This window comes from Trichosurus vulpecula, chromosome 4 (assembly GCF_011100635.1).
Source record: "Trichosurus vulpecula isolate mTriVul1 chromosome 4, mTriVul1.pri, whole genome shotgun sequence".
NCBI lineage: Eukaryota > Metazoa > Chordata > Mammalia > Diprotodontia > Phalangeridae > Trichosurus > Trichosurus vulpecula.
In genome coordinates, this window is record NC_050576.1 from 107,286,931 (window position 1) to 107,417,992 (window position 131,062).

Consider the following 131,062-nt stretch of genomic DNA (forward strand, 5'->3'; position numbering starts at 1 on the left):
GAAGTCACCTAGTATCTATTGCCTTTCATCTTACACATGAGCGAACAAGGCCAGAGGAGTGACTGAGACATAGAATGGACTCCCAGCTCCAACCACATTCCTTCCTTGGGGGCCAGAAGTGGCCGATGGAGCTGTGTGCTCCCCTTTCAAAAGTCTCTCCAGTCCCCAGTGCAGAATGTCCTTCCCCCTCAGACTTCATCTAGCGATTCAACACTTTTCTAAGACACTTATCATATGTAAGCTTTGGTCAGAATCTTGCAGGAATCCAAGAACCCAGACACATTTTAGGATCTTTCTTGCCAGCCGGGAAACCTGGGACACTGAATGCTTGATACTTTCCAGTATTCTGAGAATAACTCCTCATTTGCAAATGGGCAGTTCACAATATTTCAGAAGAAAATATTATTAATAGAAGGGAAATGAAACAGAGTAACCCATTAGTCCTAAAGTTGTATGTAAATTCTCATAATCACCTTCCTGAATATGAGATGCTCTTGTAGGCTCCCTCCATTCCCAGGCCCTGTCTTGAGTTCTGACATTAGAAGGAGAAACTGTACAGGCCAATATTCTCTCCTGTCCAGCTTCCTACTGTTCTTCACGTAGTGAAAAGGGAACTAGATTTGGACCCTAATGATCTGAATTTGGATCCTGTCTGTGCTGCTTTGTATGACTATGCAATCCATTTCTCTCTGGGCTGCTGTTTCCTCAACTAGAAGGAGTGGACCTCTGAGGGTTTTTTTTTAAATTTTCAGTTCCAAATTTTCTCCCTCCTTCCACCCCGCCGCCCTCATCCATCAAGAAGGCAAGAAAGGTGATATCCATCACTGAAGTCATGCAAAACACATTTCCACACTAGCTGTGTTGCAAAAAACAAAAGAAAAGATTCTTTGATTCATAACATGACAACAAGGTCCACCAAATTTCTCAAGCTAATTCTGGCAAGCAATTTGGAATGATACTCCAAAAGTCACTAAATTATATGTACTCTTTGACCTAGTAATACCACTCTGAGGTTATCAAAGAAAGAGGAAAGGGGTACATACTAAAACAATTTATAGAAGCTCTTTTTAATCTTAACCAAGAACTAGAAATTAATGGATGGTAGAAGTTATATCCTAACCCCTGCCCCCATGCAAATTAGGCTAGTATATTCCTTCTATTCTAGGTATTAAGGCTATCCTTGAGACTGGTTGATTTAAGGAACTATCACTTCCTGATTATTTGAACACAAAACAGCCAGGAGGAGCTCTGGAGAGCTCTGATTCTTGGTTGGTGGAGAACAATGGGAAACTCAGGCAAGGGAACTTCCCTCAGCTGAATCAACTTGAGGTATCCTCAATGCCTATTTCTATTGAACATACTTCTGTCCTACTATGGAATTATTTTTTTAACTGGTGAGTGACCTACCGGTGCTCCATTTTGTTCCAGTGCAGATTTTTAAACTACGTGCATCAGACCTAGCCTAGAACACAAAGGGTCGTCCGTCAACTGGGGAATGGTGAACAAATTATGGTTTGTGCATGTAAACTTATATATTATTGTACCATAAAAAATAACAAAATCCAGGAAAACTTGCATGAACTGATGCAGAGTGAAATGAGCAGAACCAAGAGAACAATTTATATAATACTAACATTATAAAAGAGGTCAACTTTGAAGATTTCAGATATGTTAAATGTAATGATTAACCACAGTTCCAGAGAAGCATGCTGCCTACATCCTGACAGAGGAGTGAAGGACTCAAGATGCAGACTGAGACCTACCGTTTTGGACGTAGTGATGAAATTTGTTTTGTTTAGGGTTTTGTTTCCTTTCCTTTAAATTTTTTTGGGGTGGGAGGAGGAGAGAAGGAAAGGGTTGTATCAATAGGGTTGTAAAAAGAAAAGAATGAAAAAGAGCATTAAAGCATTTTTTAAAATGCACACAAGCAGGTAGAAGGAAATTCCTAAGGAAACATAGACAAAACATAGACATGGATATATCCTAAAGTCACATGTTAAATTTATTGGTAGAGAATGTTCCTCAATGTTCCTGGCCTGCATGAAGGACAAAGTTTATGAGAGTTTGGGAGAGGAGAGATCCTAGTCTCTGGCTTTCAACTTTAAGAAAGGATATACAAATTTCCATGTTCTCTTCAGTGAGAGATCCCTGAAGTTGAGAGAAATACTCCAGGAAGAAGCTGGCATTTAGAGGAGCCTCCCTATTCCCAATTTACTACACCTGAGACTTTGGAGAATTTCCCCTTGAATAAGATTTCGTTTTTTCTCTCTCTGTCTCTCTCTCTGTGTCTGTCTGTCTGTCGCTCTCTGAGTCTCTGTCTCTCTGTTTCTGTCTCTCTGTTTCTGTCTCTCTCTCTCTCTCTCTGTGTGTGTGTCTGTCTCTCTCTCTCTTCCCCACCCCCTTTCTTTCAATTCAGCAGAGATATCTCACTCCCAATGGGAGAGCTCATTTACCCTGTGAGATATATTCTAATGTGTATAACTTCTCTGATTTCTGTTTGCTTTGGACTTGGATAAATGGATTTATTTGCAAGTCATTACGTGTCTTTGTGTGGCATTTGGGCAGAAGAGAGTAAAGCCTTTGGTTATATAGCTTGGATTATTCTTTCCTCCTGAAGGGATATGATCTGGAAAGTGACTTGAACTTATAAATTATTTCTCTTAGACTAGCACTATTTAAGTGAGGCATTTTGATCTAATTCTAGCCCATATCTGGGTTAGAATTCTTACCTCTCTTAGGAGAGCCTTGAAGCAACAATCTTCTGCTCCCCCCGGCAATAATCAAAGTCTCCCTTGCAGAATGGTGGGCTTAGGACACTCTGGAAATATCTGTTCACATTGCTGTGTGGGCTATACCTAGACAGATTCAGATGTGATTTACATGGACAATGCACACACACAACTTACACATTCCTAAATGGAAAAGTAAAAGAGGTTCACAACTTCATGTACAATCCTCTTTTTCTACTTTGTATACAAAAATGCTAATTATATTTGGTATATGTTAAATTCAGAATAATTTTTTTTCAAGTTTCTCGGGCTAGTAAAAGATCAAGTTCTTGTGTTGTTCGACCGTTTCAGTGATATCTGATTCTTGATGACCCCAATTGGAGTTTTCTTTTCAAAGATACTAGAATGATTTGCCATCATCTTCTCCAGCTCATTTTACAGATGAGGAAACTGAGGCAAACAGGGCCTAGGATCACACAACTAGTAAGTATCTGAAGCTGTATTTGAACTCAGATCCTCCTGATTCCAGGACCAATACTCTATCTACTGTGCCATCTAGTTGCCCCAAATTCGCTAATCTTTTGATGCCATTTTCCAGTGTAAAATGAGGGCAAAAATTGCAGAGGCATCCTTTTTTTCTCCATGGTCACCACTGCATTCTTCTCTTCAGCTCTCCCTTCCTTCCCTTCCTTCCCTTCCTTCTCTTCCTCAGTTACTATTCCCATCTACTTCCAGGCACACCTTCAGGGGAGAGCACCTTTCATTTAGGTTGAGGGTTAAAGGAATAAAGGTCTCAGCTCCAACTACAAATGAAACAGAATATTTCAGCTATCTTATCCCCTACTAGACTGTAACCTCCTCCAGGAGAGGGACTGTGTCCATTCCATTTTTTTGGAGGAGAAAGCTGAGACCCAAGGAGAGTTGACTCTAATTCCAGTATAGTTCCCATGGGCCACCCGTCCAGAGAGGAGAAATTCAAAAGGAAAACAATCAATGGACTTACACGTACTACTTCTGGATAGAGACTTTACTTCCTCCTAGACAATGGAAAAGGAACAACAACTAGTTCCCTTTTAAAAAGGGAACTTGCTTTTGCATTTAAAGATGTCCCTGAAGTCTCCTATCTCCAGCTCCAGGAGGGGGAAGAAACTGTCCCCAGTGCACAAACATTTAGCTGATCAGGAAGAAAAGTTCAATGTAGAAGCCAGCCCCTCTTATGCGAGCTATAATTCTGTAAGACAGAGAGAAGACTGCTTTAGACAACAACGGAGTTCAACAAATCAGTCACTCAACGCGCACTTATTAAGTGCTTACTGTGTGCCAGTCACTGCACTAAGTACTAGAGACACAAAGACAAAAACAATCTTGCCCTGAAGGAGCTCATATTCTAAGGGTATGAAATTAGGTATAAAAATAACAATGTCAGCTCTAAAGATTCTTATCTCAACTTCATACTCTCACAGGCTGCTCTTGGGTCCCAGAGCAAGGCTACAACTTCCCTTTGGGATTCTAGGGCTACCTATGAGGATTCAGGATTCGAGAGTGTTTCTCTAATGCCATCAGCTTGAGTCCAAATCATTGTGCTTCCCCCAACATTATTCATTGAGAATCATTTTCAGTTAGCCATCTTAAGTAGCTTTTAAAAAGGGTATCTATGTGGAATACTATTGTGCTATAAGAAATGATGAAGGGGATGGTTTCAGGAAAACCTGGGAGGACCTGTATGAACTGGTGCAAAGCAAAGTGATCAGAACCAGGAGGACAATTTACTTTTTTTAATTGAATAATATTTTATTTTTTCCTAATTACATGTAAGACATTTTTAATATTAGGTTTTTTTTTTAATTTTGAGTTCCAAATTCTCTCCCTCCCTTTCTCCCCTATCCCCTCCTTGAGATGGTAAGTAATTTAATACAGGTTATACATGTGCAATCATGCAAAACTTACTTCCTTATTGGTCATGTTGTAAAAGAAAACAGGCCAAAAGGAAACTGAAAAATAGTATGCTCAGATCTGCTTTCATACTCCATCAGTAATGGATAGCATTTTTCATTGTGAGTCCTTTGGAATTGTCTTGGATCACTGTATTGCTGAGGATAGCTAAGTCATTCACAGTTGATCATTGTACAATATTGCTGTTTCTGTGTGTGATATTCCAAGAGAACAATTTACACAATAACAGCAATATTATAAAGATAATCAACTGTGAAGGACTGAGTAACTGATCAATACAACGATGTACCACAGTTCCAAAGGACTTATGTTGAAAAATGTTACCCACCTCCAGAGAGAGAACTGATTGATTCAGAGTGCAAATTGAACCACATTCTCTCTCTCTCTCTCTCTCTCTCTCTCCCTCTCCCTCTCCCTCTCCTCCCTCTCCCTCTCCGTCTCTGTCTGTCTGTCTCTCTCCCCCCGCCTCTCTCTCCCTCTCCCTCTCTCTCTCTCTCTCTCTCCCTCTCTCTCTCCCTCTCCCTCTCCCTTCCTCTCTCTCTCCCTCTCCCTCTCCTCCCTCTCCCTCTCCCTCTTCATCTCTGTCTGTCTGTCTCTCTCCCCCCGCCTCTCTCTCCCTCTCCCTCTCTCTCTCCCTCTCCCTCTTCATCTCTGTCTGTCTGTCTCTCTCCCCCCGCCTCTCTCTCCCTCTCCCTCTCTCTCTCCCTCTCCCTCTCTCTCTCTCTCTCCCTCCTCTCCTATTTTGGGACATTTGGGACATACTATATGTAGGTTTTATATGACTTCATATGTATCATGGATGTTGTAATTCTTGCCTCCTCAGTGAGGTGGGGGGCGGAGAGAGGAAGGGATAGGATAGAGTGAATTTGGAAATGAAAATTAAATTAAATTTAAAAAAAAAGAAAAGGATATCTACAACTAAAGTTGTAAAGTCACAACAGTGAGTTGGTATAGAACATTTCCCAAATATCTGTGGCAGAGACCAGGGGAAAGTGAGTTCAAGCTTAGAGAGCACGTGATGTAACCCACAGTTCCTCGTTGCTAAGGAAGTTCCCCCTAGACAAGGTGTCATTTCTTTGCTGGGCTCCTTTGTGGAACTGTGAAACCATGTTCATTCTGTCCTTGGCTCCCAATATAGACAATGCTGTAAGTTGATCTGGGCATTGGGCTGGAACATCAATGGTAAAATGAGAAGTCCAAAATCCACCAGACCCTGGGAAGCTTGAAAGGTCATACTCTAGCCAAAAAAGATAGAGGGGAACGTAGGGGGTAGAGACCTAAGTCAAAGCCAGAAGCAAAGCCTCTCCTCCTCCTCTCTTCCTCCCTCCTGCTCTGAGAGAGAGAGAGCAGGAGGGAGGAAGGAAGGGAGGAAGGAAGGAGGGAGGGAGGAAGAGAAAGAAAGAAAAAAGCAAAGAGAAAGAAAGGAAGGAAGAAAGAAAGAAAGAAAGAGGAAGAAAGAAAGAAAGAAAAAGAAAGGATGGAAGGAAGGAAGGAAGGAATGAAGGAAGGAAGGAAGGAAGAAAGAAAGAAAAGGAAGGAAGAGGGGCAGCTAGGTGGTGCAGTGAGTAGAGTATCAGCCCTGGAGTCAGGAGGACCTGAGTTCAAATCCGGCCTCAGACTTTTGACACACTTACTAGCTGTGTGACCTTGGGCAAGTCACTTAACCCCAATTGCCCTGCCTTCCACCTACAAAAAAAGAAAGAAAGAAGGCAGTTCTTCAGGGGCATAAAGCTATGTTTACTCCAATTTCTGTAAATCTTTGATTTACAAAGGATCCAGAGAGTATTACAAAATCCCCCAGTCAATTGAAACAGGTTTCCTGTTCGGTTCATTTCACTTTTTTTTCAAAGACTTTTCACACTTAGTCTAAGATTTATTTTGATTGACTGAGTATTGTACCCACAGTGTAGATAAAAGGTAATTCCAGATGGGAAGGCACTAGCTGCCTAGAGGACCAGGAAAAGCCTCCTGCAGATGGTGAGATTTGAGTTAAGTATTAAAGGAAAACAATTTAATTAAGAGGCAGAGGCAGGGAGGGAGAGCAATCCAGACATGAGACACAGCTGTTGCAAAATGATAGAGGCAGTGTTATATTTGAGGAACTACAAGAAGGCTTTGGTACATGCAGAGAGTTATGACTTAGGAAATGGGATTTATATTTGATCCTAGGGAGCCATTGAAGTTTATTGCATAGGGGAATGACATGGGCAGACCTAACTAAGCTCTACAAAAATCATTTTAGCAGCTGAGTCTATAAAGAGAAATTGCGGTAGGGAGAGACTTGAATCAGGAAGCTAATGCAATGGGCAATTTGAGAGGTGGTGGTGAAAGTCAATGCCAGGGTGGTGGCTTTGTGAATTGAGAGAAGGACACATCTATGAGAGATGTTGTGAATGTAAAAATGACAAGAGTTGGTTATGGATTATATGCGAGGTAAGAATGAAGAAGTAAGGATGATACCAGAGTTCAAGAATGTGGTCCAGGGAAAGTTGGGAGGAGGGGAAGACTTTGGAGAAAAGATAAAGGGCTCTATTTTGGACCATTGGACTATGTTGAGTTTGAGATGCTCACAGGACATCAAATTTGAGATATCCAAAAAGTGGTTGGTGAGACAAGACTGGAGTTCAGGAGAGGGACTAGGGAAACTGGACATCATCTTCATAGAGGTGATCACCAAATCCGTGGAATGAGGTAACCAAGTGAGATAGGGTAGAGGGAGAAGAAGAGAACCCAAGAGAGAGTCTTGGGGGACAATCACAATTAGAAGGTGTGACATAGATGAAGACCCAGCAAAAGAGACTAAGAAGAAGTGATCTGATGGATAGGAGGAGTACCAAGAAAAAGCAGCATCACAAAAAAACCTAAGGAAGAGAGAATAACTAGGTAGAGAAATTGATCAACAGTGCTCAAATCTAATGGGAGGTCAAGAAGGATCGGAACTGAGGAAAAGGCCATTTGATTTGACCTTTTAGAACCACTGGTAACTTTAGGGAGGGCAGTCTCAGTTGGATGATGCAGTTAGAAGTCAGTTTGCAAAGGATTTAGAAGAGAATAAGGAAAGTGTAAACAGCTTTCTCAGGGAGTTTAGGAAGAAGGAGAGGAGAAATACATGATGATGGCTAGCATGAATGGTAGGTTCGAGTGAGGATTTTCTTAAAAATGGAGGAGACATAGGCATATTTGTAGACAGTGGGGATAGAGTCAGTAGATGGGGAGAAACTGAATATTAGAGAGTGGGGGCGATTTAGGGGACAGTCTGCTGAAGAAGACAGGATGGGATAGGATCAAAGGTACATGCAGAGGTATTTGCCTTAGTAAGGAGGAGGTCACTTTTTCAGGGGTGAAAGAGTTGAGAGTAGGAGAAGATATCTGAGAGATATGAAATGAGGAGGGGAGAACACAGAACTCTTGACAGATGGCCTCTTTTTTTCAGTGAAGTATGAGTTGAGGCCCTATGTAGAGAGCATAAGGTGAGGGGGTGCCATTGGAGACTTGAGCAGAGATGAGGTTTAAAACAGCATCTACCAAGAGTGGAATAGCAAATCAAGTAGGGAGTAGTTGAGTGATTGCCATGTGAATTTAAGTAATGTAGTGGATGTATATCAGTCCATCACCTCAGACAAACTGAGACCTGGGATACAAAAGGAGGCACAAGACAATCCCTGTCTTCAAGGAAGACAAAGGGCAGAAGCTGTTGTCCATAGATTTCCCAGGTTACACACCCCTCCTCTCCTTCCTCAATGGATTTGGTACATGGCTCATAATTTTTATTTCCTCCCCAACTCCTGCCCTCGTACTAAAAGTCTTCAGCACACATATTGACTCTCCACTCCCCCTCAAACTCCCTAACTACTCAGTTCCTCAACCTACTCACTTCCCATGAGCTATTCCTCCACCCCATCTCAGTCACACTCAAAGATAATCGTACTCTTGATCTTGCCATCACTTATAAATTTACCACCTCCATGTTCAAGAATTCTGAAATCCCTTTTTCTGATTATAGTCTATTGGATTTTCACCTCTCCCTCTGTCTTCCTTTACAAAACCTTAGACTTTATCCACATCATGACCTCTAATCCTCTGACCCCTCAATTCTCTCCCTGGCCAGCCTCCCTGCACGAGACACTCTCTCTTCTTTTCCCCAACTTGACCCCTTGGTGAGCCAATTCATCTCTGCACTGTCCTCCTAGCCCCCTCATCACATTGCCAACTAAGCCTTGCCAAGCCTCAGCTTTGGATCACTCCCACTATTCAATGTCTTCTGTCCTACACTCATGCTGCTGAATGAAGGTGGAGGAAACCGTTCAACCTTTCTGACTGCATTCACTACTGGCTCATTCCCTACGGCCTACAAACAAGCCAATGTCTCCTCCATCTTAAAAAACAAAAAAACCCGCACTTGACCTGCTGGCATCATCCTATTTCTCATCTGCCCTCTGTAGCTACGCTCTTCAAAAATACCATCTACAGGAGAAGCCTCTACTCTCCCTCTTCTCATTCTCTTCTCCACCCCTTGTAATCTGGCCTCTGACTTTATCATTCCACTGAAAGATCCTCCAAAGTTTCCAGTGGTCTCTTAGTTGCCAAATCCAACGGCCTTTTCTCAATCCTCATTCTCCTTGACCTCTCTGTAGTTGTTGACACCATTAATCACCCTTTTCTTCCACTCTCTCCGAGCTCTCTCCCTACTTATCAGACTGTTCCTTTGCCTCCTTAGCTGGATTCTCCTCTAGATCACATCCTCTAATTGTAAGTGTCCCGCAGAGTTTTGTCCCGGGCCCTCTTCTCTTCTCCCTCTACACAGCTTCATTTGGTGATCTCATCAGCTCTCATGAATATAATTACCATCTCAATGCTGATGATTCTCAAATTTCCCTATCCTACCCCAACTTCTCTGCTGACCTCTAATCTTGCATCTCCAACTGCCTTTTAGACATCTCAAATTGCATGTCTGTAGACTTCTTAAGCTAAACACATCCAAAAGGAAACTCATCATCTTTTCCCCTATTCCCACCTTCTGTATTACTGTAGAGGGCAACACTATCCTCCCGGTTCCTCAGGTTTACAACCTGGGAGTTATCCTCCACTCCTCACTATCTTTAATCTTACCACATCTAATCTGCTGTGGATTTCACCTCTGCAACACCTCTTCTGTGTTTTCTCCTCTGATGCTGTCATCACTTTTAAGAAGGCTCTCAACTTCACACCTGGACAATGTCAATAGCTCACTGGTTAGTCTGCCAGCCTCAAGTCTCTACCCACTCCAATCCATACTCCATTCTGCCGCTAAAGTTATTTCCCTAAAGTCCAAGCCAATTCAGTGGCTCCCTATTGCTTCCAGGGTCAAATACCAAACGTCTGTTTGATATCTGAAGCCGTTTATAACTTAGCCCCTACTACTTTTCCAGTCTTCTTATACCTTACTGCCTGCCATGTACTTTTTTTTGATGAGGCAATTGGGGTTAAGTGACTTGCCCAGGGTCACATAGCTAGTGTCTGAGGCCACATTTGAACTCAGGTCCTCCTGACTCCAGCGCCAGTGCTCTAACCACTGTACCACCTAGCTGCTCCACCCCCTTTCAGGTATTCTTAAATTCTGGCCTTTTTTCAACAAAGCATTTTCCTCATAACAACTCCGTGAAGTAGAAAGTGTGAATGTTATCATTTAACATTTAACATACAAGGAAACCAAGGTTTTGAGAGAGATGATGTGGTAATAAGTGTCAAAGTCAAGATTCCGCCTGTGGTCTTTTAACTTCAAGTTTGCTTTCTTGCTCCAATGTCAACTGCAAGGTTATCTTGTCTGGAATGGCAAAATTGTACCTGGGAGTGATGAAATTGGGGATAGGTCAGGTGATTCCACGCCACAAATATTGATCGCAGGCCTACTGTTTATATTTGTTTATTGTATGCTAGACTCTATGTGTGGGAAGGCTGGAATGAATCTTTGTAGAGGAAAAGAACAAAGTCTTTCAAGCCCTCATGGAGCTTACGGCAGAATTCTATAACCTCAGAGAAATAAGGGATCCCAGAAGTCATCCAATTCAACCTGTATCAGAAAGAGAATTTCCTCTGGGGGAAGAAAGAAGGAAACAAGCAGTCGTTAAATATCTCTTTTGTCCCAGGCACTATCCTAAGAGCTTACATTTGATCTGGGAGGCCGGTGCTATCATTATCATTATTTAACAGTTGGGGAAACTGAGGCAGATAAAAGGTAAGTGACTAGCCCAGGGTCACACTACTGAGTAGTAAACTTGGGTCTTCCAGACTCACCCAATGCTCTAGCCATTGGGCTACCAAGCTGCCTTTCCAATACTTCTGACAGTCATCCTGCCTGTGTTAGAAGACAGACTTAGGCAGAAACTACTTACTCCTTCGGGAGCCACATTTGGGCAACTAACCATCTGAGGTTCTTAACATGTGATCCCTGAACTTGATTTTTTAAAAAGATTTTGATACCTGTGTTTCAATATAATTGGTTATCTCTATAATATAATGTAAAAATTTGTTTTATGCATTTAAAAACATTGTTCTGGGAAAGTGTCTATAGGCTCCAAAAGGGCTTTTCTTCTTAATTCTAGTCCCTTCCCTCTGTTGATTATCTCCAATTTATCCTGTATAGAGCTTCTTTGTCTTTGTCCTGTCTCCAGCATTAAACAAAAAGCTTTTTGAGAGTTGGAGCAGTCTTTCACCTTTCTTTTTATTCCCAGTGCGAAGCACAGTGCCTGGCACATGATAGGCACTTAATATATGTTTATTGACTGACTCATTGATTGACATGACACAAGAAAAGGGTTAAGAAACCTGCATGATGTTAGGAAGTTTTTTCCTTCCACTTAAGCTCCAGTAGGTCTCTCAGTAACTCTTCTGATTCAGCCTTGTAGGACCAAGCAGAGTCCTTCTTTGAAGGCACTGATTTACAAAAGCGGGATGTGCAGACAGAGGGGTACAAGACCACTTGCCAGAGTGAAGGAAGAAACTATCAGAGCTGACAGCCCAGCTTGTCTTCACTCTCGCAACTACCACCTGTCATTGCTGCTCTCCCTCCTCTTGCTTGTGCCTGAGGCCAGCTGTGCCATCTGCTTCCTCCCCAGGCAGGCAGACCATCAGGCAAGCAGTAATATCCTACCCAGCCTGTTTGCACCCATCAAAACAGCAGCATCAACGCACATTCCCTATACCCAGGCTCTGACAATGACCAGCAAACCAAGAAGGGTGAGTTAGAGTTGGAATGGGGAAAGGCAGACCCCGATTCCCTGGTGCTCTATCTCCTGTGCCAGTTAGCCATCTCATCTCATTCTCCCTTCAATCCTTACCCTCACCCCTAGGAGAATAAGGGAGGATCTCCCTGTCAATGAGGAGACACAGTGAGAAGAGTGCAAGAGCCACCCTGCTCTCAAGATCCACCTCCCCCTATCAGCCCATCGGACAACTTAAATGTAAATGAAGAAGGTGTCTATCACTAGGAAACCAGGGCCTACCTGGGCATCTTGCCATCTGCTACTCCCTCCTCAGCCACCATTGGACCTGACCTCCAAAGCCGTTCTAGGATTGAAAAATGAGTATCATGATTTAGTCATCACAGCCAATGATACACTTCTGCCGTTTGGATCTATGTATCTTTGTGACATCCCTTTTTCAGCTATGACTGAGTATTGACCATTTTTCAATCCCATCCACTGATTACTCAAAGGATTTTGTTGAAACTTGGCTAGTCAGTTTCCATCTTCCCTGATGATGGGGGTGGGGATGGAAAAAAGGTTCTAGAAGTAAAAAAAAAAATGGAGACTACAGTTTTAAAAGAAAATTGTTTTATCTTTAAAGGTTTATCATTTCAGTTAAAAAGCATTTAAAATGAATCTTTCCCTCATACTACCTCCACCCCATCGAGCAAATAAAAATACCCTGAAAAATAAAGCTGTTAAAACAAAGCCGCATAGTCTAGCAAAACAAATTCCTTCATTAGCCATGTCCAAAAATGTTTGTCTATTTCTTCATTTTAAGTTCATCACCTCCTCATCAGGAAGTGAGTTTCATCTTCATTCTTTATCATGGCATTGATCAGAACTCTCACTCTTTCAAAGCTGCTTTTCTCTATGTCATTATCATTGTATAAGCTGTTCTATTTTTGCTCATTTCCTTCTGAGTCCGTTCGTAGAGGTCTTCCCAGTTTTCTCTAAAACTGTCCATTTCATCGCAATAACATTGCATTACATTCCTATACCAGGATTTGTTTAGCTATTCCCCAATAGGAAGACATCCCCTTAGTTTCCAATATTTGGCTATCATGAAAAAAGCTACTAGCAATATAATGGCTAGCCGGAAAAGGAAAATAGACTTTTTCTTTAACTTCTTTGGAGTATAGGCCTAGTAGTGATAGAGCTGAGCATGCACACTTTGGGGACAGCTAGGAGGCACAGCGGATAGAGTACCAGGCCTGGTGTCAGGTCTGAGTTCAAGTCTGCCCTCAGACATTTACCACCTGTGGCAAGTCACTTAACCCTATTTGCCTCAGTTTCTTTGTCTGTCAAATGAGCTGGAGAAGGAAATGGCAAACCCCTCCAATGTCTTTGCCAAGAAAATCCCAAATGGGGTCAGACAACAAAAACGCACAATTTAGTAACATTTGAGGCATTTGGCCAAATTGCTTTTCAGAATGGCTGGACCAATATCTAGCTTTGACAATAGGGTAACCTTCCAACATTTGTCTTTTTCTTCTGATGTCATCTTTTTTCCTTCTGTTTACTCACATTGAGCTTGTGACCCACTTAAATATCCAGACTTTTTTTTATATGAACTATTATTCATGAGTATCTTTCCATCTTGTACTTGTGAAATTGATTTTATGAACCCAGGTGGGAGACTTTACATTTACTCCTATTGAAATTCATTTTATTACAGTCAGTCCAATCTCCTAGTCTGGTAAGATTTTTGAAATTTGACTTTAATGGGGTATATTCTCTCTCTCTCTCCCTCTCTCTCTCTCTCTCTCTCTCTCTCTCTCTCTCTCTCTCTCTCTCTCTCTCTCTCTCTCTTTCATTTGTATCATCTGCAAGTGGAATAAGCATGCCATTTATCTATGCCTTTTATCCCAGTCATTGACCAAAATATTCAGCAACACCAGAGGAAGCACAGATCCTGCTCCTTGAAGGAACCTTTTTGTGATCAGCAGTGGCTTTTTGGCATGTAGTAGGCACTTAATAAATGCTTGTGGGATCACATTGCATTAACTTGAGTTTGGCCATTTAGCCAGAGCTGATTCCACTCAAGTTTACTCTTACCCAGCCCATATCTGTCCATCTTGTCCACAAGAATAGAATGGGGGGAGTTCATCTCACACACTCTGCTTAAATATTGATAGACTGTATCTACAGTGTCAAACTGAAATAGCAACCAGGGTCACTAAACCCTACCTAATGATCCCTGCCAGCTGCATATTTACTTAGTTATAAAAGGTAATGCTATCTAGGTTTTACTGCTTATTTATTTTGTTTATTTTATTTTATTTTATTTAGTTAGCTTTGTTATTTATTTATTTTTATTTTATTTTATTAATTTTTTTATTTATTTTGTTAAATAGTTCCCAATTTCATTTTAATCTGGTTTGCCTGCACTCAGAGAGTTTTGTGGGCCTCTGTGTTTGACGAACACCTCTGCTCGATAGCATCCCCCTGGCCTTTAGGGACACAACTATCTGTTACTAATGAAGGATCTTCAGCATAGTTAGCTTGATAAGAAGTTACAGCCCACTGTCTTCCTTGTGGATTCACATCTATTTTCAGCCACCACAAGAGACGGCCTGGGGCTCTTTGCTCAGCCATCATTAGCTTAATCTGAATCCTCGTTTTTCCAGTCCTCATCCTCCCCTTTTTACTTACAGCCTCAAGTCCTGGCAGGGGCTCTTGGCCAACTAATTCCTGAGTCCGCAAATCCAGGTAATCACGAGGGTGCCTGGAGTCCTAAAGCCTCCCTTTGACCAGATAGCAGCAACTGAGAGGACAGACGAGTAAGGGTTTGGGGAATAGAATAGCTCCAACAGAATTTACTTCCTGATCTAAACACTGTATTCTGCAGCTCACCCTCCTTCCCTCCCAACCCTGGCATCGCTCAGGTGGTTGCCCCAAGAAGCTGTTCAGATATCCAATTTGAGATGTTGAGGAGGAGTCGTCATAATAAGGTGATGACTTTCAGGATGGAAAAGAGAAGGTCAATGGAGAGAAGCCTGGGATGGATGCTCCACAAGTGTCTCTTGGATTGCAGGAGATAAAAGTACTCTCTATTAACAACTCTCCCAGTATTTGTGAGACGATTACTCCACTAACTCTTCCTCCATTCACTGGGGCAAAAGTAACTCTGGGTCACCAGTGAAGCCCAAGCTCTGGCAAGTCCAACAAAACTGGAAAGACTTTGAGGTCCTCAATGAGCTATTTATTTGACCTCTGAGGACCCAGCTAGCTAAGCCCGGAGCTCATCACCACAAGGTTGGTCACCAGGTGATGGATATTTTTGTCCACAGCAACTCCTGTCACAGTGGAGGGATGAAAATCACATGGATGATATTAGAAAAAAATAACAAAGGATAATTACAGCAGGAATAATGGTAGCTATCTCTAGGGTGGGGGCGGGGAAAGAAGAAAAGAAAGGAAAAAGAAAAAAAAAAGAACAAGAGCTTAATGACCACCTAAACTGGTAACATACTATCTCATTTTGGGAAGGTATTTAAGGAAAACATTGATTCCATCTAGGCTGAGAATAGGAATTGCCTGAAGGCAAGGGAATAGGTAATATGTCCTCTAGAGGAATTCATCTTTCAAATCAACAAATGTTTATTGCATGCCTAAGATGTCACAGGGCTATAGGGAGAGATGAGATAGAGATGACATGGCCAGTTATCTTATCACACCCTGACAGACACAATTTGCCTGTTCTCCAAATGAATCCTAAGGCAAAGGTGTCACCTCCACTTGTATGCAAACTGTGGAGAGAAGGGTGCTAAAGAGTGAGAGGGAAGGTGCCCTAATGCTAGTTAAAAGGGCTATAAAGCCATTCTCACGGTCTTAATGCGAGGGGTGAAGTAATTAGCAAGTGGGTAATTAGTATGTGGATTGTGAGCTAGCCTCTGGGTCCCTGAAGCCTGGCAGCCTTTTGCACAATCAACACTCAAGTCCTTAAGGGAGGAAGCAGGTACAGACCGGAGCGTGGGGTAAGTGGGGTTGAGAGCCTAGTTGTCTGGGTCAGAGGCACTGGGTCACTGCAGGCCCTGGAGCTCACGTGAGGAACAGCAGGAAAAAGCAGGAGGTCCCATGTGCTTTCCCTCTGATTCTAGAAAAATAGCAGGTATCCTCCTCACTTACAGTGAAGACAGGAGAGTTAGAAACCAGATCCACCCAGGCACCATAAACAGAGGTGGTCACTCCCTTCTTAAGCCCCTTTCCTCGAGGGCCGCAGCTCCCTGTCTGTTTTTAGCTCCTGCCTCCCCCTTCCTTGCTGGCTGGCTGGCTGTCATTACTTTTTAGCATCATCGTTCCCCATCCTTCTCTTCTGTACTCTACATTTCACTGCCTGGGAGCCCTCTGCTTTAACTTACTTTACCTCCCAGCCTAGCTCTCTCACATACATTTTTTTTCCTTCTTCCCTCTCTTTGATAGCCACTTGTCTGGAACCTCCCAAGTCTCCAAGACCTCCCCTCCTCTCCCAGAGATAGCTAGGTGGAGTCCGGAAGAAATGTTGAACACCATCATAGACACTTACTAGGTGTGTAAATAATCCTCAGCAAATCACTTAATTTCTCCTTATGTGTGAATTTCATGGTCTGTAATATGAGGGGTTGGAATGGAGAGCCTCTAAGGGTCCCTTCTAGCTATCAATGATGGTGTGACCTCTTCCCTCATTCTGTTTTATGTTTCCCTGAGGTACTCCTATCAGTCCTCACCTAATGTCTGGCCCTCTCCTCTCCCACTAGGTTTGAACCGAGGCCAAAACAAGGCTCTCCAGATTGCAGAATGGCGAGGAATTTTACCCATGAGTATTATTCATCTGCCTTAGCCCTTTGGGTCCCTTCTTTCAAATCTATAATTAGTTAATCTCTGCCTTTCCATAGAAGCAATAAATGAGTCTTCCCATTGCAAAGATGAGGAAACTGAGACCCACAGAGTGACTTATCCAAGATCATAGATGCAAGAAGTAGAATCAGAACCTGGAAAAGAACCAAGAAACCCTAGTTTCTGAAGTCTAGCAATTATAGATAGCAAAGTCTGTCCACGAGGCCCTATAATTTGCTATCATGCATGCTTTTCCCTTATCCATATCTTCATCACCTTCTTGTGCTTAACCTGATATATCCATTTGATAGGGGCCCAGATCTTCCTACCACACAGCCCTGGCAGTTAGATAGGAGATAATAGTTCTGCCTCCTGCCAGCTCCTCACTCCTCCTAGGCCACCAAGACTAATTAATCTTAACCGAAACCTGGAGGGGTTGTGGGGGAGGGGGGGAAAGGAGATATGGAGGATGTCCCACTTTAAGGGGCAAGAGCTATTATTAGGTTCTCCAGGAGGATTAAAAGCTGAGGTCCAATAGAAATCAATCTATCAATAAACATTTATTAAACACTTATGGGGGGCAGCTAGGTGGAACAGTGGATAGAGCACTGGCCTTGAAATCAGGAAGAATCCAACCTCATCCCTAGCTGCATGACCTTGGACAAGTCACTTAACTTCTGTTTGCCACTGGAGGAGGTAAAGGTAAAGCACTCCAGTATTTTTGCCAAGAAAAATCCACAGACTGCTGTCCACAGAGTCACAAAGAGTCAGACATGACTGAAGTGACTGAACAACAACAAACACCTGCTATGTGCCAGGCACTGAGCTGAACCCCCAAATCCTCATCCACCCTCACTTGTAAGGAACTTCCATTCTAATGGCGGTGTGGAAAAGACGAGTATATATGTAAATATGTACAGCATAAATATAAGATAAATAAAGCATTTCTCAGTCTGATTTCACAATGAATTAGAAAAATCATAGACTCAGAGCTGAAAAGATCATAGATTTCATCTGGTCCGACTCTATCATAGGAAGGATAAGGAAAATGAAGCCCAGATGGGATCAGTGGTGTGGCTAAGGTCTCACGGCTACACTCACTCTGATCCAGCACTCACTCCTGCCTCAGCCAGGACACGAGGCACAATCTTCTTGCCATCAAACCATCCTGTTCTCCTGGTTTCAGCCCTAGCTGGGGTACTTAGTGTGTGACTTTGCGCCAGGCTCTTCACGTTGGAGTCTGTCGAAGATTCCCCTCTGGCACAGAGCTGGCAAACAGAAAGGAAAGATTATTAACAATTACAGGCAACCCAGAGTGGAACAGATCCCCTTCAGAAACAGTCAATTCCTCCACCAACTTCCCAGAGATCTTTGAGGAAAGACCATTTGTCAGGTCGGTCCTAGGTGGGATTCTTGGTTAGGTTCAGTTTGCACGATGCTTTTGTTTCGAAAAGGAGAAAAGTGAGGTGCAAAGAAAGAAAAGTGTCAATTAGGTTTTGAGCAGAGACAGAGGAAGCAGGCCAGTACCGGATTCAGATTCAGCCCCTGGATTCAGATTGTAGTTCTGCTTCTCACAGGCTGTGTGTGACCTCAGGCAAGCTGCTTCAGTCCGGTGGGCCCGAGCTTCCTTAGCTACAAAATGAGGTGGTGAGACTAGATGGGGACCTTCAGGGGTCCCTCCAACTTTTATTCTATGATCCCACGAAAGGAATCTGTGCCCAAGGAAGCAATAGGAATGAACATTTGCAAAGGAACTTAGCTCTACTGGGTTGGGGGAGTAGATACAATATACAGAATACAGACAAAGCAGTGTCTGGCACATAATAGGCATGAAATAAATGGTTGTGGATTGGATCAAACGTAATTTTGAAAGAGCAGGAGCACTAACGGCCGCAGGAAGTGGGCCCTAAGCTGTGCTGTGCATTTCTTTGATTCTTTCTAGGGAGCCATGTCTGCAGGGGCACAGAGAAAGGGTGGTGACAGGGTCGGGGAGGGAGTTAGTGGGGGGGGGGGTCAGGACGGAGATGGTGGTAGTGGTGGCAAGGATGGGGAGGGAGAAGGTAGCCTCATGCTTGAAGGGAGAAAGGTCTTCCAAGGCCACTCAGCACATAAGGTGTCCAGAGCTAACTTTGGAACTCCATGCCCGAGGGAGAGCGGGGGGGGGGGGGGCTCCCTGAGATGATTACAAGCTCCCCTGAGTGCCTTGTCATTAGCAGCAGACTTTATTCTCCTCCCACAGGCTCCTGGCCATCTTGTCAAACTGCCTTTTTAGAAAAAGTCACCAAAACATACACCAACTACCCCTCTCTCGGCTTATACCCTACAGCCCCCAGAAAGATATAAAACCTAGGAATCTTCCCTTGGTTGTCTCCCAAACATGGAAACTAATTATATAGACCAAATCACTATCCCAAAGGGAAAATCAAGCCTAGATAATAGTGAGAGTGGAGGGGTACAAGAAGGGGCACCTGTCTAGGCACTGCTCTCGGTTCTGCTTCCAAAGGTATGGGAAGTGGGCATGCAGCTCCAGTTCGATCCAGGGTTTTGAAAGCTTCTGGCTGGTCTCCTAGCTCAGCTCAGGAAGCAGCTGGAATGCTGTCTGACCTTGGGGAAGGCTCTTACCATTCTGGAATGAAAAGACTGCTGAGGGGTTGCTCTCCCCCACAGAGCTCCTGCCCTGAGTCCTTGGACTAGAAAAGACCTACAGAGGTCATCTCACTCATCCCCCTGCCTTCAGAGACTTTGTCCCGGACTGAACTCTGACACCAAGGAGGTGTGTGTGTGTGTGTGTGTGTGTATGTATGTGTGTGTATGGTATTTTGTTTTGCTTTGTTTTGAAGGAAGTGGTGTCTTCTATTTCCCTCCCCACCAGAATTCCCTGTGACTCAGCTGCCTTTAATATAAAAGCCAGTCAAGGCTGACTAAAGGAGAAGTGAGATGAATATGTCTTGCAGCCCAGTGTGCAAACTGGCTTCCTTCTCGCCTTCTCTTCCTGACCATTCCCGGTGATTTTAGAAAGAAGTTGTCACTGATCCTGTTCCTCCTTTCCTCTTACCCCCTAACCTCAGCTTCAGCTCGAGAGTCTGCCAGAGACATCATTGCTGATTGACTAGGGTCTGGAAGAAATCAGGCAGAGACGAAAAGAGCTCATTGCATTCAGGATCTTAGATCTATGGTTGGACAGGAGCTTAAAAGTCACCTGGTCCAGCCAGCCCTTCATTGCATAAAGGAAGAAACTCAAGCCTAGAGAGACTAAGCGACCTGCTCATGCTCACCCAGGTGAAAGCTCCTCCAGTTCAGCTCTGTTTCCTCAGAAGCCCCTGTCCTCTCTGCGCCAGCCTTCTCAAGGTGATTGCTTTGCACCTTCTCAAGGTGTTACTGCTGACTGAGCTCTTTAATTAGAGTGGTCCTTGGACCAAGTGCAAGAACTTGAGGGAGTCTTGGGGAACATACAGCAAACTTGGTGAATGTAGAGACCTTGTTTTACATTTTGGTCCAGTGACACCGGCCTCCTGGCTATTTCATCAACCAGGCAAGTCATGTCTTGGTCTGGGTATTTTCTCCAGACCTGGAATGCTCTTCCTGCTTTACTCAGACACTGACCTCCCTGGCTTCTTTTAAGTCCCCTCTAAAATCCTACCTTCCACAGAAAGTCTTTTCCAACCCCTCTTAATTCTAGTGCCTCCCATTTGTTAATTATTTGCTTTCTATCCTGTACATAGCTTGCTTTGTATATATTTATTTGCATGTTGTCTCTCCCATTATATTGTAAACTCCTTGAGGGCAGGGACTGTCTTTTGTCTCTTTTTTTATCCCCAATACCTAGCACAGGAGCTGGCACAGAGTAGGGACTTAATAAATGTTTATTAATCTATTGGTTGAATCCCCACTCATAGCCTGGCTATCTTTCAGTGCCCAACATAATACAGGTAGTTAATGTTTGTTGAATGAATGACAGAATGAATGAACTGATTTCTATATGCCTGGGTTGACTCATGAAAGAAATAATGCCTCCCTTGTGTATCTTGGGCCAGTTTGCCTTCTCCCATGATCTTAATAATTAAAAAAAACCATATAATTGTCTCTCTGTCTCATCTATCTGCTAGACTGTAAGATCTCTGAGGGCAGAGCCTGTGCTGTTTTCCATCATCTGCCCCCTGACACCTAGTAGTGCTTTGCTTTGATTAATATATGCTTGTGGAATGGAATGCTATTCCACTCCCCTAGAGTTCAGGTCAATAATTGTAATGGACATTATTATTACTATCATCATTTATTTATTGCTTTTGGTCAGACCTGTGATTTTACTAGTATGGTGAACTCCCAAGAAGAAAATACCCTTTGCCAGTCAAGATTGGCACCTACTTTGCACTTATAGTCTTACAGAATTGTCTGAGGCACTGAGAGGTTGGGTCACTTGCCCCAGTCATAGAGCCAATATGTCAGAGGCTCTCTAACCAGTATACCACACTGCTCCTAGGATTATAACATGCATAGTTGGGATTAGAACTCAGGCTCTTGACATCTCGTCCAGATTTTTTAAAAGAAGAAAGATTATTTGCACAAAATTAGCAAAATGCTACAGGCAGCTGATCACTTCTTCCCTTCCTGAGTGTGCATTCTGTCCTGCCTGACATACCTACTATCCATCTCTGGTTTGATGGGCAATTGGCTGGTACCATCCAATGACAAATTTAACTAGTCTTTTGTTCTTAGGTAGCAGGAGCTAGTCCAGGAAATTTGAACTCCTTTTCAGAAAATGTCTTTTCATCTGAGGTGAAGAGAAAGTCTTCATTGTCCTGATTCTTGAGCCCTTCATGTTCAACCCATGAGGAACTAAAGGAGGCTTTTCTCCAGTGTACTTGTATCTTTGCTGCTTGCCTAGAAGGCTGTTGAATCCATCTATATTCTACCTGCAGGCTATTAATGATTTTGTTTTCCTTCTTTTTGTTTTATTTAAATATAACTTTGTTTTCACATTTGAATTCTTTCCTTCCTATGTCACTCCTTCCTTCCTGCCCCCTCCCCCACCCTACCCCAAGAAAGCAAAGAAAACAAAACCTATTACAAATATGAACATGAGGTGGGTAGCATATTTCATCATGAATCTTGGGAATTATGGCTGGTCATTGTGTTGTTCAGAGTTCCTGGGCCTTTCAAATTCAATTGTCTTTAAATATTGTTATTATATAAATTGCTGTCTTGGTTCTGCTCTGTCCACTTTGTATCAGTTCATACAAGTCTTCCCAGGTTTCTTTGAATCTCTCCCCTTCATCGTAATAGTATTCCATCACACTCATATACCATAACTTATTCAGCCATTCCCCGGTTGATGGGAACTCCTCAGTTTCCAATTCTTTGCCATCAGAAAAAGAGCTGCTATATTTTTGTACGTATGGAATCTATTCCTGTTTTTTGTTTTTTTTTTACCTCTTTGCGGTATAGACCTAGTAGTGGAATTACTGAGTTAAAGGGTATGCACAGTTTAGTAGGAAGGAAAGAAAGAAAGAAAAAGAAAGAAAGAAATATGATTATTAAGCATATATTATATGCGGGGGGGGGCACTGTGCTAAGTGCTTTATACGCATTATTTCATTTATTCTTTACAACAGTCCTCAGTTGAGTAAACCAAGGCAGTTTGACTTGCACCGAGTCACACAATTAGTAAGTATCTTAGGCCTTCTTGACTGCTGCCTCAGCTAGTTTTGGGGCATAATTCCAAATTGCTTTCTAGATTGCTTGGACCAGTCCATAGCTCCATCAGCAGTGCATTAATATTTGTTTTTCTACAGCCCCTCCAGCATTTGTCAATCTCCTTTTTTGTCCTCTTTGCCAGTCTGATGGGTGTGAGGTATCATCTCAAAGTTGTTTAATTTGCATTTTTCTAATTATTAGTGATTCAGAGCATTTTTTCCCATATATCTATTGATAGTTTAAATTTCTTCCTCTAAAGCAGTGGTGGAAGATTGAGACTCCCTAGCTGGTTCTTTAAAGACCCATAGTGGGATGAGTTCTTAGAACTTGGACAGTGCCTCTAGAATAAGGCAGCACCAAGGTTTTCCCAGTGCGTGTGGTAAAGGCCTGTATCATGATCACACAATCAGACAACAGAACCCCCAGCCAAAGTCCATAAGCAGCCCCAATGCCTACAGTTGAACTGTGTCCTGGGAAGGAGGCCAACACTGAGGCGATCCAGACAGAAGAGGTAGATGAGATAAAATCAAGGGTCTCAGAACTTAGTTGATTTTACTTTAGAGGGAGACTCAGATTGTCTTTCCTTAATTTCAGAGAAAGGCTAGGAGAACCACAAAGGAGGATCTGAAAATGACAGAGGGAACAGGACTGGGTGGCTATTTTATGTCCTGGGGCGTGGACAGACACATTACAAGAACATGAAGTCAACAACATGTCAGCAGTGAATGCTGGGTGGCTGGCTGCTCTAACAAGAAGGCAGATTTCAGGATAGGGCTAGACATTTTTCTGAAAGGGAGAGATGGAAGCAGTGGCCCAAGAGGAGGGAGACACAGAGGACTTCAGCTCCTCTAGTGTTTGGTAGTTAGGCAAGGGGGTGAAGAGTAGGGAGGGAATTTTGCAACAGACCATTTTCTAAGCAGGATCCTTGTTTCTCCTGATCCTGGGCCCTTTATTAAAAAAGAGAGAAATACTTCACTTTTTAAACACAGAAATGAGAGAACAAGACTTAGAACACTTGGCCAATGAAGGATTGAATTGGGTCCCTAGATGAGCAGAAATTCCAGTTCTCTGTCTTCTCCATCTCATGTCTCCCTTGGGAGCACAGATGAAAGATGCAGAGTTTTACAGTTATGGGAATCACAGAATCTCCTAGTTGGAAGAGGCTTCAGAGGCAAATTAGTCCTTAATCTTACGGGCCTTCCCTCTCAGATTCATCCAGTGTAGATCTTGTTTGCACATAGTTGTTTGCATGTTATCTTCCCTCAATAGACTGTAAGTTCCTTGAGGGCAGAGACTAGGTATTTTTGTTGTTGTTATGGGTTTGGTGGTTTTTGTTTGCTTATATTTTGCCTTTGTATCCCCAGCTCTTAGTACAATGCCTGACATACGGTAAGTGCTTAATAGATTCTTGCTGATTTAAGTCAACTATAAAATACCCAGCAAGTGCTAATTCAGCCTTTGCTAGAGGATGTCCAGCGAGGGGGTGGGGAGTGGGGGCATTGCCTCCCAAAGCATTCAGTTATGGCTCTTTAAGGGGGCTCTAATTATTAGCAAAGTTTTCTTGACACCAAGACTACATTTTCCACTCTGCAACTTCCACCCAATGCTCCTGGTTCTACTCTCTAGTGTCAAACAGTTCAAGTCTAATCTCTCTTCCTCCACAAGACAGCTCTTCGAATGTTTTAAAGGGAGTATTATGTCTCCCCTAAGTCTTCTATTCACTAGGCTAAACATTCCCAGTTCCTTCAACTGGTCCTTTCACCCTCCTCTGGACACTCTCCAGATTATTGTCCCTTCTGAAAGGTGGTGCTCAGAGATGCACACAATTATCTGGATGTGATCTGACCAGAGCAGAGTACAATGGGACCATGACTGCCCTAGTTCTGGCATGAACTTCTGCTTTTGAAGTAGGTTAATTACATTAGCTTTCTTGGCTGCTGTATCATACTCTTGCCTTTGTTTTCTGGCCCTCATGCCTCCCCAATCTTGTACTTGTGAAGTTGACTTTTTAAACCTAAATTTAAGAATTTACATTAATCCCTATTAAATTTCATCATGTTTGATTCCACCCAATAGTCTACTGTATCATGAATTTTTTGGACCCAACGTCAACTATCATATTAGCTATTCTTCCTTCCCGGCTTTGTGTCATCTGCAAATTTGATGAACGTGCACCGTACGCCTTTATCCAAATCACCAGCAAAAATGATCCACAGCATACAGCCAAGCATGGATCCCTGGGGTACTCCACTTCAGACTTGCCAAATTTACATGGAACCAATAATGACTGTCCTTTCTTTCTTTTTCTAACTGTTCAGTATTCCTTTAATGACAGAATCTGGAACAAGGATTTGTAACCTCTTTTGTATCATGATCCTGTTGGCAGACTAGTGAGACCTGTGGAAGTCTTCTCAGGATGTTTTTAAGGAAGGGAGGAAGGAAGGAGGGAAGGAAGAAAGGGAGAGAGCTTTTACCAAGCACCTACTATGTGCCAGACACTGTGTTAAGCACTTTATAAATATAGTCTCATTTGATTCTCACAACAACCCTGTGTGGTAGGTGTTACTATTATTCCCATTTTTTACAATTGGGGAAACTGAGGCAATCTGAGGTAGTTAAGTGAGTGGCCCAGGGTCACATACGCATAGAGCTAGTGAGTATCCAGTGTCCAAGGCCAAGTTTGAACTCAGGTCCTTCCTGACTCCAGGCCCAACCTAGCAGCATAAAATACATAGGATTACATAGTAACTAATTATATTCAAATGTAGTCACACACACAAACATATTTTAAGCTCACAGATCCCAAGTTACAACTGCTTGGTCTAGAATTTTTCAGGGAATCAAACTAACTGTTCTACTCGACTCCATTGCTTTCCTTTTTGAAAACCGAGGCATAACACAACAGTATTCATATAGCACTTTAAGGTTTGCAAAGCACTTTACACATTCACTTCTGTGGTACTTGTGACCTTTCAAAGATCACTGATAGCACTCTTCAAGGACATCTCTCAGCTCTTGCCAGTTTTCAACACCAGGTGTGGATCTGAGCCTGGTAACTTGAACGAATTAAGGTCACTAAATGCTCTCTATCCTAGGTTTCCCTACCTCCCCCACAGGCTCTTCTCTTGGGTATCTCCCAATTAGCTGTTTTTGTTCCATTCCATTCAACGATCATTCCCATTGGCAGAGAAAACAGAAGCAAAATAAGCGTTGGACAGATAGTACTCCTCTTTACCGTCAATTATCATTATTCCCAAGCAATGATCCTAGACTTTCTTTGATCCTCCCCCTTTCCCCAATAGAGCTTTTAAAAAAATCCACCCCTTTTATCACTATCTTTAGCTTTTTTGCCAAAGCTCATTCTGGGATTTAGCAACACATACTCATTTACAAAAATAAGTTTAATTGGTGCTCTTAATATTTTTTACATCACAATTGTTCCCAGACATACCTCTCCCAAAGATCCTTCTCTTGTAACAAAGGAAAATAGTTAAGTAAACCCAGCTGACACTGTGAGCTTGTCTAATAGTAAATACTGCATTCCATGTAGTTTCTCACCTCTCTACTAAATGGAGGGAGGAAATACCCATCTCTTTTCTGGGACTAAGAGAGGACATTATAATTCTGAGTCCCAATCCACTCTATCTCAGAAATACCTTTGAGGTCAAATTTTATACCTTGTATTAGGATCTTTAGTTCATCTTTCTGGTTTCCCATATTTCTAAGGAAGACAGCTTGGACCTGGGGTGGTTGAGTCCTGTATAGCATACCTGTCATTTCCCTCTTTTACACCCTCTTAATGCCTTTTCTGCTATTGTATATTTCCTTACCTCCTTCAAGAAACCTTCTGACACCAACCGATCAACAAATAAATAAATGAATGAATGAATGGACAAAGAAAGAAGGAAGGAAGGAAGGAAGGAACTCTACTCTGCATGCCTTCAGCACTTTTGCATGTAATGGAAGGAATACTGGTCTTATGAGACCTTGTATTGGTAATTAAGATGGGCTTTTAACACTTATTCAATCAAGTGCCCTTGAAGAATTTGGCCTTTGTTTCCTTGATTAAATTAGGGGTCCTTGATGACCTCTTTGCCTCAAGGGAAAGCTTAGTTTACATGGGTTTGAGTGACATGTTTGTGACATCAGAGGTTTTTAGACCATGTGGGTTTAAGTTGTATTTTTATGACGCCTTTAGGTCACGTGGGTGAGTCGAATGCATGACTCACCTTTGACCCTGAACAAGATATATAAACCCAGAGGTTGGCATTCTCCCTTGAAGCTCTGAGCCACAGGAGGAGTGGCACATGACTCTGGGCCAACTGTTGTTATGAACTTCCCGGCTCCTAAACTCAGATGTTGATGGTTTCTTGGTAACCATGAATTGTATTTGGTCTGTTTGTAATGTTTGTTTGTAACTTATTTGTATTTGCTCTGAAGTTCAGGATGCTGGCTTTTCCTCCTGAACTAAGTGAATGATACATGTATATGTTGGATTAAAGTAAGATTGTTAACCCCTTAACATTGCTTTCCTTAGTAAAGCAGATCAAAAGAACCTGTGCTAGCAACGTCTTTGTTGTTGGGCTCGTGTTGGTCTTTCACCCCCACAGCAGCTGCTAGCCAAATTGTTGCAACAGACCTGGATTCAAATGTCATTTCAAACTTGCTAAGTCATTCTAGGGCAAGTGATTGCCTTGTTTTCTCTTCTGTTAAATGGGGATGATAATACTGGCATTACCTACCTTACAAATTTTAATTTAATTTAATTTATTTATTTATTTTAAGAATTACAAAGCCGTATAGCCATAAACTAATATTTTCGTTAATCGTTGTTATATAATTTTAATTGGTATAGTTGTCCTTACAATTTAATTTAATTTAATAAATATTTCTTAAGTAACTACTATATATTAGAGACATTGGGGTAGCTGGGGATAAAAAGAAAGTCAGACTCAGTCCTCAAGGAGCTAACAATCCAATGGTGGGGGAGAAGCTAGGAATAAAAAAAAACTGGTATGAAGGAGAATGAGGAATGTGTAAAAGAGAGATTCTAGTGTTAAGATAAAATGAGAGCAGGGAAAAAAAAAAAAACCAAACAATTTCCCCTGAGAATGTCAGGGTGTACATCAGGAAAATGTTAGTAGAGGAGATGAAAGCTGAGATGGACATCAGGACCATAAATATAGGCCTGAAAGGGACTTTAAAGGTCATCTAATCCACCTCCTTCATTTTGCATAAGGAAATTGAGGCTAAGAAGAAAAAAATTACTTGCCCAAGGTTACAGAGGCAGTAAGTAGAAGAGGGAGAGACTGAAAAAGAATCCATTCCCAAACATGGAGGATGGTGTGAATCAAGACACCAAGATTTGAAGATAAGAACAGGGGGCAAAGCTATCTACTCTAGGGAAGGGAATCTAGATTTTCCCCATGTGTCTGTCCCACCCCCATCCCTCATCCCATATCCCCCACCACTCAGTACCTAGCACAGCTGAGCATTCAGCAGGTATCTAATAAATGTGGTTTGATTTGCCTCAATCTGGTCCTCAAATCCCTACTGCATCCCACCACCCCACCCCCACAGTCATCCCTAACTTTGGCAACTTTGCAGGAGAAAGCAGATCAAAAGGGCATTTAGTCCTCTAGGTCAGCTGATACCCTGGGTGGATGTGAAAGGGAAAGACACAAAAGAACTTACTTCCTGGAAAGTTACATATTCTGATTTCCACAGCCTCTTCAGCTGGCTTGTCTTCAGTTTACTTCAGCAGGAAAGCTGAAGGAAGGGAATGGGAAAGTAATATCAAAACAATGATGGGGAAAAGGTGAGAGGGAGGGTGCTGAATGAAGATGCTGCCAGAGTTGGGAAAGAGGAAAGTTGCCTACAGCCTGCACATCCTGGAATCTGCCGTCTGAGCAACCTGCCTAGGAAAAGGGTCACCCCACCTGTTTCCGGTCCTCTGTCCTGTTCTTTTTTACCACACCTATGGTCCAACAGTTTCCCAGAACAACCATCCAAAAGCTGCACTGAACAAGAAGGCCATAGGGGAAATGGAAGATCCTGTAGCCTTAAAATGGGACCCCAGCCAACTTTTCCCTCTCATGCCTTCCAACAGCCTATAGTCTGAAGTAGCTGTTCCAGTCCCCAGCAGCTGTACCCAGCAGGAATTGGGGGGCGGGGAACTGCCTGCACTCCAGACCCTCCTTTCTGAATCCCAGGCAGCAGCCGAGAGGGGTTATGGGTGGAAACATGGGCCTCCTGGTGGGGTAGGATGCTTAAACATACAGATCATCCTGTATTCATCAATTCTGGGAAGAAATACTCCCCACACAAGTAACTCCTTGCTTTGGCTTTTTTCAAATCATCCCTTTGCACGGCCTGGAGTTAGCCCTATATGTTTTGCAGGAGCCAGTTTCTGAGCTGGGTTAGGCCAACAAAAGAGGGGAGAGTGAGAGGAGGAGCAAGAGCAGCTGCTTTCTTTCTGCCCCATCCTAATACCCCCAACAAGGGAACACCAGGGACTTTGTTTCTCAATTGAACTGAGTGGGGGAACACCTTTTATTTCAGTGATAAATTATATAATTATTCTGGGGAGGGGGAGGCCCTCAAGAGCTTCCACCTCTTTTAGATAAAATAGGGAGGAGCTGGTGTTATTGGAAGTGTTAAGCTACCAGGCTCCAGAAAGAACTCCGACCCACACCCCTTCACAGTTTCCTAGCACCCAGTTACCTTGAATAAAAAACCTTTAGAATCAGGAGCTACCTTGCAATATGAGGGTTTTCAGTGACCTGTACAGAACTTCCCCGTTGGAAGGAACTTCAAACCTCATCTACCTGGCCAAGAGTCCTGGAGTCAGAGGAACTGGTTTCCAGTCTTTCTGCCACTTAACTTTTGGGCAAGTCACTTAAACTTTTCTGGTCCTCAGTTTCCTTATCTGTAAAATAAGGCGGCTCTAGAAGTCTTAAGGGTCCCTTCTATGATCCCTAGAGCAGTCAAGCCAGACCTCCAATGAGGGGGAACTTACCAATCAACTTTTGAAAAGCTTTAATTATTAGTAAATTTCCCTTGATGTCGCGTCTAAATCCCCATCCCCTCTGCAACTTCAACCCATCTCTACTTAGTTCTGTCCTCTGGGGCCAGGAAGGACAATGTGATGCATCTTCTGAGTAATAGCCCTTCCAACTGACTACAATAATCACATCCCCTCTAAGTCATCTCTTCTCCCAGCTAAACCACCCTAGGTCCTCACATGACATCATCATACTATGGTAGGGTGTGCCGGCCATATTCAATCCGCCCCGGGCTTGAGCTCAAGGATGGACGGAGCAGAGATCAATGCTACCTTTGTCCTGCCTTGGACTAGCTTTTCCCTCATCGGTTAGTCAAACAACAAACATTAACAAAGCACATTTGTTTCAGGGGCAGTGCTAAGTGTTGGGGATACCAACATATAAAAGCCATCGGCTAATAAGCATTTATTAAGTGGCTAATATGTGGTAGGCACCATGCTAAGCACTGCGGATAAAATGAAAGTCCTAGCCTTTCAAAGCCTAGTTCATGCTAAAGAGCCTCGTGAAGCCCTTTCTAGGCCAGTCTTGAGATAGAGCAAAGGAAAAGCTGGTAGGTTCTGGGAGTCCTAAAAAGAAGGCTGCTTTCCCTGAATTCCTGTGAACTCAACAAAGAACAGGGGCTTAGTCTTTTTCTTTCCCCATAAAAAAGGATTGTCAATGTCAGTGAAACCTATGGATCCTTTCTCAGAATGTTTTTAAATATATAAAATAAAACACAAAGGATTACAAAGGAAACCAATTATACTGAAAGTCATAAAAATATTTTTAAAGAGTTCACAGACCCTGGCTCTTGGATAAACCCTTTGAACAGGAAACCTACAACTGTGAATCACTAGGAAACATTCACACAAACCAACAGTTTTCTGGCTAATGTGCATCATTCATTGCCCCACCCACCAACCCCCTATTGCCTGGGAGAAGAATACAACTCCCCACCAGCTCTCAAGATATCTATTATCAAGTCAGTGGGTCTCAGATCAACCTTCATCCAACAGCACTGACTGTGCAGTTGATAGGGGGTGGGGTGAGGGAAGCAGCAAAACAGATAAAAAGACATTTCTTTCAAGTAAAAAGCAGTCCTGTTTACCCAGGCAGTGTAAGCCTCTTGGTGTGTTTATTCTAAAACGTTTACATAGCTCCAGAAGAAAGTCAAAGCAGCTGGACTTGGAGGGGAAATCTCTTAGTGCTTCTGTCCATTCAGTATGGTGGGCTGGGGAAATCAGCAAGACTCCTGGAGGCAAAAGTCAGGAAAAGGCATGGCACCTTGAAATGGAACTCAATTCTATCATTTGAGGAGCAATGAGAACCGGGGCTTCTCCTGGGCAATGAGTTCAACGACCACTTGCAATGTCTTACATCTAGCAGTACAAAATGAGCTTTTCAGCAGGTTATACTCCTTCTTCCCTCTACCTCTAAATTCAATTCTTGTGGGGTCTATCCTCTACAGGAAAGTGGGTGTGTCAAATGAAGAATGAAGAGGCTGACACCTCATGTGAACAGCAAGAGCTCTTACAATAAGGCTGTGGACCAGAGTTGCAAGTTTAAATTCCAGCATCCCCTGAAAAAAAAAGAAAAAAATTCAAAGAGCACTCAATGATGGGCATTTCCCATAAATCCTGGGTATTCTCCCAGGGACTGCTAGGTGGCAGTTATATTTACCTGCCTGACAAGGGGCATCCTATTTTATCCATCCCTACTACTATAGCTTTATCCTAAGACACAGAGCCCTTGGCTCCCAGAAATCCTCTATGATTTAGTTAGAAGGGACTTTTGAGATCTAACCTGACCCCTTCATTACAGATGAAGAACTTAGCATAGTGCCTGACATGTAGGGGTCCTTAATAAATGCTTATTGTTTGACTGAGATGAGAAAACACCTTGAGAGATGGAGTGACTTGTCCAAAGTGAGACCTAAGTAGCAGAACTTCTATTTGAACCGACCCCCAGGTCTTCTGACTCAGAATATATAGAGATCTTTCCTTTACTTACACCTTACTGTTGAATAACTACCTCTCATTTTAGAGAAAACTGTAGTGTTTGAGAGCTGAACAGAAGTGGGACCTTGGAAAGAGAAACTCACCTATTTCCAAACAATTGTGTAACTCACCCTTAACCTATCTCCTTTAGGAAAAATTCTTGCTTTCTAAGCACAAATTCACACATCAGAGACGTCTTGATAGACCCTCAGGCTTTTCACAAAGTACACCTTTCTCAGGAAGGGATAGAAGGGCAAGGGGCAGGTATTTGGGGAAGCAGTGGGAGATGCCCAGTGAAAGCTGATGGGCTTCCTCAGATTTGACCCACCCCCTTCAAAGCCCTAAGCACTGAGGTGCTAAAGCGAAGATTCTTAACCCAAGGTCTATGAAATTGTTTTTTATTTTTAATTTTGATGACTATATTACAATAGAATTTCTTTCCTTTGTAATCCTATGTATTTTATTTTATGCATTTAAAAACTATTTTGAGAAGGCCTAAGTTTCACCAGATTCCTTAAGGGATCAGTGATACAAAAAGGTTAAGAACTCCTGTGCCAAAGTGTTCCAGGGGAGACCCCATAACCTAGCTGTCCATGGGCATGAAGTACCCATAAAAGTACTTTATTTGCCAGGTATAACATAGGACAAGAATAAATAAACAACTAGAGCCTGAGGCAAGGCAGACAAGGAGACAGAGGAACTGAGACAGGTTGGCTTTATGAGGTCCAATTCCCATCACTCCCTTCCCTTTATTTACCCGGGGATTGCTTAATCATCCCACCCTCTGTAAGAAAATAAAAGCACCTTCAGAAAAAGGTCATTTTCCTTTGCACTGGAAATGAAAGGCATTATGGTCCATAAGACTCAAGCCAGGGTTTCTAGCCTTCTGCTAACATTCAATCAGCTCCTCATTTCTTAGAGGATGATTACCCAGGGTGTGGATTACCCAGGACATTTTGCTTCTATGCCTATCTACTGCTTACTTTACTGCTGGGTGACATCTCTGTTAGAGGCTGAGAAGGATAAATAGGGCTGACTCATCCAGCCAATGCTATCCCTTGTTAGAAGCAACCTTGGTGAAAGAGGTAATAATGGCCAAAATGTGTGTGCATGTACTTAAGGGTTGGGGTGTTGAAAGGATAACTTGTGGGTTTGGGTTATATAAATTCTCTTCATCCCATCCTTGCACAAAAATTGATCTAGAACAGGGGTTTTTAATCATTTTTTGTAGGTTATGTATCTCATTGGTAGTCTAGTGAAGCCTATGAACTTTTCTCAGAATAATGCTTCTAAGTCATAAAATATATAGGATTATATAGGAAAGCAATTAAATATTTTTAAAACAAATTCATGGACTGCAGGTTAAGAATGCCTGACCTAGAACAAAACCACTCCCCAGTACAAGGCCCTGACTCTTCAGAAAGTACACAAACAATAGTTTATATTACAAGAGAAAAGCAGTAACTTTAAAAAAGGTGATGATGGGAGGGCCCACACCACTCCTTCCATACAGGTGGAAGAAACATCTGGGCACTGAGAAAAATAATTTCCTAGAATGATACATAGGGGCAAAGGAGAAGGATTTGGTCAACATTACTTAAAAAGTGTGTGATAACTGCCTGGTATGAGTAACATCACCCTTAGCCAACTGGCTTTGTTCAGTCAGGGAACAGACAAGGTGATGAGGATTTGAACAAGCTGATGCTTTGGTAGAGTTTTACTTGCCCTCCTGTGTAGGGCAGAAGGGTTTCAGGTTACAGCACCTCCATGCCGGTTCCCTCATATACATAATCTGATGCGGTTCCTAGTTCCGCTAGGAGCCTCCCTATTCCCTCCTGTCACACTAAGTAAAAAAGGGTGATAAGGAAGCTAAACCTGAGGCTTATGCAACAGAAACCCGCTTTTAAAAACAAAAATCTTAACTGGAGCAGGAAGACAACATAGCTATCGAGGGGGTAGTTAAACAGGGTTGGAGAGGTAGGAAGTCAGGGTTCTCAGTCTGCTCTTCCACAGGCCCACTGGTGAGTTTAATTTAGTGTTGGCCTATTTGACTAAGCTAATTTACTCACTGCACAAAGATGTTGTGAAATGAAAGGTTCCCGGGAAAGTATGGCTAGCCTGTCTCCAAAGTTAGTTGTACTAATACTATTCTTAAGGAACAGGGACAGTTCTCACGACCCTAAACTGACATCTATCCAAAGCTCTTGAAGAGCGGCAGGGTTTGTCATGTACAACATTAACAGAATCCTGCAATGGTAATTGAGTTGATAATGTGAAAACTTCACCAAGGTCAAGTGGCCAGTTCTATCTCCATAAGGAGGATAACATGACAACAGAAACTTTTGGCTTCTGAGAACTATTATCTTATCTGTCCAAGAACAAAAATGTTATTAAAATCTGACAGAAAGAAGATAGCCGGCTCCTGATCAACTTAAGAGTATTTGCACATTCTGACCATTATGCAATTCTTGCATAAATCAAACTTGGCTCTTTTTATATTTTTTAAAAGTACCAAACCTCACTCTGTCTGGAGAAATTGGTTTCACTTTCTCCACGACTCTAGGGTTAACGTGCAGCAAATTTGTAAGAAAATAAGATCCAATTTTCTGTTTAATCTCAGCATTGATAACAACACACTATAATCTTACTATAAATAATACTATAGAACAGAATTCAGTGTAACATGGGGTCATGTTGGACTGTCAGTCCAAGATTTTGTTACCAAAGTACCAAGGCAGTTTTGGCTTGTAAGTAAAGAGGTCCCAGTATACGAACCCCAAAGACAGCAATTATATTAAAGTTCTGAAGTAACAATGGCATGAGTGGGCCAGATTCCACAGTCTATATCAAGCCAAATTATCTAGACTTTCTGACAACTGCATTAATGAGGTCAGTTTTATAAGATATACTTATCTCCATGGAATCAACTTCAAAACGTTAGGGTTATAAAAATAAGCCTTCTTTCATCATACATAAAAAGGTCATGCTATTGACATTCACTCTGAACGGTTTGGTTCCCAACCCTGTCCCTTCCCCCCTCCCCCTCAAGTAGGGTGATGGGTCACAACTACCTGATTCCTATGATCACAGGCCTGAAATGTGTACCCAAGGTTAAGAAACGTTTGTGAGCCTGCAAGTGTCTTTTTTTTTCTGCCTAAAGTGCACTCAACCATCATGCTTCATACTTTTAACCAAGCTTGACAATTTATGCTGAAGAAAACAACCTGGACATACTGAGTGACTTAGAAGTAAATTATGCTCCTGCCCCTCCCCAAAATGTGAATTGGTTAAAATTTACCCCACTGCAGTAGTGTTCCTACTAATGAATAAATTCATTTGTGCTTCAGTGAGAAAAGGGTCAAAGTGCTTCAGGAATGAAGTACTGGCCCAGGGCAGTTGGGCTGCCTAAAGGAACATCATTAGTCTCGTTCATCTTGGAAGCTGTCACTGTTCATCATACCAACTCATAATTCAAAGGGACTATTCCTGAGGAGCTCAAAGCACATTACAGACATTACCTCATTCTCACAATGTCCCTTTGAGGTAGGGTGGAGCCAGCTTGTTCTTACTATCCCCATTGTGCAGAAGGGGGAAAAACAGGCATAAAGATCTGTAACTTATCTAGGGTCACATAGCAATCCATGGGGTCTGGATGCTTGGCTCCAATCTCCTGACTCTGTCTTCACCTATTATGAGCCACTTGACCTCTCAAAAGATCATGAGGTAAAATAAAATGATTTCAAAAAATATGTATATATCTCTATACATAAATAATATTCTAAGGGGTAAGGCTTCCAACTTAGATTTGTTAATCCAGTTCCTTCCTCCACATACCTGTTGAATTTTAAGCATTAGTGATTGACAGAAGTAAATACTTTCAAAAATAGAAGCTTCAGAAATTCTCATTTGGCTAAACTTGATGACTTTAAGTCATACCCTAAGTGCATTAGCCTATTTTTCTTTCTTTGTATAAGTGAGGAGCATGAATACTTTCCTGTGTTCCCAAATGGACTTAATCCCCCATGCTAAGGACTACTACCTTCTTTGGCATTCCTCCCTTTCTGGGCACTTTGTGTTAACTAATGCAAACATTTGGGGCAGGGTCTCACAGACCAAGTCCTAAGGCCCATTGCCTAACTTGAGCATGTGGGAAAACAGGGCAGGAGATGTAAAATTTTGACCACCTCAAGACTTAACTATGCTGGTTAACTGGTACCCTATCACATATCAGAGTTGTGGCAACCACCACCCCACCACCCTCTGTAACTGAATACTGTTTACAAAGAGCCACACCACAAACTCCCTACAACAAACGATTAGAACCAAAACTCTGTATTGTTCAGAATTTTAAAAAAAGTTATGTTCAACTTAATTCTCTCCCTCTAAGGGTGGCAGGCTTCCTATCCATATCTTTGGCTACCTGGTTTAGTAGATTTTCTTCAAAAAATACCAACCCCACGAAAAACTAATTGATTTTAGCCACCTCATTCACACAGAGAGAAAGAGACAGAAACAAAGGAAGGAGATACAGGGATAGTGGTGAAGTAGGTCAAAGGCAAGGCTGAAAAGAGGAAGAGCAAAAGTGGGAGGAGGTGAGTCTTTGCAACTGAGCCATGATATGCATTAGATATGAAGCTACTGGTTCTGATTCTAGTTACAAGATATAATCATGGAATGGAAACTGAGTCTTTCAAAACTTCTGAAGATGTGTAACAGATCCATACTACAGCAGTATCTTAAGAGGCGAAATTATCTTTGAATGAGAGATACTTAGTACTTTTAAGGAAAATAATGGGAGGAGGGGGTTGTTAAAAAGACAGTACAATGCCTAGCACACAGTAGGCCCTTAGTAAATGTTTATTGAAACCCAATTTGCAACAAATTGACAAGTTCTAACCTATGTCTCTACTAGGAATTTTCCAAAGAATAACTTTCACTATTTTATTCAGATGAAAAGCAATGCTTTTGCCACATGACCTAACTGGCTACAGTAACCAAATTGCCTAGGATGCTTCTTCATCTCATGTAAACTACCAACTCAAGACTTTAAGCCTCTCAAGAACCCTAGGAGCTCTTAAAACTGCCTGCCAGGTTACCCACTCCTATCCTTAAACTGACCACTAGGGTATATCCTATCTACTCCAAAGCAAAAATGGTTTTAGAGGTTATAATGCATCCAAGCCAATGTAAGAGCTGTCAACCACTCAGGCTTTATAAGTGTTCAAATACTGTTCACTCTAGACATTAAACTGAAAAAAAAATAATCTCTGGGTACCAGTTTACAACTAACTATAGCAAGGTCTTTAAGATCAACAAAACCATTTTCATGTTACTGCATTTGTAAAGTTATTTGCTTTAGTAGAATGAAAACACCAATTGTACTTGCTCACCCTTTGTCCCTCTAGAATGTTTCACAATATTTGCCCCTGGTGTTACTACTAATGCAAGGGGGCACACCCACAAGTGATGTGACTGTTGCCAATGGTGACCTAGGCCAAAGTTGGGCATAATGGATACCCCAGCTTCACACTCTATTAAGCTAACCGAAAAACACAGAAGGGAATGCCATCAAAACAATGAGACTTAAGACCACTGGACAATACTGAAACAAATTTCAGTACTGCCTACATACTGAACACATACTTGTGTTGTTTGTGTAACAAGTAATTCAAGCTTGAGGGCAATTTCAAAAGACAGCACCTGTTTCAAAACAGGGCCAAGAGTTCACAGCTGCTACTATTTGGGAGCTCAGCTTGTATTTGGCTTCCTCGCTACAATCTACTTGAGAAACAAATACCTGAATGGTAAGAAAGGGCCATCTGAGAAATTAGGTATTTTGGATCCGGTAGTCCCATTCTGGATTAAAAATCCTTTCAAATGTTGGGTGCAGAATGCTATAGGGATGCTGTACGGACCTATTTACCATGAAACTGGGAAAAGACACAAAGACAGAAACATCCTCTACCACAAGTATTTGGTAATGCAATGGGAAAATTATTACTTCAGACTCTACCCTGATCAAATAAATCAAGTGAGGACAAACACCTCCCTCTGCTGGCTAAAGATAATTCTTACACCAGACGATGAAGGTGACCTTGTGCATTCCTTCTACTAATAACTTTTCTGTCTCATTAAAAATGGATCTTCACACCATCTTCAAAAAACATACCTTTGAATAAAACAATAACTTTAAGTAATTTTAAACTTGTGCTCTTGAAAATCAGAGAGCCAGGCAATGCAGATTTCCAAATCTCATCAAATTCCATAGAATCCACGTTAGAAGGTGACCTAGCTAAGCCACTTCAAACAGGAATTCTCTCAACATTATTTCTATTAGGAATTCATACAATTTGTGCTCTAAGGCCCTCCAAGGAGATTAGAAACCCAGTACCTTCCAAGGTAGCTCATTCCACTTGTTTTTGCTTAAAGCCAAAATCTTTATTTCTGACTTCTGAACAAGTCTAATCCTTCTTCTAAGTGAAGCTCTACCAAGCTCCATACTTCCATTTCCTTAGAACACTGATTATAGTTTTAAAAAACAAAATGACCATAAAGCCTTGGGCAGGAAGGAGAAAAACCAAGCAGTCTGCATGGGGCTGCTCTGTCAGGCTCTGAAAAAATTAAAACTTGGCTTTAGTTCTAACAAGTTATAGAATGTTTTCTGTCCAAGTCTCAAGTCACTTTGCCAAATATTAACTTTCAACTTTAAAAGACAGCCAAAATGTATACTTTGCCAAATCTGGATTCAGTCAGGTTGCAATTGTTTCTCTGCTTCATGTGCTGTAAAATTCATAGTGCCTCTGCTCCTGTATTATGTGCATCACTGATAACAGGAAAATTTGTGTATGCCAATTGTTCTATCTAAATATGTATATTTATATATACAAAAATTATATATAAATTTTTTTCATACAAGCTGTAAGCAAATGCTTGTCAGTCCTATTCCCTTTGAGCCTGAAGTTAACTGTGATTCAGACACAATCCCATCCACAAATAAATGATAGTAAGCTAACCCTGTTGGAAGACACAGACAAAAGGTATTAAATATGCAAATTACAAGCTGAGTTGGGTTCCCATTACAAAGAAGGGCAACATTAGTATTTATATGGCAAAAAAAAAAATGAACTAAAGTAGCCAAGACTAAATCAGAACCAAGTTAACAATTCTATTGAACCAAATACTGTCATGTTCTCTATCGTAACAAACCTAGCAAGATTTCTAACAACCTTCATCTCTTTTTTTTTTTTTTGGACAGATCCAGGGCACAGTGGATAAACTACAGGATATCTGAGTCAGGAAGATCCGAGTTTGAATCCTTCGTCAGACATTTATGTGACAATGGGTAGCTACTCTGTCTCTCTCTACTCATCATAAGGTGGGGACTGTAATAGCACATGGGGTTGTTGTGAGGATCAAATGACTTAAAATGTATAAAAAATTACGTAAATTTTAAAGCTCTATACAAGTAGTCATCTCAGTATTATACATTTATAGCATAAGAACCAATTGGTACATGGGCTACAATAGGGAAGTGGGAGGTGAAAATCAGTCTTTAAGAAATACCATTTTAATTTTAAAGTATCTGAAAATCACATGAATTCTGTGAGCATATGTAGATTATATGAAGAATTCAAAAGTCTTATCAATTTGCATACTCACAGCACTGAACCAAGCATCATTTCAAACACGTAAATGAGTGCAGGGAGAAAATTCTCCTCAGAATAAAAAAATCGTAGAGCATTAAACCTGAAAGACATCTTAGGAATTCTCTAGATCAACTCATTTGTTTTAGAGTACAAAACTGAGATGAGGAAAGTGAATGTGATTTGCTTACTCAAGGACAAAGTGTTAGTAAAGCTAGAGTTTGAACCCAATTCTACTGACTATACAGTACTTAAAAAAATACATCATATTCACTGCCTCAGGATTCTTGATGTCATCCTATCCCCCTAAATTAACTCTAGAAAAGGGAAATAGTAATCTGTTCAATTGATTATCAGATTGCATACATTCCTCATTTTGAGATAAGACATGCTTCTCTGAGAGCCAATGACAGAAGTGGTAGCTGTAAATGTTTATAACGGGAACACATTTGTTTTCCAAAGCCAGGACTTATTTTGGAAAGCCAAGGTTACCTGTCGTAGCATATCAAAACCAAGTCACCACAAACTACCTGAGGGCATGAGAAGAAGTACACGGAGGCGCATATCTGGGTTATAAAAGCCCTTTTATAAAGCCATTTTTAAACAAAACAAAACAAAAAAGTTTACAAAAGAAAAAAAAAGATACAGAAAAAGAATAACTTGCTTCATATATTCCAAAAAGAGAAAAAAAAGGGGGGCAACAACGCCAACATGCTCAACAATTAAGGGTTCTTTTTTGTTTTTGTCTTTTTTTAATACAAAATACAAGCAAAGGATACACATACTTAAAACAGAGCTCAGGAGCAGGTACACGGTTCTGGAAACCCCTTCAGTAAAAGCAAAGCAGAATCGGTTTTTTTTTCTATGCAGGCACATACAGAGACTGGGATATGTAAAATTAAGTATCACAAAAGACCATCACACAATTCTACCGATGCATGTTGTATCTAATTCACGAACATGGTCAACAAAATCATGTTCACTTCAACCCTGTTTTATTTAAAATTGTAAATCTTTTTAAATAAAGCAGTTACATTCAAACTTTTAACTTCCTTAGTACCATGCTGCAGGTGTCAGCATTGTCAAGGTATTGCAAGAGTGCCCAACCCTCTAGTGTTTGACCATATGTCCAGCAACGCTGCCAAAGGTGGGAAAGGATGTTATGGTCTCAGGCCATGGACAGAAGACCTCTTCTATCCCTTCCTCTTCACTAGATGGAAAAAGATGAGGAACTGAACTGGCAAGGAATGGTTTTTGGGGGGTGTCCTTAGGGCTGGTTATATGAAAGCCCCAAATAGGATGACAAATGTTCAAGACAAATATTACCTGCAAACCATCGAGCTATTCAAGGGTTACTGCTTACTGTGAATTACAACAAAAAAAACAAAACAAAACAAAGAAAAACCTTTGGAGTAGAATATGTAGGGTTTGTTGTGAAGACATGCTTATGGTAAACAAAGTAGTGCTCTTATTTACATTTTTAAAAAAAGCAATTGATTCCGCAGAGGGAAAAAAAAGTAAAATTCACAAATTTCCAGAAGACAGAGGATCTAAATTGTCAGACACATCAAACACACTCGCACTCACACAAAATACTTCTGGGGATTCTATACATGTTATTTGTGGCATAAGCTGAGTATTTTCCCCCACCCCACCAAAAAAAGGAAAAAAAGGAACCAAAAGCCCCTACTGCTATTCCCACCCCCAACCCTTTCCCACCCAAATCTAGAAAACCCTCCCCTCCCCGATATACAAAGCATATGCACAATGGTGGCGTTACACCAGTCACACGGAGCATGCTCAGATAGATGTCACCATTTAGATCACTACACTGGCATTGTGGTGGGCTGCATTAGAGGCTTTCTCCAATAGTGGTTGGATACACAAAGTCAGCACCAAAGTGAACTTTGTAACTAGGCTTTCAGGGGAAAAAAATCAAATTTTTAATTTGTGGGTTTAGGATTCTGAAAGAATCTTGGTGGTAGAAAGTCCATTCCAAGACAACTGCCATCCCTCTACACATATCTCCAATAAAGGGAAGGAGAAATGGGTTACATATTCTCTGCAGAATCTGAAAGTATATATATTTTCTTCTTCCAGGACCCAAACTGTCCTATTAAATCTCCCTCAAAAAAAATTCTAAACTCAATTTTTTTTAATACTATAAAAAAGTTTCACACCCCACAATCAGAATGACAAGGCAAAGTAACTTTCTCTACCTTTGAAGCAACTAGCAAGTTGTAGTTTCTTTCTCTGTCCCTTTGTGAATGACTGTTATCTTGCTCATTTCATCATTCATTCGTATGTATGTTCGTATGAAATATTGAGAAAACAACATGAGGAAACAGAACCTGGGTTTGTCATGTTTTCCTAAAGCCCAAGTTGTTTTTTTTTTTTTAAAATGCAGCCCCTGAGCATGCTCAAAAATAACTCAGCCTTACATTCGCTCGTTATTACAACAGACACACACGGTAAAAAGAAGCCATTTTTCTCTCCCACACCTCTTACATGAGATAGTCTGCTCAAGCACATGATTATTTTAAAAAGCTTTCCCAAAAGTTCCCCCATGCTAAATTCTGTTCTGGCCCTCCAAACACCCTAAAACCTGACTAAGTTGAAGCTTGTTTAAAAAAAAAAATAGAAAACCCAGAGTGTTCTAAAATTTATCTTTGTTACTTTAATGCTTCTTAAGAAGTAAAATCAAGAAAAGCCATTAAAAATCGTTCAGTGTCATGTTCAGCCATAGTTGTTCAGGTCTGTAAGCAGTATCAAAGACTTTTTATCCGGCTAGGAGCTCAAAATTCAACTTTGTATTGAATATTTACATGCAAACATCAATAAAGGGAACCCACAGGAAGCCAAACTATTCACAAGAATAAGCTGCTACATGAGGATTGAGCTTGGAAGCAGCAACTACATGAGTGAAAAAATTATTGGCCATCAAAGCTTCTTCATGGGAATCAATACAAACTTTCTCCTTGAGATTAAAACACAGCCCTTATGAACAATCTTATACCTCCCCTAAATGGGGTAAGATCAAAAACTTTCCTTCTTGGAATTAAAGTGTCAGGAAAACATACAGAGAGGATGATGTTTTATAAAGTAAAGTAAAATATACTGTTTCTGTTATTAAATTCACTCCTTAGGTCCAATCCCATACCTTCTGGGGATGGAAGGTAGCAAACGTTATAGACTGGTTTCACAATTTTAACTGGATAAACCATCAAGCACAGCAACATTTCCAGCATGTTAAGGACAACCTATGGTCCAAGAGTCTGGATCCAAAAGATTCTAAAGAACCAGAAAACAGTGTCAGAATGGGCAGCTGAAAAACATGGAAGGTAAAAGCTAAACCCACACTAGTCAGAAAACAGTGTTCAGCGGATGATACATACCAGCATGATCATGTTTAAATAACCATCCAACTTTCAACTGCTGCAAGTTAAAAAGACAGTGGACCCTGTATATTTAAATATAACCATGGACACAGAGCCAACCAATATAGCAAACACTAATGACTACGGTCAATTATACACACTTCCTTAAGCCAAGGTCACAGTATCAAGTACACCTCAACACAAAGCACCTAGGTTTCCAGTTTGAATTGTAACTATTCCATTGAATGGGTGGAGAATTTAAGGGAATGACTCAAGTCTGATAAAATTAAAAAGGTAGATCAACATTTCCATGGTAAAAACATGACTTTTAGAATGTAGCTACTCCATCAGGAAATATAGGTATTTTTTCCAGTCTATCAGAAATGCATATGAATAACATTTTCAGCTTTTCCAGTCTAAGAATTAAACTGTTTTATATAAAAGAACCCCCAAACAAAAAACCCAACCTGAATGCACACAAGTAACCTAATAGAAAAGAATAATTTTAATGTACAAGTGGATGACAGTCATACGATGACCAGAGATGTTTATGGAGAATATATTAAAAAAAAAAACTGAGCAGGTTACAATATCACAAATCGTTTTGACATAAGCTCTGATTTAGGAAATTCTCCACCCCCAGCTCCAAACCCCCAGCTTAAAGAAATAAAATTTAAGAAAAACCACAAATACAGAGAATACATGAACTCATTTTCACTTCATTAATGGAAGAGGGGGCACATGTATGTGTAGGGGAGCAGGAATTAGCTACTTCTGGACTGAAGCCCAGAATGAAGTTGTATAGCCAAGTTATAAACCCCTAAAAATAGAGGTTTGCAATGGGAACACTGATGTATCTTTTACTGTAGTAACACAAATAATATAAAAAAATGAAGAGGGGTGTGTGTGTGTGTGTGTGAACTTGTAAATGAAGGGACTGAAACTCGAAGAAACCCATGAATGCAAATTAATCACCCTCATTATAAAGCCCAGCTATGAATTTAACCATCATACAAAGCATTAACATCTACATGTTTGGCTCTGCACTAGAAACTCCATGTCCTTTTTAAATGCAAAAGAGGCCATATACTACTTTGAGCAAGAGCTGCTAAAAACCATTCCCTAAAAGCACCTCCTTTGTTGAGGTCTTTGTTCTGAGAACACTTGCAAGGTATTGACTAAAAGAGAAAATTCTTACAAAGGTCCAAACAAAAAGATAAAACAGCAAGCAAGGTACTTGGGAGAAAATCCCAGGAAAAAAAAGGAGGTTCAGTTTTTCCTTTCATTTCAAATTTACTAATATATCATATCCCTACACCTTATTTCCATCAGGACTTGAAGGAACAAAGCTCAGGGAGGTGCAGGGGCTTTCATGAAGGCCTGGAAGATAACAATTAACTGCAAACATGCCTCCTGAATGCAGAGTTGGGTCCTCCCCTTCTCTTCTAATGAACCCGTAAAACTTCAACTTTATTTGATCAATACCTAGACAGAGGGCCAACAAGTCAGGAGCAGCAGTAAGTAGTAAACCCCCATCGGGGGCAGGATGGGAAGAAGATAAACTGTAGGTGAAGAGAGATAATGTCCTCAAATAGGCATGAGGGGGTCTGTGTTCCATATTGCAGCAGGAAGTTCAGATGTACATACCACATTTCTGGGGAGAAACAGGAGGGTGGGATAGGAAAACATTCTGTTCTGAAATTACCTTATGAATTAACCAAAGCATGACTCATGGGATCTGAGCGCATGGATATGCCATAACAGAATTCCACTTCTTAAAGGAAAAAACCCAACTCTCTGTGATTTAGTTTCACATTAACTGGTTCTTTATTGGCTTAAAACCTAAACATTGTCAGTTTGAGAAGAAACCCACTCTGATGTGGTACAGCAATCTTGCTGTTAAAATCTAAATTCCTCTTGATCCTTGGTAAAATTTATTCCAAGAAAAGAATAGATACATATTTATTTTAAAAACACGAACCATGGAAATTCAGACCTGAAACAGTCACTTAGATTCTGATGCACTTGCTCCCCTGATTTTTAGGCTGAGCATCATTTAACTCCCTAAAGATCTTGGCAGGAGAAAAGGATTTCTTACTTGTTCCTATTCTCCTTGAGATGACCAGAAGTGAAACAGAATAAAACAAAACAAAACAAAACAACAACAAAAAACCCACACCAAAAAGTCATGTGGCCTGGTTGTTCCCAAATGGGGTTAGAAATATGGGGAATTTAAAGTTGTATTCACATTTATCACCTTCCTACCTAGTCAATGACAGTTTAGATTCATGATTTAAAAATAATTTTTAAATATACATATTCTTGTTTTTGCTGATAGTGATTTTTTTTTAAATTCAGGTAAATAAGGAACAACCATTTTCATTCGGAATCCTTAAGGGTTTTCTGGATTCCTGTTTACCTTGATAACTTTTAGTAAAGTTAAAATTCCAATAGGGTTTGCCTCCAATCTTATTGCTTCACCTGTAATAACCCTTTCATTTTTCTTTTTTTAAATTTAGGTGGTAAATTCATTGGATATTTTGTCATGGCTTTTATTGGAGATTGGGAGAGGGAGAGTAGCCAATAGACAAAAGGTAATTTAAAAAACATGACCATAATTTTCTTTTAAAAATGGGGGGGTGGGGTGGGAGAAGATGCTGTTATCTCTCACCAGTGGGGGGGGGCAAGGGTAATGGAAGGGGGGAAAGCATTCAAAGCCCATGAGTCAAGCCATAGCCATAACCATGTTCTACCCCTAAGTAGATTTTCTTTTTTTTTTTCCCCTCTTTTTTTTTTTTTAAATAAAATCTCCCCAAACCATCACTTTTTAATCTTCCCCAGACTGGGCTTCATCTTCAGACCCTTCATCCCCAGACTTTTCTGGTGGAGGGCTAGCAGACTTTTTCTTTTCTGGGGGGCTTTCTGGCTCCTCATCCTCTTCTTTGGGGGAAGGAGTCTTTTCCTTTGATGCCTTTGATGCTGTGGGGCGGCCCACTTTTCCTTTGCCTTTCACTGGACTTGGTGTCACTGAAAGAAAAAGACGGATCGGGGAAGGAAACAGACGTAAAAACAAAAATGTCTTTCATGAGGACTAGCTACCCCTAAAAAGGAAAAAATAAAAATTCTACAGAGCATTTCCCCAAGGAGGACCACTGACCTTCCCAAAACCAAGATGGGAGAAAAACTGGCCCTCAATTTCTAAACTCAAAACCAGTCACAATAAATGGCTGCATTATTTGTTGCAACAGAAAACTGCTGCACTTTACAAAAACTCTCAACCCCACTTCTGCATCAAACTTCAGGTGGTCTCTGTCAAGGTAAAGTACAAGATTCCCTATCTCTCTCCTGGGGCATGAAGAGCGGGGAGGGCATTTTCTAACATGGTCTCTGACCCTTGATGCCAGAGTTCCTATCTGCCCAATTTGCACAAGATGGCCAGCCCATGGCCTTGAACCTGACCACTATTTTAGTTTAGTATTTATGTATTTCTTTACCATTTAACATGCATGAAACTACGATTTTGTTTATGTTCCTATCTTTTTAATGTGTCAATGAATGTTTTTGAGCAGTACTCCTAACCCCATTTCCCCATGGGTTTTTAATGCACTATTTTGCATGATGTGGTACTTTTGGGGAATGCATATGTTGTGTTATAACAGAACTGACTGTATATTGTTCAGTGACTTGCTGAATGAACTAAAAAAAAGTGTAATCTGAAAGTTTAAAAACTGAAAATGATAATCAAAATGAGGTATTGGTAAACTGGTAAATAACAGCATGATAAAATCATAAACACAAAAAGCAAATTCAGCACTGCTGTGAAGTGAAGGAAAAACTGGCTCTTATCTGGGTGTGTGTATATAGGTGTGTGATAGAAACCTCAAGGGTCAGAGAGAAAGTAAAGCCATGCAGCCTTAGAGATAGTTAACATTTAATTTTTATGATGTACGTTTGCACATTTTCATGATTTCAAAATTTTACCTGTTTAGGAGATGGTATTTTATCAGCAAAACCAAAATCAAACAAAATTAAAATTAAATTCTAATAGGTGTATTGATGAAATGCTATAATCATATGTTTTAAAGCCTCACATAACTGTAATTCCTAACTGGTTTATATCCTATGGGTGCCACAAAATAAAGGTAAATGCCTCAGATTCCTGGAAGGATTGTAGTCATTATTCCCTATGATATATCCTTCCCTGAACTAGATACTCATTCAGTTAAGCCTCATTTTTATAACAGCCAAGAGCCTTTTGAGTTTCTTGCATTCCTTTTAGGTTAACCAGCCCAGCATCAAGTCCTAATGGAGTATTTCTGCAGATGGAAAGTTTTACTAGTTCTTGAATGATGTTTTTTAAAAAGAACATGTTGGCTTCCCCCATACTGAGCTCACCTGTAGCCTTTAGCCTAGGTTTGGGCATTTTCTTTTCTTTCCTTTCAGGCTTGGATTTCTTCACGATCTTTTTGTTTTTCTTTTTTGAACTTCCATAATCACTATCATCATCATCTTCCATTAGGAAGTCTTCATCACTGCCAGAATCTTCTAAGGGAAAGGAAAAATTTCAATGCCTGGCTTAATTTATATACTGTTCCAAGTGAACAAAGGGAGGTATCAGTCTAATAGAGCATGGAATTTGGGACTCAAACATTCCTGGATTCTATTCCCAGCTGCACGACTGACTTGTTGGGTGGTGTCATTGGCCCCATCTGTAAAATGGTTATAACATGCACCTCACAAGGGAGGTGTATGACTGACTTGTTTGAAGAGAAGATCAACAAGAGGGGAAGATTTATAAAACTTAACATGAGTAGAAATTGCTGCTATTAGTTAACTACAGAATACAAGGCAAAAGGAAATATGTAAGATTACTCAAACTGAGATTTATGAAATATCTATTTGCTATGAATAATACACCTACTAAATGGAGGGAAAACCCCAAACCCATAAACCACCAACATATTCTTATGAGCATTTTAAAGAACAGAAGACATACATATTCATGAGCCAGTCCCAGTGTTGTGACCAAGACTAGATATAATCTCTTAACAGGATTCATGTATGTCTAAATAGTCCTAATGGAAGCCATCAAATATCTCTAAATCTCCATTTGGTGATCCTGAGGCTCTAAGAGGGAGTATCCTAGTTATTATTTGAGAACTGGTATCTGGGTATGACATCCCTAAGACGACAGGGATCAAGGTCACACAAACGATATTCCAGTCACTTTTACTTACTCTCCTGGAATGGTGCCTCTTCTTCTTCTTCTTGTTCTTCTTCACTGCCCACATCTTCCATGAGCATCTCTCTCTGCTTGGAAGCTGCTTTGGATGCTGCCTGACGCTGCTGGCGAACATTTTTGTGATCTTCTTTTTCATCTTCGCTATCCTCTGCAACATTAAAGCCACAACAATACGATGATACAAAATGCTTTGATTCCAGTGGCTAACTGAAGAAGAAAATATATTCTTTGCCAATATGGAATTTAAGAATAAAATATGAAGCAACAATGAATAGCTTATTAGATAAAAGGGCGTAGTCGAATTTGTTTGGTGGCAAAAGAACACCACCAGTACTTAATTTACATGTGTGAAATTTAATTCATTTAGCTTAACTAAATAAAAAAGGTCAAATCTGAAAATCCTAAGTATTACAACAGCCTGAAATTACAAAAATAATGGGCTTAAACAGTACTATCACTCCAGATAAAATACCATGAAGTATACATCTGCAGACCAGTGGTATCAAACAAATAAAAATGGAATCCCTGCTAGCCAAATATTAATTTAGAAAATCACACACTAACATTATCTATGCTGTATTATACTTTCATTTATTGTCAAACATGTTCCAATTACATTTTAATCTAGTTTGCATGGTAATTTTGCAGAGTTCAACACTTCTATTGCGAACAACATTCACTTAACCCCAATTGCCCTGCCAAAAAAAAAAAAACAAACAAAAAAAGCTAACAACATTAAAAGGGTAAACTTGAAGGAACCGAACTTCCAAAAATGGAAACTCTGGCTCTCACTTGTCTTTCCTAAAATTTTGAATCACAATAGAATGGGCTATTTTTAAGATCTGGGAATTTTAGGTTAGAAAAAGACATTTATGAGAACAGTAGAAAAGTGAGAGATAACATTTTTTTTTAACAGACCTCCTTCTAAGATGTAGCAAGGGAGAACATTTGAATTGAAACTAAAAGATCTGATTTCAACTCCTAGCTCTGTTGTTTACTACCTAATTAACCTCCAAGAAGTCATAACCACTCAGCCTAAGAGTTCTCATTTATAAACAGGGATGACAATATTCGTCCTTTTTTGTCTCATAGAGTTGTGAGGATTTAAAGATAGAACACATATAAAAGTACTATACAAAAGTACTACACTATAAAAGTACATAAGCTCTTAGTTACTGTTGTTAAAATATATAATGCTTTAAAAATCACTAAATGTGATATACATTAAAGTTATTATTGCCAGTTTGGTGAGTTTTTAAGCTGGGAGATTTTTTTTAAAATAAGTGTCCCTCCCACATGGAAGCTATCTCATAACAAACAGTATTTTTAAAACACAAAAAAAGAAGAGGAAGGAAAATAAGCACAATGGATCAAGGTCTGAAAACACGGGCAATATGTAACACCAACGGACCTTTCACCTCTACAGAGGTGTAGATTAGGAGTGTTCTCTCATATGAAGTAATGTTAAATATTTATAATTTTGTTACATTTATTTTTGATTTGTTAGCAGATCCTAAGACTGTAAAAATTGCTGATCAACGAGGAATATGGTTCTTTAGTATTTAATATCTTATATACCACATATGTAGAATACTTTGTATATATAAGGCAAACTTTTAAACTTTTCACTTACATTAAAACAAAAAGTAAAAGAGGTCCTTTTCACTGGCAACATACTTATTTAAAAATCATCCAAAGGTAGCTATTCCTGATTAATCAGGTTAATGTACTGGCTGCTGGCCCCAGGACATAGAGTGAGGTATCCTAGTATTAGTGATCACCTGCAACCCTTTCCGTAGATTTGGAAGCATGCTTATTCTTTTCCAATTTTGCTTTTTCCCCCCTTTGGAGAGGCTCTTTTGGGAGCATTTCTAAGCCTCACCATCATCACTAGCTCTGAGATCCATCATCATTAACGCTCAAATTTTTTTTTGCCAAGGAACAAAGGATCCCCTGATACCAGTTACACAAAATTTAGCCTACCAAGCCGGGAACCATAATTCATACTAATAGAGACAGCTTCTTGTATCCTTTGGGCACTCAAAAAAATATTAAAGAATTAAAAATTTGGTTTGTGGTCCAGCTGGGAGGTGGTTCTCCAATAAAGTCATAGGTGAATGTCATGGGGACAGAGATCATTAGGTAGAACCAAAGGTTAATGAAATTTCTTTTGCACTCAGAAGTATGGTTATCACACCTGGATAAAAATAAAAATGAAAGTAATCTTTAAAAGTGAAAGTATTTGACAGGTCTGAAGTCAGCAATCTTTGTCCATGTGGTAAAAATGATAAAATCGTGACTCATTTGAAAGAAAGTTTAGTACTGGAAGGGCAGGTGAGAAAACAATATGGTTAAACTCCTTGTTGGAATAAAACTCATTCAACTCCTGTAAGAGGTGACAAATCTTCACCTCCTCTATGACAATAGCTGTCACAAAAAACTTGTATAAGGTTAAGAAGAGTCCAAACTAGATAACAGAATACATCAAGTGAAATTCTGATGAAAGTATTGAAGGCATCCTCTGGGAATCCTTCATGAGAGTGGCTTTCTAAGTCAAGAAGGGAAAAATGACATTTCTAGTAAACCTAACCACATAAATACCTGGTGAGTGTGAATCATCCTTCTTGGTCTTCACATCTTTTTCTTCAGAGTCCTCACTGCAGGTACAAAAAAAAAATCATGTTAATAATCTCTGAAATGGCTAGGAATGACTTAAGGAAGACTAGATACTCTGGAATCTGACATGAACAAAGTCCTGAAAACTACCACTTTTGGTCAGAAACAACTAGAAATAAAACGGATATTCACTAATTGAGAATGGATAAACAGTATGGTATATTAATGTAATAGAATATCACTGCTCTGTAAGAAATAATGAAAAGGATGAGAAATCTGGGAAGACTTGTATGAACCAAGAGGGAGCCCAGTATAAGGACAAAGTATTGGACTTAAGAGTCAGGGAGACCTGTGTTCAAACCCCACCTCAAATACTGACTATGTGATCTTGGGCAAGTCATATAACCTCTATTGCCCTCATTTCTTCATGTGTCAAATGAGAAACTGGACTAAATGACCTCTAAGGTTCCTTACAACTCTCAATTTCTAAGCTATAAACTGATGAAGAATTATGGTACCTGAACCTGCTGAAGAACTAATACAAATGACTACAAAAACATTAAAAGACAACACAGGAATAACAAAATCACAATTGCAGAACAGTGGTGTCAAACCTCAAATAGAAACAAGGGGTTACCCAACCTTACATAACAATCCCTGTGAAAACACACACTAACTTAGAAAACCACTTATTAAATAATTATATTCTGTTGCATTTTTATTTTGTTAAATATTTCTCAACTAAATTTAATCTGGTTCAGGCTGCATTCAGGAATGCTGGTGGACTATATGTTTGACACTTTTGCTACAGAAGAATAGACAGATGATGAAGCACGTCCCCCACCTCTTGTCAGATAGGTAAAGAACGAAAAAGAAAAAGAACCAAGACATACATTTTCAGACAATGTGTGAATCTGTTTTGCTTGACAAAACTTGCCTTTGTGATGGATCACGGGGAGGGGTGCCGATTGTGGGATGGAATGACAGTGATAACAAAAAAGAACACCAATAAAGTCATTAAAAAATACATATATGACAGCAGGGGCAGCTAGGTGATGCAGTAGATAAAGCACCAGCCCTGTAGCCAGGAGGACCTGAATTCAAATTTAGATTCAGACATTTAATAGCTATGTGACCCTGGGCAAGTCACTTCACCTTGATTGTCCCCTCACCCCCCCACCAATACACATATGAGAACAGATAGATGTGCAGAAGAGGACATAAATAAGCAGGGCAATATGGTATTCCTTGTAGTATATTTGTTACTATTCAGTTGTTTTTTAATTGTCTTAGACTCTTTGTGACCCCATTTGGGGTTTTCTTGGCAAAGATACTAGAGTGGTTTGCCACTTCCTTCTCCAACTCATTTTATAGATACATAGATATAGGAAATTGAGGCAAACTGGGTTAAGTGAGCTGCCCAGGGTCACACAGCTAAAGCGGCTGAGGCCAGATTTGAACTCAAGAAGGAATCTTCCTGACTCCAGGACCAGCACTCCATCCACTGGGACACCTAGCTGACCTAGTATATTTAATACACATTTTAAAAAGAAGTTATATGCAAGTTTCATACAATTCTCAATTTTTGTTCTCTGCAAAGTGACATTTTTGTCTGTTAAATTCAGAAGAAAAAAAGAGCTACAAAAGTTTCTATCTCACCCTGGATGGTTAAATTACTATAAAATGAGGGCAACAGATTCCTCTTGCTCCTAGGCCATCTATTTGATAAGTACATAATCCTTCAGAGTCCTTATGAAAAATATTATTTCCAAACACCAAAAGAGCAAATGATTCTTCCAAAGGGTACATACTTCTTAAGTATCTGTAGGCAAGGGTTCACATATGGGCATAATCTAAGGGTAAATGTGAATACTGGAGAGTGACTTTATAGTGAAATGTAACAATGGGGTTTTATTAAATTAATATATTTCCAATGAGTATGTCTTTTATGGCTATCTAATTTGGAGGTAAAGGGGAAGTTCTTGCTAGTAAGATACAAAAGCAACACTGGCCAGAGAGCTTAATTTACTGGCAGGTCTATACATTTGCCTTAATTTACTGGCAGGAGACACACAGACATCACTTCCTCTCCCTGATTGTACACATCATCCACTTCTCCCCCTCCCCAAATACCTTAGAATATTTTTTAAGGAATATAATAAGCTATACAACCTAAATGTACCTAAATGCTATTGTATACTAATTTTCTGACCAAGCAAAAGCCAACCTAAAATGAAAGCGCCAGTAAAACAATAAAAGACAGAGAGATATTCTAAACATAAACGCATTTCTGCCCTCCCCCCAAAAGGGACTACATGAAAATAACATGGTACAATGAAAAGAAACCTAGATTTGAAGTCAGAAGACAGAAGTTTTATTCTTGGTTCAGTCACTTTCTGTGTGACCTGGGGAAAGTCACAAGCTCTCTGGGCCTCAGTTTCTCATTTAGTAAAATGAAGAAAAAGGGACTGGGCTAACTGATCTCTAAGATCACATATAGCTCTAATACTCCACCATCTTAGGATGCTAAGAAAATACTAAGCTTTTCTTCCCACCCCCTCTTTAGAATCCATTTTGCTCCTAATGACTTCTTTAATTTCTTTATTCCCCCCTTTTCCCTTAACCTCCCCTCCCCACCCCACCCCCATCCCTCCTATTTCCTTGTTGGGTAAAATGTCTATCTGTACCCAACTGTGTGTACGTGTATTCTTTCCTCCTCTAACCAGCTCAGATGAGTGAAGTTTAAGTGCCATCTGCTCCCCGTCCCCATGACCTATCCTTGCTGTATAAACTCTCTGTACACCCCATTTATGGGAGATACTTTTCCTCACTCCTCCTTTCCCTTCCTCCCTCTCCCAGTGTGTTCCTCTTCCCCACTCTTTCCCTTCTTCTTTTGGGATCATCAAAGTAAAGAGAATCACTGCCTAGACCACTGTTAAATTAGACCTCCTCTATGACCCCCAGTGATCATAGAATTCTGAGTGGCTACATGTATCATCTTCCAATATAAAAATTTAAAGAATTTTACTTGATTAATCCCCTATGATTGCTCATTCACGTTCACTTTTTCATGCTTCTGCTGACTCCTGTGTTTATATGTTAAATTTTCTACTCAGCTCTGGTCCTTTCATCAGGAATCCTTATTTTGTCAAAGGTCTATTTTTCCTCCTGTAGGGGAGTATATAATAATATATAGAGAATATATAATAATGCTCAGTTTTGCTGGTTACATTTTATTCTCGGTTCTAAACCTAGATCCTCTGTCTTCTGTAATACTGCATTCCAAGCTCTATAAGTCTTTATCACTGTGGCTGCTAAAACCTGGTACTTGAATTCTTTTTGTCTACTTGCTGTACTTTATTTTTGTTTTTTGACCTGAGAACTCTGGATTTTGGCTATAATATTCCTGGGAGTTTTTATTTTGGAATTTCTTTCAGGAGGTGACCAATGGATTCTTTCGATTTCTTCTTTGCCTTTTGTTTCTAAACCATTTGGACAGTTTTCTTTTATGATTTCTTGAAATATGTCTAGGTTCTTTTTTTTGGGGGGGGGGGGGCTCATGGCTTTCAAAGTAGTCCAATGGCTCTTAAATTATTTCTGTTCAATTTGTTCTCCGGGCCGGTTGTTTTTGCTATGAGATACTTTACATTTTCTTCTATTTTTCAAACTTTTGACTTTGTTTTATTTCTTGATGTCTCATGGAGTTATTTGGCCAATTCTAATTTTCAAGTAGTTTTTTAACTTCTTTTTTCAAGTTGTTAATTCTCTTTTCATATCTTTCTTCCCTAGCTCTTGCTTTTCCCATTTTTTTTAGATCTATTTCTTCTAGGAATTCTTGTTGGATTTATGTACAAGCTACATTTTCCTTCGAAACTTTGCTCGTAGATTTTTTTCTGAGTCATACTCTTTGGTGTCTTGAGCTTCCTTGTCATCATAATAACTCTTTATGTTAAGGTTCTTGCTCATTCTTCCTGTGTACTTCTTGACTTTGTATTTTATATTAGTGCTGGGCCCTACTCACTCTTGGAGGGATGGGGTGAAGGTGTGTGCATGCATGGGGATTACTAGTCCTGAGCTTTTGTCCTCTTATGTTCTTCTGTTGCTTTCATAGCTCTGGCTGGAGGGGAGCTTGTGCCCATAGGATTTCCATGCTTCCAAAGTAGTTTAATCTAGGGACTTGTTTTTGACCTTCCTGATATGAGTTTTGCAGGTTTTTGACCCAGGTTTGGATCTGTTGACTTGTTCCTGGTTGGCAGTGGAGTTTCAATAGACTGCTGATGGGCTCAGCCACTATTAGCCTGCTGGGAGGCTCTGAAGATGAAGAGCATCTGAACTACTGCCAGCTCCCCTTTGGTTGGGGACACTAAACTTTGCTTCCAGGATCAGAATCACACAGCCACCATTTGCTTCCAGAACTTTTTCCTTGCTCAGTACACAGTTGGGTCACCATTCACAAATGCTGCTCTCTACACTGGGTTTGTGACCTGGCCCTAAGTAGTAGATAACAGAGTTGTCAGATGACACCTGACCCCACACAGATGCTTGTTGAGGGACCCTTCAAGATCATTTTCTGTGACAGTACTTTCTGCCTTATCTTGGCCCTCTCAGTCCCTAAGTGCCAGGATGATCCATAACATGCTCCTGGCCAGACTCCATCACCAGGACCCTCAACCCTCTCTGGCTCCCAAAGCTGCCCTGGGCAGAAAAAATGATTCACTCAGACTCCTTCCTGGCCTTCCTGATCAGAATCTGTCCGGTATATTTTCTAGATCTGTCAAGGAGACGAGTCAGGTGAACTAGACTCTTAATGTTTCCTCTCGCTCTACCATCTTGATTCAGCCTCCAGAAAATACAAATCTTTAGATTTCTTCTAATCTTAATTCAGAAACCTGTGTTCTAATCCAGGCTCTGTAATTAACTGTCAGTTTCATGATTTTGGACACCTCTCTATGCCTGTTGATGACAGGATAAGACTGGTTTCTCCTGAGATGCCTTCTAATTTTGTAATTCTATGACTGTGAAAAACCAAAGGGCTAGATATTCATGCATAATCCCTTTGACTACTACCTTGTTAAAGGCAGTTTTTAATTACCAATTAATATTTGAAAATAAAAGGGCTATTGGCTCCTCTAGTCATATTCTAATTATTCTATTAAACTAACAAAGAGATCAGATTTTTTACAACTGAGAGGTCCATGTCAAGGAAATTTGCCATTCTGAAAACTGTACACATTTCTATATTATTACATTTGTCAATTATTATTTGTTAATATAGGACAAACAACTCAAGTACTAGTCATTCCAAATTTCTATTGCAATTACTAGATCCCTACAGTTATCTTCAATCCTTCTACAGTCCTGTTTACAGACTTTTAAGGCAAAGCCTGGAACTCTATTAGGGAAGGGCCAATAATAGCTCATTTTACAAGTAGAGAATGCACAAAGGAAAATCAATTTCAATTAGTATGAAGAAATATATGGAATATACACTCAATCTGGCAATAATTCATTCAATTACCATGGGGCAACAGAGGGATCATTGAAGCAAAGAAAAAATTCTTAATAACATAGGCCATTACTACTAACTGACAATTATTTATGAATTGCAAGCTTTGCAAGGCATTTATACTATAAATTATATTACTTTGCCCCTCACAATAATCCCGTATGTTAAGTACAATAAATATGTTAAGTACAAGTACTATTACCCTCATTTTAAAGATGAGGAAACTGAGGGTCAGAGAAATTTTAACCTTGTTTATGATCATACAACTAAGTAATGTTGGCAGCATGTGACTCCAGGTCTCTCCTGACTCCAAATCTGACACTTTCAAATAGGAATCTACAAAAGGAAGGAAAATAAATTTTGGGTCTAATTGCAAACACCATGCTACATGAGAAGAGGAAACCTATGAAGCTTAACTCTTGGGAGAACTAATAATAAATAAGAGCACAGACACTCATCAAGGTTGGGCTAAATGCAGTCTAGCTTAGGATAAATACGGATCAGGCCAGATAGATTCTGAGATACCTTCCAACTCTAAGATTCTGTGATTCCTTCTACTTCTTTTATTTTCTACCCATAAAAATTCACTTTAAAGATTCTATAAGAAAAACAAATGAAGATCTTTAGGTTGGATAAGGATAACTAGAGACTAAACTAGAGTAAGACACCATACCTAATATATTTTAACTCTTGCCAACTTAGTACTTTACTAAATAATACAAAGTGTTTGAATTTTTGTTTGGCCTCATTTTGGTGCAATGAGTTCAACACTTCAAGGTTAATAACTTAACTACAACAAATATTTTTAACATGGTCTTCCTGTCCAGTCAAACAAGACAAGATAGTTTTAATACCCTGTCAGCCCTTCCCCCCATCATAAGACACCTTCTGTTATAGAGGACACCTATTCCCACCATAGCCATTCTTTTCAGGTGACCTGGGATTCCCCCCTTTACTAGTCTCCAATTTAGTAAAAGCTAAAGACTAAAGTCTTTAATCAAGTAAAAAAACATTAAAATATCCATTTATATAATCTCTTATTCTGAGTGTAGACCTGATTTTAATAATCCCAATTAGCAGTGAGTGTTGGAGTTCCAAAGTTTTCTGTTTATGGGATAAGTGAGGGTTTGTTAAATGTTATTAAACTACTATTAGGACCCAGCTAAGAGTCCCCCATAATGGATAATAAGGACTTGCAATGAAGCTGGTTATACAACTCAGATTCTAAAAGTTCCATAGTTATGATCTTGACAGTGATGTAATTTGTGATGCAGACTGAGACTAGCCAGATCATCAATATAAGGAGACTAGCAGTAACTCTGAAGAACTGATGTGAAAAAGCAAAACTGATGTAAAGTGCATTATGTAAATAATTAAGTGGCAAAATTAAGTCATAAATTAATGTCTCCATATTTTTCTTCCACATGGAACTTAACTAAATTTTATGCTTGTCTTACTTCTACTTATAGAAATAACTGAATCTTAAAACTAGAAACAGGTGATCTAACCCAACATTATAATCAGAGCTGTAACTTGCTCAAGATCCTCTGGTGAAAAGAGCCTGTACCCAAACTCAATTCCCTTGATTCCTGATCCAGTCCTTTCTATTACAGTCCAGAATTTCGAAAATGTGATCAGAAACAAATTTGAGTAGCAAAAATTCTGGAGATCCACCCATACAATCTGAATAATTTTTAAAAAAGCAAGAAATTTTTCTCAATTAGAAACACTAATCAGGTAATTTGATCTCCAAAAATAAATGGTTAAAATACTGGGCATATATATCCTAAAAAGTCAAGAGGATAAAAGATCTAATATATAACAAAACAATCACAGCAGCACTTTTCATAACGGCAAAAAGCTGAAAAGGAATTAATAAATTGTGGCATAAAATACATAAAAATGATAAATGTGAGGTTTTTCAGAGAAACATGAGATGACTTACATGAACTGATAAATAATGAAATTAAAACCAGGAGAAACACACAATAATGGAAATTAAAACAACAGGTAGGTAAATTCCAATTAATTGCCATGACCAAGAGAATTCCTAGATAACAGGTGATGAAATATACTTCCCTCCTCTTGGAAAGAAAGAGGCTGTTTTGCTTAGCTGTGTTTCTTTGTTACAAAGGAGGATTTGATGAGGGAGAAGGGGAGAAGGTACATTAGATAACAAAAACAAGAGAAGTGAAACCCGTCTTACCTATCTTCTTGTGAATTTTTTCCAGATCGCCTCTTGTTTTTAGCCTCTCGGGGTGATGATCGGATTTTCTTAGCTGGAGGAGCTGAATCTCTTCCATAATCTTCATCTTAATGGTTAAAAATGAAATTATTTGTTTCACAGAATAAAAACGAGCACTACATTCTTATTCAAGGTGTTCCTTTGTAATAGATTGGTGGGTAGAATCAGAGTCTCCCTAATACGGGGGGGTGGGGGGGGTGGGGAGTCTAGTGAAGCCTATAGACTCCTTTCTCAGGATTAAACTTTTAAACGCACGAAATATATAGATTACAAAGAAAATTCTATGTTGAAATAATTATAAATTTAAAAAAATTCATAGACCCCCAACATTCTATCATTTCAGGCAAATGTTTCATATCTACAATTTCACAGGGTTAAAAACCCTCTGGATATAGAGGCAAAAGACCTTTATCATAGCAAGAGATTTCTTACGTATCAAAAAGCATTAACAGGACTTTAGAATTTGTGCTCATTCCTATAAGCTTATTAGAGAAAACTGTATCAGAAGGCTGAAATCTAAAAGAATGAATTATTATTATTGATAATTTATATACACTTACTATGTGCTAGGCACTGTGCTAAGTGATTTATAAATATTATCTCATTTGATCCTCACAACAAATCTGGTAGTAGGCACTATTATCACCCCTATTCTACAGAGGAGGAAACTGAGGCAAAAGCAGTTAAGTGACTTCCCCAGGGTCATACAGCTATTGAGTGCCTGAGAAAAGATTTGAACCTGGGTCTTCCTGACTTCAGGCCCAGTACTGTATCCACTGGGCCACCTAGCTCCTTATCTACCAAGCAGAGTAAACTTGAAGAAAATCCATGAGACTTAACATACGTACAGATCCTAAAAATAACTTTTCTTTAAACTTAACTATTAATAGTGAAAGTATTTTAGAAAAGGCATGAGGAAAAAAAGACTATGGAATATTTCATTTTGGGAATTCTTTTCTCTGCTAAAAAGTCTAATGAAACATGACATTCAAGAATTAAACAAAAAAATCCCATTATATTTTTTTCAAGATATTCATTCCACACAGTTATAAGCTAGGTGGTAGTACAGTGGATAGTGCTACACAGGTGTCAGGAACTGAGAAATCTGGCTTCAAACACTTAGCAGCTGTGTGACCCCTGGGCAAGTCACTTAATTGCTGCCTGCCTCAGTTTCCTTATCTGTAAAATGGGAATAGTACCTACTTCACAGGATAAAATGAGATGTTTGTAAAATGTCTTGCAAATCTTAAAGCTCTATTTAGCTGCTTATTATTATTATAATACTGTCTGGATATTTTACAGAAACAGTATTTCTTTCAAACTTGAGACTTTATAAAAGCATTTACTATTATAGTACATTTTAGGGTATATACTACTTCTTGAAAGGGTACAAACTTACCTGCATCATCCGATTCCTGAAACTGTGAATAATCGACCACCTTCCGGTTTCTGCAAGGAAAAATTTAAATAGCAATTAATTAAGAACAGAGGTCACAGGGGTTATTCATGGCACCCAATATATATCACCTGTTTTATTCAACAGAATAAAGTGCTTACTTTATTCAACACAAGGCTCTCTAAAAGTCACTTAAAAGAAAAAAAGTTCTCTCAAGAGATTTACTTTTAATGTCTTGATAAATACTGCAAAATGTCTATTTTTAGCAGCTATTTTCTGGACAGTATTGAGCTATTTAGAACCACCATTCAACCACAGTCAAGTGGAATGATAGCAACACCTCTTTGTGAATGTTGTAACTGTACCTCACTGTACCTGAACCTTGTAATTGCAGGGATTTTGAAATCCATGACAAAGAGAATGTTCCAAAACAAATTCCAGCTAAGATGATGCTTCTGCCTCCAAAAGTCATTTTAATTTATTTAGCCCACAAAGGGAATGATGATTCAAAGAAATTCAAACTGTGACTACTAAAATTTTAAAGATCTTCTTATATTTGAACAAGTCCATTCCCATTCACTGGACTAGGGACTACTGTACTACTTTCTAATGTGCTTTCTCATGATCTCAACCAGAAGTTAAAAAGAACTTAATGCAGATACATTATATTCTATAATTAAAGCCATACATCAAACTAAACAAAACGCACATTAGAGTACATCAACAAATCAAATATAGATTATTAACTCAAGTATTAACAATTCTATGTGCCCAAAGGGCTATAAAACCCTGCATAAACTTTGACCTAGCAATACGATTACTAAGTCTGTATCCCTGAAGAGATTAAAAAAAAAGGACCTCTATGTACAAAAATATTTACAGCAGCTCTTTTCTGGGGGGCAAATAATTAGAAGTTGAGGGTACACCCATCAATTGGTGAATGGCTGAACAAGTTTTGGTACGTGATTACGATGAAATACTATTGTTTTAAGAAATGGTGAGCAGGATGATCTCAGAAAAACCTGGAAAGACTTGCATGGGCTGATGCAAAGTGAAATGTACTGTGTATAGAGTAACAGCAATGTTGTAAGATGATCAGCTGTGAATGACTTAAGTTATTCTCAGCAATACAACAATCTGAGACAACTCTGAAGGAATCATGATGAAAAATGCTATCCATCCCCAGAGAAAGAACTGATGGTATCTGAATATAGATTGAAGCACACTTTTTAAAAATTTTTCTTGAGTTTTTTTGTTTTTTTTTTTTGGGGGGGGGGGTTGTCTATGTTTTCTTTCACGACATGACTATTATGGATATATTTTGCATGACTATACATAATTGCTTGCCTTCTCATTGTGGGGTGGGATAGGGGTGGGTGGGAGGAAGGGAGACAATTTGGAACTGAAAGTTTTAAAAAACAAATGTTAAAAATTGTTTTTACACGTAATTAGGGAAAAATAAAATACTAAATAAAAGCCAAAAAAAAAAAAAAAAAAAAAGAATGAACAGTTCCAGTAAAGCCTCATGAGAAATTTGATATTCTTTTTGAGATTTATCTCTTTAGTTATTTACTTAATTTCTACTGCCCTGGTTACCTGTTACCGCTATTCTCACATCAAGATGGGTAATTTTTCTTTTTATTAAAAGTTTTCCCAATCTGGGTATTTATCCTCCCCAATCTAGATTCCCCAAGTATTACTAAAAAATAGGAAAACAGATCAAAGTTTTATATTTACTTTTTTATTCCTAGTCATACATACATATTCACTTACTAAGCTGACTATTAATTACCAGCGTCATCAGAGAAAAAAGCAACTTTTCTCCTTATAATATTGATATTGTTAATCTTTTTACTTCATAACACCAATTAAACAAAATAGAAGATTAAGTCAAGTGTTTGCTTTTTATAACTTTACTAAAAACAAGTTTCTCTAAATGCTTGATATTGATAAAATATTTTAAGTAAAAAAATGATCACTGTCCCTAATTATTAAAATTATTTGACTTATAAAATTGCTCAGAAGTTACATTTGGTTAAGTGACCAGATTCTCCTTAATCTTCAAAGGATGCTATGTATTATTAAGTATGCAATTAAAAGTAAAAAAAGGTGAGGCAGAGCCAAGATGGCAGCTGGAAAGCAGCGACATGCCTAGGGCTCTCCCCCAGGACCCTCCAAAAACTGATAAAAAAATGGCTCTGAACAAATTCTAGAACTGCAGAACCCACAAAATAGCAGAGAGAAGCAGGGCTCCAGCCCAGGATAGCCTGGATGGTCGCTGGGTAGGGTCTATTGCACACGGAGCTGGGAGTGGAGCAGAGTAGAGCCCAGAGTGGGCTGTGCCCAGACCAACCAGACCAGGAGCCGCGTGGAACAGGCCCTAGCGCCCTGAATCAGTGAGCTGTGGCAGTTACAAGACTTCTCAACCCACAAACACCAAAGACAACAGAGAAGGTTAGTGGGAAAAACTGTGGGGGACAGGGTGAAAGGAGTTCGAGGTTAGGCCGGGGCAGAGGAGGTGGTGCAGCTACAGAACTACAGCTGCAGATGTTTCTGACCCCAGGCCCACCTAGTGGGAGGAATTAAGTGGCAGATCAGAGCTGGAGTGCAGAACCTGCTTAAGATCTGAGTCCAGTCCAGGTTGGCAGGTCTTGAGGGAGGAGTAGCGCTGGTGTGGCAGAACTTGCTGTGAGAAATAGCTCTGAAAACAACAGCGCAGCCCCTCGAGCTTGGAACAAAGTACTCGCTACTCTACAAGCAGTCATGCCCTAATAAAAAACTCAAGGGTCAAGTACTTGGCTGGGAACATGGCCAGGCAATGAAAACGGACTCAGATTTAGACTCAGACTTTGATGTCTTTCTTTTGGGACAAAGAAGACCAAAACATACAGCCAGAAGAAGTCAACAAAGTCAAAGAGCCTACATCAAAAGCCTTCAAGAAAAGCATGAACTGGTCTCAGGCCATGGAAGAGCTCAAAAAGGAGTTGGAAAAGTAAGAGAAGTAGAGGAAAAATTGGGAAGAGAAATGAGAATGATGCAAGAAAACCATGAAAAACAAGTCAATCACTTGCTAAAGGAGACCCAAAAAAATACTGAAGAAAATAACACCTTAAAAAATAGACTAACTCAAATGGCAAAAGAGCTCCAAAAAGCCAATGAGGAGAACAGAATTAGTAAAATGGAAAAGGAGGTCCAAAAGACCACTGAAGAAAATACTACCTTAAAAATTAGATTTGAGCAAGAGAAAACAAGACATTATAAAACAGAACCAAAGGAATTAAAAAATGGAAGACAATGTCAAATATCTCATTGGAAAAACCACTGACCTGGAAAATAGATCCAGGAGAGATCATTTAAAAATTATTGGACTACCTGAAAGCCATGATCAAAAAAAGAGCCTAGATATCATTTTTCAAGAAATTATCAAGGAGAACTTCCCTGATATTCTAGAGCCACAGAGCAAAACAGAAATTGAAAGAATCCACTGATCACCTCCTGAAAAAGTTCCCAAAAAGAAAACTCCTAGGACTATTGTCGCCAAATTCCAGAGCTCCCAGATCAAGGAGAAAATACTGCAAGCATCCAGAAAGAAACAATTTGAGTATTGTGGAAACATAATCAGAATAACATAAGATCTAGCAGCTGCTACATTAAGGGATCAAAGGGTTTGGAATATGATATTCTGGAAGGCAATGGAGCTAAGATTAAAACCAAGAATCACCTACCCAGCAAAAATGAGTATAATGCTCCAAGGCAAAATATATATTTTCAATAAAATAGAGGACTTTCAAGCTTTCTCCATGAAAAGACCAGAGCTGAATAGAAAATTTGACTTTCAAACACAAAAATCAAGAGAAGCATGAAAAGGTAAACAAGAAAGAGAAATCACAAGGAACCTACTAAAGTTGAACTGTTCTGTTTACATTCCTACATGGAAAAATGATGTGTATAATTCATGAGACCTCAGTATTAGGGTAGCTGAAGGGAATATATATATATATATATATATATATATATATATAGAGAGAGAGAGAGAGAGAGAGAGAGAGAGAGAGACACAGGGCACAGGGTGAGTTGCATATTAAGGGATGATATCTAAAAAATTAAAATCAAATTAAGGGATGAGAGAGGAACATATTGAGAGAGGGAAAAAGGGAGAGATAGAATGGGGTAAATTATCTCACATAAAAGTGGCAAGAAAAAGCGGTTCTGTAGGAAGGGAAGAGGGGGCAGGTGAGGGGGAATGAGTGAATCTTGCTCTCATCAGATTTGACCTGAGGAGGGAATAACATACACACTCAATTGGGTATCTTACCCCACAGGAAAGGAGGGAGATAAAAAAGGGGCAATGACAGAAGGGAGGGCAGATGGGGGAGGAGGTAATCAAAAGCAATCACTTTTGAAAAGGGACAGGGTCAAGGAAGAAAACTGGATAAAGGGGGATAGAATAGGAAGGAGCGAAATACAGTCTTTCACAATATGAGTATTGTGGAAGGGTTTTACATTATGATACACATGTGGCCTATGTTGAATTGCTTGCCTTCTTAGGGAGGGTGGGTGGGGAGGGAAGAGGTGAGAGAATTTGTAACTCAAAGTTTTAAAAGAAGATGTTCAAAAAAAAAGTTTTTGCATGCAAGTAGGAAATAAGATATACAGGCAATGGGGCATAAACATCTATCTTGCCCTACAAGAAAGTAAGGGAAAAGGGGATAGGGTGGGCAGTGGGGTGACCAAAGGGAGGTCTGACTGGGGAATGGGGCAATCAGAATATATGCCATCTTGGAGTGGGGGGGAGGGTAGAAATGGGGAGAAAATTTGTAGTTCAAACTTTTGTTAAAATTAATGCTGAAAACTAAAAATATTAAATAATGATTTTAAAAAGTAAAAAAGGTACTATGACACAAATAAATTGATACATAGATTGACTTAAAAATTGGAAACATTTTCAATGGAGCAATTCCTGCTATCTTAGGGACTTTTCAAAGCATTTTTTTCAAGTTCTACTTTAATACAAAGAAAACTAAGTAATTAGCATTAATGTACTAATGTCACTCAAGATAAATGAACTGAAAGGATTAAGAGAAGCACAGTAATATTACTACAATTAAACTGAGAGACAGGCTGGTCAGATACAGTTTCATTGTTTCAATATCTAACCTGAGAGGAAGATATGAGGAGAGATTTCTCAAATTGTGCTCAAGGGATGAGAACAGAGAAGGAAATCAACAGTATAAAGAATATACTACCAGTGTTGAAGGTCCCTCCAAATCTTTACTTTAGGTAGTTTGAAGCCTTTTTTTAAACTTGAAAGACAACTGAATATAATCGTGGTTAATGAATTATTCTCTGTGTTTGCCTATAAGCAAAATGTAAACTACAGAATAAATCACAGTATTTCAGAGGTGAAAAGGACCTCAGTGGACACATATTTCAACCAATGCTAAAAGAAATCCCTGCAAAGGATCCATAAGTACTAAAATATTTACAGCAGCTCCTTTCACAGAAGCAAAATCTGGAAACCAAGGAGGTGCTTGCATACTGGGGAAGAGCTAAATAAATATAGTATATGAATGTAATAGGATGTTATTATGCTCTAAAAAAATGAAAAAGAAAGTAAGTACAATTTCAGAGGAAATGGGGAAGGCCTGTATAAACTGATGGCAAGTGAAGTAGGCAGAACTAGGCAAATAACTTACACAATGAGAACATTATAGAGAAAAAAATTAACTTTGAAAGACTAGAAATCTGAAGGATGAAATGATTTAGTCCAGAGGACTAAAGAGGAAAACATGCTACCGACCTCCTGCCAGAGAGGGTTGCATTTGAAATGCAGAATGAAACACATGTTTTTGGATATGGCCAACATGGGAATTAGTTTCTTTTGATTGTGAATATTTGTTATAAGGTTTTTTTTTCCTTTGGTTATTTTTCAGTTAAGAGAGAAAACAATGCTTGTTAATCAGTAAAAAAGAAATAAAAAATTAAATAGAATTGCCACAAGTACTCATGTAGACTTTGCTTAAAGGCCTCTAACAGAGAACCTACCACCTCCCAAGGCAGCCCATTCCCACTTTTGGATAGTTTTAACTAAAAGCAAAGAAGCTTTTCCTGACACTATGCCTAAATTTGCCTCTGCAATTTCCACTCATTTCCACCAGAACATTCCTGGTTCTGTGTTGTAGGGCCAAAGTGAAAAAATTCAAACTCTTCTTCCACATACTTCTTCAAATACATGAAGCCAGCTATTTTGTTTCCTGAAGTCATCTCTTCTACAAACTAAAACTCCCAATCCTTGGATAAGTTAGAAGCCTTACTAATTAGAGCAGAGGTGAAGCAAGGATGCCCATTATCACCTAGCTATAGCAATAAAACAAGAAAAAGAAATCAAAGGAATAAAAATAGGCAATGAGGAAACAAAAGTATCACTCTTTGCAGATGATATGATGGTATACTTTGGAGAACGCTAGACAACCAACTAAAAAAACTAGTTGAAATAATTAACTTCAGCAAAGTTGCAGGATATAAAATAAACCCACATAAATCAGAGATAGAAAAATATTCCATTTAAAGTAATTGCAGACAATATAAAATTAAAATACTTGGGAGTCTACCTGCCAAGACAACCCAGGAATGCTATAACACAATTATAAAACTTTCTTGCACAAATAACGTCAAATCTAAACAACTGGAAAATTATTAATTCTCATGGGTGGGCTGAGCAATATAATAAAAAGTCTATCTAAATCAATTTACTTATTCAGTGCTGTACCAAAGTACCAAAAAGTTATTTCATAGAGCTAGAAAAACATAATAAAATCATCCTGAAGGACAAAAGGTAAAAGAATTATCGAGGGATTAAAAAAAATGTAAAGGAAGGTGGCCTAGTAGCAGCAGATCTCAAACTGCATTACTAAGTGGTAATCATCAAAACCATCTGGTACTTACTAAGAAATAGAGTGGTAGATCAGTGGAATAGAATAGGCACACATGCAGTAAATGACCACAGTAATCTAATATCTGACAAATGCAAAGATCCAAGTCTGGGGGACAAGAACTTGATACTTAACAAAAACTGCTGGGAAAACTGGAAAGCAGTTTGGCAGAAACTAGGTATAGAACAACATCTCAAACTGTATACAAAGATAAGGTCAACATGGGCACATGATTTAGACATAAAGACTGATGTAAGCAAATTAGGAGAGCATGGAATAGCTTACTCTTAGATTTATGGAAAAGGGAAGAATTTATGACCAAACAAGAGTAGAAAGCATTATGAGATGTAAAATGGATAATTCTGATTACATTAAATTCCAAAGGTTCTGCACAAACAAAATCAATGCAGCCAAGATAAGAAGAAACTGGAAAAAAATTTACACTAAGTTTCTCTGATAAAGGTCTCATTTATCAAATAAATGAGTCAAATTTGTAAAATTATTAAGTCATTCTCCAATTGATAAATGGTCAAAGGATGTGAACAATTTTCAGCAGACTGTATTTATAGTCATATCAAAAAATGTTGTAAATCACTACTGATTAGTGTGAGAAATGATTCTATTCCAATCAGTATTAATCAATTTGGTATTTTACATAAATCATATAGGGATAATTAGATAAGACTGGTTCTTACAGTAGTCCTTTATAGTGGGCCTCAAACATTAATATAATGTTCACTACTTGTTTACAAGTTATGAAGCTCACTTGCTCAACCACAAGAATGCTGACAAAGATATTTCCATCCTGTTTTACTCAAATTCCATGTCCAAACCCAGCATGGGTGGGATGCCTCGATTCTTTAGAAGGCCCTCCAACTTACTGTTGTACCTTAGGCTCACTGTCTCTTGCCCAATATGAGCAGGTGACCATTTTATGACCGCTTGATCACCAGAGATGACTTGCCCAAGAGCAAGGTCTATCAACCAATGAGATTCTGTAGTTTATCGTGCTTCTTTTGGATATTTGGGCATCAGACCTTATAAAAACAAGGTCCTAGGGATCAGGGGCATCTCAGATCATGAGGAAGATCTGAGGTCCACTTCACTTGAGGTGACCATGGACCCTTTAATAAAGTGTCATTGGCTCAGAGGTCTGCCTCAATTTTTTTTTTAGGCAATTTTAAACTAAACATAAGAGAAATGTAAATTAAAACAACTCTGAAGGACCACTTCACACCTATTAGATTAGCTAATATGACAGAAAAGGAAAATGATAGATGATACAGAGGATGCAGAAAAATTGGGACACTACTGCATTGTTGGTGGATTTGTGAACTGATACAACCATTCTGGAGAACAATTTGGAACTATACCCAAAGGACTATAAAACTGTGCACACCTTTTGACCCAGCCAATACTATTACTAGGTCTGTACCTCAAAGAGATTAAGAAAAAAAAAAAAAACAAAACGAAAAGGACCTATATGTACAAAAATATTTACAGCAGCTCTGGTAGTAACTGAGGATACCCATCAATTGTGGAATGGCTGAACAAACTGTGTGACATGATCAGATTGAATCTTTTTAAAGTTGAAGTCTTGAAGTCTTTTTTTTGAAGTCTTTTTAAAATTGATCCTAAATGGGGCAGCTAGGTGACGCAGTGAATAGAGCACCGGCCCTGGAGTCAGAAGGACCTGAGTTCAAATCTAACCTCAGACACTTGACACACTTACTAGCTGTGTGATCTTGGGCAAGTCACTTAACCCCAACTGCCCTGCCTTCCTCCATTCAAAAATCAATAAATGAAAGCAAATGTTGAAAACTAGAAATAATTAATTAAAAACATTTAAAAAAAATTGATCCTAAATTCCAAAAGATTCGTGATGGAAAATGCTATTCACATCCAGAGAAAGAACCATAGTGTCTGAATGCAGATTGAAGCATACTATTTTCTTTGTCTCTTAACTTAATTCATAAATTCAGTTGGCCTGTAATAAGTTTAGAAATCCAGTTCTCTTGCTAATCACTGTTCTCGAGGAAATCTGTTATCAATGAGGGATGTGGGTGAAGACCACAGTGTCTTTACATTATCAGGTTATCTTTCAAGGATGTCTGGTTTATCATCCAAAATAGTCTGGTCCACTATATCTGACTTTGCAAGTAGATTGAAACACTGAACATTTCTTAGTCACAGGAGGAAAGGAAGGGGTTGTTGATAGCCTCTCATTTCCAATTTCAAATCAATCATATTGTCCCCCATGCCTTGGCTCTCTTAACTAATCACAGTGATTTAGCCATTCACGATGTTGAGCTCTCTTTAAACCATCATAACTTGTTCCCTGCCTATGAAGTCCTGTTCTGTTCTGTACTCCTTAAAACCACAAAAGAGCTGCCTCCCTCATTTGAGGTCTTAGCTTTGCTAAGGAAGCTGAGATCCTCTTTATTGCTAAATTCGTACTTTACTTATAAATTTATTGTGCTTGGAACTTTGTGCCTCAGTCTACCTTTAACTGCTACATGTGGTATGATTTATAGCAGCTCTTTTTGTGGTGGCAAAGAGCTGGAAACTGGGGTGATGTCCATTAATTGGGGAATGACTGAAAACGTTGTGGGATATGATTGTACTAGTGTGCTATATAGGTAATGATGAGCAGGGCAGTTTCAGAAAAAACTGGAAAGATTTATATGAAATGATGTGACGTGAAGTGAACAGAACCAGGAGAACACTATATAGAGTAATAGCAATATCGTATTATGATAAACTGTGAATGACTTAGCTATTCTCAGCAATACAATGATCCAACACAATTCCAAAGGACTTATAAAATGAAAAATGTTATCTACCTTAAGAGGAAGAACTGATGGAATCTGAATGCAGACTGAAGCATACTTTTTTACTTTTATTTCTTTTTAGCATTTTTTGGGGGTCTATTTTTTTTTTGTAACATGGCTAACATGGAAATGTTTTGCATGACTGCACATGTATAATTTATATCGAATTACTTGCCTTCTCAAGGAGGGAAGAGGGAATTTGGAACTCAAAATAAAAAAAAAACCAATGTTAAAAATTGTTTTTACATATAATGGAGACAAAAATAAATGGGAAAAAACCCCTCCAAATTTTCAATTGACCCTTATACATCATGAACTCAAGATCCTTCACCATCCTGGTTGCCCCCTTTGGACACTCTCTAGCCTATCAATGTAAATTTCCAAACTCAATACAATATTTCAAATGAGCTCTCGCTGTACATAAAGTGGGGTTATAATCTCCTTATTCCTGAAAATTATAATTCTCTTGCAAAATCACACTGTTGACTCATAAACAACTTGTATTCTCCCATACCTCTGCATTGTGTTGTCCTGCAGAATTTTAGTCCATAGGATAGATCCTACCTATCTTTCTTCTGGACCCTCTCAAATCTGCTTTCCTCAGATCTAGGCTGCATATCAGAAGATTGTCTGGCTTTCCTTTCCTTTTCAGAAATTTTGGGAAGAAATGATCACTTTTCCCAGACCTTCCTATTATTTCCATCCCAACAATGAGTTTCTCCTTGTTAGTGAAAATCTGATTAAGTATAGAATTTCCCCTCTTTGGTTTCCTACCTTCTGAAGGATGAAATCATCATTAAGTATAAAAGTTAATAGTGGCTCTGCTTTTGGTAAACAGCCTGCTCCAGAATTCCAACTAAGATCATGTTTCTCTACTCACCAAAGGTATTTTAATTTATCTAGCCTATACACACAATGATAAGAAAATCAAATTAAAACTATGGCCACTAAAATTTTTTAGTGTATACCAATTCTCTTGACTAGGGACTAGTAAACTGAATTCTAATGTGATTTCTCAAAATCTTATCCAGAAGAATGCTGATTTTTATAGCAGGTGCACATATGATTAAAAAAACTATATAGAAAGGCAGCCATTCTTTGTATTCTTGTGTCCCAACAAGTTTTAAACAAAAAAAGGTATGGAAACAAGATGTAAACTTAAGGAACTAAGCCTTTAAAACCCTCAGTCATAGAATTTTGGAATTATAAGGAACCTCAGAAAAGCAGGCAAGCAGGGAAGGGGTAAGAAATCTTTACAGGAAGTTTCCCTGATACAGGTCTCATTTTAAGATTTATAGGGCAGTGGTATTAAACACAAACAGCAATTTTTGTTGTTAGAGTCTATTAATCCAAAAGGATTAATAAAGATCCCTGTGGGCCACATAGTGATACAGTTTTAAAATGTAGTATTTTTTTTAATATTTTTATTTTGTTGAATATTTCCCAATTACATTTTAATCTGGTTCAGGTTACATTAGAAGTGTTGTGAACAGGGGCAGCTAGGTGGCGCAGTGAGTAGAGCACCAGCCCTGGAGTCAGGAGGACCTGAGTTCAAATCTAGCCTCAGACACTTGTACTAGCTGTGTGACCTTGGGCAAGTCACTTAACCCCAATTGCCCTGCCAAAAAGCAAAAAAAAAAAAAAAAAAAAGAAAAAAAAGAAAAGAAGGGTTGTGAACAGCATCATGTTTGACATCTCTAAAACAGGGAACTCATTCGAATATATAAAAAGTGTCTGTCATTCCCCAATTGATAAACAATCAAAAGAATTTGAACAGGTACTTTTGAGAAGAAACCTAAGCTATTAAGAACCAAAAAGGGGGAAAAAACCAAACACCTCTCAATTACTAATAGCTAGAGAAATATAAATTAAAACAGTCCTGAGACTCCATCTCACATGCATCAGATTAGTAAAGTTGACCAAAAAAAAGGAAAATGACAAATGCAAAGGGGAAACAGATACATTAAGGTACACGGTTGGCAGAACTGCGAACTGATATAGCCAGTCTGAAAAGTGATTTGAAACTATTCTCAAAAATTTTGAAGTGTGCATACTCTTTGATCCATGGTATCAATATCTGATCTATACTCCAAAGAGATTAAAAAAAGGAGAAAGGATCCACTCATATAAAAAAAATTGTAGCAGTTCTTTTTATGATAGTAAAGATTTGGAAACTGAAGGAATACCCAACAAGTGGAGATAAAACAAATTATGGTATATGAATATGATAGAATGTTACTGTGCTATAAATAATGATGAAGTGGAGGGATTCAGACAAACTTGGGAAGACTTAAGTGAACTAATGTAGGTAATAAAAACTTAAGTTCTGACTTCATGTCTGACACAAGTGCTAGAGTTACAAATAAAGGCAAAACAGTTCTTGCTCTCAAGGAGCTCACAGTCTAATGGGGAGACAACATGAAAACAACTACATACAAATAAGCTATATCAAGAATAAATGGAAAATAAAGAGAAGGAAGGCACCAGAATAAAAGTGAATCAGGTAAGGCTTCTTGCAGAAAGTTGGATTTTAGTTGGGACTTGAAGCAAGCCAAGGTCAGGAAGTGGAAATGTGGAGGGAGAGAATTCCATGCATGGGAGACAACCAGTGAAAATACCCTTAGTCAAGAAATGGAGTGTCTTATTCAAGAGAAAGCAGAGAGGCCAGTGTCACCGGGTAGCAGAGAATACGAGAGAGGATGTAAAATATAAGATGACTGAAAAGGTTGGGTTGGGGGATGGGCAATGGGGAAAAATGTTATAAAGGGCTTTAAATTCCAAACACAAAATTTTATATTTGATCTTGGAGGTATTAGGGAATAAAATAAGCAGAACCAGGAGAACAATTTATATAATGCCAATATTATTATTAAAGACAAAAAACTTTAAAAAAAATTTATTTTAAAACTGATCAATGTCAATGTGCAATGATTCCAGAAGTCTCATGATAAAACATGTTATCTACCTTCAGAGAAAAAGATGATAAATGTGGAGTACAGATTGATATTTTGGGGTACATGGCCAATGGGAAAATGTTTTGAATGACTTTGTTGACATATGTTTATTATAGGGTTTTTAAATTTTTTTTTTACAACATGGAAGGAGGAGGTAGGAAGGGAAAGCCAGATTTTTTTGATTAAAAAAATAAGCAACTTAAGTTTTACATGATGCATGAAGCAAATAGTTTGCTCTAAATACTATGCTAATACTAAAGCTATGTCCACATAAGCAAATGTATTGACACACTTTAAAAATGTTATTCTAATGTACGCATTCCAATTCACTTATTTTATACTGAAAATTATCCGATAGCTTATGGGAAAGATTATTTTGTAAATTATGCCTAAACCAACCCAGTTTCATTTATGTAAGCAGAAGCTCAAAGTGTTTTTCCTATTGAAAATATTTTTATGAAAATTGTGGGATAAATAATTGTGTTTAATCTTGAAACAGTTAACTGAAAAGAAACATCAAGTGTTAATTATCATCATTAAACCAGGTGAAAGAGTGGGGGATTTTGAATTAGAAGATCTAGGTTCAAAATATTGGCTCTGAGATTTGCTGTTGTTTTATTTATTAGCTGTGTGACAGTGGACAGGTTATTTGCTCTCTGGATCAGGGTCACTTAAAGGTAAAATGAAGGAATTGGATCAGTCAACATCCCGGGCACTCTCCAAGTCTGAATCTTTATGATCCTGTGAAATACATAACCACCACTGATTAAACCAATTAGGTATTATAACTCAATGTTTCAAGAACGATTGGTGCAGACTAAGGGACCTTAGATTCAGACCAGGACCTTATGCCATATACTACAAATAAGTTACAAATGGTATGAGACCTAAATATAAGAGGTCACATCACTGGAAAAAAAAAGAATGAAAAAAGGGTACCATTTACAACTCCAGCTATGTGAAAAATTGTTAAAAACAAAGGATAGTAGTGATTATATAAAATAAAACGGAAAGTTTTAATTACTTAGCGAGAAGCTTTTTTACATGAATAAAAGTCAATACTAGAAATGAGAAGCAGTTAATTGTGGAGAATACTTTCTAGCAAATATATAATATTATAAATATATAATACAATGAAAGCCATTACCAAACAAATAAGCACTCAAAAGACACAGTTGTTCCCCGGCCCACCCCACCCCCACCTAAAACAAGCAAGCTATGACAGAATTATTAAGATAAATGCAAATTAAAGCAACTCTGAGGTTTCACCTCATGAAAATGTTTTGGTGAGGAAGGAGGAAGAAACACCAGGTCATGCTACAACTTAAAAAAACAATCACCCCAAAACAACAGTAACAAAAAATATCCAATAACATTGGGTCATATATTTAGAATTGATTGAGACCTGAGAGGCCATCTAGTCCAAGCTCTTCATTGATGAAATGAGGAAACTGAGGCCCTAAGAGGTGAAGTTACTTGTCCAAGGTTAAATACATTAACGATTTGGGTTCTCTGACTCAAAAGCCAGTACTCTTTCTACTGCATCATTGTTAGAGTACTGATATAGCTCAGTGGAATACTGAAGGTGTAGTTTACTTAAGATTTTAGGAAACCATCTGACAAAATTTCTCAGGCTATTCACGTGGATAAAATGGAAAGATATTGGTTAGTCAATGATCTAGTTACATAGATTCAAAATTGGCTTAACAATGAAAGAATGGTCACTGACAGGTTGGTATTAACTTGAAAAGTGGTCTCTAATGGAGTCTCTCTTAAACCTGGAATGTTAAAATATTTTTATCAAGGCGTGCTTATCAAAGTTGTAGATAACACAAAGCTAGATGGGCAATTAGAAAATTCTAAATTGTTGGGACAGCTAGGTGGCACAGTGAGTGGAGCACCAGGTCCTAGAAATAGGGAGGACCTGAGTTCAAATGTGGCCTCAGACACTTGACACACTTAACCAGCTATGTGACCCTGGGCAAGTCACTTAACTCCAATTGCCTTGCCTTCCCCCTTCAAATAAAAAAAGATTTAAAAAAATAGAAAAAAAAGAAGATTCTAAGTTGTAATTTAGAATTTTAGGCCAAATGTTAAAAGATTAGAGAGATTAAAAGAAGGATATATAAATTCTTATACTTGGATTAAAACATAAAACTTTGCTAGTACAAAATGGAGGCAATATAGCTGGACAGCAGTTCATCTGAAAAATATCTAGGGTTAAGGAGATTTTAATAACTCAATAGTGATATGTTAGCCAAAAATGCTAATGGGGTCTTAGGGCTCTACTCAGTCGGACGCCATAGACGCTGATTCCCACTCATACCAAATCTAAAATATTGGGTTCAGTTCTAAGCACCACAGAAAGAAATTGATTAGTAAGCAACAAGGACTGTAAAGGGCACTGAGATCATGCCATAAGACAGTGGGATCAAACTTGAATAGAAAGGATCCTGCAAGCCACATACAGACTTTAAAAACCACAAGTTAACACTATGCTGTATTTTTATTTATATTGTTAAATATTTCCCAATTACATTTTAGTCTCATTTGGCCATGAGATTGACACCTATGCCGTAAGAGAACCTTAACTGGTTCTAGGATGCTTACTTCGACAAAAATAAGACTTGGTAAAGGCATGACTGCTGTCTTTGAGTATTGGAACTGTCCGGCCAAAGAAGAATTAGACTTGTCCTGTTAGGATCCAAAGGGCAGAAGTGGTAGCAATAGCCAGAATTGAAGAGAGCCTTATTAACAATTAGAATGATAGGACAATAGGCTGCCTTGAGAGTGTGTAGTACTCTCTCCTCATTAGGATTCTTCAGGCAATGGTTGGATGGCCATTTTATGTCACAGACGGGATTCCTGGTGGATGAATCCAACTAGGTATTTGAGGTTCTTATCAAATATGTATGGGGGAAAATGAAAACTATATAATCCTTTATGGAAATGGGTCTGGCAATTATCAAGTTTGTCTTCAAAAGTGTCAATTGGGGGGGCGGAGCCAAGATGGCGGCTGGTAAGCACGGACTAGAGTGAGCTCCGTACCGAGTCCCTCCAAAAACCTATAAAAATGGCTCTGAACCAATTCTAGAATGGCAGAACCCACAGAACAGCAGAGGGAAGCAGGGCTCCAGCCCAGGACAGCCTGGATGGTCTCTGGGTGAGGTCTATTCCACACGGAGCTGGGAACGGAGTGGAGCAGAGCCCAGCCTGAGCGGCATGGACGATCCAGACCAGAAGCCGGGCGGACGGGGCCCTAGCGCCCTGAATATGTGAGCTGCGGCAGTTACCAGACCCCTCGACCCACAAAAGTGTCAATTAATTAAAATTTAATATCAAGGAAGATTTTCAATATTGTGAGACTTAACCCTGGACTTTTTATTTATCACTAAGTGCCAAGTCTACTAGTGATGAGCCTCTGTGCTTAGTTAATCTGATCCTCAGAAAGACAGTCCGCTGCCAGATCACACTCAAAACTTGTCCCAACATCTTAAAGCCTTGTAGAGCTTGACTTCCACAGCAGGCATTTGCAAACTCTGAGCCAACTCTCTTTGATTATGAGGCATTCAACAGGGTATCTACAAAATCACTGATCTACTGGAGGAAGTTAAAGCCTAAGTATGAAGACTACCACAAAAGAAATAAATTAAAAACAGGCTGTGTAATAAGAGAAGGATTCTTGTAACATACTCAAAGATTTCCTAAGTAGAGGCCAAAAGATAGAAGCATTCAAAAACTTCTGCTCTGTTCTAGCAAAAATTAGTTTCCACTATAAGGCTACTATATTTCAGATTCACTTGCATCATTTTAAAGGAGCAGAAAAATAATTTATCTACATAGCATTTTGGTTTTTTTTAAGCAAAGTCCAAAAACAAACTCTCAGCTATGCCCAGTTAAGTTTTAAGACAGAAAGCCCCTGAGGAAAAAACAAATAAACCACAAAGTGGTAAAATGTACAAAGGACATTAAACATTAAATCTGTTTAGTAATTTCCAGAACCAAAGACTTTTCTACATTACAAACTAAATTCATGTGCAAGAGAATTTCTCATTCAGTATTCCACCTTGCTGGGCTCCTATATCAGCTTATGTGTTGGCTCTCCCCATTAGAATGTAAACACCTTGAAAGCAGGGGCTGTCTCTACTCTTGAATTTATATTCCTTTGTACTTGGCACATCATAAGGGCTTAATAAAGTACATTTTTATTCATTCATAATATCCTTGTATAGCCAAATCTTATCTGCTTGGAATTATCCAGTAAATCTTTCCTTAAAATCCTTAGCAGATCCCTCTTACCTTATTCCTGGCAAGCACAAGAAATACAAACCTTGTAAGGCAAAAACCACTTCCTTGACTCAGAGAAGATGTAAACCAAGAAGCTGGAAAAGTCCATTTTTAAGCTGGAAAGAACCTTTGAGATTAGTCTGACCCCTTCATTTTAAAGGAGAGTAAACGATAGCTGAGAGAAGTCTGGTTCAGACTTATTTCCTACATCGGATAGTGATACAATCGTCTCCTACCAATATACTAGATTTTAGGAAGGAGGAGAGAGAAAGAAGAGAACAAAGGCCTGGAGGGCAGCAGCAGCAGTAAAGCTATTCTGATGATTTGTGCTGTAAGCTCCCAAGGCACTAGCCATACCTATGCCATATTTAAATACAAATATGAAACCATCTACTCAAACCACACACACAATTCCTGGATCCTCCATACCTTTTATTCTTCTCCATTAGGTCAAATAAAAGAGATGTGACTATAGTTACAGCTTGACCTTGAACATGAACCAACTATCTAGAAAAGTCCTAGATGAAAATAACTTCACTTGCTAACTTTTCAGAGTTGTCCCACATCTTCTCAGGTTTTTGTCCTTGAAGTATTTCAAACCTGGAATTGGGAAGGGTGAAATGAAACAGCACACATTGTACACATATACACACACACATTATGTGTGTGTGTGTATGTATATATATATTACAATTGTTGGATTTTTGATGTATCTGTCAATTGCTTCAATTGAAAATATCTTATTTCACCAGAATTACGTGAGAGGTAAAAACACATCTAAAAAGACCAACGGCATTTACAAAGCATTTAGGCTTTGCAAGTCCATCTATTTGTTATCTGGGACCACTGATGTATTTCACAAAAATGATGTCTCTCCTCTCAATTTTCTCCTTTTTAAACATAAGCAAGTCATAACAACTCCATTCAATTTGAATGGTGGAAGTCCCTAGGTTATCATATGTACTAAATAATGCTGTGAACCTAACATTTATATTTTTCACATTTAACTGCTTAGTGAATGCACTGAAAGCACAATGTCAGAAAAATGCAAGAATGTACAAAAAATACATAAAATCATTAAAAGAAGCATAGGCTCTTAGACGCTTATCAAGTAAGCAAAGGATAGTTTTCAGTTTCTGAATATGAACTTGGGGAACAGAAGAAAAAAATAAAGAATAGTCTTTAACTTATTTTGACATTTTTCAAGTTTTGTTTGCAATCCCTATAGCTCTGGATCAATTTGGAAATGCTATTCCTACAGCTATGTAAACACTGCCTCTTTTATAAGATACAGTTCATTTCCAAGGCAATCGTTTCCCAAACGTCTCTCATATCATTTCCCCTAAGCCACACTAAAACTCCACTTCACAATGCTGCAGCAAAATTTAAATATCTGATAGCTAGCATAAGCTAGGCATTGATGAGAATGGACTTATTACCTCCTCAAAGAAAAGACAGGATGCAATCATAGGTTATTTTGTAGAGTAAAATAAAAACCAGCAAAGGATTTGGTTAAGCAGCTTTCAACCCTGGTTCTAACGACTATAAAGTCATTACTACCAAAAAGAGGATTGAACTAGATGATCTCTAAGCTCCAACTCTAAACCTTGGTCCTGAATATGTACAAAAGAAATTATAATTGTAGTTTCTCGGATGAACTTCTGGAAGCAAAGAGGTGATCTGAGCACATCCAATTTAAAAAAAAAGCACAGACGAGTATCTGGAATCAAGGACAATCAAAGCTTTCAGACATCATGTGTCTCTTTCTCATGCTACTTCTATAGCTCCTCAGGAATGCTAATGTTTGTATTAGAATACTGTTGGGGGCCATAGCAGTCATGTGACTTTTTGTGATCATAAATGTCATTATGATAGTCACATAACTACAAAGCAGTGAGGTTAAATTCCTAAAGATACAAGCCATGTTTTTTCCTTCTCTTCCCTGAAATATTAGTTACATTTTGTTTTGGGGGTGGGGGGGTTATAATCAGAAATAAGTTAATGTAAAAAAAAGCTTATCAATAAAACTATAATGTACATTTTTCTAAGAGGGAAGCCAGAATGAGAAATTCAGAGAAACATGGGAAAACTTGTATGAAATGATGAAAAGAGAAGCTGACTTAGAACGGTCTGCCCAATGACTAAATGAAAACATTAAAATGCATTAGACATCATATAACGCACAATGGTTAAACTTTGTTCTAAGAAAAATAATTATGAGACCAATACTTTAAGGTAAGAGTTTCTGGACTGTATTTGGCTTAACTGTTCTTTACTGTAAAGGAGGGCGGGATATTGGCAAACAGAGATATAAAATACCAAAAACATCAAACATAAAAATGTGAACCCAAAAGAGTGAAAGAGGCACTATCATTATTTTACAGGTAAGCAGAAACGCACTACATAGTTCAGAGCCTTCTAAATTTTTAGTCTGCTATAGAAAGAACAGACTTTAGATACATCATTTTCCTGCTCAAGAATGCTTCTGTGGCTTGGGATAGTCTCTACGATAAAATTCGCACTCCTTGGCTTGGAATGTACAGTAAACCCTACCTTGGGATGCTTGCTTACTCCACAACACTCCTCTTCACACAGCCTGTTACTGCCCAAATGGCTAGCTTACTCACTGTCCCCTCAGGACTCCTACCCCATGCCTTTGCACAGGCTGTTGTTCTCTTACATGCCTTGAATATATTCCTTCACCTTCACCTCTCGGAATACTTAGTTTCTTTCAAACTTAAGCTCAAGTGCCACCCAACATTTTTTTCATACTTCTTATTGACAATTGACAATTCTCTCTCCTCAAATTACCTTCTTTTACTTAAATACGTACATACTGTATGTAGTCATATATTAACACATTCTTCAAGAAGAATGGAAGCTCCTTGGGGATAGGGACTGTTCACATTGTCCTTGTATCTCCACTGCCTAGCACAATACTTTGCTTAATTGATATTTGTTGAGTAAGTTGCTCTAGCCAAAGCTATAGCCTCTTGGATATCTGGATTTGGATGTCCAGTATTCAAATCCAAAACTGAATGCCTTATCTCACCCCAAACCTAACCTTTCCCTCTTCCTAACTCTTTTACTGTCAAGGGTACAATCATGCTCCCAGTTATATACTCATAAACTAAATGAGGTGTCAACCTGGACGCTGTCACTCTCACACACACACACCCAGCATATATATATATATACAGCCCCCACTGCTCCCATCCAATCTGTTGCCAAGTCCTGTTGATTCTCTTATTACATCTTCTCTCTTTCAACACTTCTACAACCCAGGTGCAGGACATCATTTCCTGGCTCTGCATTTTCACTGACTTCTCTCAGTCTGGAATCCTCTCCCTCATCACAACCTCTTGATTTCCCTGAAATCTTCACTAAAATGATACCTTCTTGCAAGAAGCCTTTCCCAGTCCTCCTTAATTCAAGTGTCTTCCCTCTGAGATTTTTTTCTAATTTATCCTGAATATCTTGTTTGTACAGTTATTCACATGCTGTCTCCCTTATTAGATTATGAACGCTTTGAAGGGGACTGTTTTTGCCTTTCCTTACGTACTTAGCACTCAGCAACAGTGCCTAGCACATAGTAGTTACCTGGTGATTTGACTACAGTAAAAAAGTTACTTATTTATTTTTTGAAGATAATCATTTAAACATGTATATGGATATTTTATGGTATATACTCAAAGTGTTTTATTATGTCATGTTGTCAAATTTTCTGTTAACAGCAGGACCAGAATTTAAGAATAGTTCAAAGAATCAAGTAGTGTCAACTAACAGTGAACTTTTTTCATCCATAAGACAAAGAAAATAGAGATAGCAAAGTAAGTAAAATTATAATAACATATTTGCATCAACTGACATAGCTGGTCCTTCTAGTGTTAATGGAAGAAAACATATTCCTTCACCCAAAATGTTTCATGGAGAAAATATATTTTCCTCTTTTTGTGTCGAATCATAACCAATTTCCTCACTTTTCACATTAGAAAAATGAGGAAACCTTAGTTTACCATGGAAATGGCTTGCCCAAGGCCCAGCTGCAGATCTGAAATTAGAACTCGGATAGTATGAACTCCTAGTCTACTGTTCTTTCCTTCCACCATGATGCCCCCTAGATTGGAAAAAAGCTACTTTCTGGCAAATTAAAGATTAAATTGCAAAAATGTCAGTTACTTTTAAAAAGTTATAGCAAAAATGTGTAATCATGCTGAGAGAAAGACTAAAATGTCAAGCCCTGGAATCCACTGCTAAGTATGTATCTCAAAGAAATTAGAAGGGTTTCATACAGACCATGATACTTTAGCAGTAGCAAAGAATCAGAAATAAAGTAGATGCCAATTAATTGGGGATTGGCTAAACATAGTAACCAAACTTACATTTCAGGAAGAGATGAGAAAATGCACCTCCCTCCCTTTTTTCTTTTGGTGGGGTGGGGGGGTGGGGGAGAGAAGAGGGGTAAAAGGAAGCATATAAGGGAAGACACATATTTTCTTAGGTGATATATGTCAGTTTTGCTCCACCACCTTTTTTTGTTCTTTGTTATTAGAGAAGGGAAGACCATAGTTGGGTATGAAAATGGTCTAAGAGCAAGAGATATCAATTTTTTAAAATCGAGAACAATGCTTTTAAATGTTAAGACTGTCATCTACTACAACTGTTCCTAAGTACCTTCACTGGGAAGTCAGTAAGACATGAGCTCAAATTCTAAGCTACTTACTAGCTGTGTGACCATGGACAATTCACTTAACCTCTCTCCAACTTTCATCTTCCCATTTGTATAATGGAGATAATACTACCTTTTGCACCCACCTCACAGAGTTGAGGAGCTTAAACGTGGTAATATATCTATAATCTTTTGCAAACATTAAGCATGCTATATAAATTGTATCTGTTAATTGGATTTTGAAGCCTCAAACATTAAATATAAGCCATTAATTCTAATGTTTCAAAGCCTGACTACTTTCATTCCAGTGAGGCACATTTTCCTCATGTCTCTTATATTCTCTCTTCCTAATATTTTGCTATGTCTTCTAGGAACCTCTTGGCTTTCTTCCCTCAAAACAGTACTGAAAAAAATTCCAAGCCAAACTCTTTTTAAATAACAAGCATGGCATGGTAAATTAGAATAAAAACATTAAATAGCTGTCCAATACAACCAACTCAAAAAAGGCTATCTACATCAACTTCCTCAATTTATATCTGAAGGAACTGAGGGTATAAGACAGTAAGTAGAAGAGTCAGACTAGAACCTGCATCACAGTACTTAAACACCTCCTGAAAATAATTTTAAAAACTAAGTTGAATGAATTAAATAAATCATTAATATATAACACAGGCCAGGTTTTCCTAAAATATTTTGTGTTAGAGCCAGTGTCTATGTATAAAGAATGTACTCAATATTGATAATGGCTCATCAAAATACAGTTTAAATAATATCAGCTGGCCTCTCTTAATTCTTCTAGATACCCATTAAGTAGCACTTGGCATCTGTATAAACTGCAAGTATTATCTTCAAAATGTATTATTTTCCCCTTCCCACAATGAAAAAAACAAGGAAAATGTTCCAACATTAACTTGCCCTTTGGCTCTTTAAAAATTTTAAAAATTACTATGTCGGGTAAGTGGACTTCAAGGGAGAAAATGCTTGTGTCTTAAATACTGGACTATGACCCTGAATGACTAGAATTTTTTTTTTGGACAAGTCCTATATGGATAAAATTTGCACATAAATGATAATAGGGTTCAAGGCATTTCTTTTTGTATATATGTTGTTTTTAAGGGAAAGAATGATAATGGGGGATGGGAGAGAGAAATAGAAGTATGAGGAAACAATCTACTGCCCATTTATGAAATAACCTTGGTGTGAATCTTTCAAAAAACCTCTAAGATTTAGAGCCATACTGGAGTGTTAGTGTCACTCATATCTGGAGATAAATATCTATAGAACATCTTATTGTGAATGTTCAACACAATAAATTCCATTACAGTACCTTAAATGTGCAAGCTTCAGCAAACTTCCTTTGGCCTTCACTCAGATGGTTTCTAAAGCTAGCTTCTTGATCAGGAAAAATGTTGGATTTTTATTTTACATTTCGGATATGTCCTAACCAAAATTCTTGCTTCTGAAGGGAGCAATTAAGAATTTCAAGAAAGTTTTTAATTATTTTCCTAAAAGTCATATACAAAACAAGGGTAAAATATGGTAAGTGATTTTAAATTGTTTCAGAAAACTGAATTTCAGAATTTTAAATTTAAGCCAGAGGATAGCAAAAACTCCCTTACAACCTTCTAAGTTCTCAGGTCCAAAGGGAACAGTTCAAACTACCAAGTCTGGCAGACCTATGATATCTGTGATGATGTGCTACAAAGGAAAGGACAAACAAGTTTGCTGGTGTTCCTTTAACAAGGAGCTCCGTCATTGCAAAGAGCACCACGCTTTGAGTTTTAAGACCAAGATTCTTCTAATCCACACAAATCATGAAACTTCTCTAGCTCAGCTTCCTTGTTAAAAAGACATTAATACTACTTCTATCTCACAAGGTTTTAGTGAGGGTGAAATCAGATAATGAATTTGAAACAGAAAGAATTTTCTAAAATGTTAAAACAAACATCAATTATTACTAATTCTTTGAAAAGCAGATGGGAAAAGGATCAGACTGAAAAACTTGGATTCTAGTCCAAATTCTACCACCAATCGGCTCTGTGACCACAGGCAATTCCTTTGGCTCTCTGGGCATGTCTCCTCTTATGCAAGGTAAGGGGGTTAGTCTAGATGAGTCTGCTGATTCTACAACTTGCAAGTGAACAAAAGAAAAAGGCACTTAAAAATGCTCATGCGGTGCTGTGTATGCTAGGTGCTATAAAAGGATGGGATCTAAAAATACTAGTTTTTGTGAGGTACTTACTTCTTAAAGAACTTATTGGTTAATAGCATTAACGAGCTATAGTAACATTCTGTCCCTTTCCAAACCCCCAAGCATCCAGGAGTTAATTTCAAGTACTTTGTAGCTAGACAGCTTTGTGATAGAAGGCTCGGCCTGGAGTCGGGAAGAACTGAGTTTAAATGTGGCCTTAGACACATACTAGCTGTATGATCCTGGTCAAGTCACAACCTCTGTTTGCCTTCCACTGGAGAAGAAAATGGCAAACCAGCCCATTATCCTTGCCAAGAAAAACATGGACACTATGGCCCACGGGGTCAAGAAGAGTCAGACATGACTAAACAACTTTCTACCAACAACCACTGAATCCAATGAAAGCCAGAATAAGTACTTCTTTATTACATTTCTGATTTTCTAACTATTTTATTTAACATTAATAGTGAAGCTAAAGAATTAGTAAGACAAGGTCTAAATGAAAGACATAAAACCCACAGAATTTATTACACCATATATGTCAGTGAGAACACTATTAAAATTTCAATGAAGGGGAGAAAACCACCAACTCCATTATTATCAGGTTTTGCTTGGTCATAATAAAAGATTGATTTTTACCTAATGAGAATAAAGTTGTCAATGCTGTTCACTGCTGAACAAAACTAAACTTATATAATTGCACTCTGGCTAATTATACCTTAAAAGGAAAAGACTCCTTTGTGAGGGCAAGACTCTTTCTGGGGGGGGAAAAAAACAAGGAACACTCTACTTCTCAGTTTGTTATTGGTCATAACTTCTAGACATTTACTGGGGAAACAACAACAAACACTCCAAAGTATTGAGTCCTTAGCCTCTAAATTCTCCTTTTATTGAGTCATTTTTAAATTTATAAATTCGAAGGTGACACACTAAAAAAAATCCAACTGGCAACATAAACAAGCCCATTAAAAATTCAGCTAATGCCAAATAAAAAAGGTAAAAATTAGTTGCATCTCTATAATGCACAATGAAAAACTGATGCTGGTATCACCTATACCTAGAGATATTTGACGTTTAAGCTGGGCTCCGTATATTTACCCTCATGTGATGGAAGCAAAATCCAACTTCTTGAGCAATAAAGTTCTGCTCTGGTTCCAATATCTAAATTTGGGAGAACAAACCCAGGCAGGTAAGAATAAGAAATGGTCACTAAAAACATAATAAAATTACTTAGGGATACAAAATTTAAAATTTGTAAACAAATAGTGATCATTTGAAGCTGCAGCAAGTGCTTCCAGGACATAATAAAATATATAACCCAGCTAAAACAAACATCAGCTTTTCTATCAAAGATACTGTTTGATTTGGATTATCAAAAATATCTTGCATTTGATAGTAGGCAGGAGAGCCAATTTGGTAGGAACTGCATTTCAGTTTTCTTCACCGGGAATCTGTTACAGCTCATCAGCATCAAGGAAGAGGGAAAGAGAGGAGGGTCTAGGGAGTAAAGAGAAGAGCACCGATGAATTTATGTAATTAATTTACTCTCCCACCCTCCAACGTCATTCAAAACTAAAGTCTAAAAATATACGTTACCACTTTTGGGAAACATTGTTTGGCGATTGGGAAGGAGGGGGGCCAGCAATGACTTGGAGGGGAGGCTAGAGCCTGTGTGGCAAAAGGAATCTCTCCATAAAATTTAGAGTAAGAAATAGTAGGCAGCAGGAACAGACACCGTCCCCTCCCACCACTCGAATATTGCTAGAAACGCCAGTTCCTCACTTAAAACTGTCAGCAGCAGTTGAAGATCAAGCTTTTATTTCCATTCTCTTCTATTTAGGCTCCCATCAGTTTTGACAAAGCCACTCCCCCTCCAAAAGTGGCACACGCCCCACAAAGTGACAGGGGTCGAAAAGGGCGAGTCTACCATCTACTGGAGAACTGTAAACTTGCTGAAATTCTGGGAATGCGTGGGGCCTGACGGGTTTCGGAGTTTACCAGCTCCCCAGCTATTCGGGGAAAGGGGGCGGGACCGATTCCGACACATGCTCACCCCTGGGGAGGGGGAGGGGAGGAGCAAAGGGAGGGGAGACGGGGGCGAAGCTCGGCCTACGCCTCTCTCCGCCAACAAGCTGCAGTCCAAGACTAAGGGGACGGCCCAGGGACGGGGAAGTGACCGTCTCTGGCCGCGCCTCCCGCCCAGGACTGTCATTTGGGGGCCTACGAGAAAAACGCAGATTGGGTCCTTCCCGCCCCCGCCCCCGCGCGGTGGGCGGGGCCCTCAAGCAAGCCCGGAGGTGGGACCCCGGGACGAGCCAAGGCGACGCCCCCACGGCAAGAAGATCGCCAAAGACGACGAAGCCCCCCCACGCCCGGCGTGGGGGGACGACGGAGGCGGAACGCCGGTGTGGGGCGGGGGCGAGAAAGGACTCCCCCAATCACACTCCCGCCCTCTCCTTCCACTCCAAGCTCCAGGGCAGCTACCCAAGGGGGTGGGGCCTGGTGGGGTAGCTGGCTTCCTACTCCCGCCCCCCACCCCACCCCCCACCTCCCTCAGGGCTCGGCACTCCGAGCGATTCTTCCTACTCGGCAGCGGCGGCGACACTCGCTCGCGCAAGATAGCCCCCGCCCCTCCAAGCCGCAGGAGAAGAGACGACCCGCGCAGCGCAAGACTGGGGCGGGAGGGGTAGGCACGGGGGGACGCGCGTGCGCGCCGCCGCCTCCTTCCACCGCCCCCCCCCCCCCCCGCCGGCAACGCCGCGCGCCAGACAGCTAGGGCCCCCCCCCCGCCCTTCCCCCACGCAGAGGCGCGCGCCAACCCCCGTAGGGAAGCGGCGGCGCGCTCCAAGAAAGCGGCCCAGCTCTAACCCGCAAGATACCACCCCCCATGTATACACGCCCCCACCCCAAATCCACCCCCACCCTTCTTCCGCAGCCCACCACCGCCACCGCACCCTGGCTTCCACAACGGCCTCTCCCTTCGCACTGACCTGACGGGCCGGGACATGTTCGCAGCAGAAACCGGACCTCCAGCGAAGCCGAGACCAGGCCCCCCCCCCACCCCGCGCGCTGGGCGCCCCTCCCCCCCCGGAGCTGCTTTGGCCGCCGAGGCCCGGGCCGCTAGCTTCTCAGGCTCCGCTGCTACTGGATCCAGGCCCCCGGGATCTGCCGAGCCCCCCGCTCCCCCGTCTCTTCAAAATGGATGAATCAAACCAGCCGAAAATGCGCCAAAGCCGCCGTGCAACCTACCCCGCTAGGTCTCCCGAGCTCCGCCCCCTGCCCTCCCACCCATTGGCGGCATCCGCCGGGGGCGTCTCGCCTGTTGGACTGTTTGAATAATCACGGTGCTTTGGCCCCGCCCATCCTCCCCTATAGGCTCCTCCCCTTCCGAGGGGAGGGGGGATCCTGTTTCCCGAAGTTACTGTGAGAGCGCACGGCCGCAAAACAAAAATGGACGCCGCCTGGCCGCGGGCCTCACTCGTGAGCAGCAGATTCGCCTTAAGCCGTGCCCTGGAATGACTGACGAAGGGAATTTACGGGGCATTCACGGTGATCTAATGTCAAATAAATTCGTGCTCATTTCTTCTCTGCTTCAGTGGTCTCGATGCTTTACAAGGCCTAAGTCCTGTGAGACGGGCAGCAGATTCGTCAATAAGGGGCTGGTTCGGAATTGGAGGGAAATTTCTATAGGTTCAAAAAAATTGACCTTAAATACACAAGCCCCTCCCCTAACTTCAGCCCCACCCCCTCGGAGACCTGTAACTCTCCTGAAACTGGGGGGACCTCCTCATGATCAGAAACCATTCCCACCCCCTACGTTCTAGGGCCTTTTAAGAAAATCTGCTCATGAGGCTCATGACATTGGCTCTGCCCTGGCCTTGGAGGACCCCCTGGCCGAGAGTCACTCAGTCCTCTCCAAGCAGCTGCCAAGGGGGATAAGCAGGCCAGTAATGGCATCTCTAGCTCAGTCCTCCAAAGCCAAGTCTGCAACTGAAGGTTTCTTCATCACTTGAGCAACGATCGTTTATTAAGTGCTATTCTAAGAACACTGGGCCAGGCTCTAGGAATATCTTTTGTGTTTTTTGGACCAGATCTATGATTACATTGATTTATGGTCTTAGAGAGTGGGGCGCTTGATTTGGTTTAAGTGACATCCCCAGGGTCACACATTCCGTATATGTCATCGGAGAGACTTCAACCCAAGAGATAAAGACCAAAAATGAAGCAGTTTCTGCCTTATTCATGTAAAAGAGTGGGTTCAAATAAGTCCCTTAAAGGATAGATACCTCGCCTCTTGTTTAAGTCAGCATCATACCCTCTCTGGGGCTATTTCCCCATTTTCCTAACCTCAGTTCCCTCCTGCCCCAACCTCTCTGCTGACTTCCAGTCTCACATTTCCAACTGCCTTTCAGATATCTCTAACCAGATTTCCAGTAGACATCTTAAACCCAACATGCCCCAAACAGAACTCATTATCTTCCCCCCAAACCATAACTAAACAGAATCAGGCTGAGAAGAAATAGGCTACATCCCCATCACTGGCAAGCTTCTAAGAAAGCATACAAGGAAACACTTCCTAGAAACATTAATGCTCTTCTCCCTTGAAAGCCCTAATTAATTTGCATATAGATTACCCAGGGAGAATGGAAAAGCAAACCAAGGGTAGAACCCTTGTCTCTTCTCTCGGCAAATGTCACTTTCCCTTACCTCCAAGCTGGCTGGCTGACTGTATTATGGTCCATGCTGCTGGCAGAGAGTCAATGCAGAGGCTGAAGCAATACAGTGATTAGTGAGTAGCACAGTTTGAGGTTGTTTTATTAGGACAATTAGCAATTATTTGAGAGAGTACTGTTATTTAGGACTGCTATAATGAGGCAGAGGAATTACTTGTCTCAGTTATGAGACGATGAGTGAGTACCTGGCATAGTATACTCAGCACAGATAAAAACATCAGCATAGGTATTCACACCCTCTCTAGTGCCCATGTGTTCAAGGCAAGCAAAAAAAAATTGTGAGAATAAAGAAATGAAAACAATATGAGAATTCATCAGGGTCTTCCCATTGGGCATTAGAGAGTGTAAAAGTTTGGGCATTCTTTCTCCACACATAAGTGACAACAGAGTCAGTATCTGGGTCAGTAAGTGTCTGGGTATTGGGTCCCAAATGCTTGGACTGTACCTACATGTGACTCCAGTTCCATGGCCTTCTAAATCATGGAAAGGGAGGCAGGAACAATAGCAGAATTTTTGAAGATGACGTTTCATAGGGCTGTGTGACCAAATGACTCAAGGTGAACACTCAAAGGTCAAAGGTCATAGACCCAGATACTGTAGGGATCATGAACTATCAAGGACAACCATCTTTATTTTACAGATGAAGAAGTTGAGGTTCAGAGAAGTTGTATGACTTGCCCAAGGTCACAGAGGCAGTAAGCAGCAGAAAAGGAATTTGAGGGTAGGTACTCACCCTAGAGCCAGTACCTTTTTCACTATACTATGGAGAAGGCCTTCAGGGTAGGTACCCTTGCCTTCATCTTAATGATGCTGGAGGAAGGTAGTGGGTAAGGGGGGTAGAATTAGGTCAGTCAATAGTAGTGCAACAAATATGTTTTAAGTGCTTATTATGTGCCGGGCATTGTGCTAAGGTCTGGGGAAAGTCCCCCCACCCCAATCATTGGTGCCCTTAAAGAACAGCATGTAAATAGCCTCTGTGACCTCGGGCAAGCCATACAACTTCTCTGAACCCCAGCTTCTTCATCTGTAAAAATAAAGGTGGTTGTCCTTGATAGTTCATGATCCCTACAGGAGCTGGGTCTATGACCTTTGACCTTTGAGTATTCACCTTGAGTCATTTGATCACATAGCTATATGAAACGTCATCTTCAAAAATTCTGCAGGATATATAAAGAGTAAGTGGAAGGTATTCTGAAATAATAGTCAACAGGCATTGTACAAAACTCTAGGGATACAAAAAGAGCCAAAAGACTGTCCTTGCCCTCAAGGAGCTCACACTCTAATGGGGAAACAACAAGTAAATATGTACAAACAAGAAATAATTTACAGAGAGAAAGCACTAAAATTGAGAAGGGTTGGGAAAGACTGCCTGTAGAAGGTGGGATTTTAGAGTAATCTTGAAGGAAACCAGGGAAGCCTGTGGAAAGAGTTGAGCAGGGAGAACATTCCAGCCATGGAGGACAGCCAGAGAAAATGCCCAGAGGGAGAGATGAGTGTCTTGTTTGAGAAACAGGAAGGAGGCCAGTGTCACTGGATTGAAGAGTACACATTGTGAAGTAAATTATAATATTAGAAAGGTAGGGAGAGGAGGGAAGGAGGAGTCAGTTATGGAGGGCTCTGAACACCAAACAAAGGATTTTGTATTTAATCCTGGAGGTGATAGGGAGCTCCTGGACTTTACTGAGTAGGGGATGATATGGTCTGATCCGTGATTTAGGCAAATCACTTTTGTGGCTTAGTGGAGGATGAATTAGAGTAGGAAGAGGCTTAAGGCAGGCAGACCCACTAGCAGTTGTGTGGCGAGAGTATCAGAGGAGAGAAGGGGGTATATTTGAGAGATATTGCAAAGGTGAAATTGATAGGTCTTGTCAATAGATTAGATATGGAGGGTGAGAGGTAGAGAGGAGTTGAGGATGATACCTAGATTGAGAGTATGGTAGACCAGGAGGATTGTATTGACCTCTACAGTAATAGGAAGTTTGGAAGGGGGGTAGCATTTAGGGGGAAAGATAATGTGTTTAGTTTTGGACATGTTGAGTTTAAGATGTCTACTGGATATTCAGTTCAAAATATCTGAATGGGAGATTGGAGGTCAGCAGAGAGGTTAGGGCAGGATAAGTAGATTTCAGAATCCTCAGGACAGAGATGGTAATTAAGATCATCAAGTGAAGTAGTATAGAGGGAGAGAAAAAGAGGGCGAAGGACAGAACTCTGAAGGACACCAATGGTTAGAGAGCATGCCCTAGAGGAGGATCCAGCAAAGAAGACTAAGAAGGAGTAGTTTGATAGGAAGGAGGAGAACTAGGAGAGAATGATGTCCCCAAAATATAAAGGAGAGTATGAAAGAGAAGAGGGTGGTCTACAATGTCAAAGGCTACAGAGAGGTCAAGAATAATAAGGATTGAGAAAAGGTCATTGGATTTAGCAGTTAAAGACAACCCTGGTAACTTTGAAGGAGCAATTTTAGTGAAATGGTGAGGTTGGAAGCCGGATTGTGGGGTGTGAAGAAAAGAGTAAGAAGAGAAAAAGTGGACGCATCTATTGAAATGGACTTCTCAAGGAGTTTAGCCATTAAGGGCAGAAGAGATACAGGATATTAGTTACCAGGGATGGAAGGATCATGTGAGGGTTTTTTGAAGAGGAGGGAGATATGGGCATGTTTGTAGGCAATAGGGAAGGAGCCAGTAGACAGGGAGAGGTAGAAGATAAGGAAGAGAGTAGGGATGACAGAGGGGGTGGGATTGCTTGTGCAGGTAGAGGGGTAAGATGGGGATGAAGGAAGGGAGAGTGGCAGAAGGCAACTGAGATGAGGAAGAAGGGAGAAGAGGGAGCTCAGGGTGAATGGCCTCATTTTTTTCTGTAAAATATAAGGCAAGGTTCTCAACTGAGAGGGGAGGGGAGGGGAAGCCATGAAAGGGAAGGAGGCAACATGGTCAGATTTATGTTTAGAAAAATTATTTTGGCAGCTGAGTGAAGGATAAATTGGATCTGGGAGAAACAAGGCAAGGGTACTAGTTACAAGACTATTGAAATGGTCCAAGTGGGAGCTGATAAGGGTTCTGAGTTAGGGTGGTAGCTATGTGAATGGAGAGAACGGGATATATAAGAGAGCTACTGTAGGAGTGAGGAGTGGATGATCACACTAAGGAGCAGTTTCTGAATGTTCACCATGGTACTTAGTGCTGAAGGCTTCCCTAGCTCTGACATGTGCTGCCCCAATTATTTTCTTTCCTCCAGTGCAGTTGACACTTAACTTTCTTGTCCTGTGGAAGAGAAGGCTGAGGGGCAGCATTGGAATTTCCAGAAATATTAATCACAGCCTACATACAGATAATTGTGATGAAGTTCACAGCCTTTAAACTCTGCCTTAGAATAGAACACCATCCCAAGGGATCATTTTAATCCTATACTTGAACATCCTATTTTATCACATAATTAAAGAGCACCGACCTAGGGATCAGGAGACCTAGGTTTCAGTCCTGATGGTGATATATGACCTGAGACAAGGTACCTCTCTCTGGGCTTTAGCTGTCTCCTCTGGAAAAATGAAGGGGGTAGACTGTATGATCTTACCCAGTTTTCTCCTTGTCCTGAAATTCTATGATCTATGACCTTGCCTTGTTAACCAGAAAGAACATGGGTAGATCTTCCTCAACCACCTACTGCCAATCACAGCCAACTTGGTAGAAGCTGATAACCACCTGGTAACAGAGAGACAGGTTGGAAACTTTTGTCAATTGTTCTTATGGCATATACTAAATGGAACTACAGGGAACCAAAATAGTAGAGAATTCTGGGTTAAGGAAGACAGAATAGAGAGTGACTCCTATCCACTTGCAAATAAACCTCAGGACCTGGCCTTTCTTTGTTTACTTTGACTACAATGTTAACAATACTTTCACTTTTTGGTTTTTTATCCCAGTTATTTCCAGATAATCTGCACTATCATCCCTCTTCATCCAGCATTTCTCCCTCCACTTTAGAACACCATAGAATCATAGAGTGTCAACGCTGGAAGATGATTGTAGAGATTATCTAGCCTGACCCATTTGTTTTATAGCTGACTGTCCTGAGCCAAGGTAAAGGTACTGTGACTAAACCTGCCATTTCATTGGCATAGGAAACTCTTAATGAGGAAAGTCTCTCTCCCAAGTCTCCCTCAGAAACTTCTTTGCAATTTAAAGCCTTCGAGGGTAGCCTGAGGCACTGAGAAGTTGGGACTTACCTGGAGTCACAGCCATTAAAAAAAAATGACACAGGCAGGACTTGAATCCAGGTTTTTCTTTTTTTGGGGGGGGAGGCAATCAGGGTGATTGCCCTGATCAGTGGCTTGCCTAGGGTCACACAGCTAGCAAGTGTCTGAGGTGCGATTTGAACAAAGGTCCTCCTGACTCAAGGGCTGGCACTCTATCCGCTGCACTACCTCGCTGCCCAAATCCAAGTCTTCTTGACACCAGTCTAGTCTCTCTCCACCATATCACCCTACTTCTCTTTTCAAGGTCATAAAGGTAGTAAGTGGCAAAGGTGGGATACAAAACCAGGCCCTTTGACTCCAATCCGAGTGTCACTCATGGAGAATAATGATAATGTCGAAGTTCTGACAGCTCTCCCAACCATCCCTTCACTCTCACTAAAAGAGGTTCATTTTCTTTCTTTAGGGGATGTACTATAGGAGTAAAGGGTCAGGGAATACAAAAGCACAAGCATCTTGGGTTTACAAGACCACACCAAGAGCATAAGGAAATCTTGATAGAATGCCTGCTGCTTCACACGATGGCTAACTCATAGACGCTGCATATCACCTCACAGATTTGACTTGATTGTGACCATTCTTCTTAGGTCAGTGTAAGCTGGGTGAAAAAACTATGGCTTTTTGATCCCTTTGCACTAGATTTTCTTCCAGCATCAGTTTCAAGAACATGGAATGGGAAAATTCACAAACTTTAACATAAAGGTAGATGATTTAAAGTACATGTGTATTTATTTCCACATGTAACTTGCATAGGCAAGGGGGAAGAATTACCAGAACTTCATTTCTCAGGAATCTTAGGGCCCAGAGTACAATATTCATTGGGAGAAATTCCTAGATGGCTGTATATTTGAGCACAAAAACAGTTGTTACACAAGATATATCTCTGATCGATGGGGTGTCCTCTGAGAAGCCACAGGTTTAGAATAATGGCCAATGTGGGGGTGTTGTGGGGGAAGTGGAGAAAGAGGAGGCAATCTGTGTTATAGTCAATGAGGAGAGATAAGCAGAACCACATGAAGTGAGACTGTCATGGTGCCCTGAACCCAGGATTCCTAACAGAATCCTCGTGATTTGGGAGTCAGCATAGAGCAATTGTCTAGCCTGAAGAATTCTGACAAACTCTCAGAGCCTGGGGGGGCAAACAAAATGTGAGGCAGCAGCTCCACTAAGACAGAAGACACTGAAGACTGAAGTTTGTTTTTCTTTCCTCCCTAAACACATGAGTCTTTCAAGGGATTGTTTACCTTCTTTGATACCCTAGGGAACTAGAGAGATAAATTTATAATCCCTCAGGAGCCAGTGAATTTTCACCCATTTGTATACAGAAAGCTAAGAATCATTCAATTGCTTAGTTTACCTTGTTACCTTGCTATTCTGTCTCAGTTAAATATTTTGCTATTGGGTTTAATGTTTCTGCCTTGTACATGGCACTAGAGTGCATAAAAAGTCATATCTGCATAAATTATGATAACCTAAAACAATTCACACAGGACCCAGGTAGCAAAGAGGTCCAGAGCTGATTTTAGTTACTAAGCTGAACTTAGTTACAAACTAAATGGACTGAAAGGGAAAGAGCAATGGCTGTAGATTCAGTGGACCTGGTTTAGAACCTGCTCTGCTGTATTCTACTCGTATAACCTTGAACAGCCCACTTTATCACTTTTGGTTTCAGTTTTCTCATCCTTAAAATGAGGAGGTTGAATTAGATGATCTCAAAGCTCTTATTATTCAATGATTCTAAGAAAGAAAGTTCTGTGATACTACCCATTTTGCTCACAGTCCAGAAAAACAAATAGATAGTCTAGCTTAGGTGGAGCCAAGATGGCGACTGGAAAGCAGGGACTTGCTTACGCTTTCCCTCAGGTCCCTCCAAACACCTATAAAAAATGGCTCTGACCAAATTCTAGAGCTGCACAACCCATGAAATAGCAGAGGGAAGCAGGGCTCCAGTCCAGGAAAGCCTGGATGGTCTCTGGGAAGGGTCTATAGCACGGAGCTGGGAGTGGAGCAGAGCAGAGCCAAGCGTGGGCCATGCCAGGACCAACCAGACCGGGAGTCAGGCCGAACAGCCTGTAGGGCCCTGAATCAGTGAGCTGTGGCAGTTACCAGACTTCTCAACCCACAAACACCAAAGACAACAGAGAAGGTTAGTGGAAAAACTGCTAGAGTGAAAGGAGTGTGCAGTTGGCCCCAGCCCCAGGGGCACAGATGTGGTGTAGCTCTGGGGCTTCTTCCAGAGCTCCAGCTGCAGTTGCTTCTGGCCCCAGGCCCACTGGGGGAGGTGCAGGGGGAGGAATTAAGCAGCAGATCAGAGCTGGAGTGCAGAGCCCGCTTAGATCTGGGTTGTGGTCCTGGTTGATGGCTCTTGGGGGAGGAAGAATGCTGGTGCGGCAGAGCTTGCCGTGCAGAAGTAGCTCTGAACACAGCAGCACAAGGCCCCTAATGCTTGGAACAAAATACTCTCTTCTCTACAAGCAGTCATACACTGACAAAAAGCTCAAGGGTCAAGTAGTTGGCTGGGAACATGAACAGGCAGTGAAAACAGACTCAGATTCAGTCTCAGACTCTGGAATCTTTCTTTGGTGACAAAGAAGACCAAAACATACAGCCAGAAGAAGTCAACAAAGTCAAAGAGCCTACATCAAAAGCTTCCAAGAAAAACATGAACTGGTCTCAGGCCATGGAAGAACTCAAAAAGGATTTGGAAAAGCAAGTAAGAGAAATAGAGGAAAAACTGGGAAGAGAAATGAGAGTAATGCAAGAAAACCATGAAAAAAAGTCAATGACTTGCTAAAGGAGAGCCAAAAAATACTGAAGAAAATAACACCTTAAAAAACAGACTAACCCAAATGGCAAAAGAGCTCCAAAAAGCCAATGACGAAAGAATGCCTTGAAAGGCAGAATTAGCCAAATGGAAAAGGAGGTCCAAAAGACCATTGAAGAAAATACTACCTTAAAAATGAGATTGGAGCAAGTGGAAGCCAGTGACTTTATGAGAAACCAAGATATTATAAAACAGAACCAAAGGAATGAAAAAATGGAAGACAATGTGAAATATCTCATTAATAGTCTAGCTTAGAATCATAGGATTTTAGAATTTAAAGGGAGCTAAGAAAATATTTGGTCTAATCCTTTCATTTTATAAATAATAACAAAGCTAGATCTATATGGCACTTTACAAATATTGTCTTATTTTATCCTCACAATTACCCTTAGTGGTAGGTGCTATTATTATTCCCATTTTATAGTTGAGACAACTGAGGCAAACAATGGTTAAGTACTTTGCCATGGGTCACACAGCTAGTATCTGGAGTTGGATTTGAGCTCAGGTCCGCATGACTGCAGTTTCAGTATTCCACCCACTGAGCCACCTAGTCAATAGAGAAATGATATCACCTGTTCAACATCACACAACTAGTTAACAGCGGAAGTGGTACTAGAATCCTGGTCTCTCACTTTCTAGAGCAGGGCTCAGTCCACAGAGGTGTTAAACTTAAGGTCCTGAACCAGATTAAAATCTAATTGGTAAATGTTTAACAAAATAAATAAAAATACAATAAAACCTAGATAATGCTAATTTGTAGTTTGCTAAAAGGGTATGTGGCCCTCAGGGATCCTTTTCTATTTGAGTTTGACGCAACTACCCTAGATTGTACTACCTCTCATGTGAAAATGCCAGCCAACCTCTTATGGTCTGGTCTACACATGCTTTCTAAAGAATATCACAAATATTGCAAATCAATAACAATGATTTTTCCTAACTTACAGATGGGCAAAGGAAGACACTAAAAGTCTATAACATATATAGCATGCATTTATAACAGAGGACGTCACAGTCTAGGTGATTGCCTCCTGCCTCTCTGCCATTAAGCCTAACACCTACAAATCTGCCTTTCTAATGTCCACTTTGATAAAGGTTCTTCTACTACCTATATCCCACAGAGTAGACGTGAACTTTAAAGCTCTCCGTAGAGACTTCTAGGTCATGTAACCAACAAGATGGAAGACTAGATTTTTTTTTCTGATCCTTAGGATTTCTCCACAATAGGAATTATGCACAAGAGATAAAATAATTTCAGTTGTCTCTGAGGTCTAAGACACCAAAAACCCAAACAAGGTAGAAAATCTTTGAACCAATAGCAGAGAAGATTAATCCCTAATTCTTAACATGCTTACTCAATATCCCCTCCCCTGCAGCAGCAGGGTTGTAAAAACCAACCCACTTGCTTGCAAAAGAATTAAACTTTGCACCCCAACCCAGCCCTCTCCCTCCAGTGCCTCAAAGAAAATGGCAGAAATTTGCTCAGGCTGTGATAGTAGCATAACAGTTCTTTGCATTGCAACAGAACCCAGCCAGAGAACAAAAGACCAGAAAGAAAGGGGTGCAGGACATGTATGTATGGCTGAACACTCCACTAAGCCCAAAGGAAAGAGCTTAGCATCCAGATGGTGCCAGATCTGTCCCCCCAGAAGTTGCTTGGGGCGGAGACCAAGGCTGGTGAACCAATGAATTGCTCAGTATGGGAAGAGAGATGCTTTGAGATCCAGCCCCCAAGAAACCCACTGTCAGAGAGGAGGTAGACAGAAAGTGAACAAAAGGGGAAGATAAGGGGGAACAAAAAGACTGAAATTACCAAAGATCTCAGGAGGAAGAAAACTCAATTAAAGACCTTGAGCATAAACAGATAAACCAACAAGAATGATAATAATAGCAAAAGGGAATATGGCCTCCAGAACAGGTAAAAGAGTTCAAGTATCTATGAATAAGTATTGCAAGACAAAGGAAAATAGATCAATACCTGATGAGGAAGATTTTATAGATTCACAAGAGAGCACAGAATCACAGCACAATGTTTCAGAATGGTTCAAAAGAGAAATAAGAATTAGGAACAATATGAATTATGAAAACAGAATTTATGGCCTGCACAGCAGAAATAATTGTGAGAATAGAAAATTTGGATTCACAGTGGCAAGTCTTATCAAGAAGCAAAAGACAGGATGATAGATCAGGAATGCAAAAAATACATAGAAGCAGAGGACAATCTGAGAGAAGAGGAGCAAAAAGCAACAATAACAAAAGAAAATATGGTCCTCATATAAGCAAAACATATTGATTTTGAAGTCAGGATGCATACATACAACTTAAAGATTATAGGACTACTAGAAGAACACAAGTAAAGAAACTTGAACAACATAATGTAATAAAACTGCCCAGAACTTCTGAACACAGAAAACAAAGTGCCAATTGAAAAAATCCACAAATTGCCTCCAGAAAAAGAAAAAAACCCTATGTTGCAAACTCCAAAACACATAGTAGCTAAAATGAACAATTTCCTGAAAACAAATTCTGCAAACAGCCAGAAGAAAGAACCTCAAATATAAAAAAGCAAGTGAGAATAATACAAGACAATAGTCTCTGCACCCACGAGAAGCCATGAGAGGGAATGGAATAATGTATTCTGAAGAGCAAAGGAACCCAAGATGCAACTCAAGGTTACCTATCTGGCAAATTTAGAGTAAGTATAAGTGAAAAAAGATGGATGCCCAATAAAAAGATACATTTTAAATATTCTTAAAAGGAAATCAGACCTAAAGAAATTATTTGTTTCTCAAACACCTCAGACAACAAATATAAGAAAGGTAAACAAATACAACAACTAAAGACAATAATAACAAAAGAACAACAAAGAGACCGTTAAGAGATTTCTTTCTTTTTTTTAATGCAATTTATTTATTTAAAATATTTGGTTTTCAGCATTGATTTTCACAACAAGAGATTTCTTTCTAAATGTACACAAGGAGATAAGAGTGAAAGCAGAAGTCAAATAGAAGTTCTGGTGGAGAAACAAACCTGAAACATCATGAATTAAACCTCACAACACCTGGTCTACGAGTGAGTCAGCTTTTTGAGGACTAAATTACAGAATAGCAGAATGTATAAAAGGGGGAAAGGGAGGAAGAAAATAGAGAGGAATATGTGATGTACCCTAATCAAATCAAAGGCTAACAATGAAGGGAAAATAATTTCTATGGTGTCTAAGGAAGAAGACAGACTACAGGAGAATGGGTGAGGAGGCAAAGGGAGGAATTCAAAAAAGGGGAAATCTTGTTTCAGTGGTGTAAAGGAAACCATTGATGAATGCGACTATGACAGAAGCCAGATCCCCTATAAAAAGACTTGGGAACCTTACAACAAACATAATAGGCAGGTATTTGGTGCTTAGAGAATATGCTATTAGGTATACCAAGCAAGGAACAAGATCATCAGCAAGGACTAGCAGTGTGGCTTAGGCCCCAGGGGTAAAGTATGGTCTCAGTTTTAGTGTCCAGGCCAATCTAGAGCCTGCATAGGAATAACCAGGGCAAGAATTCCAGATCAAAGGGAAGCCTACAATTCTGACTCTGAACCAGCAGAGCTTCCCTGTTGACTGATAGTGGCTGAGTCTAGCAACAGTTGGATTGTTGCTCAGACCCAAACCTAGGTCAGGAATTTGCAGAGCTCAGACCAAAATGGCAGTGATCAAATTTAACCTGGGTCAGACAACTTTGGGAGCACTGATAGCTTACAAAGCTTCAGCTTGAACTGTTCCTAAGGTACCTGAATAACACAGCACTCGATATCCCCAAGAAAGCAGCAATAAACCAAGACCTTCTCTCCAGAAGTACACAGAATCTGGCCCTAACCTTGAGTCCAAAGTCAGAAAGTAGGCTAGAAGAATAAGCAAACAAAAAAAGAATCTCATCCAAAAAAAGTTACTATAGCGATGGACACTCAAGGCAGAAAACCAGAGGAAGAGAGTGACTCTAAAACATCTACAAGCAAAGCTTCAAAGAAAAATATAGCTTGGACACAAACTCAACTAGAATTCGTAAAGGATATTAAGCAAGAATTTGTTTTTTTTTTCCTTAGGAGCACTAGAGGTAAAAATTAGAAGAGAGATGAGAATTATGGAAAAAAGAATTGGAAAGGGAATGAACAGCTTGGCACAAAAGCTTCACTCAAGCAACGAACTCCCTGAAAGTTAGAATGGAAAAAAGAGAAGTCAATGACTTCACAGGACAACAAGAAATACTAAAACAAAAATCAAAAGGCTGGAAAATAGAATAAAATGTAAGGTATTTCAGAGCAAGAACAGCTGACCTGGAAAACAGATTGAAGAGAAAATATTTAAGAATCATTTGACTGCCTGAAAGCCATGAACAAAAAAAGAGCTTAAACATCCTATTTCAAGAAATCTTAAAAGAAAACTGCCCATATCTCTTAGAACCAGAGAACAAAGTAGAAATGGAAAGAATCAGCTGGTCAACTCTTGAAAGACACCCCAAAACGAAAACTCCTAGGAACATTATAGCCCAAACACAGAGCTTCCAGATTAAAGAAAAAATACTGAAAGCACCCAGAAAAAAAATCAAGTACAGAGGATCACGCATGATTTAGCAGCCACCATTATGAAGAAGCAAAGAGCTTGGAATATGCTATTCCAGAAGGCAAAGGATATAAACTTACAACCAAGAATAATAGCAGAAAAACTGAGTATAATTCTACTGAGAGGAAAATGGATTTTTAATGTAACAGAGAATTTCCAAGCATTTTTTAAATGAAAACCAGAGCTGTGTAGAAACTATGAAGTTCAAATACAAGAGCTAAGGGAAACATAAAAAAGAAAATATGAATGAGAAATGATAAAAGATTAAACAGGGATAAACTTTACATTCTAAATGGGGTGATGACAACATATGTGTACACTCAGAACCCTATCATCATCAGGGATCATAGAAGGAATCTTATTAGAAGATATGGATGTGCTCTGTTATATGTGTTATGTCTTGGTGATTTTTTTTTTTTTGGTGAGGCAACTGGGGTTAAGTGACTTGCCCAGGGTCACACAGCTAGTAAATGTCAAGTGTCTGGTGTGAGGCTGGATTTGAACTCAGGTCCTCCTAACTCCTTGACCATTGCTCTATCCATTGTGCCACCTAGCTGCCCTCTGTCTTAATGATCTTAAAAGAAGAATGAAAAAGGAGTGGGGAAAGGAATACACTTGTGGGAGAAGCAGAAAGGAAAAATGAGGGAAATTATTGCACCTAATTGGGGTGCACAAGTAAAATAGGAAAGGGAAATTGTAGAGGAGGATGAGTCTTGATGAATGTCCACTGTGCATTTTAGGCACTGGGAAGACAAATACAAGAAATAGTCCCTGCTCTCAAAGAGCTTCTGCCTTGGGACATGGCCTATACTATACATGGTGGGGGGAGGGGAGAGATATAAGTCTCCTATAATTGTGTGTTCAGGGGAGTTGGTATAATCAAAGCAAGTAGTCACACTACTCCCTAGTACAATGAATGTGTGTATGGGGGAGAAGCAGTGTGGAATTTGAGAACAACATGGAACCAAAACACACTGTTTCTGAATGGTTCAAAAGAGAAATGAGAATTGCAAGAGCAGAATTAATGGCCTGCACGGCAAAAATAATAGGCAGAATAGAAAAACTGGAATCTTCAATGACAAGCCTTATCAAAGAAACAAAAGAGAAAACAACAGATCAGGAATGCATACACAGAAGTGAAAGACAATCAAGAAGAAAAGCAAAAAAAAAAAATAACATTAAAGGAAAATATGCTTAATATGAAAAGCTGATACTGATCATGAAGACAGGATGCACAGAGATAACCTAAAAATGATAGGGAACATGACAGGCAAAAAACTTTAATATTATAATGCAAGAAATAATAGAAGAGAGCAGCCTAGAACTTGTGGACATAGAAAATGAAATACCAGTTGAAAGAATTCCCAGATCATCCCCAAGGGGAAAAGATTCAAGGCTGTAAACTCCAAGACACATAGTGCTTAAATGCAACAATTCTGTTTAATTCAATTAATAAACAACTAGTTCTACAAGAGATCAATAGAAAGATCTTCAAATATAAAGGAAAGGATATTCGAATAATGCAAGACTATTCTATATTCACTAGAAAACTTAGAAGGGAATGGAATAATGTGTTCCAAAAAAGCAACAGAACTTATAATGCAGGCCAGGGTTTCTTACCCTACAAATCTGCGCTTAACTATACATGAAAAAGATGGAAGTTTAATAATAAAGAGGCGTTTGAAACATTTTTAGAAAGAAAACCAGAATTGAGGAGATTATTAGCTTCTTGAACACTTCAAACCACAGAAATACAGGGGGAGTGAATAAATGTAGCAGCCAAGGACACCAACATCAAGATAATGACAGCAGAGAAACCAGAAAGAAACTTCTTTTTAAAAGTATGTGAGGAGACTGAGGTGCATGAATACAGATAAAAAGGGGAGGTAACAGGGCGTGAGACATAGACAGAACTTGGCAATGTCCTGTCTTACAGGTAAATCAATGTTGGTTTTGTGGTGGGTTGGGTTTTTTTTTGTGGTACATTACAGCATGGGAGGGTACCTAAAGTGAGGAAGGAGGTAAACAGGGGGATAGAGAGAAATGTATGATGTACTGGGGTCAAATCGAGAGTTTACAGGGGAAGAGAGGAAAAAAAAATCATAACTTGGGGAAAAACAATATTAGAGACAGATGGAGGAACATATGAATCTAATTCATAACTTTAAATGTGAATGGATTAAACAATCCAATAAAATTTAAAAGAATGACAGATTGGATAGGAAAACAAAACCCTATAATCTGTTGCTTATAAGAAACACATTTGAAAACAAAGACATACAGAAAATAAAACTGAGGGGGATGGAAAAAATGTACTATGTATCAAGTGAATCCAAAAATGCAGGAGTTGCAATCATGCTGTCTGAGAAGCAAAAACAAATACTCAAAATAAAAAAGGATAAACAAAGAAACTATATTATGCTGAAAGAAACCAGAGATGACAAATCAATATCAGTAATAAACTTATGCATTCCAAATGCCTTAGCATCCAAATTCATAAAGGAAAAATTATCTGAACTTCAAGAAGATGTAGACAATAACACAATAGTAACAGAGGAATACAATATATCCTCTCAGTTTTAGATAGGTATAAAATAAGATAAGCAAAAGGGAAAATATGGAATTAAATTAATTATTGGAGAAACTAGAGTTAAAAGACTTATGGCATCTTCTAAATCTGATAGCAAAAGAATATACACATTTCTCAGAAATACATGGAACTTTTTCAAAAACTGACCATGTACTAGGATATACAGATATTGCAAACAAATATAAAAAGGCAGAAATAATTAATATCTTTTATAGACCATAATGCAATAAAAATAGAAAATGATTCAGGGACCACAAACAAATGATAAAGACCCAAATGATAAAGAGACTTAACAATGAAATCTTAAATGATGAGTGGGTCAAAGAACAAATCATGGAAATAATTAATGACTATATAAAAGGAAATGATAATGATGAAACAATATACCAAAATTTCTGAGATGTAGCTAAAGCAGTCCTTAGGGGCAAAATCATATCCTTACAAATATATATTAACAAAATAGAAGGAGAAAAGGATTAACTAAAAATGCAATTAAAAAATTTAAAAAGTTAAATAATAAGCACGAAAGAGGAGACATTTAAAATTTGAAGGGAAACATAAACTGAAAACAAAAACCCATAGAAATGATAAACTAGTTTTTTTTTTAAATTAATAAATCCTTAGCTAATCCAATTAAAAAGCAGAAAAATCACATCAATAAAATAGCAAATGAACAAAGTAAAACCACAGCAAAACTAGAAGAAATTTTTAAAAATCAGAATATATTTTGCAGTTATATACTAACAAAATTGAAAACACAAATAGTGGAATAACTTCAAAAACATAAAATACTCAAACTATCGGAAGACCAAATAGAGATCTTACATAACCCAATCTCAGAAAAGGAAATAGATCTAGTTGTAAAGGAACTGCTGAAGAAAAATCTCATGGTCCTGATGGATTCACAGGAGAATTCAATCAAACTCTTAATGAACAGTTAGTACCCATTTTGTTGTTGTTCCTGTTGTTCAATCATGTCCGACTCTATGTGACCCCATTTGGGGTTTTCTTGGCAAAGACACTGGAGTGGTTTGCCATTTCCTTCTCCAGCTCATTCTACAGATGAGGAAACTGAGGCAAACAGGGTTAAGTGACTTGCCCAGGGTCACACAGCTAGCTAGTAGTTAGGCCCCATATTTTACAAATCATTCTCAAAAATTAAGAAAGCACCTTACCACAATCCTTTTATGAGACAAATATAGTCCTAATATTTAAAAACCAGGGGAAGATAAAACACAGAAAACGAGCTATAAGCCAACATCATTAGTGAACACTGACTCAAAAATTTTAAACAAAATTTCTATCAAACAGACAGCAATTTATCCAAGAAATCATTCATTATGACTAAGCGGAATTTATACCAGGGATGCAAGGATGGTTCAACATTAGGAAAACAACATAATCAAACATATTGAAACCAAAATATCCAAAACCATATGTTTATCTCAACAGATGCTGAAAAAGTCTTTGACATCAACATTCTTTTAGGCTAAAAATGACAAAGTATAGGCATAGAGAAACCTTTTTTTAAAAAAAAAATCATAAACAGCATCTATTTAAAACTAAAAGCAAGAATCATATGCAACAGGGACACCCTAGAACCTTTTCCAATAAATATATGTGAAGCAGGGATGCTCACTCTCCTTCCTATTATTTTATATAGTTCTGGAAATGCCAGTGGCAGCAATAAGACAAGAGAAAGAAGTTAAAGTAATAGATATTAAAAGGAGATAAGACTATTCCTATTTGCTGATGATATGATGGTTTACTTGGAAAATCCTAGGGAATCAGCAAACATACTAAGTTGCAGGCCACAAAATAAATCCTCAAAAACAGTATTTCTATACAACAATAACAAAAAACAAGAAGCAATATCTTATTCCAAATAACTAAAAACATATTAAATTTCTGGGGATTGACTTTCCAAAGCATACAAAAGAATTATATAGGTTAAACTAAAAAGTGCTCCTTAAAGAAATTAAGAACAAATTAAATATCTGGAGGAATATTCAGTGCTCATGGGTAGGCCATGCCAATATAATAAAAATGACAATACTACTAAATTTAATTTATGTTTTTAATGTACCAATCAAATTACTAAAATGATACTTTATAGAACTTGATAAAATTCAATTGGAAAAACTAAAAATCTAGAATATCAAGGAACATGCTGAAAACAATTAGCCACAAAAGCACTTCTAGACCTCAAGCTAGTTATCAAAAGTATCTGGTACTGATTAAAAAGGATAGTTAGGTGGTACAGCGGATAAAGTGCCAGATCTGAAGTCAGGAAGACCTGGGTCGAAATGTGACCTCAGATACTGACTAGCTATATGAGCTTGAGCAAGTCAGTTGACCCCGTTTGCCTCAGTTATCTCATGGGTAAAATGAGCAGGAGAAGGAAATGGCAAACCGCTCCAGTATCTTTGTGAAGAAAACCCCAAATAGCAACACAAAGAGACAGACATGAGTGAAACGATTCAACAACAAAATTGGTTTTAAAAGAGGGAGAGATCATTCAAACAGACTAGACAAGCAGAATCAGAAGTAATAGAACTCAATAATCCAATACTTGGTAAAGTGGAAAAAATAAAATACCTAGGGGGGAAAAACCTGCCTATTAATTAAAAAAAAAAAAAAAGCAAAACTGCTAGGAAAACTGGAAAGGAGTCTGGTGGAAATTAGGCTTGAGCAACACTTTATACCATATTCCACAATACATGGATATGTAATATTAATGTTAAAAATTAGGCTAAAAAAATTAGAAGAGAAACAGATCCAATACCTCATGGATATGGCTAGGCAATTCTTAACCAAATAAGAGATCGAGGCAATTACAAAGATAAAAGAGGTAACTTGATTACTTGAAACTGAAAAGCTTTTGCGCAGACAAAATTAATGCACCCAAGATAAAAGGGAAGTGGTCAAAAGGGAAAAAAAAATCCTTGTATCCAAAAAATACAATACAACATAGAAAATGTTAATTTATGGTTTTGTAAGACAATATATGGCCCACAGGTATCCATTTCTATTTGAGTTTGACACCATTGCTTTCCCGAACAATTCCTTCTTTGTAATGTTTTTCAGTAAAGAGGCCATTCTTTGCTTCATTTTTTATTAAGCCTTAATCACTGAATGGGTGCTGCCTCAGTCAAACTGAGACCTGTTAGACCTTAACTTGAAAAGGCCAAGGTAAATGCTCGAAATCACTACTGATTAGAGAAATGCAAATCAAAACAACTCTTAGATACCACATCTCTCCTGTCAGATTGGCTAAAATAACAAAACAGGAAAATGATAAATGCTGGAGAGGATGTGGGAAAATTGGAACATTGTTACATTGCTGGTGGAGTTGTGAACTGATCCAGCCATTTTGGAGAGCAATTTGGAACTATGCCCAAAGGGCTTTAAAAATGTTCATACCCTTTGACCCAGCAATACCACTTCTAGGGTTGTATCCCAAAGAGATCACACAAGTGGGAAAAGGACCCATATGTACAAAAATATTTATAGCAGCTCTTTTTGTGGTAGCTAAGAATTGGAAATCAAAGGGATGCCCATCAATTGGGGAATGGCTGAACAAGCTGTGGTATATGAAGGTAATGGAATACTATTGTGCTATAAGAAATGGGGATGATAAGGACCTGGAAAAACCTACACAACATAATGCTGAGTGAGCAGGGCAGAGCCAGGAGAATATTATACACAACCACAGATACATGGATTCTGTGAGGACCAACACAAGGTACAAAGACAACTCCAAAGGACTCACGATGGAGAATGCTGTCTACATCCAGAGAAAGAACTATGAAGTATGAATGCAGATTGAAGCACACTTCATGCTAGCCTTTCCACCTTCCTTTTTTTTTCCTTTTTCTCTCTTTTGTTTTTGAGTTTTTTTTTTTTGGTCCTGTTTCTTCTTTCTCATGATTCATTTCATTGGTCATAATTCTTCTCCATAACTTGACTAGTATGTAAATTGATTCAATGTGAAGTTATATGTGGAAGTTATATGGGATTCCATTCTGTCTTGGGGAGGGAGAGGAGGAGGGAGGGAAGAAAATCTGGAACTCAAAATTATGTAGAACCGAGTGTTGCAAACTAAAAATAAAAAAAAATTAAAAAAAAAAAAAGGCCAAGGTTCCCCATTGCATGCTGGGCCATTTCCAATTATCCTGATTCATATCTAGCCATTGGACCCAGATGGCTCTGGAGGAAAAAGTGAGGCTGCTGACTCTGCACAGCCCTCCCTCACTTAAATCTAATTCACTTGCATGTCATGGCATCACCTCCCTGATGTCATGGTCATCTTCAAGAATGAAGGACAAACAGCAACCCACCATGTATTTTCCCATTGACCTTTGAGTAATGCTCAATTTCAATTCCTCAGAGATTATGTGGTATGGGATTTTATGATTTAGAGTTATGGAACATTTTGGGAAGAATATATGTATTAAAAAGATAGTTTTGGGGAAAATATCCAGTATATTAATAAACTTTGCAGTTTCCCAAAGGTAATCCAATTCTCAGGAGCATTTAGGTGGTGCAGTGGATAGAGCCCCAGGCTTGGAGTGAGGAAGATCTGAGTTTGAATTTGGCCTCAGACACTAGTTGTGTGACTGTAGGCAAGTCACTTAGCCCTATTTGCCTCAGTTCCTCATCTGTAAAATGAGTTGGAGAAGGAAATTGCAAACCATTCCAGTATCTTTGCCAAGAAAATGTCAAATGGGGTCATGAAGAGTCAGACATGACTGAAAAGACTGCACAACAAATTGAATTCTGTCATCTCCTTCTATCCAATTCTGGTCCAAATTTGTCATCCATTGAAGATGGATAAGCTCTAGAGGTTGTTTATACAATTACATATCATAGTATTAACAATAAATTCTTTATCCAATTGATCTGGTCAGTATGGATCAAACTTCTTTGAAAAATTATGGGTCTCATTCAGAAGGTTCTATAATATTCCGGGGTTTGATCCAATCAACATATTGTCCTCCACCAATAGGAGCACTTGGAGGACCTTATAATCTACAAGGAAACCCTGTTTGCCTTGGAAAGCATCATGTACAGTTCATGTTAGCTAATGTACCAGGACACTTCAACTATGGCTTATGAGGTCAGCTTATAGTGGGAAGAAAACTGGATTTGGAATCAGAAGGCTCAAGTTCAATTTTTTTTTTTGCTATTTAATACCCATGTGACCTCAGACAAGTTGGCCACTTTTCCAATATAGATTAGTTTCCTAATTTGTTAAACAAAGGGGTTGTACATGACCTCAGATGAGGGAGCTGGAAGAGACGGTCTCCAAAGTCTCACCCAGCTCTAAATCCTTTAATCCCATTAATTTAGATTATGCTAAAAAGCCAAAGAAAAGTAAAGATTTTTGAAATTATTAGGAAAAAAACAAAATAAAAAAGTATAGGATAAAAAACATAGGAAACATCTCTGGCTTTCACATTAAAGTCAAAGATGTATGCTGACAGCTCTCCAACAGATATTTTCTTTTGCTGTGCTATTCGTTCTTTCATAGGATGTGGGAGTCATTTGTCTTTAATAGCTAAAATCACCTCCGTGGCTATTGAATATTCCTTTTTCATCTGTTCTATGACAGTGAGCAAGGAAAACAAGATTGTTCTCTTGTGGAGTCTGATCAGAGCGCACTGAGGTTTACATAATACCATAGGAGAGTTCCAGATTCTCCTGACCTAAGGAACCATTTCCAATCATGGCCTCAGATGATGTCCTAAGGGCAGGTCACTTCCCAGAAATATGAAGGCAGGACAAATTTTAAAAATGGAAGGAAAACTAGGATAGCAGCCTTTGGGCAGAGTGACCACAACCTAAAATAAACAGAATTTATTCAGGAGACATTAAGGAAAACATGTCATCCAGACATAGCTGATTAAGGGAGTTTTCTTGGCAATAACCAGAGAAAGTGCTTTGGAGAAACTACCTTGGAATAATGTCAGCTTGTTGGTTTTAACAGAATTGTGGCATGAAGTTGGATGCTGTTGCTCCAGGGAGACTACAAATGTTGACTTGGGCATTTGGCTATTTTGGTCAAATGAATTCACCATCTGCAAAAAGATTAGCATCATCTTCGAGAAAGTTGGAGGCAGCTGAGGATATAGTGGGATTGCCAAGAATGAGAACCTGTGTCCTGCCCTTCTTTGGAAGATTCTTCTCATGGCACAGGTGTGCTTTCTGCTTATCTTCTAGGTCAGCATTGCTCACTTTTGCCCTTCACTTGGTTTCCTTTCTATGATTCAGAGGGCCATAATTGTCAATGACACTCACCTGTGGCCAAAGAATGATGGCTAAAACCAGCATCTTGCCTTAAATACAGACTCCCCTGGAGGGGGGAGGGTGATAACAACCTCCGTGCTCTAAACAGTGCCCATCATATTACAGACCTGAAGGTAGTAGCATCAAAGTAGCTGAATACAATTAGAGCTATATTCACATTTCCAACCATTATAATTCTCCTTTACCCAGTTCTACTTGCATATGTTATCACTCTCTGTGGATAGGAAGAATATTGGGGGACCAAGTAATTAGTTAAGGTATTAGAGCAGTATTCTTTCCATCCCTTCCCTAATTAGTTCCAGGCCCTATCATTGGACACTGATTGGGTGAGAGAACCAAGAAGTGCTAGCTGGCTGCCTCTAGCAATGTGTGTGAAAGAGAGATAGATCCTGTGTCAACAAATGGAAGAGAAAAGCAGAGTCAGCATTATTTTCCTATTCTACTTTGGCAAAATGTGATAGATTTTTATGTTAAATGGCCAAGTAATTGTTAGGAAAAAATGTTCCAATATTATCAGAATACCTGTAACCTGGGAGTAAAGAGGTAAGGCAGAGAAGACACCTTCATTTCTTGAGTTTCCCACTCTCCTAATTCTCTAGACTGATCTAGTAAATGGAAGCATTTTAAATTCACATTAAAAATCAATAAGTACTAAATGAGCACGTAAGGCTTTTATTTACAATTTGGTCATGATTTTTCAGAACAACAGACTGGATTAAAATCAACTTCTCCTTCTCAAAGGGTGACTATTACATGATGTTTACCTGAGAATACCCGTCAAAAATCTTGTTTGAATAACAGTACAAAAAGAATCCCCACAATCGTCAACAAAATTTATTGAACACAAAAGGAATGTCTGAAAGCCTCTAGGGATTGATTGTACAAAAGTTGTGTTAAACAGATTAAATTTCTCTTGGAAAGGTTTTGGCTTCTTTTCTGTCCCTGGTACCTGACCTCTGTGTTCATCACTTCCACCTTTGTGACCTTTGTGACCTAGCACTCAGCCCTAGCCCTGAGTGGGTAAGTGACCCCAAAGAGCATTCCCATAAACTTCAATCCCATGAAAAAATTCAACCATTCAGAAATGAGCTAAGACTTGAAATAGAATCATGGGATTTATTGTGCTTAATGTTACATTTGTAGTAAACCTCCTTATCTTCAGGACCACACAACCTTTCTACAGCTATAAACCTTGTACCATGAGCTAAATAGCCCCTCAGAATCCAGTCTTGTTCACCTCTCCCCTTCCCTTTGTTTCCTCCTTCTCTCAGATTCAGGGGACTTCAAAGTCCCATTTCTACCTGAGAGGCACATCATAGTCAATTAACGTCTTTTGCTGAGTTGAATGAACATCAGGTTCCCCATTAACCAGTCAGTCTATAAAACTGTGCTCTTGTATTGTAAGTAAAAAGACCCCAGAAAGACTTCCTAGTCATTTCCTCCATGCCATGTTTAGGAAGAGAGATACTCTCATCACACAGGACAGATGGATTAAAAGTTCCACCATTGTTAAGGAGAGGGAGAAAGAAAGCCCATTACGATTTCAGAACCTTTCAAAACCACAACTGCAACACAAGGGCTTCTGCAGATGGCCAGACAAGAATTAGACACTTAAATCCAAAGTCAATCCAAAGTCCAGGACAGAGAGAACTACAAAAGTAATGATCCACAAAAGAGTTTGGCAAGAAAACATCTTGATCTTTGTTCTCTTGGTCTGAAGTCAGGATGTTGCCATCAAGGAATGATAGCCTCAAGAACAGTTGCGGTTTATAATGAAAAAGTGTGCTGTCTTCCATCTACACTTACTCTAATAAAATTCCAGCCAGGTCTTAGGAAAGGGCACATAAAGGGCCCCACTTCGATCCTGCTACCTGGGCCATACAGCCTGTGCCACGGGAGTAACTCAGAGCAGATATCCAACCAATGCAGAAATATACACAGGAACTCATAGGTCTTGTCTGAGTAATGAGGTACCAGCCTGCTGGGTCAGAAGAAAATGCTCTAAAGGAACAAGGCTGGTGTTTTCTCAGTAGAAGATTCATCACCAGTTCTTAATTAGGCAGCTGAGTGAGTAGGGAAGGAAAACGAAGAGATGGTCAGACCTTCCCCATCCAAGATAAGGAGAAAGCTGCACACAATTAACAGCAGGTCCAGCCAGGTGTGGATACTGTTTGCAGGTTGATGTAGTCACCTTGTGTGGACAGAGATGTGCTGCCTTCCCTGGTATTGGCCATCATCTGTTCGATAAGGACTCTAGGAAATAAACGAAGTCAGACTGAGGAGAAGGCCGAAGCAGAAAAAGGAAAAAAAGGCAGACATTCTTTTTTGAAAAAAAATCATCATCGCTGTCCAGAAAAAAGATAAGAGGTCTGCTTGATAATGTGCCAGGAACCTTAAGGAAAGAAGACAGAGTCCCTGATCTTGAGCTATTGTTCTAATGTGCTCATCCTGCCCCTGTCTTGCAGGGCCCTCTGGAACAAGTGAAGAACAGAGCTGGTGGAAATGGAGGGAGAAAGCACAAGTAAGAGATGGAAAAGAATCCTACTTTCAGCACAGAATCAGAACCTACTTACCTCATAGCTTCATTAACGTTTTTATTCTCCTTGACTGACGTTTCAGTCCAGCCAGTGAAACCATTCTCTTTGCTGAACCGGTCAATCTGGTCCCTAGTCACTGCCCATGGGGATAGGTCACTCTGTGGAAGTGAAGGAAGACAAGGAAATATCATAAGATTCACAGTTAGAAAAGCATTACTCAAATGACTGCAGTAATCCCTCCATGGACTCAACACTCAGAACTCTAGTGTAGCTCTCTTCACAGAGATCCCTGAAAGGAATCTAGGATCAGAATCCCAGAGTTTTAGAGTTAGGACTACAGAAGCCATCTAGTCTGAGCTGTGTGGGAAAAGGAACAACCTCTAGAATATACCCAACAAATGGTCATTTAACCTTTGCTTGATGTCCTTCCATGAACGACTTCATTGAAGCCCATTACCTACTAAGAAGGCCCATTTTGGCTTTGGGCAGATCTAATGATTAGGAGAAATATCTGGATATGAAGCCTAAGTTTGCCTCTTTGTAACTTCTGTCCTTTCTAGCTCCAGATAAAAAAAAAAGTTTAATCTCTCTTCTACATGACAGTCTTGAAGACAGCTACATTGTGCCCCCTAAGTCTTCTCTTCTTCTGGCTAAATAGTCCCAGTTTCTTCACTAATCCTTGTACAGACTCAAGGCCCTTCATGATCCTAGGTGATTTCCCCTGAACATGCGCCAACCTATAAACTTCCTTCCTAAACTGCCACCTAGAATGGAACATAACATTCCATATGCAGTCTGACCAGGGAGGGCAGTAGGTGGCGCAGTGGATATAGTGTTGAGCCTGGAGTCGGGAAGACTCCTCTTCCTAAGTGCAAATCTGGCCTCAGACATTTAGAAGCTGTGTGACCCATGGGCATGTCACTTAACCTTGTTTGCCTCAGTTTCCTCATCTGTAAAATGGGCTGGAGAAGAAAATGATAACTCCAGCCAAGAAAATCCCAAATGGGGTCGTAAAGAGTATTGAAATGCCTGAACAACAACAAGTCTGACTAGGGCAGAGTCCAAAGGAACTATTATCACCTCATTATTCTTGGAAGCTGTAGTTTACATAATGCAGCCCAAGGGAAACACCTCTGAAAGTTGTTCGGCATAGTAAATAAAGCACCAGACATGAAGTCAGGAAGACGTGGGCTCAAGTCCTTCCCTTCCTATTTATCAGCTGTGTGACAATGGCCAAGCCCCTGAAACTCCCTGACCCTCTATTTCCTCATCAGTAAAATGAAGGGGTTGGACAAGGTGGCCCTTACGGTCCCTTCTTTGAGTTTTAAATCTATAATCCTATGGTCCCATTGCCCTTAACTACACAACTCTGATCAGAGCAATGTTCCATCACGAGTTCTGAAGAATGATGATGAAGCAGGCTACCCATCTCTTGACAGAGAGGGGATGGACTAGAGGTTCAAAAGAAGAGATGCATCTTTGAACATGGTCAACGTTTGGATCTGGTTTGCTTGACTGTTTATTTGTTATAAGGGAGGTCTTCCATTAGTTGGAAATATGGGAAGAGGGGGAAGAGTTAGTGACAGAGATGCAGAAAAGAAAAGAAAATGGAGCATCAATATAATATTTTAAAAACATACTGAAGAAAACAAAAATTTTTAAAGGGGACACAAACGGCAATTTTGTTACTGTGTTAAATTTAACTTACACTTAATCTTTTTTTGTTCTTTGTATACTGAACTGTTCATATTTGTTGATGACTGTTAAGTTTATAATAAAAAAAGAAAATTTTTAAAAATGTAGCTCAAGATCATATTAGCTTTTTTGGCTGCCACATCACACTGCTGACTCATGTTAAATTTGGAGTCCACCAATAACACCCCAAGATCTTTTTAAACTGCATCTAACTATGGCTCTTCCATCTTGTACTTGCAAAGCCAGCTTATTGAACCCAAGTTTATAGCAATTTATATTTCTCTCTATTAAATTTCATCTTCTTTTCTGTCATCCACTGACATGGCTATCCCTCCTAGCTTTGCATCACTGGCAAATTTAATGAGCCTGCCATCTATGTTTTTTTTTCAAGCTCTTGATGAAAATGTCAGATAGCACAGGGTCAAACACAAATCCCTGTGGCACTTCATTTAAGATGTCCTTCCAGGGTGACATCAAACCACTAAGGATTACTCTTTGGGTCTAGCCATTCAATGAGATCTCAGTCATTCTAATTATACTCTCATCAAACCATTAAGGATTACTCTTTGGGCCTAGCCATTCAGTGAGATCTGAGTCATTCTAACTGTACCCTCATCAAACCATTAAGGATTACTCTTTGGGTCTAGCCATTCGATGAGATCTGAGTCATTCTAATTATACCCTCATCTAGCCCTTCTCTCCACCTTTTCCGAAAGAATAACACGAGAGACTTTGTCAGATAATGTTGCCCAGATCTGCCAGTTTAATACCAGATGAAGGTACCAAACCCAGAGGTCCAGAATCACCAAGTAAGCCAGCCATGACATCTCTCTGGTCATGGCTGAAGTGGTAAAGTAGCGGCAGCTAGATGGTATGGTGCATATGGCACTGGCCCTGGAGTCAGGAGGACCTGAGTTCAAATTTGACCTCAGATCCCAATGGCAGCCAAAAAAAAAGTGATAAAGTACATTTCTCTGAGCTGTATGTACACACACACACACACACACACACACACACACACACACACCTTGTTGGCTAATAACAGGCACGGCACAGGCTCCCCACTGGGCAGTGTGAGCTTACAATCCAAGTCTTGCTTCCACCTCTGGCTGTTGCTGAAGGTGGTGGCATTAGTGACATCAAACATGATGACACATGCTGAGGCATCCCGATAGTACAGACGAGTCATGGAGGTGAATCGCTCTTGGCCTAGCAGGAAGCAAGAGACCCCTGGTTATCAAGGAGGTAATGCTTAGAACTGTCCTGGGGCCTTTACTTCCCTTCTTCAATCCACTGCTATTGGAGCACATAGCTGCTCATAGAAATTCTATCTTGTTTTTCTGCTCCAACAGGTAAAAACCCAGGAAGGGGGAATATTTCCTTGATTACTGTAGAAGCAGCCAGCCTGCTGTGATAAGGATACTCACTTTCCTAATTGGACCTTACTTAATCACAGAAATAAAGGTCAATGCAGCCATTTCAGAGATAAAGTTTCCAGCTTCACAAGTCTTCAAGTTTCCAAAGATTCTCCACCACTTTTCTGTTTTTAAAAACTGAGGATACTCAAGTAAAACCGATTTCTTCCCCATCCCTACTCCTAATGGTACTATTTTTCCTACTCACCGGCAATATCCCATAGCTGGAGTCGCACCATTTCTGAATCAGACCACTGGACAACCTTCAGAGCAAAGTCCACTGCAAAATCCCAACCAAAAATTAAAATCTCAGGGACTAAGAGGGGTGTGTGTGTGTGTGTGTGTGTGTGTGAGAGAGAGAGAGAGAGAGAGAGAGAGAGAGAGAAGTCAAGCTTTTAAAATATATGGGACAGTTAGAGAGGGGAGGGGAAATTTGAGGTAACTATCGAAAAGTATTCAGTCAGATGCCAACTACAGCAAACATCGCCTTTGCAGAATCATCAGCCATGTCCCCCACCCCCCCACCCCGTTATGCATAGGTATGCTCCAAAGCTCTGTCTTCTCTCTACATTCTCTTTAGATGATCTCATCAGTTCTGGTGAGTTCACTCATCATCTCTTTGCAGATGACTCCCAAATATGAATCTCCAGAACTTGTTTCTCTCCTAAGTGCCACTCCTATACCACCAACTGCCAGCTGGGCATCTCCATCTGAATTTCCATAGGCGGCAAAAACTCAAACTCATTATCTTTCATCCACAAAATCCACCATTCTTCCAAACCTCCCTGCTTCTGTCAAGGGTGCTGTTATCCTTCCAATCCCCCAGGTTCACAACTTTGGAGTCACTCTCAATCCTTCCCTCTCCCACACCCCATCTAGTCATCAGTAGCCAAGTCTCATCTACCTTCCCAACATCCCTTGCACCTGCCTTCTTCTCTCCACTCGCAAAGCCATGACCTCCACTGATCCCCTTACCACTTCTGGTCAGGGATACTGTAATAGTTTTCTAATTAGTCAAGGCAATCCCTTTTCCAATTGGTCTTCTACAAAGATGCCAAACTGATACACCTAAAAACAGAGGTTTCACCATATCCCTCCCTCCCTTGCTGAGAAGCTTCAATGGCTCCCAATTTCCTCCAAGATTAAAGACAAACTCCTCTCTCTGGCATTTAGAGCCTTCATAAAATAACTGCATCCTCTCCCTAGAAGATTGATTTTATTTACATTACTCCCTTGATTCAAACTGGCCTCCATGCTGCTTCCTGTCCAGGACATCTTGTCCCCTGCCTCCATGCCTTTGACCACGCTGGAATGCTCTTCATTCTTACCTCTGCTCCTGGGAACCCCAACCTCTCTTCAATAATTGGCCCTGGTCAATTCCTCCAAAAGACCTTTCCTAATCCCCTCAGTTGTTACTGCACGCCTCTTCCTAATCCACCCAAAAATCACTTTGTATCTACTAATCTGTGTACATGTTGTTCCCCTCCCCCAGAAGGTAAGCTCTTGGAGGGCAGGGACTGTTCTGTGTTTGTAACTCCAGCACACAGTAGGTGCCTAATAAGTGATTACTGAATTGAATCGCTGAATGTGCACAGTGTAGTGCAGTGGAAAGAGGGCCAGATTTGGAGACAGAAGACTTGGGTGTGAATACAAACTTCTGTTACTTTTTTATGCCCTCGGGGAAGTTACTTCTCTTGGCCTCAGTTTCCTCATCTGTAAATTGAGGGGTTTGGATTAAATGGCCTCTGAGTTCCCTTTCAGCTCTCTAAATATATGAACTATATTTTCTGGTTGAGGAAAAATTGGAGCAACCACAAATTATTATTATCTGTACTCCAGTCAAAAGTCATAAAATGTAGGGCTTTCATTACAGGGGGATGGGAAAAAGGACCATGGGATTTCCAACCATTGACTCAGATAAACCTGATTGCCTCCAGGTTTGCTTTATCTTTTCCATCCCTTTAAAGCAAGCACGTGAGAAAACACCACCTGATCAATCAACATTAAAATAGGACTTCTAAAATTCACATTGGAAAGAAATCACCAGGAGGCAGCTAGGTGGCTCAGTGGATAGAGTACCAGCCCTGGAATCAGGAAGACCTCAGTTTGAATCTGGCTTCAGACACTGTCACTTAACCCCAACTGCGAAAAAAAGGAAGGAAGGAAGGAAGGAAGGGAGTTAAGTGAGATTGGCAGAACCAGAAATCTTGTACACATTGATGACAACATATATGGAAGAGGCATCATAGAATAGAGGATAAAAGCCCAGCCTTGTCAGAAAGGTCTGGTTTCTGACACATACAGGCTCAATCTTTTACGCAACCCTCTGTAAATGACATTTAAGAATTTAAGAATTTTTAAGAACATTTAAGAATCCAAGCTCTTTGCAAGTAAGTATTAGTTCATCCTTTGTACTTACTCTGCCAGAGTAGCACGGTGCCTAACACACAGTGGCACTCAATAAATGCTTGTTGATTGGTTAATGAATAGCTGATATGCATCGGAAAGAGTTGCCATACCAGGTATTCCCTAAATGGGCGAAATTCTCTCTCTAGAGATAAGTATCTATTTTAATATGATTAAAATTAAATTATATTTTAATAATTATATGAGGTAACATGATATAGTACCATAGTGTCAAACTCAGAGGCTGCAGGACTCCCCAGTGCATCCAAACCAGATTAAAACGTGACTGGGAAATGTTTGACAAAATAAAAAACCACAATACAGATATCGTTAATTTTTTTATTTTCTAAGTCAATATACAGCCCACAGGATCAGTTTCTATTTCAGTTTGACACCTCTGGTATAGAGGATAAAGAGCTGGCCTCAAATTGTCTGTGTTACTTCGGGCAAGTCACTTAACACCCCCCCCCCCCCCCCCCCAGTGCTCTGGGCAGCTCTTGAAGACTACAGTCAGAAGAGAAGGGAGTTTCCTCACCTGGAAGTTCCTTATCCCAGTGAAATCACAGGTCTGTTTCCTATCTCAAATAATTATTTGTAGCCACTCCAATTTCCTTGATAACTACGTGTTTATCTCCAGATTGGGGTTTCTGTCATGGACACTCTCAGTATAGAAACTCCTTTAAAGATGTATTATATTCTTCTGTGCAATGTGACTAACGTGAAAATGTTTTTAATAGGAATGTATGTGTAGAGCCCATATTGGATTGCATGCTATCTTAGAGAGGGAGGGGGGAGGGAGAGAAAATTTAAAACTTATGGAAATGAATGTTGAAAAATGAAAATAAATATTTTTTTAAAAAAATGTGTTATATCACACACTTAGGTAAATGTTTAATAAATAAAGCTAAAATATATGTTGAACAAACAAAACTCAGGGCAGCTAGGCAACACAGTGGCACAGAGCTCGGGCCCTGGAGTTGGGAAGACTCATCTTCATGAGTTCAAGTCTGACCTCAGACACTTACTAGCTGTGTGACCCTGGGCAAGTCACTTAACCCTGTTTGCCTCAATTTCCTCATCTGTAAAATGAGCTGGAGACAGAAACGGCAAACCGCTCTAGTATCTTTGCCAAGAAAACCCCAAATAGGATCACAAAGAGTCTGACATGACCGAACAATAAAAACAAAGCCAAGAGGAGCTTGTGAACTACCCAGAAAGAGACACAGCAAATGCAGATATGTTTGCTGCTTCCTTAGTTTATTTGGTTCTACTTTGATAAGCATAAAGGGTTCTACCGAGATTTCATTCTGAATGATTACATTTATAATTTTTTTAAAAATTAGGATAAAAAAGTCCCTCAAACAGGGATAGCATTCTAAGAAATGTGTCTTCTCTTCTGCCCGCTACATACATGCATCCTTTCCCATTAAATAAAAAGCGTCTCTGTTGATAGACATCAGTGTCAGAACTCTGGTTGAAGAGAGAGAGATGAACTGTTGGTGAGTACTCACTCTATCCCTGTCCTACTCTTCTGAGGAGTGAAGTTGTGTATCTCTCTAAATCCTCTTAAATAGCTCCTATATACTGGGCAATACATCGCTAAACCTCACAAAAGTGTGTGGGGGGGGGAGGGTAAAGTGGTGAATTATTCCATGACTGATTCCTAAAGCAAAGCGGTAAGATCCCTCACGTCTCTGAAAGCCTTTCTAGGAATCCTACGCATCCGCTCAATCTCCTCGGCTCCCCCAAATTCTTGGACCTTCCCCATTTCTATGAGATGCTTCCCTGAAGGCCAGGGAACCCTATGTGTGGTATGACAGCAGCCCTGGCTAAGAAAAGGCCTTGTGGGAAAGTGGAAAGCCTCTATTTGCCGTGGAATCAGAGTTTTAGTCCCGGCTTCACGGATGGGGATGTCATTTGACGTCTGGCTTTCTCGTCAGTATAACGGGGATATTATTTGTATCACCTCCTTCACAGGCTAGTTACATAAAAGTATGCTGTTCTTATCATTAGTTTCCAAAGCAGCTCAGCTGCCTTCTACAGTCCCTCAATCTAACATAGAAATACCCTGCCCCTGAAAATCAGAGAGGTCCCCCAGGAAGAGGCTTGGGCCTGGAGGTAAAGTCGGACTTTGAAAACTTAGCAACTACTCTGAGCCGCCTCCGCTTCTTATCCCCTTGGCCATACATCTTCACCAGCTGGGCCAAGGTAAGGCACTAGCCAAATCAATCCACTCCTGCACCTCGGCCCCAAGTTACCTCCCTAGCCCCGCTCCGGCCCCAAAGACACCTGCTCCAAACCACCATCCCGAGCTGGGGGCAGGAAGGGCTTCCTAACCCGGGTTAGGCTGCCCCTCTCCCGGACCTGGCTCTCACCTCCCACGGTGGACTTGTAGTGTTTGCTGAAGCTGTCCTGGCAGTACCTCTGGACGAGAGACGTCTTGCCCACCGCGGCGTCTCCCACCACCAGCACCTTGAACAGGTAGTCTCGGCTGCCCATGGCCGGTAGGAGTCAGGGAGATGAGACGGGAAATCACCAGGGGTGAGGACAGGGCGGGAGAGTCCGCAGGTTACCGTAACTGCTTTGGTGGGGCTTACACTGATGAGAAAGCGAAAAAAGGGAAACTTTGCAGTCATCCACAGACGCTTCCTGGGTGGGGCGCGCAGGGCGAAAGCTCCTGGGCTGACCCCCCCAACCCCCACCCCCTGCACCACCCTACACTTTTCCTCCCTCTCCCCACCTAGTCCCGTTGGTCGAGAAGGATGCTCCGGGACGCAGCCCAGCCCCACAGAGTCCCCTAAGTCAAAGGCTAAGCCGTGGCTAACTTCATTCCACCCATGGAGGCCCGGGAAGCAGATTTCCCGTGGCACGCAACGGCTCCCAGCGGAGAAAAGAAGTAAGTGGCCGCAGCTCCCAGAAACCCAAGTCCCAATCCAGGTCCAGATTCTGCTCAACCCTTTCGCCTACCCACCCCCTGCCCGTCACGTGCGGGAGAGCTCCCAGGACTACATTTCCCAGCACGCCTCGTGGCATAGAAAGTAAGCAGTAGGGAGACGCCGGCCCGAATGGCCTCTTGGGGAATGTAGTCATTGTGTTGAAAGTTTCATCGGGGCCTGGGTCACTAAGTTCCTACACGGTGCTTCTTCGGGAACACTAGCTTGTTCAAAACTGAAATCTAGAGTGTTTTGGCTGGAAGTGAAAGGTAGTTTGGCTTAAGTGAAGAGAGTGAATATTTCAAAACCAGAAAGCCCTAATGATGAGGGCACAGTCTCTGGGAACCCCTTGAACCCTTGAACTCTCCTTGAATCTTCCCACTTGATCTGGCCTTGGCCTGAGACTATAACCATTAGGCCCAAATGCCTACCTTCATCCTCCCACTCCACCTGGCCTTGGCCTGAGGCTATAACCATTAAGCCCAAATGCCTACCTTGCCCAGTCCTCTATTGTCCAGCTGTTTCCCACCCTCAATCCTGTTTCCCATCCTTAATCCCGATCAAAATATCTATACCCTAGCTCTGTTACCCTAGCCCTTTATTGTCTGTCATTTCCATCACCCCAGACCACCCCTCAATCCCTCCCACAATCTTTGTGTATATAATCTCCTTCTTGCCTCCATGAAGTTGGTCAGATCCAATCTAGCCCGGATTGATCTGGCCCGCTTTCCTTACAGACATTGCAAGGGGTGGGATCTCTTGGGGCAGGCCTATTTGGCTAACTCTTAATAAACTTTTATCTTTTTCCCTTGGCTGAGAAAGCTTGAGTCAAATTCTTTCGGCAGGACCCGGTGTGTCGGTACTTTGGGGTGTCGAGCACCCCTCACCCCAAACCCTCTTCACTAGGTGAGAAATAACTGTGACTTTGCACTGCTAGTCAATTTAACCTCTCTGGGCTGTTTGTCTAGTACCTAGGCAATTGTCTAAGACAGGAGTGTTTAACTCGGCCTTCAGAGGGTCTGTAAACTTGGATAGAAAAAAAAATGCACCTTTATTTTCACTGAACTCAATCGAAATTTACCAGTTCCTTCAATTATGAATATAGGGAATAACTATTATTTGAAGGAGTCCATGAGGCTTCACCAGACTGACATAAAAATGTTAAATGCTCTAAGACTATACAGTTCAGAGAAGGTGCCTACCAGCACTGGTACAGGGTGTTTCTTCACCCCCAAGTTCTCTATTCTCATGAAACCACAGGTCTCTGTCCTTGGGCTGGAAAGTGCTTTGACAATCCTTGTCATGGTCAGGACCAGACACACTTTTGCCCATCCCAGAAGTCGGAGAACCTCTTTAAGAGACAGCCTGAGTGGAAATAGCACTGAACCTGGAGTCAAAAGGCCCGTGTTGAAGGCTTGGCTTTGACAATCACCAGTCAGGGGATTAGGGACAAGTCAACTGAATATGACTATGTTGTGTAGCAGATACTCCGGGCTGATCTTAGAGTCAGGAAAACCTAGTTGTGTGACCATGGGTGAGTTATTTAATCTCTCAATGGCCAAGACAAACTTCTAAGCTAAGGCTACGAGGCACAGACAAAAATCTTGGTTGAGTTGAATTGCATTCTACTACATCCCTGTCAGAAAGTTCTTTAAATCTAATGTCCAGGTCAGGCAGGTGAGGGGAAGCTCATCCTGAGATCCCAGCCCTTGAATGGACTAGCCCGTAAGATACGATTGATGTGTAACACAAGGCATACCAACATGGACCAATGGCAAGCGGTGTTTTCCTGTTCTCATGTCTATAGTCACTTTCTCAACTACATCGACCATAATTCATTTTCAGAAGAAATCCGGGCAAGTGAGTCAACCAACATGTATTTAAGCGCTGTGTTTCAGTCACTGGGCTAAGCGCTGGGGGTTGTTGTTTGTCCTACGTTCTCAAAGAGGACCATGCCATCAGGCAGGTGATGCCATGACGTGCAAGTGAATTGGATTTAAGGGAGGGCTGTGCAGAGTCACCAGCCTCACTCTCTCCTCCAGAGCCATCTGGGTCCAGTGGCAAGATACGGATCAGGACGACTGGAGAGGGCCCTGGATGCAGTAGGAGACCTTGGCCTTTAAAGAGAGGCATAAACAGACCCTGTCCTCAAGGAGCTCACAGTCTCACAGAGACAAGATGTACATAACTAGGTATAGGCAAGATAAATACAAAGTAGATGGAAGGTCATATGAAAGGAGAAGTCATTAGCAGCGGGAAGGGGGGGCGTTGTGGTGCTGATATTGGTCATTCATCATCATATTCTACCCTCATTTGTAAGACTGATGTATTTATTTTATCAGTCAGCACAAGCTGACTACCTTTCCCTACTGCCAGAATAGTCATATTCACCCACCCCCAAGGCCCCAAAGGAAATAGGACGTTTGTTTGGTAGCATGTGAAATAATCTGTTCTTTTTATATGTTTTTCCAGAAGAAAAGAGAGCAGTAGTATCCTTGGGAACTCCGAGTGGATTCTGCTTGGAGGATGTGAGCCCAAAAGCTATGGTTATGCTAACTTTAAAGATAATCATTGTTTTCTATGGCCTACTTGGCCTAAATTACTATTTATCCTGGGTAAGTCTGCCCTGAGTCAACTACCAAAATTAGACAGGCTATCTCATCTACCTCCTTTTCAAATGGCCTTTCTTCCGTTCTCATTCTCCTTGACCTCTCTTGGATATTTGATACCTCTGATCATTCACCTCTGGAAACCTTTTCCTCTTGCCTTCCATGACTCTATACTTTATGCATTCTAATTGTTCCTTTTTTCTTCATTTCCTCTTGCTTATCCTATCTCCTGACTATGACTATCCCCACAGTCCTATGACCCTTACATTCTCTCTGTACACTTTTTCCTTAGTGAACTAAACCAGTCCCATGGCTTCAGTGGTCCCCTCTCTGAATTGTTGTTGTTGTTGAGATGTCCTGTGCCATTATTGAGAGAGCAGTGATGGGAAGATTGAGATTCAAATTGAACCTCTGATTTCTGCTACCTACACAAACATGAACAAGCTCCTTAACCTCTCTGAGGTTCGAGTAACTTTCCAAGAATAAGCTATGGATGGGTTGTGATCATCAGTGGAAGGAGTTCCCACACCCATGAAATTATAGGTTTTTGAGGTATTCTTATTATTAAATATAAATCTCTAATTGTCTATGGAATATCTCCACTTGAATATTCCGCCATAAGCTGAAACTCAACATGTCCTAAGCTGAATTCATAATTTCCTTTCCATCTAACTCTTGTTACTCTGGTGGGAGTATGATCCCTTTAGATTTAAGGAGCATTGAGGATCACAAAGGATAAAGATAGGGACAATGAAAGGAAAGGTGAGGTGGTTTCCCTTACAATCCTTTTTTAAAAAAATTTATCTTTGGAGATGGGAATAGTCACATGTATGGGTGTTTGTCAAGTTCAGAATAACAATAATTTTTTTTAATTATAGAAAAAAAGAAATATTTGCATGATGCCCTTTCAGGTATCAATCAAGTATGTGGGTCTGAGACTTTGAATGGCTCAATTGCATAAGGAAAGAACAGCAGAGACAATGCACTTTGTCCTCTCTTCTCCAACAGACATTCACTACCTTTGTCTTCAGCCACTTATTTATGTAACACTGTACAGGACTCAGAGAAATGTTCTAGCGTGATCACCGTAAGTTAGGATGAGATCCCTCACCAGCCCTGAATCAGGAAGAATAGTTGAGAAGATGAAAAGCTGTCTATTTCTCAACCCCTGCCTGGGAGGTGACAAACATCAGAGCTGTGGCCCTGAGGAAACAGAATTGGAATGGCTTCTAACAGTCCTACACAAAGAATTTCTGACCTTTCTGAGAGAACATGGTAGTACTCCAGCGGAGCCTGGGGCTGGATGTGGTAGATATTAGAGCTTCCTATCAAGGAGTGTGTCTGTGGAGTCCAGAGAATCAACCTACCAGTGATGTCACACCATGTAATGAGCCAGCCCAGGAGTGGGGAGACCTTTTTGGCTCAGTCCAGCAGCAGATAGACTCATCCTGCAGAGATGCTATGCCCTGTGAGGAACAGGCACAGATGAGTCACCTGTCCCTTTCCAACACCATATCCCACAGCAAACTTTGTGAGTACTCTTTGGAGAGAGAAGGGATCGCAGCTCCACCATCATTGTGAGTTATCCTGGCCACATAGATTCCTTATGCATGTGCCTTACTACCATGGTAAATTTGTTCCCACTCTCCCTCCCAAGGATTCTGTGGGTATTTGTGGAATATGCCACAGGTGCTGGGGGCCTTTGTATCTACTGTTCTTGCTGTGATATTTGAGTATATTTCTTTTCTAAGAGCTAACTGACTATGCTTGCTAATTTTTAATGGGAAAGCACATCATTGGGAGCTTGTGAGCTATGGCGTTAGGAGTAAGTGTCAAAAAATACCAAGTATAATCACACACAGAGTTACCACTAGAACCGGAGGTAGCCACTGTCCCTTTGGAAACGTGACCTTCCAGGGCGAGTGAGAGTTGAAGGAGTGAACCTAGAGTTGGTGTTACACTTCTGTATACCCATAGTTTCATTAGTGTGAATACTCCCTTCATCAGTACAAAATGACTCCCTTAGGGTTCCTCACCCAGTGCATTCTTGCTTTGCCTTTCAGTAAATCCACTGGAGCCTCTATTCAATGTGTTAAAGATCCTCCTCTTCTTTTACTAGGGGCAGTGAGGTGGTGGAGCAGATTGAGTGATGGACTTGGGACAGAAAGACCTGAGTTCACATCCAACCAGATACACTTACTATCTCTGTGACTCTGGGCAAGTCACATATTCTGGGGAATCATAGGGATAGTGTGGTTAGCCATAGGGTGGTCAATTGAGTCCCTCCCGGAACTGATGGTCATATTGATTTGATTACCATTCCTAGAGCAAGAAGTGGAAGGAGGTGAAGGCGAGTCAATGGAATATAGAGCAAGCATGGTCTGGGGGCAGTTAGATACAGAAGTTTAGGTGAGTTTGCACTCACTCACCAATAAGCTTTTCATTAATTCTGGCCAGCCTCTTGGCTTTTCCTTCATTATCTGTCTTGACCACAGTCACCTCCACGCCAGATAAATGTTTGGACAGAGTTCCAAACCTGAGTGTATTGACTCCCCTAGGGATCCAGGTATGGTTTCAGGAAGCCCTTTATCCTTATCCTTCCCACCCTATTTCTATTCCATTCCTTCAGTGAAATACTGAATATGAAACAAACTCTTTTAGAAATGATTGACAAGGGACCTTGTGGCTTTCTGGTAGCCACCTTCCGGTAGGAGCAAGGAGTGAAGGCACCAGAGCAGAACCAGACTGACTCAGGCCCTTCCAAGTGCTGGTAGCCAAGCCCTGGAATATGTGGGGCTTTTGGGGAGGGGAAGGCAGTTTGGTTAAGTATCAGGGGCCTAGTTGTGTAGTTTCCAGCATGATAACCAAGCAACCTTCCTGAGAGGGAGGCTGGCAGATTCATAGGGCTTTTTGCCAAGGACTTCTCTCCTGGCTAATGCCTCAAGTCAAGTGATAGGAAAAAAACCAGAAATGAACCTAAGCCTGCAGTTGAATGTGGTGGTGCCTAAGCCAAGCCTAGCTTGCATATTTTACTGGCTGTAGTCAGTGTGGGAATAGGGCAGGCCTAATGTACAACATCACTGAAGAATGAGAGGCCTTATGGGTCATCTAGTACAGAGCCTTAATACAAGGGTGATAAGTGAGTCATTTACCTTGGGAAAGGAAAGCTGGAGGATGCAGAAAAAATAGACTGTATACAAATATGCCTTTGTTTCTCAAGCACACCTTTAGGATAGGGTCTGGGTACACAATTTGATCTTCTGACTTTAGGACCAAAATTAGCTCTCTATGCCTTTGTCTAAATTGGTGATAAAAACCATAAGATCATCCATTTAGATCTAGAAGGAACCTTAGAGGTCATTTGATCCAATCTGCTTATTTTATAGATGGGGAAATGGAAGCCCAGAGATGTTAAATGACTTGTCCAAAGTTACATAGGTATTAATTGACAAAGTGAGAATTTGAACCCAGAGCCTCTGACTCTGAATCAAATGTTCTTTCTCCTGTACCACTATTGCCCACAAGGTGCCAAGCATGGATCTCTAGGGCACTACACTATTAATGGGCTCAACTCTTCATCCAGTTTATAGTTACTTAACTACATTATCATCCAGCACCCATTTTTCCATAAGAGTCCCCTTTTTTCCACAAAAATACCATGAAAGTCTTTGTAAAAATGCTTTGCCAAGATCCAGGTAAACATGAATGAAATGGACTATTACTTCAGTATAAGAAATCATTAATATGGAGTATTCCAAGAAGCACAAGAAGACTTACATTAATTGATGCAAAGTGAAGAAAGCAAAACCAGTAAAACAATATATACAATGAATACAATAGTGTAAATGCAAAGAATAGCCAACCAATTGACCAACCTTGAATATCATGTAAATATAACCACCAAGCTTAGCCCCGCAGAAGAAATGAAAAAAGGTACCTCCCTATCTTTTTTGAAGAAGTGGAGACTATGGATATGGGATATTGTATATGCCATCAGATATGGTTGATGTGTTGGTAAACTTTGCTGAACTACTTTTTTTCCTATTAAAAATTTCTTTTGTTACAAGGGTTGGATCACTGGGTAGGAGAGAAGAGAAGGATATATCAAGAAATGGTGGTATAAAGGCAAAATATGGCAATGAAAATTTATTTTTTAAAAAACACAAAAATCCAGGTAGACCATACTCTTAGCATATCCCTGATCTGCCAGTGTGGTGACCATGTAAAAAAGAGAAATTAGGTTGGTCTGACATTACCTATTCCTGAGGAAGCCATATTAGTTCTTGGTAATCAGTGCTTTCTTTTTTAGATATTCACTATTCTTTTAGAATAATGTTAAAAAAATGTGTTTTGTCTCCCCCAATTAGCTCCTTGAAGGCAGCGCCTGGTCTTTTCCAGTCTCTCCAGCTGCTGATGCCTTTCTCTCTGAGATAACCTTCCATATACTTTGTATTTATCATGTATGTAGCCTCCCATTAGAATATGCCCCCCTTAAAGATGTATCGCCTAGTAGAGGGGTTGCTGGCTCAAAGGGTATGAACAGTTTAATTACTTTTCTTGCGTAATTCCAAATTGAAATTCAGAATAGTTGAGCCATTCCACAGATCGACTAACTAGAGTGGGTACCTGTCTTCCCACAGTTTCACCAGCATTGACTGTTTCCACCTTTGTTGTTTGTTGTTTTGCCAAAGTGGAATGGAATGAGGTAAAATTCGCAGAGTTGCTTTAATTTGTACTTCTCTTACAATTAGTTATTTGGAGCAAGTTCTCATGAGGTCATTTACAGTTTGCTAATCTTCTTTTAAAAACTGTTCACATTTTTTGACCCTTTATGTATGGAGAATGGCTCTTATATGTGTGTATGTTTTGGACATAGTAGACTTTCATCGGCGATGTTGATGCAAATATTTTCCCTCGGTTTACCATTTCTCTTTGAATGTTTTCTTCATTGATTCATTCCCTGTGTATCTAAAGAAGTATCTTTAGACAACTCCCCTTTTCCATTCTTTTTGTAACTGTCTATTTTTTTATCTTTAGATTTTCATTCTTGAGAGCTTCTCATCTTCTAGATTGATTTCCCCAGTAGAATTTTAGGCTGTGGGAACCTATCTCTACTTCCTATTAACACTCTGAAGGCTGTTTGCTACTTCCCCCAAATCTTCAGCATGTTAGCCTATACGTCCTCTTTCTTTAGATCACAAATTCTAAGATGGCATGGTAGCTTATGTCCAGAGTTTCTATTATTTTCACTCTAGTAACCAACTTTCTTGGTAAGAATTATATCTATACTAGAAGTTAGATTAAGATACATAGATAGATGGCAAGTTTATCAAATTTGGAGATAACACAAAGCTGGAAGGGACAGCTATCATACAGGATGGTGCAGAATCCAAAAAGACTTCTCTGCAAGCTAAAATACTGTGCTAAAACTAAGAGATGAAAATTTAACACCTGGGTTCAAAGAATCAGCTTGAAAAGTACAAGGTAGGGAAGGCTTGGCTAGAAAGAAATTTGTCTCCAAAAGTCTTGTAGGTTTTAGTGCACTACAAACTCAGAATGAGTCCAGTGTGTGATATGGCTGCCAAAGGAATTCTGTGATCTCAGGCTTCATTAAGAGACATTCATTGACCAAGTTCATCCCCAAAGAAGAAATGAGAAAATATACTTTCCTCCCTTCTTTGCAGATGTGGGGGTGGGGGTTCTAGGTGTCATACTTGGTTGATGTATTGATTAGTTTTGTTGATTTTTCTCTCTTCTCCTGCCCTTCTTTTTAAATTCTTTGTTACAAGAGATGGTTCCTGGGTAGAAGAAGGAGAGGGATGTGTTTTGAAATGAAGGTAATGTAAAAACAAAAGAAATCTTAAAAAAATTTTTTACATTTTTTTTTAATATTAAAGTCTAGGGAAGGGATCTTTCCATTGTACCGTCTGGTCAGATGACGTCTAAAGTACTGTGGTCATTTCTGAATGTCATATTTTAGAAAGGACAACGAATGATAAGCTTGAAAGTGTCATCAGAATGGTGAAGGACGTTGAGTTTGTGCTTTATGAGGATCAATTACAGGGACTGAGGATGTTTATCCTTAGAGGGTACATGATTGCTGTCTTCAAGTATTTGAAGAGATGTTATATGGAAGGATTGGGCCTATTCTGCTTGGTCCTAAAGGGCAGAATTAGGAGGAATGCATAGGAGTTACAAAGATATGAATTGAGTTTGAGGGGGTTCCAACTACCAAATATCCCAAAGTGGGAAGGGCCACCTTAGAAGGGGGTCCTTCCTCACCAGAGGTCTTTAAGCAAAGCCTGGGGCAACGCATTGTTGATGGATTCTTGTGCAGGATAGTAGGGACTCAGAGTAATAATATTAATAATAATAACTAGCTTTTATATGGTACTTTAAGGTTTGCAAAAACACTTTACATGTTATCTTATTTGATCTTTATGACAACTTGTAGAGGTAGGTGCTAGAAGTATTCTCTCCTTACAGATGAAGAAACTTAAAGATTAGATTGCCTCCGAATGTCCTTCCAACCCTGAAGTTCTTGGAAAATTCCTCGTTTTTCACCTTTTTAAAGAAGTTGCCAGGGAACTATTAGCTTCTTTGCTTTGGGCAGAGACAGCTCCAGCCTATGCCTGCCTAACTGCCGTACCCCATCACTGACATAACTCCATGATGGGTATGGAAAATCTCATACCTTAACTCATTGTCTATTTCCAGGTGTTCTCTAGAAGATGCCAAAGATTACATGAATTCTATTTCTGTCTCTGATGCTGTTCCCTTAAACGTTCTCCACTATGTTTACCCCTCTGGATCCTGTATTTCCTCATGGAGATATCCCTTCTTAATATACAGTGATACTCGGCCATCCCACCACCTTACTCCCTTTTATTTACCACTGCTCACTCATTTTGAATAAGCCTTATCCTCAGCCCACCTAGCATCAACAACACCCACCTGTCAAATAAAAATTACTTCCTTGAACAGGGATCTCTAGTTCTCTCTTTTTATTTTTTTATTCATGACACTAATACAAGGTCACGGGAGCAAGTAGCAGATAGGGATAGAGACAGGATCTGTGATTTCTTTAGTACAGGAACTCTCGGGTGAGGAAACTCTTTCCCAATGCATGCTGGCATCTTGGCATCTTCAGGAGTTATTTAGAGCAATGAGAGACCAAGCACAAGTTCACACAGCTAGTGTGAGTCAGGGGCAGAGCTCAAACCTGGGTCTTAGTGGCTCTGAGGCTGCTACTCATTAACTATCACTTCCTATAAATGCAGCTATTTTTAATGTCAGAAAACCTGACTCTTCAGAGAATATGAAGATTCAAGTTCCAGGGATCAGAAAGGGGTTGTGACTTTTATACCTTGTCTTAGGTACACCAGCCGTTTTTTGCTCTGGCAGGGTCACCTCAACATGGCCAATACCACTGTTAGGTCTCCCAACTATAATCTGTCGAGCCTTCCTTGGACAGAATGAGTCTCTTTACCTATTAGGTCATGTCCAGCAATCATGTTAAACTTAAATAGAAATGGGAGTTACTGATCCATACATAAAGATCCCTGTGGGTTACATATTAGCTTAGTTTTAAAATGCAATATTATCTGTGTTTTATTGTATTTTTATTTATTTTATAAATTATTTCCTAATTACATTTCGATCTGGTTTGGACAGCACTTAACAGTGCTGTGGGCCGCATGAGGGGTCTTATGTTTGACATCTTTACTGTACAGCATACTAAGAGACCAACAGCAGGAAATCTCATCCTTATCTCACAGATGAGGAAACTGAAGCCCAGATGGGTTAGTTGACATGAGCAATGTCAAATGGAGTCAGCAGAAAGGTAGATCTCCTGATTCCTAATCCATTGTTTCATTCTTACCAACAATACTTTTCTTTTCTTCCCCCTATTACAGAGGAAATGAGAATTTCTAGGAGCAGGATTGCTTCTTGTTTCTAAGACTCAGGACAGCCGAAGAGGAGAGACCTTTAATCTGAAGGAACAGTGAGCACCCCATCTTTCCGAGGTAACAAATGGTCGTGTTTTAAAATAAACCATACACTGATACACTTGGATTTAGGGAGGAGGTGGCTTCTCAGATTGTAGTGGAGTGTGCCTGAGTCAGGCAGCCTATGATCCTGATAAAGAGAGATTAGCTAGCTATCTAACTGGAAGGAGTTGTGGAGTGGGGAGGGCCAGAAACAATTTATTTCTTCTGTCCTCAGAGGCAGGAGAAATAACACTGGGAAAGTACCAGCCTTCCCCCTTCTAACTCAGGAGGTGGTTTCCTTCTTCCGCAGGGGAAGATGGTGACAACTCTCATTTCACTCCTTATACTTCTAAGGCAAGAATTCTGGATTGTCAGAAGACCCTGGTTCTCACCTCTGCCCTGCCATCATGGATTTGATCCCTGGGGTGTTTCCTGGGGACAAATCATTTAACTCCTCTGAGTGCTAGCTTCTGACTCCCAGATTTCCTGCTCCTAAAAGGCAGGGCTGATAGCTCTACATACAGGGTATGACAGTTAATGGCTTCAGGAGAGCTCTACACATATCACATCAACCAGTTATGTTCTTTCCATTAGGCTTTAAGTCTCATCAGAGGTATCTGGTGATGTCACAGAGCTAACCTGGGCATATTTCACTAATACTGGGCCTTGCAGAAAGAGATTTGGGGCTCAGGACATTTATCTTGCTGGGCACAGTGTACCTCCAGCCTCAATTAGATCATAAGCCCTGGGAGGATAAAGATCTTGTCTCACACTTCTTTGAATCCCCTACTGCCCTTTGAACATTAGGTAACTCAACAA

General features: G+C 40.0%; 2 protein-coding genes across 5 annotated transcripts; both read right to left on the reverse strand.

The window, feature by feature from the left end:
• Window positions 1–39,665: 39,665 nt before the first annotated feature.
• On the reverse strand, window positions 39,666–86,560 carry NUCKS1 (nuclear casein kinase and cyclin dependent kinase substrate 1). Of its 2 annotated transcripts, none has more exons than XM_036753922.1 (7): window positions 86,337–86,560; window positions 59,486–59,535; window positions 58,048–58,153; window positions 50,321–50,376; window positions 47,715–47,867; window positions 46,873–47,022; window positions 39,666–45,504 (listed from the first exon to the last, which is right to left on the reverse strand). In XM_036753922.1, the coding sequence occupies exons 1-7, from the start codon at window positions 86,351–86,353 to the stop codon at window positions 45,305–45,307; spliced, it is 732 nt and encodes a 243-aa protein (XP_036609817.1). In that variant the 5' UTR covers window positions 86,354–86,560; the 3' UTR covers window positions 39,666–45,304. The 2 variants fall into 2 exon arrangements, with proteins under 2 accessions (XP_036609817.1, XP_036609818.1); XM_036753923.1 differs by having other exon boundaries at window positions 46,873–47,019; window positions 86,337–86,396.
• A 23,199-nt stretch (window positions 86,561–109,759) lies between these two features.
• Window positions 109,760–119,630, reverse strand: RAB29 (RAB29, member RAS oncogene family). 3 transcript variants are annotated; one of them, XM_036758169.1, is made up of 6 exons: window positions 119,451–119,630; window positions 119,086–119,308; window positions 114,513–114,584; window positions 113,917–114,098; window positions 111,231–111,352; window positions 109,760–110,910 (listed from the first exon to the last, which is right to left on the reverse strand). In XM_036758169.1, the coding sequence occupies exons 2-6, from the start codon at window positions 119,207–119,209 to the stop codon at window positions 110,796–110,798; spliced, it is 615 nt and encodes a 204-aa protein (XP_036614064.1). In that variant the 5' UTR covers window positions 119,210–119,308; window positions 119,451–119,630; the 3' UTR covers window positions 109,760–110,795. The 3 variants fall into 3 exon arrangements, with proteins under 3 accessions (XP_036614064.1, XP_036614066.1, XP_036614065.1); XM_036758170.1 differs by having other exon boundaries at window positions 110,837–111,150; XM_036758171.1 differs by lacking the exon at window positions 114,513–114,584.
• Between the last annotated feature and the right edge of the window lie 11,432 nt (window positions 119,631–131,062).

What these genes read in the sequence shown, in the direction of transcription:
- NUCKS1 (XM_036753922.1), bottom strand. An exon ending in AAAAATTCACAAGAAGATAG is followed by an intron (nt 50,377 to 58,047) that starts GTAAGACGGGTT and finishes TTGTACCTGCAG; the next exon opens with TGAGGACTCTGAAGAAAAAG. An exon ending in AGAGGCACCATTCCAGGAGA is followed by an intron (nt 47,023 to 47,714) that starts GTAAGTAAAAGT and finishes CCTTTCCCTTAG; the next exon opens with AAGATTCTGGCAGTGATGAA.
- RAB29 (XM_036758169.1), bottom strand. Translation starts at nt 119,209, where the DNA reads ATGGGCAGCCGAGACTACCTGTTCAAGGTGCTGGTGGTGGGAGACGCC. An exon ending in CCAGCTATGGGATATTGCCG is followed by an intron (nt 114,099 to 114,512) that starts GTGAGTAGGAAA and finishes GCTTCCTGCTAG; the next exon opens with GCCAAGAGCGATTCACCTCC. An exon ending in GCCTGTTATTAGCCAACAAG is followed by an intron (nt 111,353 to 113,916) that starts GTGTGTGTGTGT and finishes TCACTTCCACAG; the next exon opens with AGTGACCTATCCCCATGGGC.